Genomic DNA, 114,012 nt, shown 5'->3' with positions numbered 1-114,012 from the left:
AGCCTGAGCATGTGACAGCGAAGCTTCGTATAGGTGCCACCCCAAATGTTGCAATTGCAGGATCTGGTTGTACTTCTTTCTTACAGACCCATGAAAAGATCCAGAATGGAGCCAGCGTCGGGCCAGCGTCCGGCCAGCGTCGGGCCAGCGTCCGGCCAGCGTCCGGCCACTCCAGAACATGTGATAAAGGGTGGCTTCCTCGTGTTTACAACGGGAGCAAGTCGGGTCTGTTCCTGGGAACGTCCTAGCATCCTGCTTTCAAGAGATGGAGTCAGTGTGTTATTTTAAATGATCTTAGATGTTGAATGGATCCGTTCAATCGCAGACTGACAAACATCCTCTGAGAGTTCTCCTGTCTTCAATGATAGTAATAATAATAACAGTGATAGTAGCAGCAGTAACAGCAACAATAATGTTTAATGGTAACTGTGATGCTCCTACTGATATAAGCAATAATGATAGCTAATAACTAATAATAATAATGATTGATTATGATAATTAAACAGCTGGGGTTGAGCAGGATAATGAGGCGGTCGGTGGTTTGCATTTGCAGATCCAGACTCTACAGCTCTGGAGGTGGGAGGACCTGCAGAGAGGAACAGGAGGAGAGAAAGAAAGAAAGAAAGAGAGGAGGATCAGAAGGGTAAGGTTTCATGTTGGTGTCTTTCTCCACCACAAACAGAGCTGATGTTCTTCTGCAGTTCAACCTCAGTCTCATCAGTCCATCATGTCCCAGTAGTGTTGTGGAGAGTCAACCTTCAGCTCCATGATGCAGCAGTTTCCTCTGCTGCCTCCGAGCTTCATGACAGGGAGGAGGGTGGATCAGTGTGACAACGGTACGTTATCAGAGTCAGTCCAGATCTCAAACATGGGCAAAAATATAGCAGTCCAGATGCCTCCCTGTCCTCCGTTGTCTGAAGTGCAGCACATATAACTTCATGTTGTACTTTGTAGACGAGAGACATCAGGAGCTTTTTCACCAGCCAGAGTCAGAGATAGTAAACTAACCAGCCAGCAGCCACTCTGATTTGAAAACCTCTCACCTTGAGAAAGATTAGTTCAAATAGATTGTGTTTGTTCATAGTTGTAACTTCATTGTTCATTGGTTCACTTCCTTTTTTTGTCACTGTATCAGGGCGCAAGTTCTCAGGTGACTGAGCTGAACACTGTGGTGTCTGTACACTGTAAAAAATCTGAACACAAAGGTCATGTCCTACGTTCTGCAGATCAGTGGTACAGGAGTCCAGCTCTCTGACAGAGGAGACTACAGCCCAAACACTAGTCTGGAAAAATAGGAACTCTGAGGTCTGTGAGGAATGAGGAAGAGCAGTCTGAAACTGAAACCTTGGTATTTATGTCATGTAACTGCGGTTTTTTAGTAGCAGACTGAGCAGAGATGAACCAGCGACAGCAGCCTCATCCACAGCCTCACGCACATTCAACACAGTTGAGTTTTTCATACATCAACATGGACATCAGTCTAAATATACACACACACTAAATAAACACAAAAGCCAAAACACGAATAACAAGACAATAAACGCAGATTCAAAAGAACATGGGAGATACGGAGGACTGACCCTGGCAAAATCAAAAATAACTAAATAAATTTAATCATTTATTTTATTTACTTTTTCTTTTGTTATTATGTTACTTCATGATGCATTCAAACAATGTGATGTGTGATTGCTTTTTTCCATTCAAACCTTTTGTAAGACTCAATTGTAACCAAAGGTAATGAATCTACAGAATCTAATGCATTCACTCAAATTCTGCCGTTTTCCTGAATCAACCATATAATTATCCCAGAATTCTGAGATAATGATCTTGTTAATTCAGAAAAAGTGGATTTTTTTGAGAAAAAGTTTTCCCTAAAATAATAAAATAATAAAATAATAAAATTCCTCAGAATTCTGAGATAATTATTACTTTAATTCAGAAAAACTGAGCAATTTATTTCCTTAACGTTTATACGGAAGCATTACACTTTCGTATGAATCTGACTTAAAAGAGATAATACAGAAGCAACTGAGGACCAATGAAATAAATCAAACCGAGGCTTCCCAGAAGTAAATCAATAGATAAATAAATAATAATAACCTTAAAAACAGGTGCTGTTGCTTTGGTCTGAATCTGTCCGATAACCACGCCCCCTCTTTTGAAGATAACAGATGGAAATAATGAAAACTAGGAAATAAATGTGGCATTATAAAATAAAAGTCCCCACAAACAAATAAATATATAATTTTTAAAATAAAAAGTTTATTTACTTATTTAGTTTATTTATGTATTCATCTATTTATTTCTATAGCCATTTATGTATTTACTCACTTATATATTTAGCCTTTATTTATATATTTCTACATGTATTACCTAATCTATTTATTTCAGGATTTATTTCATAGCTGTATTTGTCTATTTATGTATTTATTGATCTAGATGTCATTCCATAGTCAGGGTTTTCATTTATCTCTAAATTATTCTGTTAAAATGTCGATTTACCAACATTTAAACTAAAATATTTTTTCTTTTTGCAAAGACTTTTTCATGTGTAATTCATTTAGATGTTCCTGTCAGTCCAAACAGCCTGAGCCTCCGTACAGAGTGAACACACGAACAGCAGCTGACTTGTGTTGACATGTTTTACAGTGTGCACTCTCTGCTCATGCGTGATCTGACTCCAGCGCCGCTCGGGAACTATTCGCACTCAGACGCTTTCTGTGAGAGTGAGTGAGTATGTGTGTGTGTGTGTCTCTGTGTGTGTGTGTGTGTGTCACTGATCGCGGAGTTGTGTGTCTGTGTCACTGACTAGTCCTGTGCGTGTGTGTGTGTGTCTGCCTGTGTGATCGATACTGCAGCAATTAGTCATCTCCAATTAATTCCCATTAACCAGCCGGTGAGAGTGTTGTTCATCTGCTGCCGCTTCCTCTTCCAACAGCAGCCGTGATGTGTGAGTAGAAAGCCCGCCAGGCTCAGCCACAGCACCCGGAGAGGTGTCTCCAAACATGGACAGGATAGGGGTGTCATTCCTGGACCCTCTGGATGACTACGAGTTAATTCACAGGATTGGGTGCGGCACCTATGGAGATGTGTTCAAGGTGAGTGAGAACGTTTCCTCGTGTTTTCAGAATTAAAAAAAAAAAAAAAAAAAAAATCCTCCTTCAGGACGAAAGGTTGTGTCACCACGGGGTTTCTCACTTCCTGTCATCAAGGTGAAACTGTGTCTTATTGGAGAAGTGTGTGTTCTCCATCAAGAGCACAGCTGCATGAAGAGAGCTCAGAGCTGAGAGACTCGTTATCAGCTCTGAGGGTTAAATTACACACAACAGAGGAGGTGGAATTTCAAAATAATGGTCGTGTTCCAAAAATGGTGAAAGTATTCTAATTCATGTTAGTATTGGAGATGGGTGAGAGAGAGAGAGAGAGAGAGAGAGAGAGAGAGAGAGTGTGTGTGTGTGTGTGTGTGTGTGTGTGTGTGTGTGTGTGTGTGTGTGTGTGTGTGTGTGTGTGTGTGTGTGTGACAAAAAAAAGCCGTTTAACACTTTCAACCCAGTATCTCTTATTATCAGGCAGGTGTTTCACAGAGGACAGTGTCAGCCTGTTGCATCAGTGGTGCCACAGGCTCATGTTGTTTTCACATGGGGGGGGGGCATATATTATATATATATCATAATATGTCAAGTGGACTTCATTCTAGAACTCATTTAAACACAACTTGAGCTGAACACTGCGCTGCTCAAAGGGCAATTAGTAATTAATAAAAATAAATAAATAAAAGCAAGTAAAAGAAATGTATAGAATAAGTAAAACACAAGGAAAACATAGTAAATATACTGTATACAGAACATGTAAACATGCTGACAAAAACAAGAAACAACAAGGAGCAAATACACAATTATGTACATGACAACGGACTAAAAGGTTAGAGAGCTAAAAAGGCCAGTGAATGAAAACGGGTCTTCAGCCGGGATTTAAAAATAGAGATAGAGGGAGCACATATAGCAGTGACTGCAGAAGCTCTGTCACCTTTTAGTCGGTGGTGATGGTGGGACAGGCAGGAGAGATGAACTTTCGGGTCTTAAAGATCCAGGAGCTGAGTATCGATGAATGAGGTCTGTGATGTGAGGTGGGGTCTGGACTTTAATCAGCAGGGTCTTAAACTGAATTCTAAACTGAACAGGAAGCCAGTGAAGAGAGGCCGAGACTGAGGTGATGTGCTCGTTCTTTTTAGTGCCAGTCAACATCCAGCTGCAGGCGAGGTAGTGAAGACTGTTGAAGGCATGAATACAGAGAGTTACAGTGGAGGTGTGATGGAGATGTGGATTACTTTCTCCATATGATTGAAGGACAAAATCAGTTTAAGTTTAGTTTGGTTCTTAACAGAGGTGATGTGTTTGTCAAGGCAGAACTCAGAATCAAGGATCACACCCAGGTGTTTTGCATGAGACTTCACATATGGCTTGATGTCTAATTTTCGGTTTACAAATGAAATATCCAGCAGAAGAATCTGCTTTTGATTAATTCCATTTGATTAAGTCACAGTCCTGGATGCTGAAAGGATGAATCGCATCACGCAGCCTTTGTGTTCATCAGCAAAGTCTGGTGTCGTCTCTTCTCGCTCGACGATTTGGGTGTCAGGACGCAAACTTCCTGTGCTGTTAACCCGCCCCGGTGCCTTCTGCATCCTGCCCAAGAAAAACAAGAATTGGTATTGTTTCTGTTTCACACCCCAGACGGCATGGCCCGGGCAAACAGCCTGAAGGTCCTGGGGCAAAAAAAAGAAATAAAGACCTGTGGACCTGTCATTCAGGTTGTTTCAGAGTCATGAGGTTCTGTAAATGTGGAACAATATTTATATGTTGACATGAAAAAAGGACTTTTGAATACTGGAGTATTCTTAAAATGAAGTGCTCCAGTATTTTAGCTCCAGTAAAAATGTGACTGATCAACTTTCACGTGTTTTGGAGGAATATTTGCTGTGGACTTTGTCACCTCTGGTGTTGAAAGCTCCACAAATCTGTATTGACTTTATGTCTTTATTTTCTTTCAATGCTTCCCCCATTCAAACAGGTTTGTGAGCTCCTTCCTGCTGTAAGCCGCTCAACTGTAGAAGGGAGCGCCCGGGTTCGTTTAGCCTGGCCTGTAACTTAGCTGCTAACTAGCTCTCAGTCTGGACCGCTCTGCTGAGCAATGATGAGTCATTGAAGTGGCGTTTGGAATAACTTTATTCCCCGCCTGGCAGTGAACACAACACCCGCCCTTTCAGTGCTTTTCACTGACTACCTGTAGCATGTAGTTTTAATACGTTCACTCACAGACACAAGAGGGAGATCTACTTCTATAACACCTCAATGACTACACACACACACACACACACACACACACACACACACACAGGTTACCCACAAGGGTCCCAAAGCTGGGACAGTGACAGGTTTGTAAAAGAGCTGGAGATGAATTCTGTGACAGTTGTCTTCTTCTGCTCTAGAGGAGGATGTGCATTTATTTTTGAGTTGTCTGAAGTCAGCTGAAGGCCTGTTTCACCAGTACACCTCACAGCAGCTCAGGATTTATCTGTTAGCTTGGACATTGTTGATAATTCTGTGGAGAACCAGGAGCTTCATCTGTCCTTATTCATAACATTCAGTAACACAGTCTGTAACTTCTGCCTCTAGGTTTCTCTCAATCAAAACAATAACAAAACACGGCGTTGGGTGATGTCATGAAATAGTGTGGGATCATGGGAGTTCTTGTCTTCACCACTATTACCGTAAGCTCCTCCCGGTTTGGATTCCTTTAGTGTTAGTCGTTCAGGAAATCAAACAGATTCTAACCATTAAAAACACTGAATGAAGCAGTTTGACATTTAAAGTCAGTGTTTGAGCGACGCTGTACGGAGGACAGAGACTCAGGGAAGAGTTGGAGCTGAGATTGATGCTAATCTTTGCTCTGATTGTTTCTCTGATAACTTATGAAGCAGACGTTCAGCAGGTTTTTACCAGCAGCTGAATTGTCCACAGAGGTTTCCTCCTCTCCATAACAAACACACCAGGGGATTAAAACCAGTAGAAACACTGAAGAAAGCAGTTTGACTTAAAAACTTAAAGATTCACTGACGCTCTTCAGTGACACAGGACAGGACGTCTCCAGCAGCTGGGAGCTGAGCTGTCTAACATTTCCTCAGCTTGTTTCTCTGATAACTTCAGATCCAGACGTCCGACGACTAAAATCCTTCATCTGGTTCAAATATAGAGTTAAAAACCACCAAGGTGTAAAAAGTGTCTGTGGCTTAAAACTAGATAAAAGTCAATGTTGAGCTTCTGTCAGACAAACACACTGACACATGATCATAGAGGATATGATGTCATTGAATGAAACAAAGTGTTACCATGATTAAAATCACAGATTTCTCTTGTTTGAAAATTGATGGAAACATTTGTGATAATGTAAGAACACAACTCAACAACATATAGAACATAGGTCCAGTTGTTTTTAGACATTTTGCTGTGGAAAAGTTATAGATTATAAATTTGAAGGCTGTGAAATAATAGGTTTGATGTATATAATTGTCAGCAGGTCACTTTCAGTTTCTCTTGATAACATAGATGGAGATAAATCTCAGTCATTCCTGTCTAACACTTTGAGTGCAGGATCAAATCTTTCAATGTTGATTTTAAAGGATCGAATCAGTTTTGGTCTCGTCAATCAGCAGAGACAGAGTGACACTGTCACACATCTCTTTTACATTTGCATTATTTGTCAGCCAGTCTGTTCATTCATGAATCCCACTGTAGACAGCTTAGGGTCTGTACACACCCGCCACGTTCATTCAGTCAGTACTGGATAGGTTAACTGTCAGAGGAGGAGGAGTAGTGACGATGTTTAGAACAGTAACTGACACATGACTTCACATATACAGTGACCCCGCCTCCAGCTGTTCTCTTCTGTTCTGTACGGAAACCTCAGAGTCAGGTTTGCTCTGTTTAAACCAGGTTCCATCAGGACCAGGATATGGGGGTCAGTCTGTGATACAGAATCTTCAGCTGATCTCATTTAAATTGATTAAACAGACTTCTGATATTTAAATATATCAACCCCGGGACATTTGGGGGTTACCCACTAATTTCCAGGGTTATAACTTGTACAAGAAACAGGCTGGCGGTGTTTACGAGGGCCGTTAGTGATCAGGAGTGTCAGACACAGAGACTGAGGGTGGAGGTCAAGCTGTTCTGTGTGTCACACCTTCACAGGAAGGTAGTGTGAGTTCTATGTTCATGGATAATAGATGAGACCCCGCAGGATTTGGGTGGAGGTGAATAACCTCATTAAATATCATATTGACATTTGTAATCCAACATTATCCTCCAGACCAGCGGTTCCCAACCTGTGGGCCACGAAGGTATAAGTCGGCCAACAAATCATTTGCAAAACAGTAAAACTTTTGTTAAAAAATAGAAATGTAAAAATGTAACACAAAATGATCTTTAAAAACGTTAAAAATCTTGAAAAAGTCCTTTCATTGTTTTTTTTTCTCACAGGAAGGCCTGTCACTGTGAGTAGCCAATGATAGGAACTTTTATATTGGACCACATCATGTACTTGTTTGCTCTCTCAGTCTGATTGTGCGCCAAGAGATCACATCCATGGCAAAAACTGGAGCGTCAAAATATATAGCTGGTTAGCAACAGGAAGAGTTCAAAGGAAAGAGTCAAGAGAAAAAAAAGGAAAACTTTCCCGCATGTTTCCTCTACTTTCAGTTCAGTCCTGAAAGTTCGATTGTTATCATTAAAATATAAAGTGCTCTGAGAATGAATTATTATTTGTCCTCCGTATGGTTATGGGGTCGGATGTCGGCCAAACATTTTTTGAGATTTTCAAGTTGGCCATGAGTTGGAAAACGTCTGGAACCACTGCTAAAAATATCTCGTTGATAAGTCTACTGATGGTGGTCAGGACTGTAGTACTCGTCTGGTGACTGGATTTGGACGTGAGGACTCAGACTTTGTTGTTAGTTTTTTGTAATAACTTGACAGAAGATATTGACTTCTATTTTAATATTATAACATTATTGAGTTTGGTGTAAGGGCAGACCTGTGTGTTCTCCAACCTACATGTGGATTCACATATCGTGGTGCTTGATGACTCGGACTCAGATAATGGGGACTCGGCTCAGACTTGACTCAGACTGGAGGTTTAGTGACTCGACCTGCCTGTGGTTTAGAGACCAGGACCTGGTTTTAGACCTGGATCTTTCCCAGAAACCAGTGTAATAAAGCTGCAGTCACTGTGGTGCATGTTGTACGTTGTCTGTGAACATTTAACACACATGTTCAGTGTCAATGGATTTGTTGCAATCACATTTCCTATAAAATAGCTGTTGCAGATTAGTTGTATATAAAGGTGATTTCTCAGAGACAGGTTTGTCCACTGGTCCAGATATAACAGCAGCAGGACAGAGAGGACTGAACACAGCAGGACATATGACATTAGAAGACAGAGCGCTGCTGAAACTTCACGTGGCCTGTAGATTTACAGGGTGTTGTTATTTAACTCATGAAGGGTTTGGATTCCCGCAGTAAGTGTCGTAGTAGATTCTCATTTATATGAATGGAGAATAACCTCCAGAGACATGTTTCAGCAGCCAGCGCAGAAGTGACGTCAGGAGGTAAGAGTAGATTTGTTGGGGACTATGTTCAGCTGCGGATTAATCTTTTCTTTTAGCCTTTTGTGCTTCTATTCTTTCCCATGAGAACTGTAGCATGGCAAAGGAAGTTGTGTGTCTTTGTTTTGTTTTCAGTGGTTTGCTTGATGTCTAGAGACGATCATTCAGTCGTTGCAACATACAGACAGGTGACATATATAGAAATCAACACAGGCTGTTGGTGAGGCCGTCATAGACTCTCCGAGTGTACGGGCCTCAGCTAGAGAGACCGCGAACACCATGTCATATGAGTCGCATGATTTTCAGACCAATTAAATCATTCAGTGAGACCTCATGAGCTATATGGAAGAATATGTGTTTGATCTGTCTCTACACTCAGAATAAGTTGTGTCTTTTCAACAACAACTCATACATGGTCTGGTTTTATTTTTGAATTATTGATCTGCTTTTTTCTGTCAGGTTCAGTTGTTGATCTCTTACAGCCCAATAACATTTTCTTCATGAAGTTACCTGTAGGAGATATTAACTCATGCTATTCTTCCTCTTTTTAAAATTCCTCCAAACATGTTTTAAACTCTTTAAAAATGGTCAGCTATGATTCATATTAGTTAAACATATTACATACAAACATAAATATATTAGTTTATCATGGTTTTCACACATTAAACTGGGTCTGAAGCTCATCTCCTCTTACTTCCTGATTGAGAAATCTGGATCAGGCCTTGTGCCCCGCCCACCACCTGCTCTCTCCAGGTGGACAGGTGAAAGAGTATCAAGATGGTTAGAGGAGGAAACATCAATCTCTAATGGTGGACTCGGGTGAGGTGAGCTCCACTGATTTTCCACATCAGTGTGTGTTTCCAGGTGTTGAGAACTGCTGTATGTGGAAAAAGTAGTATAAAGTCTTAAGAGCTGTGTGAGGCCCGTCCTCAAGTGATGTCACTTGAGTCAGTGTGGGTGGGATCTAAACACTACAAGTTTAAAAAGTAAAAAAAAATCACCCCACTCCTCCCTTGGCTACATTAGCTGCTACTAGCATTATACACCACAATCTCTGTCCCAGCTGTTGGTGGTTGAATTGCATTGTGGGTATTGTATTGTGCTGTTCATCATGAGTCTTACAGTGTTATAGATAGGGAACCTAAACTCAGTTCCAAATTAGAACTAATTTGAAAATGACAAAAACTGGGTACCTGTAAAAAGAAAAAAAAAAAGTGAATTTTCGTTCTGCTTATCAGTTCCCCCATATATCTATCTGCCGGGACCTGTCCACGTCACGTAGCAACGCAACAGCATGTTCATTTGTTTAGATACGAGCTAGCATCACAGTGTCAGGCGAGGGAGAGCACAGCCCACACAGCGACAACAGTTTTAATATGCGCTCAATACAATTAACTCCAGGAAATGAGCTAGCATGCATGCTAACGTCACAACAGTGTGAAAGCTGGATCGTGCAGAGTGATAGTGAAAGAGATTGTGGGAAGCTAATTAGCTTTAGCACATCAAATCTGAGCAAACACTGACATAAATTGATACTGAGCTTTGAAGACAGCTCACTGAACAGGTCTCTCACATTACACACAGTTGTTTCATCCATTATTGATATAAATGATCAAGTAGAACAGCTTTCATTTTCAATCAGCAGCACTTTACTTTACTACAAACACTGTCTGAGTGATTCTTAACCACTGACATGATGACAAAATGATATGAGCAACATTCTGCTGACTTATTCTGCATCATATCTGTGTAACAACGTACTGCAGCCTGTGCATATGCATGGGAACAGTCCTATATACACTAACAGACAATAGATCATTATCACCCCCCTCACTGCTGCTGTTGGTGGCTTTGGTAGAGCAGCAACCACAGGAATCAAGTAAAACCTCTGGACATGTGACTGCGTGGGCATTAAATGGACTCTAATTACACTGCTGTCACAGGAAACTCAGTCCAGAACCTTTTATTAATCTTGATCCATGATTCATGTCCTCCTGTGGCTCTAACCGGCCTCAGTCAGCCCACACTTACACTGGTTCTGTTCACAGTAGTTTTACACACAACACTGTAAGTTGCTGTTTCCACATAATGGGAAAAAAAAACCTGCAGCAGAAGTTGAAACTGCCATATTGTGCAGTTTCAAGTTCAGAGTAACAGTTACCTGGTAGTGCTACCAGGATCTGTGTTTTCCATCTACTGATGTGAACTTAGTTCATTCAGCCATGAGTGTTACTGTAAATTCAGATGTGTGATCACTGCCACTACACTTCATTTCCCAGGAAGAAGTTTCTTTTGTCTTCCTGTATGACTGTTGAGCGTTGGTAACAATTAGAGGCTCTGATTCTGATGAGACGACACTGAAACCTGACAGAAGTGTCGAAGGAACAGAACTGAAGTGAGACTAGAGCCTTTACTCTGGCGTATGACCTACTCTGTTGGTGGCACTGTAAATAATGCATCACACATTTAGATTCCTCATTTGGATTTTAGCTGTGATGGATGTTGACACAGAGGCTGAGAGGAGGCTGTGAAATATGCAGAGAGAGAAGCCAGGAGCCAAAGAAATGTAAACTGTATTAACACAGTTCTGTAGCTGAATAACAAACAGATTATAAAGTACTGTCAAAACATCTTGCTAGACTGTGAATCCATGCTTGTGCTGAGACATACTATACATGCTTCACACTGCAGCACTGTTACAAGAAGTGAACTTCTAAACATGTCTATAATTATACTGTTTAATGTTAATGTTATTATATAAAATGCATTTTTTTCCAGTAAGTACTATTAAATGCAAATATGGAAGATTAAAACTAGAATACATGCGCAAATGTCAAAATACGCATTGAGGTGTTCTGATAGAAGAACATAATAGATCCAGGTCCAGGTCCAATGTTTGGATTCAGGTTTCATCTTAGTACAGTCAAGTATGTCTGATGTGTCTAAACAATATGGCTGAAAGACATACCTGAAAGGTATACATCAATATTCTTACTCTTTTAAATGGTTTTGCCTAATTATTTTTTTACTTAGAGGAGTAATTCACACTAACCAGTCTTCCATACATGACATCAGACTAGATTTGCACGGATTAGATTTATTCAAACATTCTTTTATTAAAGTATCTATTTGTAAGTTTTGCTATTGCTACATAGCTAAAGTTAGCATTAACAGCTGTTTACTCACCAGTCTTGCCGAGTGATTCAGCCATAACAATAGCAAAACTTATAGCTGCTTTAATGATATTGTTAAATATGAATATATTTATTAAACAACAAATGATACTGGATTTATGAGTCTAATAGTGATATTATACACCACAATGTTATCATGGAGTTCAAAAGGATTTATTGGCTGTTGATAATTTTTTTTAAACATGAGCCCATGAACAAAGAAGCGGGACATTTTCTGTTGGACAAACTACATCGTGGAGACACTTTCTAAATGACCGCAAAGCTAGTTTGGTATTTCTGTTCTGCAATTTCTTAAATCAACAAACACACTCGCACTGACTCGACCATTTATAGGCATAGTTCTAATGTTACTATATTAGATTCTATTTATAATACATTTTTGAAGGAACCATCTGTAAGTTTTGCTATTGCTACATAGCTAACGTTAGAGGTAGAGGGAAACACCAATGTTGACTCTTTATCACGTCTTGTCTGCTACTAAAGAAAAGACATCTCATCACTTTTTCCGATACCGACTCACTGTAGCGTCCAATCTGCCCTGAAGACATAGCTGCTCAGAGGACGTATTATAACCTTTTGTAATCCAACAATGGCTGAAGGTCTTGTCAATACTGGGAAATAAACAGCTGCTAATGCTAACATTAGCTATCCAGCAACAGCAAAACATAGAAATGGCTCCTTTTAAAAATCACCAGTATTGCAGTCTTTGAACATGTTGTGGCTAAATGTTTCTGCAAATCAGTGCACAGATATGAATGCTTTCTGTCTCACTCAGAACACACAAACACACCTACACACACACATCAACACACAAACCACGTGCAGTCACTGCAGCATGGAGTCACATTATGTCGCAAGATACTTATTCATCATACTTAGCTATCACTTATCTACATTACTAATTTACTTAGTATAGTGTAGTATAGTGATATGGATATTGTAATAATTTACAATAGATATTAACAATAATGTATAGTGCAGATCAATAAAGTGATGATCAATCAATATAAAGCATTGTAAACATGGTAGGAAGCTCATAGAGAGAAATGTCTCCATGTAAGAGAGTGGCCACAGCTGTCTGCATGGTTAAAGTGGCATCTCTTTTGTTTGCAGTCAGTTAAAAGCCATGGCTCACTTGGTTTTCCCAGTGGTAATGTGGTGGTAGCATGAAGCATCGGTATTGTATAGATTATTGTAAAGTGGTTAAACCAGAAGTTTGAGTGTTCTGATGAATGGTTTTATTGCAGTTGATGAAATCTCTTGTGTGATTTGTAGGAGCTGCAGGACTGTTCTTTTAAAGCAGCAAAAAACCGAACTGATCTGATGTCTGACCACACATCAGTTCTGGACAGTATACTGGCAAATGCACTCAAACATAATTATAAAGGTCTGTGAGCCGCTTTGACATTTTGTTGGGTTCCTTTTTTTCCTGGGAAATGTATCAACACAGTCAGAGAGAAAAATAAGTCTCTGGTGTTTCTCTGAGGTTTAGTCCACATGTAAACATGTATTTTTGAAAATGTTGATTTTTTTTTTTCTATCAGCTTCGGCCACTGGAATCAGGCCTTTTGCAAAACTTCCTCCCAGGGGAAGATGTTCAGAAATTCAGTTTTGATGTGTAGGAAAACCGAGCCTTTGGCTTGTGACATCAGTGTGTGCGCTGTTATGTTCTTTCTTTACATGAGATCATATATTTACACTCCTTCTGTGTTTTATTTGAGGTATCGATCCATAAGAAGAAATATTTGTGGTTTGGTAGTTTTACATCTCCTCTCTCAGGCTTCTCTCTGGAGCTCTAGTAACAAAAGGTTGGTGAGCCAATCAGAGGAGAGGAGGCTGTGTGCATTTCTCTGTGGCCTGAGGCTTGGATACTTCCACAGTATTAATATAGTACCTAGACCTGCTTTACCAAGTGGGTAAACATTACCTGCTAAACATCAGTATCTTAGCATTGTTATCTTGAGCACATTTGCATGCTAATTTTAGCATTTAGCTTAAAGCCTGAGAACAACATCATGGAGCTGCTAGCATTGCTGTAGACTCTTAGACTCTTGTTACTGTATATTAACAATGCATCAAATAGCTGTGTGTAATGTGAAAAGTGTCACTCATTACCACCTAACTATAAATGTCTTTTCAGGTCTACAGATGTTTTTACACGGTCCACATCTGGCTTGGTCTCTGTCCTCTAATTGGGAAGACATGGTTAGCAATTGTAGCAAACAGGAGAGTCATTAAGTGGACACGAACAGTACTCCAGATGAATGCTAATGTTGCTATGTGTCTGCTGGCTGTGGAAATAGTAAATAGCAAACCTATTTGTCATAAGAACTGTATAAGGCAATAATATGTCAACCAGGTGTTTTAACTTGCTATTGAAACTAGAGCTGCTCGAGAGTTTTGTCTGGCCTGAATCTGAGTTGTGCACACCTATGAGTGTGTAACTTTTGCTGAACAGAGAGCAAAATAAATCCTAAACATGATTGTTTTTTTTCTGGCCCAGCATATGCCTGGTTCCACCTCCCAAGCCTGGCCCATATACAGCATGATTACCAGTTGCTATGCCCAGATCTGGACCAAGAAAACCTTTTAGGATACAGGATATCAGCTGGAATCTGCCCAGATGTGGAAGTATATTGGCTAGACTCAGACTGAGGCATATGTTGGGCCAGAAGGTTCATTTTGCTATTTGTAGAGAAGGGGCATGAAGTCAGTAAACTGCAATATCTATCTAACGTTTGCTAACATTAGCCACCATGAGCTACTGGTTATACCAGACAAAGAATGTAGCAGTGTACTCAACTGAAAAGATTGTGTTTTATTGTTTATGACTTCATCTTTTCATTTTGTAGGAGGAATAAAGTTACATCTTCTTACTTTAAGGAGTGCAAGATAAAAAAGCACAGGACCACATCACCCGTTATCTTTCAGTTGCTGTGTTCAGTTAAACATCATGTTTGCCTCATTCATCTACAGCTTCTGCTTCCTCCCTCCCATTTTGGACATAACTCTGAGCGGCTGTTATTTCAGGCTCGGCTGAGTAAAAACCATGTCAGAGACATTACTATCACTGTCACAGGAAGTCCTGTGGTAAAACAGGAAAGAAAACAGGAAGTGCATGCAGATGAGAGACAGGTTGTGTTGAGGCAACCTGCTGGCTTCCATTGGCTGCTACCTCGTATGTTGTTGTGGATGCCCGGAGTGAAAAGCAGTCAGTCTGACGTCAGTACAGTCAGTGAGTGTGGATGACTGATGTTCCCAGGAAGAGTTGAGGAAGTTGAAAACATTGTATAGCTGCTTTGAAACAACATCCACCGTCCCCTCTGCTGTACTATTGTGCAATAACTCAGGTTCATCACAGGTTTACTCTGGCTGGCAGCTGTTTTATATTGTTATGTTTCTGTAGTCTGCATTGGATATATCTGAAAATGAAACGTTAGCTACGGCTCTAACTAAGCATTAGCTCAGATACTGTCTAACATCAGGTCATCGATATGAACTAAATGCAATGCTTAAATTATCAATTTTATTAATAATAATACATAATAAAGTGATGTTAATATTAATCTAGATACATGATTGTTTTACTGTTAGTCACTGCTTATATATTATATATATATATATATATATATATTTATTTGATGAAAATCATATGGTGGGAAATATCATGATATTCTATGTTATTTAATATCGCTATAGTAAATGTTCACATTCAATAGTATGAATATGAACATTTAATATAGTCTGTTGATTAAACTCTTGTTCAAAAAGAATTCCTCGTCCTTGAAATAATCTAGGTTCAATGAATGCCATGGAGTATACAACTGAAGCCTTAAAGTTAGGAATCTCAAGGTGTGTTTTAATAGTTTAATCTGATTTATGTCAGAACACACACCATCCTGCTGCCCCAAATACTCACTAGAGCGCCAAATGTAGATTAATACGCCAGTGAAAATAGTCCCCAATAAATAAACTACTTCCTCCAATCTAAAAGGTTTGCTAAAATTAAAGTAGACAGTTGTTTTAAGGAATTAAAGAGCAGTCTTTTTAAAACAGAATTTATATATATATTTATATATATGTGCCAATGTACTCACGACTGAGAGCTCAGACAGGGTAGGGAAGCTATAGTATAATATGTATATATATATAGTACCTAACATTTTATTAGTTTGGGTGTTGTAGGTGTTTACTTCTGCTCTACAAGCTGTGATGACGATGTTGATCGATTTGTCTCTCCGTCAGTTTGACTGCATTTAACGCTTTGGTCCGGAGCAGAAGACCAGCCATTAATCTGCACCCAGATGATGAATACTTATGTGTCTGGCGACCTACAAAATATAGTTTTAGTTTTAACACAGTCAAAGAATAAGTGTGTTATCAGTTCATCTGACTCTGACTCGCCTCAGGCTTGTCTGTGCCAGGACTATTAGACCCTGCTGTGGCGGCCATGCGAGGTTTAAGCTTGGCTGATACAGCAGAGCAGACTAATTAAAGTCCTTCATCATCAAGATAGCAAACTGAGGAATTGGACACATGCCAAGGTTTTGTTTTTCCTGATGTAGCAGCCAGAACTCCAACAAGATTGTTTGTGAAAATGTAGTGGATACAGCAGTTAAAGCTCATGCAACAATATTTGCTTTCTTACCCCAAATCTTTCTTTGTTCACATAGCTCTCCTCACTGTACAGATCTGTTGCTATTTGTAAGTGTTGCTACATAGCCAGCATTAGCATGAACAGCCAGAACTTGCCAAAAGCTTGTGTTTCTAAGACAAGAGGTTATAAAACGTCCTCCAAGCAGCGCTGGATGCTACAGTGACTCGGTATCGGAAAGTGATGAGATGGGCGTACGGGGCTGGGGCTAGCTGGGTAGCATGCTAACTTCAGTAGAAAAAAAGAAGTGATAAAAATAGAAGCAACACTAGAGGATTGCTTTCCACCTCTGGAGACAGCTGTTGGTGAGCAAAGGCATGAAGCTTCATACTGAACTCACAACATTTCTTCTAGACTGGTAAGTAAACAGCTGCTAATGCTAACGTTAGCTATGTAACTATTGAAAAATGTACAAATAGCTCCTTTAAATGCCATCTAATAAGTGCAGGAAGTGCATTTTTATGAATGTAAGTCATGTCTGTAAGTAAGAGTTCGGGAGTTAGATTGTGTTTGTGAGGAAGTGTGTTGCTATATTAGACTTTGTGTTTTGCTCCATTGACAAAAATGTCATCCAAGAGAAAAACATCATGGCAGCCAAATGAGCAGCGAACAGGTCCTCATGCAGGTGAAATGTAAAACTTGTTGAATGTGATCATCATCAATATATATGATCATCAGCCTCACAGGCAGTTTGTAATGACGTATGTCGACTAATGGCTACTTGCTGCAGTCCTGGTGTGATATTGGAAGTTGGATGGGTTTGGAGGAAGTGCTTAAATCTGATCATGATGTTTCTGCCAGGCAACAGAATTAGGTCCCATTTCAACCTTTTTACATCACTTATTGCATGGGAGAATGCTAGCTGCTTGTGTGAGCTAGCAGAAGGAGGTGGAGTTTGGTGACTTGTTGGGAGGATTATTTTGGATTCTGCATACATGTACACGGGGGCCACCGACCTTACAGGTGTTAAACACTGGGTCTGGTCTCTCTAGCTCAGTGATGTGAGGGCACAGGTTGGGTCAGCGTCTCTTGTTGCGCTGCAGCTCGAGCAGGTTGCACGCTTGCACAGGATCAGCCTGTGATCATCTAAACCATGACACTTGACGGGGTCAGCATATTAGCATGTTCTCCAGATACAAGTTTTTTTCTAAATTGTTTCTCAAGCACATGGACATCACAAAGACACAATGGCCTGTTAAACATACAGAGGCAAGTCAATCAGTCTTTGTTAAACAGGGTAGAAGAACTTGTGCGTATCTGGGATTCATTCAATTGGTGTCGCTGCTGTTGTTTTAAAACCTGTATCACCAGCAATGTCCCAGTCCCTTAGTGTACAGTTTTGTGTATATGGGATTGTGTGTAGTTGTGTGTGTTTCTAGCTTGACCTTACACCCTGTGGGAGACTTAAACGCATAATGTGTTTGATTAAATTCATGGACTTTAAAATATTCTCCGTCTCTTTCAGGCTCGTAACATCAGGACGTCTGAACTGGCAGCGATCAAGATCGTCAAGCTGGATCCTGGTACGTGAACAGTCCGACACTGACACACCTGGATCACAACTGATCATTTACAGAACAGCAGTTACAGGTGTATACGCTGTGTGGTTTTGGTTTGTCTCAGACGACAGTTCAGTTTCCGTGGTGAAATCTTTGGTGAATTAAAGATGGTGGCCCGTGATCAGACTGTGAGATCCCTGCAGTCGATTTAAAGCTTTAAAGCAGCGGTGCATAACTGACTGTTAATAGTCCTGATACATCAGATGATCCTGTGCAGGGTTTGGAGCTCCAGCTTTGACCAGGTGCAGCCATCTTTGCCACACCCCGTTGTCGTAATCAAAGACGTGGGTTACGTGCACGTGTCGCCCCAGCTCCAACTGTCTGTCCTTTAATGTTTCTCTTTGTGTTTCTTGAGAACTGTTCATCCAAAAAAACATGCAAAGTTTGAAGTGGATCAGATGAGCAGTTGATGAGAAAATATAAGGACAGGCAGAGATTCCTCAGGTCTGAGTGTCATCGGGTCATAAATTCATTTGTAAAAAACGTAAATCTCTCATTTGTTTTAAAACCAAAATGGTTTGGTGAAATTATTTTTTTGCATTTTGTTTGGAAACAAAAAAACGAATACACCACGTGATTTTGTTTTTCATTTTTGGTCAAGAATAAAATATCAAATAGAGCCATATGAATTTGGTTTTTGGTTTCAAACTAAATAATAATAAAAAGCGGTTTTTCATGTTTGATTCTGACACCGTTTTGGTTTTAAAACAAATTACAAATTAACGTTATTTTCGTTTTTTAAATTACAAATGAATTACAGATCATCCCATGATATCCAGACCCCTCCCCCTTCATAGTGAGATAAGTTCACATTTTTCTTCCAACAGTACTAACATGTGTTGACTATAAGAGTTCTCTGGCTGCCGTAACCACTTCCCTCTGCTCGTACTGGCTGTGAAGAGGTGCCTTCCCAGAAGTATAAGTGCAACAATGCACCCATACCCTTTTCCTGGACTGTGCTTCCTGCTGAGCTGCAGTGGAGGGAGAGTAACACAGAGAGAGAAAAAATCTTTCAAATATACACACTTATTTTTCAATAACTCAGACTGACTGAACTTGGGACTGAAGGAGGACTATGGATTTGTTCCGTGCCACCAGTACAGACAAGAGGAGTAATTACAGTGACCTGGTTTGAGCTAATCAAGCTAATCAAGAAACTGACATATAGGTAGGGTGTGGGTGGAGCCGAGACTGCAGTGCATGCTGGTTTGTGGCAAGCTATACGCTCTGGTTAGCATTGTTAGCACAGCTGGGCATCTGGAGGTCTTGCTCAAAGGGTAACCAAAGGCTAAATTCATTTGCTGGATAGTAAGCTAGTTAACAAGCTAACATACAGTCGTCATGAAAGGGGAAATTAGCTCTAGAGACCAAAACTGTTTTTGTACCAGGCTGTAAACATGTTTATTTCTGCTGTAAAGTTGGACATTTTAACATGGGAGTCTGTGGAGATTGACTCACTGTTGGAGCCAGACTCTACTGGTCAGTAGAGGAACTGCAGGTTTTATTCTTCAGTGTTGGCTTCAGTTTTTAGTTCAGGAGGTTGATGCTTGGAGTCAGTGCAGAGTCTCTGTTTGTATTTTCAGACTCTGCACTATAACACTGATACAGACTGCTACAGCACTTTTTGTAGGTTGATCACTTGCTGATTGAAACACAGCAGGACTCCACAACAACTGTGTCATTTTTACTGAAGCTACAATGAAAGAACATCACACTGAATGTCTTAGACAGCCTGAAGCTGCAGTGAATCACACTCCTCTGTCTAGTAATAATAAATAAATGCATTAATTGACACTAACTGGCCTGATGTCTATAAACCACTCACTCACTCACTCACTCCACTGTCTGTCTGTTCAGGTGACGACATCACGTCCATCCAGCAGGAGATCACGATGATGAAGGAGTGCAAGCACAAAAACATCGTGGCCTACTTCGGCAGCTACCACAGGTGCTGTGTGTTTCCAGCCCATCCTCTTCTCATGTGTGGGATTCCTGGGATTGTTGGTGGACTGAAACATGAGGAATGTGACTTTTATTTTCCCCACACTGCTGCCGGATTCCTCTCCCACTCCTGTTGGCACAGCAGCCTGTGAATGATATGTATTTGTGGGAGTGAAGCATTAGCTGCAGAATATTAGAGAGTGATACTGACTGTTGCTTCAAACACCAAGTTAAAGGTTGTGTGTCTCTCTGCAGGAACACCAAGCTGTGGATCTGCATGGAGTACTGTGGTGGAGGGTCACTTCAGGACATTTACCACGGTACATACACAAATACAAATACATGTGAAAAAATGTATTTTAACTTGAATTATATTAACATCCATATTTATTTAATTTTAGTATTAACTGCAACATATTTTAAAAGGTGGTGAATACCAGTATTAGGACCACATTGTGGTGAATTGTCCCAATTCAGGGGCCGCATCCTTCGGAGGACGTTGTAGCTGTCGTAGACCACAAAGCTTAAACCGAATTGAGACGGTGTGGTCTACTGAGGATTTTGGCTTTGCGTCACCAGCTATGCCTGCCCTTGCGTCGCCAAGTGCAGGTCCTGTTGCATAGCAACGTTGACAACATGTAACTTTTTTTCACTAAAACTTGATATTGGTATTAAGGCCCTTGGTTTTAACAGTTGTAGCTGGGCGATATAGCCTAAATGTAATATCGCGATATTTTTTGGCTATATCGTGATACACAATATATATTGTGATATTTTGAAATCTCCTCTATAGAACTTTATAAATACATGATTTAACCCTTTGATACAAACAGAGACACACTGTCATGTGTGATCTAGAGATTCAGCATCTCGTGACGAGCGACGATACCAGCAACATTATATATAACCGACACCTTCCATTAGACTATAGTTTCAGTGTCTAGACTTTATATGAATATGACACGGACATGAAAAAATATATAACTTATATTTTTAACCCCTTTAGCAACTGGCATGAGATACAGAGGAGACCGCATGCATTACATAGTCTTAGCAGAAACCCAATGTTGGTTATAATTATATCATGCTAATAATTTAACAGATGAAGGGCAGTGCTTTACCGGTGCAGGGGAGTGTGTCTGTGAGAGCGAGAGAGCGAGAGAGCGAGAGAGCGAGAGAGCGAGAGGGGCGAAACGCCAAAGAGAACTTCATGCCGGCGTCTCGATACAATTATGTGACAATTTATACTCGATGTTTGTGATATTGTCTTTTACTACATCCAGTGGAACAAGCCGCGATGCATCGAGTATATTTGATATTTTGTACCGTTAGCTGTTGAACTGAGCTGAAACCCAATACTTACATTTAACAGTGTAATCCTCAGGCTCTCTGTCTGTGTTGTTTACTGCCGTAGTATTTTCATTACCGGCGAGCAATGAATCTTGGGATAGGTTGGATCATGAAGGATCCACCTGTAGGATTTGATTAGGTTCGCACTCAGTGTGATAATAATGGACTGGATGTATGTTCCTTCCTCTCTATGGCCACTGCAGGGCTCTGTGCTAAAACAGATCAACTCAAAAGAGCAAGTTCTGTTCTATTTTTAGGACTGTACCTTCAGGCTCTGTCTTTGTCCCTGCTCCTCTTGACTCTGAGTCTGTTCATCACTTCATTAATTACCTGTTCTTCGCAGTGACGGGTCCATTAAGGGAGAAGCAGATAGCGTATGTGTGCAGAGAAACCCTCCAGGTAAGACTTTCTGGGTGAAAGGCCGCTTTCTATTGTTTTATTGTGAAAACTCTGAGGAGACAGTGGTGACAGAATGAGTCATGTGTTTTTCTCAGCAGCTAAATAGTATTTAACTCGTCCAGACCACTAAATATACAGTGGAGGTAACTGCCGCTGCAGCACAGCAGAGGCCCGAAGATAAACACCAGGCTGTCTTGATTCTGTCAGTCAGTAGCCATCCGCTCACTGTTTCACACACAACAACAAGAAATCTGATGCTGAAATCAAAAGGAGGCAATCCCAGAGAACAGCTGACAGAACAAAGGTCTTCTTGCTTCTTTTGGTTTGTCCACATTTGGTCTCATTTGCAGCTTAAATAAACAGATGATTATGAGTGATCACAGAGATGAACAGTTCTCTGCCTCTGGATTCAACATGACAGCTCACTTCATCTGCTGCCAAGGTGCAACAAGAAGGAAAACAACCTTCAGTCCTTCGCAGTAACTTGGTGTAAAAGCATTCCTGTGTAACTTTTCATCCAAGATTTCATTTTGTTGGTCAGTGTGCAACAGTACACTTTATTATGTTCAATCATATACATTAAACACCAGAAAAACAGATTTTAATCCGTGTTAATTTTGAACAAAACTATAATTAGGATATTATTATTAATAATAATAATAATTGTTATTAATAATAATCATTTTTTATTATAATGATAATAATAATATCTATTTGTATTGCACTTTTCAATACAAGTGCTTCACATGAGTCAGATATAAAACATCCAAACAAATCAAAATGTAAATGAACATAAACAGGCATCACACAATAAAAGCTTCCTTAGAAAAATGTGTGTTAAGAAGTGAAGGAGATAAAAGTGAAGTGACTGAGACTCTGATTCCTCTGGCAGCTTGTTCCAAAGTTTAGGGCCCTGTCTCCTTTGGTTTTCAAGCTAAACCTTGGAGTGACCATCACAGACTGAGTCCTGGGTCATGGGAGGAGAAAAGCTCAGACATATAGGGAGGGGTCATCACAAGCTTGTGTGTAGAGATGCTGATGGTGAGTTCAGAGCCGAGCTGCAGCATCTGAACTAAGTGTAGGTGGTGGACTGATTTCTGACTGAGACAGGTGCAGACAGAGTTACAGTCATGGAGGGAGGAAGTAAGAGCATGGATGAGTTTCTCCAGATCTGAGGCTGAAATGAAAGACTTGACCTTTGCTTCATTTCTCAAGCGATAAAAACACGACTGAACCACTTTCTTCCCCTGAGGTTCAAAACACAAATCTGATCAAAGATTACTCCAGGATCTTTGGCTGAGGGTCTCATGTAGTTTGTTGATTGACCTAAGTTTTCTATGATTTGGATTCTTTTAGCGAGTGGACCAAGTACAATGACTTCACATTTTGTCTGATTTCATTTCTAAGTCGTCTGACATCCAGTTTTTATTTCAGTGAGACAGTTGTGGAGGGTTGTTGTTGAGCTACATTGTTTTGATGAAGTACTTATAGGCATTTCATTCGCCATGTTATATTATATTATTTATAAACAGTTTTATCTAATTATTTTAAATGTACGATATAAGAATATTACAATCAGTATTACAGTATAACATTACATGTACAGTGATGGAGGATTTGATCTACATTGTCCTGCATGATCATCTGTTAGTGCTCCAGTTTTGTAGAGACTTTTAAGACCTGAGACATTATTTTTACATTTTTACAACAATACAATTATATTATATTATATGCCCCCCCCCCCCATAACATGTATATGTATATTTACAACTGTTTTTTCCCCAGGGTTTGTATCACCTGCACGAAACAGGCAAAATGCACAGAGACATAAAGGTACGGCAGCTTCTTCATCTCTATACATTATTACACTGTGTTATCATGTGAACAGATACTTACATTATTATGGTGTTCTCTCTGCAGGGAGCCAACATCCTTCTGACAGAGAGAGGAGACGTGAAACTGGGTCAGTGGTGATCTCTGACGGACACACACACACACACACACACACATGCACATCTGCAATACCTAGTGAACCACTCACACTTCATGGAGTAGGCTGAAATAGGCCATCCATACAGGATCTCAGCCTCAGTGTTACCTCTTCTGTCTCTTCTGTCTCTTCTGTCTGCAGCTGACTTTGGAGTGGCGGCAGAGATCAGCGCCTCGGTGGCCAAAAGGAAGTCTTTTATAGGAACTCCCTACTGGTAAGATGAATGGAGCTGACCTCTGTCAGTTTACACAACCATGCAAACTGGAATTCAACCTGTAAGGGAGACCGTTTGATTTGGATGAGGTTCTGCAACTAACCAATATTTTAATGCTGAAAAATGATCAAAACTCCGAGTACACAGGGTTTCCCGCTTAACAACAATTACAAGACTCCTCTCCTGATTGAACAGTACACTTTCCTCTCTTTAAGTCTTAGGAAATTAAATAAATGAGTCTCTAGTGTTGCTATACAGTCTGCTAAATATGACTTTATTGATCAATTGAATTTCACATTATTGCAGTATGAGAAACAGACAGACATGACTTGTACATTGTTTAGATGCCTGTGCAGATATGAGTACAGAGGTAATGAGTTAAGTTTGAGGTAGAACTATGATGGTATTGTTAAGAGCTGTAATGAGGTTGGAATTTCTATCGTATGTGTATTATAAATAATATAAATAAAGTTATATAGATATAATAATAAATCCAGTAGTAATATGTGTGCATATACAGTACCTATATATATATATATATAGTTGTACGGTTATGTATTTACATGTTAGGAGAATAAGAGTGGCTCGAGGACGCTGCCTTGAATAATTCCATCAGTAAATCATTAAGAAATCATTAAGGACTTCCTGTTCATGTGTAAACTGTTCAATTGAAGGATACATATGGTAATATTCTTTATTTATCTTATTGTCAACAAACAAAAAAAACAGACTAATAATAATAATAATAATGATAAGCTTTATTTATACAGCACCTTTCACAACACAGTTACAAAGTGCTGTTCAAGACAAGATACAATTAACAAACATTAAAAATGAATAATGAAAAAACTACTTTCAAAAACAGTTTAAAGGTTTTACAACATTGGGGGGCTGCAACAACAAGGTTCAGTAAAAATGAGATAAAACAGTGTAAAATGATTAAATTAATAAGAAACAGGAGAATGACTTAATGTAATAATAGACTGAAGACATTAGAAGTTAGGGTTAGGGTTAGTTAGGGTTGTCTTCAACGGCTCGTCAATCTGATCTCCCCCCAATCTGTTCCAGAGTGGGGGGGGGGGCCTGAACGGAGAAGGCCAGGTCAGCCTTAGTCCTCAGGCAGGATTGTGGACTGGCTAACAGAGCTCTGGCTGAGGACCTCAGGTTGCGACTGGGCACATATGGTGTCAGCAGGTCTGAAATGTACTCAGGTGCAAGTCCACAGCCTTAAAAGTCATCCATAAAATAATCAATTATAACATTTACCAGAAGCCAATGAAGAGACGCTAAACTGGGAGTAATGTGCTCTCTGCTTTTGGTTGTGGTGAGAAGTCTGACTGCTGCTGTAGTTTCTGTTGGCTCTGTTGACTCAGACAAGTATAAAGAGAGTTGGAGTCGTCCGAACGAGGAATGTGTCCTAACAAGTGCCGTGTTTGTATCAAAAGCTGATATGTCTGATTCCTCAGTGCCACAGAGCTCCATTGTGTTCAACAACTATTACTAAATTACTAAACACAAAAGTCAACCGCACTGTTTCACTGGGTGATATGTTCCTTCATAACGATCAACACACTGTAGTATATTTTGACTCAGTCCCTTATACACCTTCCTGCTGTCAGAAATACTAAATAATATACTACTATATTAATCCACTGCTGAAAATAGTCCCTCCACAAACACTTCTGTTTCCTTCTGTTTGTTTGATAAGAACTAAATTGAGCAGCTTTATAATTACTGAAACTAAACTTAGCTAACATTGGTGAATAAACTTCATATTGGAAGTTGACCACAATGACTGGTTGATACTAAAGCATCAGTAAAAGGAGTGTTTTATCTGATGTTTCCTTCCTTTTGTGCTTCCTCTTCCTCTCTCATGGTGTGTGCAGGATGGCTCCAGAGGTGGCTGCAGTGGAAAAGAAGGGCGGGTACAACCACCTGTGTGATATCTGGGCAGTCGGCATCACCGCCATCGAGCTGGCTGAGCTCCAACCGCCCATGTTTGACCTCCACCCAATGCGGTGAGTCAGCACAGACAGCAGGAACACCGGCTCAGACAGCTGGAAAACACACTTCATGAACTCTGCATCGTGTCACAGCAGAGACATAACAAGCAGAGATTTGTGTTATGTAACATTTCAGCCCCGGACAGTCACTTGCAGATAAACAATTAAGACATTTTGCAGCCCGGTGACATTTAAAAACAATGTTTCAGTGCGCTGATGTTGATGTCCAAGAGCAACTTCCAGCCCCCGAGACTAAAGGATAAATCCAAGTGGTGAGTCAGGTTGCCTGTGTTTTTTTCACCCTTTAATCTGATCAATACCTTGTAGATATACAATCTCTTCACACCATATTCCCTCTCTTTGCAGGTCTGCAGGTTTCCAGAGCTTTGTGAAGATGTCTCTCATTAAAAGTCCTCGTAAAAGGCCGTCAGCTGAGACGCTGCTGCAGGTGAGCTTTTTCTTTACAGCTTGTCATTAATGAAACGTGGTTAACGATCCATGACATCACCTTCACGTATCCAGGAAAGGTTCACTGACTGCCGCTCTCTTGTACCAGCATGCATTACATTTATACAGTTCAGTCCACTCATACTGGGAGCTACCCAACAGAAGATGTTATGATGATTCATCAATAATGAAAATAAATGAGTTGCAGCCCTAAATCCGAGACATTAGCAGTGATCCAGAGGTCTTGAACCAGCTTAGCAATGTCCTTCCAAAGTTTGACCATTAATTAGTGTTGCAGGCAGAGTAGATTTAGTAGTTTTTCAGTGCCTTGTTGCCAAGTTTTCTGGTGGTTTTCAAAGCTGTGATCAGTAACTTCTTCCTCCAGCATCCGTTTGTGACGCAGCTACTGACACGTAACCTGGTGATTGAGCTTCTGGACATGGCCAACAACCCCGAGCTCCACTCCAGCCACACACACAGCCTGGATGACAACGACCTGGAGGTCAGTGCCACAAGGGACAGAACTGAAGAACTGACCGAAAAACTAGAATTACTGCCTCCTCCACTCAGACTAGCTTCAGATTACATCCCTGTTTCTCCAGAGTCATATAAGATATGAACCATTTGTGTGAAGTTGCTGTGTGAGGTCTTGAGTAATGGCTAAAAAGTGTTTTGTGAGGTCACACTGGCCTTTGACCTTTGACCGCCAAAATCTAACTCCCAAAATCTAAGTGCCAAATGTGAAGAAATGACCTTGAAGAGTTCCAGAGATATTGCTACAAAGCCAAAACCGTGTTTTTTGAGGTCACTGTGACCTTGACCTTTGACTTTTGATCACCAAAATCTAATCAGTTTGTCCTTCAGTCCAGGTGAATGTACTGACCAAATTTGAAGTTTTGTCTAAGTATGTATAAGGTCAACAGTTTTTAGCCATTACTTCAAACACTTCACAGCAATTATGACAAAATTTCACACAAATGTTTAATATTTTATATGACACATCTGTGTTTGTATTCAAAGCCTGATTTGTCTTTTTCAGAGTGAATAATGTTTTTTTTTTCTGGTGTGTCTCATAAACGTGTTGACAGGTTGGGGAAATAGCTCCTGACAAGATCCAGTCAGCCGGGAAACACCTGCCTGTAGAGAGGACCCTGTCTGAAGAGCAATGTGAGGACACACACACACACACACACACACACACACACACACACACACACACACACACACACACACACATATTTAAGTTTAAAGGAACAGTCCAATATTTTGGGAAATTCAGACTTGGTTGAGGACAGCTTTTCCCGTTTTTGTGCATGTCCTGACCTCCGGTGTCTGTGTAGCTGATGCCCAGATGTTGACTGGCTGTGGGTTACACAGCTGGAGTGGTCCTGTCATCTCAGTCCAGTATGGATCAGTTGAGATCAGGTGACTGACTTGGCAGTGGCAGAGATTCCACCTCTTCTCCCTTTGGCTGCTATGTTAAAGGTCATTGTCCTGCTGAATGAAGAAACGTCTTCCTCTTCCTCTGAGTTGTGATGCATTCAACATGCTTGCGTCATCCCTGTGAGCATCTTAGCATCTTAGCATCTTAGCATGCACAGAGCTGCTAGCATGCCTATAGACTCTTGTCTTGTTAAACTTTGGACAAGCTAGCTGTCACTACATAGCCAACGTTAGGATTAACAGCTGTTTATTTACCAGACTTGTTGAGAGCTTCAGCCATAGTTGTGTTTACAAGACAAGAGGCATGTAGCATGCTAACATCAGTAGAAGAAAAGAAGTGATAGAAATAGAAGCAAAACAAGAGGGTTGCTTTCCACCTCTGGAAACAGCTGTTGGTGAGTAAAGGAATGAAGTTTGATGCTGAACTCAAAACGTTTTTTCTAGACTGGTCAGTTAACAGCTGCTAATGCTAACGTTAGCCATGTAGCAATAGCAAAACTTGTAACTACCTCCTTAAATCTGAACGTCTTACTCAGAAAGAAAGTGGATTTGCATATTTCTCAAAACGTGTAACTGTCCCTTTAACTCACTTCACACTACTTCATGTGCTTGTGTATTGTTCTGTGTGTAACATTGAACAGCCTCTGCATGTTTCAAGTGCATTTGATGGCTTTGCCTGTGACTTCACGCGTGCATATGTAAATATACTGTATGTTGGTTGTACTTGCTGATGAGACGCTTCATTGTCCACCTCGTCCCCCAGTATTCAGTGCTGTAATCTCCATAATATGAATAAGAACAAAAGGCCCTCAGTCAGCTTGCTGATGGCTGCCCTTGTTCTGCAGCCCGTCCATACATGTGGGACGGAGGCTGCGTCAGAGGATGGCACTGAGAACATGCCATTGGTGTGTGACACACAGTGCTACTTCTATGCACTGGTTAGAGTGACTTCATACTGCTCAGCTGCCATTAGGGTTCTTGTGGCCCAAGTGTTTCTAATGTGATAGTCTGTCTCTATCACACTCTACCCAGCACCATGTCATAAATCAACCTGGTGTTGACCTCCACTTCCCTTGCATGAAAGTGAATTATTCATAGAAACATAAACCACAAACACCTTTAACACCTGCACCTCAGTTTCACCAGAATGGGCTATGATGGTCTCACACTGTCTCTGCTATTATTACTGCTACTGCTGAGGCTACTGCTGCTACCGCTGCTTCTAGGATCATAATAATACTACATAGGACTCAGTGTTGAACCTCAATACTTTTTGGTAGTTAGTACTAGAAACTGTGAGTCACCGAAAGTCAGCATCAAATGTGTGCCAAATTTCTTTAATCAGACTATTCATTTTGTATTTACGCAAAGTTTAGATAGCCAGATAACAAAATAAATCCGGCCCAAGTACGGGCCGGCCACATGTTTGTTTTCTTCTGGCCCAGTACACGCCCGGTTCAAAACCACAATCTGGCCCATATACAGCATGATTGTCAGATGCATACATCCACATTTGGACCCATTCTGGAACACACAAAGAAAATCTTCCAGCTGTCAGTCAATACCAGAGGATAACAGCTGGACTCTGCCCAGATGTGGGCCAGACTCAGGCCTAGGACCAAGGGCTATGTTGGGCCAGAAGTTTCATTTTGCTTTTGTTAAATGACAAAGAGGTTTTGTAGGAAAACATATTTCTCAAAATAAGGTACTGAAAAAGTGTTGCATAACAAGACTAGGAGTCTACAGCTATGTTAGTGGCTGCGCTAAATGCTAACATGCTAGCATTATCATTTAGCCACAGCTGCGCTTTGTGTCAAGTGCTAATTAGCAGAAAGTACAGCTGAGGCTGATGGAAATGTCATTAGTTGTATTGGACAAATTTAAATTTTGACCTGATGATCACACTAGATTAAATTTTATAGCATCACCAGGGTTACCAGTTCATCCTGAGGGGAACATCAAAGGACCAAATTTTATGGCAAACCATTCAATAATTGTCAACACTTAAAACTACAAATTGTCAGCTTCATGGTGGTGCTTGAGAAAAAGCCACAGGATGAGCAGAGTCATGAGGGATCATCATATGGGCATTTTATGCCAATCAGTCCATCAGACGTTAAAATATCTCTCAGGAATGCAGACTGACCTGCTTGTGGCATGAGAGCTGATGACAGACTGACATGTCTCTCCACAGAGCCATGCTATTAGAACATCCTGAGACAAAGAGCAAATAAATATATGATTTCAGATATAAGTTTTACCTTTACTAAACTATGGATGTCATTTAACAGCATGTGTGAGCTAGCAGTCTATCAGGAGGCAAAATAGATCTTTGACTGACTGCACATCATGTTCACTGCGATGCTAGTTTCATGTCTCTGCAAGTTGATTTTCATATTATAGTGAAACCACTAACTGCTCAAGACAGCTCACATCAAGTATTATACATATGATGGCAGCAAAGAGAGGCGGCAGCGGCTTCCGTCTTCTGGTTCACAAGTTTCATCATCGTCTGCTTCAAAGTCAAACTGTCGACCAGTAGCTCAGGTTCTCTGCGGTTACACAACGACTTCCTCCTGTCGGTTACGTCTCAGTCAAGTCACCAGAGAAACCAAAGCAAGACACTTGTCAGCAGAGGTACTGAAAATGGAGGTCCCTCTGTCTTAGCCTTTATTATAGTTACAGTGAGAGAGAGACAGGAAAGTGGGAGAAAGAGAGATGGGATGACACAGTATAAGTCCAGCTCCAGTCAGTACTGGAGGGATGACAGCCGGACTCTACCCACATGTGGAAGTATATGGGCCAGACTCGGGCCGAGGACCCATACATGTGTTGGGCCAGAAGTTTTGAACTGATTCAGTAAAATCGGTTACAGCAGTATCTATCTAAAGTTTGCTAACATCAGATAAGATAAGCCACCATAAACTACCGTCTACGCGCTCGCCTCTTGCGCGGGTCACGGCGGCAGAAGCCAGTGTACCGCAGTGCTGGCCTTTTATTGATGTGATAGGTGATGTGTGGCTAAAGAGCATCCTGTGTCCTGTGCCCCAGCTCCGGCTGATTGATGCGCTTGAGAGCCGAGTGTCGATCGGTACTGTGAACACGTGCGGCCGCACACTGGCCTGGTCTTTACTGTCTTACTCTGGAGAAACCCACAGGTCTGTGTGAACGAATGAAACTCTCATTTCATTCTCATCATGTTTTGTTTGCAGTCGACCAGGTGAAGTTTGGACCCCCGCTGAGAAAAGTCACAGAGCCTTATCCTGATTTGGTAAAGCACTTTTTCTGCCAGATGTTTTTTTTGTGACAGTGGCTGATTACAACATCAGAATATGAATGTGACCAAAGGTTGTGTGTTGCTTCTTTCAGCAGAGTCCTTATGATGACGACTGGAGTCTGTCTGGAAATGAAGACAACTCACCGTAAGACTTGTACCTTATGTTCTTGTGGGGAATATTATGGTTTTCTGCTGTTTAGATGATGATAAGGTTCTGTGTCATCGTTCTACCGGATGCCTCTCTTGGAGCAATTAGTAGTTAACAACTATGGAAGAAATTTTCAAATTTTTCAACTATATATTGTTATTATTTTTTTGTTTTGTGTCCAGTAGTGGCAACAAATCCACAGATTTCATCCCAGCAGTTGAAATGTTCAGATTTCTAACTGAGCATGGCTGTATGAAGAGAACTGGATACTGTGACGCCCCGTTCATTCATTTTTTTAATCAGTAAAAATCAATAAAAATAAAATACGGATTTATCAATTACATTAGATTATTATAGAAATCAAAATTTTCTTTCACTGAAAAAATGTATTTAGAGTTTTACAGCCTGTGATAAAATCTGTGAAAATCTGGGCGTCACGTGATCTGTAACCACATCCTAAATGCCAAAGAGCTGTGGGGATTTGAGGACACCACTGGGCACAATAACAGTCAGAGAGGATCTTTAATGTGGATAATAAAACCTCAAAGGCAGCAGGGATCCTTCTGCTTTATTGGGATATTATTGTGTAATACTTTTGACTTATTAAAAGCAGCAGGATTAGGCATTAACAGACAGGGTTGGTAATATTTTTAGAATAACTCGGGTAAATTACAACTTGGGTCTTACTTTTGTTGTTTTGGCCATTGTTTCTATCAGTTATGATAACACTGTAGTCACCATGACAACCGCTGCCATCTGGGAACATGGTGCTGTCGAGGCAAAGTCAAAAAGGGCGAGAAAACAGCATCAGTCAGGTCATCAGGTGATCAGACAGGTCGGAAACAAACCTGTCCTGTGCCCCAGTGATTCACTCTGTATCATGGACAGACTGTGGAGGAGCTCAGCTAATAATAATAATAATAATTAACAATAATGATAATAATAAACTTTATTTATATAGCACTTACAGCAGTTACAAAGTGTTTCACACATAGTAATAAAAATGCATGAAACCCAAACTAAAAGACAAATAAAACCAATAGGAATAAACACAATCTAATAAAAACGTCAGCCTGTACAGGTGGGTCTTTAAAAGTTTTTTATTTAGGAGTAATTGGTCAGACAATCTAAGTGATCTTGGTTCCAGAGAAGAGTATAAATTGAGAAATATAAGAAGGTGTCATGGAGGGCTGTGAATATGAGGATCTTAAACTAAAGTGTGAAACATACAGGAAGTCAGTGTAGTTGTGCTAGAACGAGGATGGTCAGACGCTGTTGTGTTCTGAATCGATTCACCATAAACCCGCCATAAACTGTGTAACCGCATATTTGTCATTAAACACACATACAGGATTACAAACCGGTGTGGGGCTGATGTTTGGTGTATTTACCGGCACAGTGCAGGAACAGACGGCTTCCAGTTACACCAACTGTGATTCAGACCGTATGGAAAAGCAGAGTAGACAGCTAAGAGCTCCACTTCCTTCTACTTACACAAAGTTGACCGAACCTTTTGCAACAAAGAGAACGTTTTGCTGTTTTAATGAGTCAACAGCAGAGAGATGACAGGAAATACGAGGAGAGAGGGAGAGCGATGGGAAATAACATGCAACAAAGATCCTGGTCTGGACTCCAATCAGGGCTATTGTGGTCTCAGCAACAGGGCCAGAACCCTGAGGTCATGTCCTCACTATTCTGGGAGATGTGGAGGCTTTTGCAGCCTCTCACTGTGTCAAAGGATAAAGGATAATCTTCAGTGATCAACTTTTATTTACAATGTTAGGCCTTGGCTCTAGCGTTTATATGGAATTATAACCATTTTATATCATATCTGATTAATGAAATAAAACTCTATGTAATAGACTTTGTTTTCAGGGGCTGGTCTTTGAATCCATACATATTTTGGGGAATATTTATATTAGAATATAACAACTTTAGTCACTTTTTGAGATGAAACTGACACATCAAGCTCCATCATTTCATCCAAAAATGTATTCTTATCAATAAAAACTCACATAACCACAGTATTTATAAAACCCTGTCCACAGCCCTTCTCAGAAATGAAGTCGGTGAGTATAATGTTCTTACCACTGATAGTGGTGATGGCCAAAACCGAGAGAGTAAGAGCTGAGTTGTAATAAAGCAGTCTTATCCTGTAATGTGGAACAGTTATCAGCTGTTTGATTCAGTCCAAGTATCAGCATGATTATCGGTCTTCAGAGAGCGATAGGAGTCGACCTCAGGTTCCTTCCCTTCCCATTGTGTTGTGGGCCATTCAGGCCCGTAGTCAGATAAACACCAGGTCTTCCTGTTGCAGGAGCCTGTTGGAATGTGTGGAGCAAGCTCTGCAGCTGAGGTAGGCCCCGCCCATCACCTCCAGCCTCTCCTAACAGCAGCGTCCCGCCATCCCACCTCAATTCACCTGAAATATACTGCTTGTGTTGATTTTTGTTGTGTGAATAGCAGCTAATGGCAACATCTTTGACATAGTCAGCGGGTTTGTGTTCATTCTCTGCTAATCCCAAGTCCCCCTTCATGAAGTGGTGTGGCTCTGATTCAGCACAAACCTCTGGTTCTCGGCTTGTTGGGCTTTTTGTCTGCTTTTATTTTTGTGTTTGTGTTTCCTCGAGATTTTTTTGTGTATGTACTGCTGTTACCCTGCCCTCAGCATCTCCAGCATCTGCTTTTGTTGTTGTCCATCTTGTTGTCGTGACGATGTTGTTGATTTGGATCTCAGTAGATGAATTGACAGGCAGAGTTTAGAGCCTGATCAGAACTTTGTTGCTCCTTTGTGTTTCAGGAGTTTAACCATTAAGAGGGCGCCATCTACTGACGTAAGTGAGAACCACACAACTATAAACTGGAGCTTATTGTATCTGTACGGCACTACTTTACGACAACAATAATAACCATCTATCGCTGTCCATTAATGAGTTACCAGTTGTAAATAATAGTAAGTGCCAAATGTGTTATAAATTGTTTATAACTGTTTATTTATGATTTATAAAGTGTTAACAACCGAATTAATACCCTAGTTATAAACCATTTATAAATCTTCTGTAAAGGTAGTCTTATTGTAGCGTGGTACCCAAAGAACAGCCAAACTGATAAAAGTCGAGTCATTTCTCCCATAAATTCAACAATAGACTCCGACATTAAAGCTGACAGTGAAAACTGTGAGTCTGTACTTGTAGATACTGACGGTGTTATGTTCTCCATCAACTCTTTCAAATAACTTCAGCAGCTGGTCAGAGGTTTGTCCCGTTATTTTAACTTTAAACTCTTTATTTCCTGCTTTAAAATGCTGCATCAGAGGTGGAGACAGTTTACTGCTCTATTTATCTATCTATCTATCTATCTATCTATCTATCTATCTATCTATCTATCTATCTATCTATCATCTATCTATCTATCTATCTATCTATCTATCTATCTATCTATCTATCTATCTATCTATCTATCATCTATCTATCTATCTATCTATCTATCTATCTATCTATCTATCTATCTTTCCATCCATTCATCCATCCATCCATCCATCCATCTATCTATCTATCTATCATCCATCTATCTATCTATCTATCTATCAATCTATCTATCCATCCATCCATCCATCCATCCATCCATCCATCCATCCATCCATCTATCTATAGATGTGTGTATATATATATATATATTTCGATGTGACAGGAAATATCCTGATATCGGATGTAAACGAACAAGGCGTAAGTTTAGTCTCAACATTAGAAGGGACACAACAAATAGGACATTTAAATGCTGTCAACAGAATGGTTTACTAAACTCAAAGATCTGAATTTACATTTAAATAAAAACTATACACAGTAACAGATCAAAGATTAAAAGAAAGTAAACTTTAGGAAATGACTTGTTAAAGGGAAAAGAGAGAAAAACAAACAATATTTTTTACATGTTTTCATCCAACATCAAGTTGTTTATGTTGATGTTTATATTCAGAAGATGTTGCAGTTCACATTTACAAGCAGCTCCAGCTCGACCAGCTGCAGCAGTGAAATGCTGCTCATCCACTGATGTGATGATGTAAGGCTGGTGACGTTAGCTAGCTAGCAGGTTTTCATCTGAAATCAGAGTGGCTGCTGGCTGGTTAGTTCACTATGTCTGACTCTCTGGCTGGTGAAAAAGCTCCTGATGTCTCTCGTTTACAAAATACAACATGAAGTTATATGTGCTGCACTTCAGACAACGGAGGACAGGGAGGCGTCTGGACTGCTAGCGATAATTTCAAAGTGCGTCTGAGGCTAATCATAATCAGATTTGATGGTTGAGGTTCATCAGCATCATCTAGATTCATCTTGTCGGCCTGCGTGAAGGTGCGCAGCAGTCAGTCCAGTAAAATCCCCCCACAGCTACACGTCAATACAAGAACATGGTGTATACTTTATAGTAGGTATGTAGTTAGAGTTGGGACACATGCCGACACCTTCAGAGTGAGTGATGTGTCTGCTGGTGTTTTCCAGGGAGGGAAGAAGAGTGGTCTGTTCAGTCTGTCCACAGCCTCCCTGCCGGCCTTCCGCTCTCTGACCCCCGGCGCCGAGGACAGAGACCTGACGCTGAGACCCAGCTGCACGCTGGGCCCCGACGCCGCCACCTCCCCCGACTCCACCTCCGCCACAGGTACAGCCCACTGCTCCGCCGGAGACCATGTTGTATCTCCGAACACGCCGCCTTCATGTTTGACTTTTGACCTTCCCGTTCCCGTCTTGTGTCAGTCCTGGCCAGGTGCTCGGCCACGCAGGACATCAGACAGCGCTGCAGCGATCCATGTCTGCCTGGGGGGGAAGCTGTAACGGCAGAGAAGAGGAAGGTCGCCACTGTTTCCTCCCCGAAGAGAGAGACGCCTCTGTCTCCTGAGTGGAGCACACTAAGGAAAAATACCGAGGACTCTGTGAGTTCAGCCGAACATCTGTATCTTCACATCAGTAGTGTGATTTTCTAACATAATAACTTCCTAATGATTTGGTTTGGATCCTTTAGAAGTCTGTCCGATGACGAATCATGCAGCCAAACAAGATGTTAGTTTGTGATGCGTCTGATGTACAGTTTTATCCCCCCCCCCCCCCCCATTTGTTTTGTTCTGTGTAACCCTTGAACTTTCTAGAGGGCTGATTGTCATGGACTTCCTCCTACCCCTCAAGTCCATGTAAGTGTGAAATCTAACAGCATGTGACCTACAGTGACACTTGACCAGTGACAAAGAGCTGATGACTAACAAGATGTGCTTTCTCGCATTGAATGATACAAGCTGCGCACTGTGTCTGAATCCCGTTCATGCTTTTGTGGCTGTGGTTTCATCATATGCAAATACTTATAAATGTCTCTTGCAACATTTTATACTTGTTTTTCCAAACTTCAGCCTTGTGTCTTTGGAAACCTCAGTGTCTGAAGTTTCCTGCTTGCTGCTATTTGGAGTCATGAATGTGCCAAGAAGCCCAGAGAAACTTTAAATGCAACACATGAAGTTATTATTATAATAATCACACATGCTTTTCTGTTGGAATTCATCATATCAGACCTTTAGTGATTCACTTGCTGTGCTGCTTCTGTAGATGGGAGCCTGCTTCTCCAAAGTCTTCAATGGTTGTCCTCTAAAAATCCACTGTGCCGTCACCTGGATTTTACCCAAGACAAGAGGTGAGACAACGAGATCTCTGAATGTCCTCAAACTCTCAAACAGTCCCTGTGTTAACATGCACATGATATTCCACTTTGTTCCCTTACTGGTAAAAGACAATATTCAGACTCTAAGCTCGGTGCTGCAATATTTGTGCATATCAAAAAACCTGTTGATCTCGGAGTCTTTCATAATCTTTAGAAATAGATGTGTTTCTGCTTCTGTCCAGAAATGCAGGCTTTTCTATTAGACATACATCTCTATTAGAGGGTGACATGGGAGTCTCCCTTTACAATACAATTAAAAAATTTAAAAAAATCATAGAAGAATAACTCCTGTCCCATCCTGACCCGTAGTGTGTTTGGTATTGGAAGATGTTAGCTGGCAGCTGCACACAGAGATGCCTCTAGTCAGTTACTGCAGCGCAGCGACTCACGCAGGTGTGTGGCCAAAACTAACTGAGCGGTTGTGATGTTGCGAGGGAGCAGCCTCTCTGATTTTTTTGAGGCTGAACCTCGCAACATCACGCAGCTGTCAGAGCAGACAGGAGAGGATGAAAAAGAATTTAAAAAAAAAGAAGAGAAAGACTGGGAGATGGTGTTCTTTCATATTAGAACCACAGAAACTGACCTATTGTTCCCATTCCACAGGGTTCCTGAAATATTGTCAGCCTGTAATCTCTATGCAAAGCCTTGCAGAAGAAACCAAACACAACACAAATACAAAACATAAGGACAAAATGCCAGAGGTTACAGACAAAGAACGAAAAGATATAAATATAATTTACTTGTTTAGGAAATCATTGCATCACCAATCCTCCTTGTCAGGACTTCAGTGTTCAGGTTTCTATTCATTGTACTGGCTATCCAAACAGAACGTGACATTTACCGAACTCCAAACATCGCCATATAATAGCGGAATATCAGTGTGCGTGTAATGAATGTCGACATGCATGTATGTTGTATGTTTGTCCCTTTGATAAACACTTTTCCTACGTAGATCAGCACCTTATTCTTGGGGCGGAGGAGGGCATCTACACACTGAACCTTAATGAACTTCATGAAGATACACTAGAGAAGGTAAGAGAGGGGCTGATCCGTGTGTTTAACATTGTTATACTGTAATACACTTATTGGACACCATATTGGAACAAAAGATGGTTCCTACGTGTCGCCATCACTAGGGGTAACAAGCAGGCAGCTGGGTTGACAGACAGACAGGCAGCTACAAACAACAGGAGAACACCTGGGAATATAAACACACGAACCAACAAGGAGCTGGTTTAAATTATGGCTGTGGTGATGAGGTAACTAGGAGACGGTGTGTGAGTGGGCGGGGGAAGCACAGGTGATTGAAAATAAGAAAACAAGTGAACAGGTAGAGACAGGAGGAAACTCAAGAAACACTAGATTACCGAAGACACTGATTGTCTGTGTTTCTTCCCACAGCTGCTCCCTCAGCGATGTACCTGGCTGTACGTCATGAACAACGTGTTGATGTCTGTATCAGGTAACAAATCCCTTCAAATTATGTTTTGTTTTTTTTTTACCAGCGAACACAGAGCGCTGTTTATTATCTGCTGCTCTAAGAAAATCTCTCCATCCTGCAGGGAAGTCGTCCCAGCTGTACTCCCACAGCCTGACAGCCCTGTTTGAACAGAAAGGACATCTGCCGAAGAAGCACAGCAGTCTGTCGCTCAGCACCAACCGCTTCACTGAGAGGATCGGCCCCAGGTAGGACCTGACCAGTTACAGTTCGACCTTTAAGGGCGACGTTAGAAGGAGCAGTGGTAGACATGTTCTAGACTCATACGCGGTGGCTTTAAGTGACTGCTGACGGTGTTTCTTGCTGATGATCCGCAGGAAGTTCGCCATATCTGTGAAGATTCCCGACACTAAAGGCTGTAGAACATGTAGCGTAGGTAAGCGGTGCAGAATTTACTCTCCATGTTCTCTGTGTTTATTCAGTCATAACAACAACAACAACAACAACATCTTGTTTCTCCCTCTCAGCAAGAAACCCGTACACAGACAGTACGTTTCTGTGTGCGGCGGTTCCGTCTGGCTGGTTCTACTGCTGTGGTATGAGCCTCTGCAGAAGTTCATGCACCTAAAGGTTTGTACAGGGAAAACATGGTGCTTCGTATGTTTCTGTTGTAGGGGTTGATATATGTATATATATGATATATTGATCAGCTGTGTTAATGTTTGATCTGAGGGGAGTTGTCGGTGCTGCGCTCTGCAACTCACCTCGGGGCACATCTCTCATCAGCTGGTGATGTGTCAAAGCTACTGCCTCCAAAAGAGGGCGCCACAAGACCAATAAATCCATACAGATACATAGACATAAAATCAGACACAGTTGAGAAAGACGGTGCACTTACAATCATTTCCTGTACCTGTGTCACGTGGGTTCGTCCGCCTCCAGCAGCAGGTCTGAGTCTGGCTTCACTGCTGCAGTAACCCTGCCGACGCTTTCCAACCACAGATGTGCAGAGGAACCTGTACTGCAACCATGAATTAAAGTTCAAACTGAAATATACCCTGCATTTCTTTTCTTAATAACACTATTATTGTAACTGTTTTTGGAGGGAAAACACAGAGTATCAGACTGATATGATCTTGTTCTGGGTTGATCAGATATAATCTAGCAGATAAATTCACACTGTATCTAGTGGTGTATTGTTGTTTGGGATGATTTAGGAAACAGGGACTTTAACACTGGTGTGAATTGTTTGAGAAAAAATTCCCGGTGAAAAATTAAACACTGATCCTCGCATGTCATTACCAGGTATATCTAAAAGAGTTTCAGTCTTATTCTCACCATCGTACAACCGGACTGATCTTCATTTGTTGCCGTCTCTTTTTGACTTGCAGCACATAGCGATACGGCTGCCGGACTGTTTGCCCGTGTTTGAGCTGCTGGTGTTGGTGACGGATGAGTTCCCCCAGCTGTGCGTCGGGGTGAGAGACCCTAGCAACGGGAAGCCCCGCCCCGGCCAACAGCTGGAGTTTGATATCATCGAGCTGAACGGCACCGCTGTCTCAGCACCAGGTAGGACTGACCGCTGCGGTTCTCTGTCGCCTGTGTGTGCAGCTCTGCCCGGAGCTGAGGCTAAACCGTGTGTGTGTGTGTGTGTGTGTGTGTGTGTGTGTGTGTGTGTGTGTGTGTGTGTGCGCGCGCGCGCGCGCAGATAGTGGAGCGCTCAGGGCGGTGCAGGTGACCCAGCTGGACAGAGACACTGTCCTCATCGCAGTAGAAAGTAAGTTACCTCGACACATTCTTCCCGCCATCTCTCATACTAGACTCATAACGTACTGTAATCTCCATGTCGATGCTCATTCCACAGAGACTGTAAAGATCGTGAACCTGCGGGGTCTTCCATCCAAAGAGCTGGCTGCTGAAATGCTCTTCGACTTCCCCATCGAAACACTAGGTAGAAACAAATCACGCGAGAAAGAAAGTTGTTTGATGTTTTGCCGCTGACAGTTGAGTGACGTAACGTGTTCTAACAGTCTGCTTACAGGACAGTGTGCTGGCCTTCTGGAAGCACGGCCTCAAAGGGAAGAGTTTCCACTCAAATGAGGTGATTACATACAAGATTTACGTCGGGCTGAGACGGAGTTCACTGTGATTTCCACCACTGTGTCTGAATTTTCGTCTTTGTCTACAGATAACGCAAGAAATTACAGATGAGAGTCGAGTATTCAGAGTTTTGGGAACAAACAGGTACGTTAACATCAGTCTGACAATATCAGTGTCACTCAGTGTAAAGTGGAGCTGTTGGAGAAGGAAAGCAGTTGTAATGTGCATTGTTTTACAAAACTATTATAGTACTATTTATTTGTTTAATGATATTTATCAAAGAACAGCTTTTGAGTTTTGTTTTGCGTAGAACATGGAACCTACCTTCAGTCAAAGTAGGCACAGTTTATCAAAACAGGCAAATACATTATAAGACCATGAGAGGCCAACAATACACAAAATAACTTGTGTATTTTCTTAAGTGTTAAAAAGGGGCAATTATTGTTGCATCTGTTCTGCTATGGGACAAAATTAGCTGCATATTTTTGCTTATTTCAAACTAAAAATGTTAAAAACACTGTTTTGATACTTATTCTATGAAATTGCTTACTTACTTTTTATTTCTCCAAAACAAGTTTTTCTCAATAAATGCAGCAGCGGATGTTGAATGTGTCTTCTGTCTTTCTGTTACTAGTTGTAGTGGGGGGAGCAGTCTTCAAGTAGTTGGAGTAATAGAGGCAGGACTAACAGGAGTAACAGTACTAGTGGTAATGGTATGAAGTTGTAGTCATAGTAACAGTGGCAGTATAATCATCATTAGGAGTAGTAGTAGTAATAGTTGTAGTATTTACAGTAGTTGGAGCAGAATTAATAGTTGTGCACATCGAGATTGAGTATATTATGAATTATAAAGAATATAGTGTCATTCTACATAAGTACTTAATAACACTGGATATTTTAAGATTGACAATCATAGACTTTGATCGATGTTGTCAGGATGAGCTGTAAGATTTGCCTCCCCCCCCCTCTCTCTGAACAGGGACATCATCCTTCAGAGCACACCCACAAACGACCCCTCAGCACTGAGCAACCTGTACATCCTGACCGGACATGAGAGCAGCTACTGAGAGGAACTGGGCCGTCGTCTTCAAAGAAGAAGAAGAATGCAGATCTCTTCCGCGACCCTGTGGTGGAAACGATCCTCCATGACTGAAGTTGTAGCAGTCAGACACCAGCACCAACTAATCCCAACACCTCTCTGCTGTGAAGGACAAACGTCAGTATGGGAGCAAGTTGCCCGCTCAGACTCTGACTGTATTTTGTTGAGAGACTTGTCAGTATGCTAAGTGAGTTTCTAACTCTTGGGTGTGCTAATTAAAGTTGCTAAAGCCAAGATTTTCATGTAAATACAATTCATCCTCCCGGCCTAAATCAAAAGTTTGACTGCTACAGAGAAGACAGCTTGAGATGCCATCGATCTACTGCCGTCAGTACAGACCATAGACTGTAGAAAAACATAGACTTTGTTGAATTTGAGTTTACTGCTGTTGTACTTTGGCTTCACTACTCAGCCATAGGATTTGCCTGTTTTTGCTAAAGTGTAAGTGATAAAGTGTAAAACTGAACCAATTTCCAACCCCACTTCATTATTTCACTCAACCTTCAGTGTAAAGAGAGATTTACAGTTACAGTTAGCATGAGGCTTTTACTGGGATACCATATGTTGTTGTGTGCGAACTCAAGAAGTGATGAGGAGTTCAAATTTTGACTAGATTCTCTAAAATTTCAGATCTAAACACCCAGTATCTTGTTTGTAGAAAGAACAATGAAAGAAACCTTCAACAAGAAATACATCGCCCTGTTGAAGCTAGCTTATTATCTGGTTAAAGCTATCTCATGTTAGCAACAGCTGAATGTTAGCTAGAATGCTAAAAAAGTGTGTGTAACCACATTAACTTTTCATGTGTATATATTTTTATCTAAGATCATGTAATTTTGAAAATCACATTTAAATGTATATGAAGATTGTAAATGTGCTATCTTAGCTTAGCAGCTTTTACATCATGTGCCACCATGTTGAGAGTTCCTCAATTTTCTGCATTTAAAGGGTCACTCCTCCGTCTCTGCGTCACCCCTCCATCGCTCTTAATAATTCTGCTTATACATAGGCTAAATGTACATTTGATTACATGAGGTGCCATAGAAACAACTGTAGCCTACTCCTGATTGTTTGACAAAAATACAAATTCCACAACATTAGTTTTGTGTGTAATATTTATGTTATTTATGGAAAGGAAACTGTATTAGTAACACTCACCTTTCCCTGACAGATACTTGAAAGACATAATATGCATATGGGTTTTTGATCTTTGATGTTTTTGTTGTTCTTGTGGATAAAATGTATGTATACAAAAATACAGTATGCTCTTACAGTATGGAGGGATTGTAATATGCAGAATAAAGATTTTAATATCCTTTATAGCTAAAGCAGATTTAGATACAGCAGCTTCAGAAAATATTCAAACCCTTTCACTTCTTGCAAACTTGGATTTGGGCAGTTTATCCTACTCTTCCTAACAGATCCTCAGCTCAGTCAGATTGGATGGGAAGGGTCTGTGAACTGTCATTTTAGATCTCTCCACAGATGATGATGACTGATGTTGCATCACTGAATCATATGTAGTGCTAATCCAGGCAAGAACTGATTATAGTATGTGAGCGTATGGCTCAGCAGCCAAGTCTGCGTTGTCAGACGTGGATGTTATTCAGACTCTGAGGATTTGCTGGGGAGCAGTTAAAATTGACCAGTGTGCTCTTTAACTTGAAGCAGGAGAAATGCCACGTGCCACTTCATAGGAAACAGCTGACAGACAATTACTCGATTAATCTAAGGGGACACAAAAAGAGTAATCCAGCTAAGAGGATGTTGGTAAAGGGGGAAAGCGCAAATAAGTTTTGGATAGGTAGGCAGGGATGGACAGTAATGAAGTACATTTACTTGAATACTGTACTTTCCCAGAATCTGTACTTGAGTATTATTCTTTTTGTAAAGTTCCGACTTTTACTCCACTACACTTACAAGACAAATATCGTACTTTTGGCTCCACTACATTTCTATGAGGTACTCTTACTTTGAAACAGAGCTTTTTGTCAGTGAATGGATTTTCTCTTACTTTGAAAATGTGATAGACCGTACACTGTGTTCATCACAAAAAAAACAATCAAAAACCAATAACTCCTCCACTGTCAGTCATGTTTGAACCTGTCAGTGTCCTAACCATGGCGTTAGATAAAGATGAGGCAGAAGATTCTTCAACAGAGACCTGATCTGATCTGAAGTCTGTTTGAAGGTTTAGAAATAAAGAAAGATTCCTTTAGTTTGAAATGTTTGCTGTGTTCACCACAACCAAACTTCATCACTGACTAAAAAAACAAAGAAATACAAAAATGACAATAGCTCCTTTAATTGATTCAGTGAGTTTTTATGCCCATGTCTACAGTCTTTTTATTTACAAAACAACAATGAGTTGACATAAAAAAGTACTTTTAAATTCTATTTAAGTACTTTAACCCAAATAAACTTTCAATTGTATTGGAGTAATATTTGAGCAGGAGGATCTTTACTCTGAATCAAGTAATGAAGTTGTGAACTCTGTCCAAATGAAAGTTCACTAAGTGGCATTTTGTCCAACTGTGTTGTGGCCTGTGAGACCAGAATGGGTGCTGCAGAATGCTTGTGTGGACAAGGAGTTGAAATAAACCAGCACACCGAGGAATCCTGGGGAATGAGGATGTTGACAAGTTAGTGAAAGAGAAGGTCAGGAGGGGAAATGTGGATATTAATATCAAACTTTCAACAGCACAGTGAGTTTCGAGGGAAATAATGAAACAATAACCAATAAAGGAAGACACTTAGGCCAACATGAAAGTCAAACAAAGTAGGAGCGGTGAGAAATAGAGAAACCAAAGGAGAAAAATAATTATGAGTAGACAAAGAATTGGTCACAGCAGCTTATATTAGTATAGTTTATCAAAGGAAAACATTCAGCTGGTCATTGTTACTAGTGTCCTGATTTCATGTTGGAAATATGAAGAGGAAAGAAGAGCAGAGATAACAAGACCACTAACAGTGGAGACCCGAGTTAAATCTGTCCCTCAGTGTGAGGGCATGGTGGAGGGGAGAAAATGTATCTTTAGGTTTTTGAAAGCAAGATTGTAATTGATGATTAAAACCAGAGGAAGGCAGCAATGCAACACAATGGATGCAATGGACTACCGTTAAACCCTAAAGAAGAAGACGAAGAAGAGCACAACATCGCGAACGCCAACTGTCGTAAAAACCTCAAAGAAGAAGAAGCAGCGCCATTTCACTTTCATTCATTGATGTTGAGGCCTACATCACTTTGTAGGTGAGTTAGAGTTTAAAAAGTCCGGGGAGATACATTTTAGGAAGCTGGTGACATATAACTGTCGTCGTAGCGTTGGTATAGATGTTCTCTGTAATGATATGGACTGACTCAGCGGGCGACTGTTGTCAGCTAGTTAGGTAGCTAATATAGTAGCCTCCTGGATTCATTACTTAAGCATTAGAACGCCAGTACACCGGAATTGCTCACTCAACGCCATTTAATGGAGTTTACAAAGGGCTTCATCATCCAGACAGTTTCCCCAGCTTAAGTATGTAACATACAACGAAAATACTGACAGCGTTAGTGTTAGCAAGCTAGCTAATACGACTTGCTTGCTGACGTAAAGCTCTCTAAAGAGATGTTTACCTCTCTACGTTAGCAAACAGTAGAGAGTGGGTGATGTGAAGTTCAAACCATCGAGCTGTGGTTCAAAACTGTACTTGATTTTGGTGAGGATATTGTGTTGAATTCACTTGATATGTTTACATTTGAGGTACAGAGCATGATACAATACAGTTGATCTACTTTGATAAAGATATTTAGGCAGTAGTTACAGGCTCGTGCGCTTCTTTTCAACAGTTAGTATACAGCAGATGTCCGCTGTGTAACCCCGTTTGACCCTGTCAGACTCCCAAACCTCGGTGTACTTGGTCTTAAACACTGTCTTGATTTTGAACATTTATTATTGCACTGTGCTGAAGAGTGCCGCAACGATTAAGTTCATTCTACTTTATTTTATGGTGTAAGACTGTGTCCAGGAAAGTGGTCTGCGACTTTTGGATCCCACTGTACATATAATTGCAAACCAGTCCACCCATATTGCATTCATGAAAACACACCAAACAGCAGTAGTTTAAGTGTAATTAAATCCTGTGACACATTTGTGTACACTCAAACCTATGTCATCTAATAAAACAGCCTTGCAACAAATTCTACCTGTTATTAAAGTGACAATGTTTAGGTTTTTATTGAAAGTCTTTTAGATGGGCATTGATTCAACTTTAATCAGTTTAAATCTAGTCTTTAGATTCTTCCCTCTCCTGCCCTCACTGATCTAATTGGGCAAGTATTTCTGTTACTTTGTCCACCCTGTTTCTCTCAGTGAAAAGAGGGTAAATAACAAACACCTCTATATAATACAGTACAGTTCAACAGCCTCACAAACATCATCCAACATGATGTAAGAGTTAAGGCAACACCTCTCTAAAACAGTTTTGACAGACTGAATATTGTAACCTTCATGAGGGTAGTGCTGTTGTGCAACTGTTGTGTTGAATTACTTTAATCAAGGTGTATTTAATAAACAGGTAGCTGAGTATATTTATTAATTGCACCACTTTCCTTGTTGAATGAGAGTGGGTATGACCCTCACATCACATTTTAAGTAATCATTAAATATTGGTTGTGTTTACACAGTGAGTAGTAACTGAGGTCATTTTCTGGTTCTTACAGGATACGCAGAAGTTCATCATGGTGAAAATTTTTATTGGCAACCTTGCCTGCAGTACCACACCCGAGGAGCTGCGTGAACTCTTTGAGAAGTACGGCAAAGTCTCAGAATGTGACATTGTCAAAAACTATGGTTTTGTACACATGAACTGCATGTCTGAAGCAGAGGAGGCCATTCAAAACCTCCATCAGCACCAGCTGCATGGCTGGCGCATGAACGTCGAGATTAGCAAAGGGAGGCCCAAGTCCACCACCAAGCTGCATGTCAGCAACCTGGGTGAGGGGGTCACCTGTGATGTTCTGCGGGCCAAGTTTGAAGAGTTTGGCACAGTGGTGGAGTGTGACATAGTGAAGGACTATGCCTTTGTTCACATGGAGCGAATGGAGGATGCCATGGACGCCATCAGTAAGCTGGACAACACAGCCTTCAAAGGTGAACTCTTGGGCAGTGGAGCATTAGCTGTGTTTACTCTCTGTAGATACGGGTTTGGATTCTGTTCTGTTCCGTAGCGCTCTCCAGACGAGTAAAATCCTCTACCAGATATTTTTCCACATAAAGAGAAAGTGTGGATAACCTTTGCCTTCACTGACCAGGTGGACTGAAAGTAATCGTTTGTAAGCTTGGCAATCTCTTAAAACCAGTGACAGTGTATCTGGTGTATAGGCACTGGCATAAAATCACCTGTACTGGCGCTGAAGGTTATTTCGCTTCGCTCAATGATTGTCGGTCAAATGCATTTTAACGTGTTTTATAGTCGGTAAGAGCCTTTTCGTGTCAGAACCCCACGGTCTCATGCGTGTCTTCTCTCTCCTTACAAGGCAAGCTGATGAGCGTACAGCTGTCCACCAGTCGGCTTCGCACTGCCCCAGGAATGGGAGATCATACCGGCTGCTATGTCTGCGGGAAACATGGTCACTGGTCGAAAGACTGTCCAGTCGGTCGCAACAGTAGCCACGGTGACGGCATGAGAGGTCGCAGCGGCCGGGCCCCCCCACGCGGTCCCCCAGGTTATGGCAGGGGCGGCTACGAGATGGCCTCACCTCCAGCAGCTGATTACATGGGTGGCTCTGCGTATAGTCAGGGTAGTTATGTAGGTGGGCTGCCGCCTCCCCCTCGCAGGCCCAGTGGCTACGGTTCTGAGCTGGGGGATAGGTATGTCAGCAGAGCAGCAGCCTCCTATCCTGAGAGGCCATCAGCTTATGATCGTGACCGTCTCTATAGCAGTGTTGACTATTATGAGAAGTACAGAGCTCGCCCTTACGGCTCAAGCTATTTCGAGGATCGGCGCATGTCCTATCTCCCCCCACCCCCACCCCCTCCTTCCTCCCTTTCAAAGCTCTCCTCCAGTATAGATCCATATGACGGTCGGCCACCGCCTCCACCTTCACCGGCTGCTGCAGCTGCCGCATACTATGCACGAGACCGCAGCCCGATGAGACGAGTACCAGTCTCTGCGGCGGGCTACGCCTACGAGCGAACACGGCTGTCACCGGTGTCCTCCAGGAGCTCTTATGCCATTCCACGACCCAAGGATCATTATGCGCCCCGATATGCGCCTTACTAAAACCACGGTGCCAAGGTGAGCCACATAGTAAACAATATGACAGTTTACTTGATCTCTCGAGAGTGGGACACTTTACTGTAAACCTTTACTGCTCAGTGTGAACTGGGGTCTCGCAGATTTCTTAAAGCACTGAATACTTTGAAGCTGTGCTGCGGATAATGGGGCATTAAATCCTGTTTCTGAAAAGGGATTGCTTTGCTCTCTTTCTAGGTCTGTTTGTGCATTACGGGATTTTTCCTTTGCCGTCGATTTCTTCAAGCTACGTGATTCCATCGGTCTGCGCGGTGTGCGGCAAAGCATATGAAATGCGGAAGTTCGGTTTGGAAATTGTGTTGGCATCTTGGAGGCACCTGAGATGTCAGTTCCTTGCAGATGAATCATCCTTAGTCACATTTACATCCATTTTCAATAAGGATGATTAGCAAACTGCACTGTTTGACATTTCTGATGTATAAAACAATACTTTTCTTACGTGCTCTGCAGGTTTTCAGCTCACTTTTTAGCCATGTCTTTTGTTTTTCTTATCTGTGTTTCTTCCTCACATGAGGCAATTGTTACTTGTTTGGCTGTTGTTTATCATTTGGAAGAAAGCTGGATTTATAGTTCTGCGTGAAGAGGCTATGCCGTGCCTACAGCGGCTACGTGCCTAGGCTTTAGGGTTACACCATAAGCTACACATCAGGGCCGTGGCGTCCTTAGAGAAACCATGGGCAGGAAGAACTGTGATTGGCTGATTGGGGTTTCCTCTACATGTTACTAATTCTTTGTAGAGCATGAACACGACATTAAGGAAGTTAAATACTCTCATTAATTACTCTCCAAAACCCTCTGCTCCCTGGGATTGGCACTTTGTATGAATGATTGAACATAAACACACTGATAGTAAGGCAGAAGGAAACACATTGAAATAACATTGTTACCGGGATGTAACTGTAGTTTTATAAACCATAACGCATCGTCACTCTGCATCACCAAGTTAATGAAAGAATGCGGTTACTGTGGATATGGCCTGATTATATACAAGGTGTTGAGCTTCTACTTACGTTGGGACTCCTGTTAACACTTCACGTCGACTATAAATTCAGCTTCGGTGTTCGTATTCCATTAATATATAAAGATTTATTTTTTAATTGGGATACGGGTTAACCCATGCAGTTAGCTGTATCTGTTGCTTGTAGTGCAGAGAAGCTCCTCAGCACACATCTCACCTGATGTGGGTCAGTTATATGGATGTGGATATAGATTAATGTTTGACTAATATATTTTTTTAAGTATATTCAAATATATTTCAGTAGTATTCCGTGAAGGTCTGTGGAGGGTGAAACACACAGTAAGCTGTCTGGTGTTGGGTGGGATAGTGGACACAGTGAATCCATATCCACGTAACTGACCCGGCTTAGTGTTCAGTCAGGATTCAGAATCACTGTGAGTGATGTTGAGTGAGAGGATTCAAGGTAAGACACATAATTTCAAACATTCCAGCCTCATTTTTTCTAATTTCAACATGTTCCCAGAATATAAAAATGAATTTTATAATTGTTGAGATATCTGCTGATGTGAAGTCAAAATTCTTCAACGAAGTGTTGTTGAATGACACCACAACAATATTATTGGCTAACAAGCTTTGTGCAACAAAACACCAACAACCCTTCCAATCTCAGATCTAAGTCTGGGATGGTTGTGTATTGTGTCCACATAACAGCGAAAGCAGATACAGAGATGTGAGGCAGGACTCAGGGCTTGGGCTGTGTAAGTCATTAGGCACTTGCTGTGTTTAAGGTGCCTTTGTTTGTTTTGCATATAGGTAGATTTGAAGTTTGTATTTTTCATACTAGCTGTAAAAGTACCAGCATACATTAAAAATCTAAAATGAATATGATTTTTAATAAAGCCAAATTTATTTTGGTCATGACATTTTTCTGTTCTTTCTTTGAAACCTGGTTTGGTGAAGTCTTAACTTTGGCTGTAGGTGCAATGGGACTTTTCTCAACACATTTTATGTATCTTTATTTTGCCTTTGAGCACAAGGATAAATTGTTTTACAACTTTATAATTTTAAAGCCTTTAACTCAATGTCGTGTTTTTCTCCCAAAAGTCACCATCTATAGAAGTGGGCAATGTGGATGACATCTAACACATTGACAGTGCATGTCATTTTTTTTTTATAGATATATTGCAGTTCAGTATTTTTTGGGGAAAATCAATTGATGGAGGATTTGAAATCTACATGATTGCTGACATTAATGAAAAAGTTCAAACAGTTCTACTTATAGATATGGGCTAAGTAAGAACCAAATGGGATATTACTATGGAAAAATCTGACAAGAATTCCTATTTAAATATAGTCATATTACTGCACATTAGTGTCAACAATATTTGTCAGGATGAACAGTTACCATCCTAATTACTTGTATGGGAAAGAAGAAAAAATATTGTGATGCATATAAATTTGTCAGACTTTTCTTTAATCTCATTCTTTACTAGTTTCTTGTGAAAATCTGAGGTATATGCAAATTTAATATATGTAAATATGTTGAATTTTCATAGATGAAACATATGAACACAAAATAAAAACATAAAAATTAAATATGAAACCTATTAGAAATTCCTACAATTTCATATATTGATATAAATGTCTAGCCCATAGCAAGCTCCAAAAGTCTGAGACCACTTTCCCAGAATGTGAAGATAGGTATATTTAAAATTAATAAATTTATAAGAAAAATATAAGCATGCAGATTTTTTAAAACAAAAATTGTATATATTGTTTTCATAAACAATATATATATAAAATAAATGTATACATTAAATAAATAAAAAATTAACTATATATTGTTCAAATGTATGGTCCCGGCATGTTATAAACGTATATCTTCATATATGCAGAGGATGTATATACGTGATAATAATATATCCCGTTATAGGTGACATATATAGCAACATCACTTGATATAGGGACATGTATGGCATATATTACATTTCTGTATGGGTACAATTACTCTTCACAATATATAGACCTGTGATGTCAAGTGAGATTATGACCACCAAAAGTGTATCCCAATATTCGAAATGTCCGAACCGTTCATTGCATTTTGATTATTTTCTTTCCTTTGTTTCCTTTATTCCGTCTGTCGTGTCAACAGCACTTGGCACTATAGTCCCACCCTGTGCTAACCGTGCTAACCAAGTTAGCTGTTGCTGTCTTCACCGTGGTGCCTGGTGACGAGCTTGTAATGTAACGTCAGTCGATAAAGCAGCGGTCGCCATTTCACTCTCCGAGGATCGAGACTCAGACTGCAGCTGCAAAAGGTACGAATTCATGCGCCCACAAAATGAATACAACCCAACATGTATCTTTGTTATCGAAGTGACCCAGCGCACGGTTTCTGACGTTTTCTAGAACAAATAGAGGTCTTGTGTAATGTATGGATACGCCATGCTAACTTAAAGAAATGCTATAGGTGTGCAACGTATTTAAGGCTTTTGCCTAAAAGCGTGGGGAAGCACGTAACTTAACTTTGTTACCGACTCAAACAGTCACGTTTACTTGTTCACTGACCCACAATGTTGTTAAGTCTGTTCACTGAGTTAACGTTACTTTGTGACGCTCTCTGCAGCGCTAACAACAGTGAGCTTCAGAGCCACGATGCGCTGCTCGTTACGTGAATGGAGAAAATATTCGCGCGGTGGTTATGCGACATTAGTGTCTCTTTGTAAACTGGTTTCATTGTTTCTCGTGACGTAGGCCTATTGATATCAGCCGAAGATAAATAATGCACGTCTGACGTTCTTCGCACGATTCCAGCTACATATAAACAATTTAATACTGCAGCTGAGTTTTTACGTAAATTTACAGATTCTTCTATTCACTGTTAAATTACGAGCCCATCACAGAGTTACCATAGGCAAATTTAGAAATGTAAGTTTAACGTTTTAGCCTAGGTAGAGCTACTTCAGGCTGTTTTGATTTGTACCGGACCTGATCTTTACACAACCGTGACAAATTATAGACTGTATAGAGTCTCCAAGTCTCCTGGAGCCGGTTTCACAAAGATATGTCGGACTGGTCTGTAGTGTTATGTCCGTCTTCATTTTGGTCACAGATCAGTCTAATACAAGACAGACCGTTTCACAAAAATAAAGACTTAATCATTTTAAGCTAGAAACATTAGACACCTTACCCACAGGCTAACTCAGGCATAAGATCACTGTTACCATGGTAACAATCAATGACACCTGCGCTGACCAGCAGCTCCCAACAGCAAAAAACCGGGAAACACGGCTCATAATATGTGGTTTGCTAACATTGTTATGGAGTTTATTAGAGACTGCAGCCATTTTTTTTTTCCAAATTAGATTTTCTTTTTACTGTTTCACTCTTCCAATAAAACGTCCTTGTAACTTATGAATTCTTCCAAAAGACAAACATTTTCTGCTGGGGTAAACAGAGCTGAGAGGTTGGATGCTGGATGCTGTTTCTTGTTTGTCCATTTGTTTTTATTATGAAGAAAGTCTAAATTACCCAGAATTCATTGTACCACAGTCCGGTTTAAGACACTAAATTGCTTTGTGCAACAGATGGATTTAACCTATTTAAGACACAGTCAAAGTCTGTCTCTCAAGGTCTGGCCGCTGTGTTTATCAGTGTAAAATATTTTTGGATCCTCATATCATTTCAAAAGATAAAAACTTTGGGACATATGTTCAGTTGGACTCAAGGATTAACCGATTTTTAGGTTTTGATGGTCAATGGTCTTGTCTTTGTGGAACACAGACATTAAACATTCACAGTGCTGGTGGAAAAAGTAAGTGAATCTTTGGATTTAATAACTGGTCCTTTGGCACCAGTAACTTCAAACCAGCTCTTCCAGTAGCTGCTTATCAGACCTGCTCAATCTTCAGGAGGAAGTATGGACCATTCTTCCTCATAGAGCTTCAGCTCAAACATATTCTTAGGAGGTCTGGTGTGAGTGGCTCTATGAGGTTGGATATAACTGTCATAAGATACTCGGCTGATAATATAAGCTTTCCCTATCTGTGAAAGCAACAGACAGTAACGTTGCACATGTCATAAATGTATTGTAAGGGAAACTGCTGACTTCTATACACTATTATGTTCTGTTTACTTCTTCCTTGTTTTCCCCAAACGTTCTCAGCTATGTACAATAACCTCAATTAGTCTTTTCCTTGGTTTTACGTTAAGTATACATACATGTATGATATCCTGTTGTGTTAATGTCGGACACAACCACTCAAATAGTAACCCTTGAGTTGAATTGTCTTACATTCAGTTCTGTAAAGAGTGAAGTTATTCCAAAGCTGAAATGGTGTGGTACAAGTTCAAAATCATGAGTGCGATTATTTCAATGAAATTTGCAAGAAAGCCTTGTGAATGCATGTGAATCAAGACATACATTTCTAAAATGAGAGTAATAATAATTTGAATAATTTTGAATTTTAAACGAACTGGTCAAGGTTTGAATTAAGTCTGTGGAATTGTAGTACCAATAATATTCATTTCCTCTCTCTTCCCTTAGTGACGTGGCAGCTCCACAATGGTGAAAATATTCATCGGGAACTTGTCACCAGACACTACATCGGATGAACTTCGCTCTCTCTTCTCCCAGTATGGCAAGATTGCAGAATGTACTATTGTCAAGAACTTCGGCTTTGTGCACATGGATGACAAAGCGGAGGCAGAAGAAGCCATCTGCAACCTCCACCATTATGAGCTTAATGGCCAGCCCATGAATGTAGAATTGAGCCGTGGCAAGTCGAGAGGATCTACTAAACTACATGTTGGCAACATTGCCTGCACCAACCAGGAGCTGAGGGCTAAGTTTGAAGAGTTTGGCACTGTGTTGGAGTGTGACATAGTAAAAAACTATGCTTTTGTTCACATGGAGCGAATGGAGGATGCCATGGAGGCCATTAATCAGTTAGACAACACAGCTTTTAAAGGTGAACTCTTGGGCTGGGCTTAATGGGGAGTTTACCTTTTAATAAATTATTGGTATCAAGAATATTTAATTCTGTTCTTGTGAATTGACAGGTAAGTTGTGGATGCACCACAGGTGAGTAAAAAGAGAAAGATGAGGGGATAACGGTAAGCTCAAGACAGTAAGGCAGCCCCCAAAACTTTATGAAAGTATTTTAAAGCTGGTATCCGTAATGTCATTGGTTATATCCATCTGTATGGTGGATTGCTGTAAAACACAAATGGGCACCTACTGCAGTTTGATTTACCCATCAGTTCACAGCTGGTCTGTTTGTGCAAGTGCAGTCAATTTAATCCTGGAAGGAACAAACCATATCTGTATTTTTACGAATCAACCTCATCTGCATCCATTAAGGACAGGATATACACCAAAGTGAATGTGCATGCGGATATGTTTATACTTCATTTGGTTTCTGCACATGGATGTGTTCGCACATTTGACAGGTCGGTCACAAATTTTCAGCTGCATGTGCACGGCCCGCGCGAACCCTTGACAACATGGACACCTGACGAAATTTCCGTCACATGGACACAGAAATTATCATTTGAGCAGTCAAACTTAATACTTACAGAGTTATTTCACGTTTAGCACTTTAGGTAATTCAAATAGCAAGCTTATTTGCAACTTTCCATGATAAACCAGACATTGGTGGTGTAGTACAGTGGAAAGAAAATGTCTGTGAATCCTTTGGAATGATTTGGTTTTCTGCCTTAATTGGTCAAAATCTGATCTGCTCTTCATCTTTCAAGGATAAGACCAACAGTGTGCATATACTGATAACAAATACTTCTAATCTTTGTTGTCTTTATGGAACACATCTATTAAAACATTGACTGTGCTGCTGGAAAACATAAGTGAACCCTTGAATTTAATAACTGGTCAATTCATTTTCGTGACTTGGATGAAGATCGGATCATATTTTAAGACAAATTTGTACATAACTGCAGAAAAAGTGTTCACTTACTTATTCTTGCCACTTTATGAACATTGAAGTTACCTTTTTTCACTGCAAGGTGTTGGAAGGTTACGGATTTCAGCTTTAATAACTGTACTTTTTTATGCTAAAATCATGGCAATGTCTTATTGCTATTTTAGAGGTATAATGCAGGTTTTTCCAGACTGATGGATTAGGAGACTTTTATGCCAGGCAGGAAATGTCAAATATATTATTTGGAATAAATGCAGGCATAAGTCCTTATTGAATCTTTTCTTTTTAAGGCAAACTGATGAGCGTGAAGCTTTCGACTAGCCGCCTGCGTACTGCGCCGGGAATGGGAGACAGATCAGGTTGTTATCGTTGCGGGCAGGAAGGCCACTGGTCCAAAGAATGCCCTCTAGACCAAAATGGCTACCACAGAAACGGCTCAGAGCCAAAGTCTGATGGATACGATGCCTCGAGATTTGGCGGGCGTGGTCGCAGCAGGGGTTATCATCCGGACTTCAGTGGCGATCCAGATTATGGTGGCGGCTATGCTCCTGTACATGTTTTTTCCCGGGGTTCTGGTCACAGCAGCGGCATGGCAGGGTACAGAAGGGGTGCAGGCTACGAAAGTGCAATGAGATACGGGCCACACCCAGGTTATGGCATAAGCGCCGTTGCTGAACATAGCATGGCTCGGATGTACGGCAGCGAGGCGGCATACAGGAGCAACGGTTCTCTCTATGGCGCGGTACCAGCCTACCCGATGCGACGGTCGCCTTACGAGGAAAGGGATCCGTACGGGGTCGTGGACTACTACGAGAAGTACAGGGCCAATTCTTACGGAGGCAGTTATTTTGAGGAACGCCGCGCTGTCCCATTGCCTGCTTCATCAACATCCTCCTCCACAGCTATAATAAGGGAACGTCTTCCCCCCTCTAGCCTTGACCCATACGAGTGCCCTCCCCTCCCTCCTCCACCAGCCCCAGTCTCCTCATACTATGCACGTGACCGGAGTCCGATTCGGAGACTACCTGCCGAGGCAGATGGATATGCATATGAGCGTTCGCGCCTTTCCCCGGTGCCCACCCTCCCAAGAAGTTCTACCTATGACCATCCGCGGGATCCCGGTGCTGAGCGGGCACGATATACATACTGATCCTTGTCCCATACAGTCAGGTGAGAGCTGACTGACATTTAGTGGATAGGATAGCCTAAGTGCCATTGGAACGTTAAACATCATATCTCATTGGTAATATCAGGGGCAAAAGTCAGCCCTCTGTTATGTGAGATGTGGGTAGTAAGGGTAAGGTAACTATAAAGCTTTGCCATCATAATAGCCAATGACTAGATTTCAGTGTGAATGGTTAAATGCATTCACATTATGCTGTGATCTCATTCCAGCTTATACTACAAAATGCAGTACAACTAATGCTCAGCTGATAACCTTTCATTGTCCTTTTTTACATGTTGTGGTATTGGTGTAGTTCTAAGATGGCTTAGTCTAGTGTGGTAGCGCCAGGGTTTCCGCCAGTGGATTTTAAGCCCGGTGGCCCGCCAGGCCAAAGTTTGACCCCCTGCCATTCCTAAATATCAGGGATTTTGGGGTGGCTCGGTTGGAAACCTAGATATTATGGTGAGAGAGCTCACCAGCATTTTTTGGTTAAAATGATTCATTGAACCCCTCCCCCTGGTCTCAGGTAGATGAAGTTCAGCCAGTGAGCACCCCGTCCTCGTAATCGCTGTTAGAACAAGAACAGGCACAGTTATAATGGACATCAGGCGGAACAAATCCTGGTGGGCCGCCGCATCGGTCAAAGAAATCCATAAACGTTTTATCCTATCTGCATGCTAGTCATTGAGAACCTGCTGTATGCACGCGTGCTCCGGAATTGGGCTCACTTGACTGACCTGAGTACAACCCTCCCACCCCACCTACAGGTCCCTGTAGAAGGGCCTAACAATTCCCCTGGCGGAAATCCTGAGTGCAGATACTGGGTTTATTCTACAACCTGGTTGACATCCATTCACGATACTGTGAGAACAAAAGGTTTGCCCCTCTTAAAGTAGCTATATGTTCATACACTATTTAGACTCAGTTCATAGAAACAATTAAGATAGTGCATGGTGCATGTTTTAAAGGTGAGTCCTATGATTATGTTAAGTAAACTTTAATGAATTCTTTCAAGCAGCATCTAATGTATCATTGTATGTATTTTAGTGTATTTGTGTTAATGTAAGTTTACATCATTATTAGATATGTGAAGCGACGGCAAAACAAATCTGAATACTGTATCACCTACATTAACGTGTGGACTTAAATGTCACACCTGTACCAAATATAGACTGCACAGAATAAAAGATAGTTATACTTTTGTATTTGCGTTATATGAACCCTTTTGTGAAATTATGCTTCAAAGCTTTTTATCAAGCTGCATTCATGTTTTTATTTTTATTATTATTCATTAGGAACATTACTTGTATTAAATTTATTTTCATGGCTGTGATAAATATGTGGCTTCACATCTTGACTTGTAGTTTCCTAAGAAAATGACCTCAATTGCTGTCTGTCTTTATTTCTAACCCTTAGGTTAAAATAAAATTCTGTCTAAAATCAGTCTGAAAACTTTGCTGTGCTGACTCCTCTGGTATAGTGTTCTGTGTCGATTTTTGGTATTAAAAATGGAAAAATAGAAAATGTAATTCAACATTCTAAAATTATATTTTTCATTTGTCAGATCAGTGCGGACAAGTTTTAAATTTTATATTAATAGAATGTTGGATAGAAAAAATGGAAAGTATAAAATTAGAAATTAGAAATTCTATTCATCCTTTGGCTTGCTTGAGAGGGCGGGATCTAAGCTTCCATCATCTGATTGGGCAGTGGGGCAATTAAAGTATGAAAAGTGAAAGTTGTTTTTTTTTTTTTTTTAACTTTATTTAAACAGAACATTACATGAACGATGAACTACTCAAACATAATCATAATTATTTTACATTTTAAAGTAAATTCACACCACCTTTGATATTCCAAACTGAAAAATTATTGCGGTGGTGTGTATCACATTTCAAAAACAAACATACAACATATATAAGATGAAAATGAAAAGTGAAAGTACTTGTAATGCAGAAACATGGTCTCTGTCAGAAATAGTAGCTCTATATTATTTCATGTTATTTAAGAATTCTTAATAATATAATAATATACTCGTTAGAACGTAGATTTATAAATCTTTATCAAAGGATCTTATATGTGCTATTAAGGATTCGTACAAACGCTGATGTTGATTTTCAGTGTTAGAGGAGCGCGTGGATGGAGGCTAGTCTGGGCGTGGCGTCCTGACGCCACATCTCTACATTGGGATTGATAGTCATATGAACCAATCAGTTTGCAGAATTTGGATAACAAAAACAATTTGCCCAATAGAACGTGGCTTGTGAGGAGGGCCTTGATCTGGCCAATAAGAATGCTTTATTCTGAAGCGGATCATCCCACGTCCATGGGATCATCCTTTGTGGTTTTCTGTTAGGCGCCATTTTGATTAAAGTACTGTGGGGTTAGCAGGTAGTACTTTGTTAGCTATTTTCTCTTTTTAAACCAATTTATACCTGAGTCGACTGACAGAGATTAAGTCATTTGAGTACACCGAAAATGGCTACGGGAGCAAATGCAACTCCTTTAGGGAAGTTGCACCCCAGTATTGGCGCTAAACGAGGATTTGACGCCGGGCCTGGTGCAGGGAACGGGTTGATGCCAACACCGGGGCCGCCTGCATCTTTTGCTTCGCTACAAGGTTTCCAACCCTCGATTCCAAACGCATCTTTTCCGCAGACTCATCAATTCAATCCAGCGTCAGGTTTTACGACCCAGGCTCCTCAACAACCAGCCGCGGGGGCCGGACTAGCTAAACCAGGTAAGTGAACTGAACGCCCGCTAACATCACAAGCGCTCGATGCGGCACGAGTTAACGCTAGCCAGCTAATGTAGCTAACTAACATGGGTTAATGTTAAAGGCCCCACATCAAGCACAGGCCCTGCGCAAAATGGAGATAGCCCCGCTAACGTTAATTAGCAAATGAGCAGCCAGCGCTATTGTTAGGGGTAAAGGGGCTTTATGTATGCATTGACCGAGGTTAACCGCGTCCAGTGATAGGCTTTGCACATACTATGTTAAACAGATCACGAACGTTGCAGACGTTGGATTATATGTAATTTTTGGATCCCAAAGCATCCATCTACAACAGCGACGTTAGCTGGCCGCTTAGCGTGTAATATTTTGTTATTGACAGATTGTAATGTCATGGCGACCTCAATCTATGTTATCTTTTCTGAATGATGAGTAAATTAGACTATCCTAGAGGCTACCTTTCGATAGTTACTATTCCAATCTCCTGTTGTCTTTGCTCATAAGCGAGGTCATGTTGAGTGGCGCTTGGATTGACATTATACCTGTAACGTAAGGCAAATGACGGTACGGCCAATATGCATAATATCCCTGTTCCTTTCAGTAGATTTCGGTCAGAAGAAACAAAGGAAGAAGAGTCGTTGGAGCAGCGAGACGCCAGATCAGAAGACGGTCATCCCGGGCATGCCCACTGTCATTCCCCCTGGATTGACCCGGGATCAAGAGAGAGCCTATATAGGTAAATGTTTAATATTCATCTCTTGTTATTGAAGGTTACCATGTTTTTTATAAATGCAGTTTTGTTTTACTACGTCTCATCAATTACATCTGTTTGAAGTTCTAGTTTTCTTACATGATGCATATCAGTATTAATGTTACTGTTTGCTGAATTTCCAACAGCTAGAGCGCTCTAAAGGCACCCACAAGATGCTTTACTAACTATAAACCTTGAATCACATTTCCTATCTATTTGACAGTAACATTACTGTGTTACACAAAATGTCTAATTTTGCTCCAACTGTTGAGACAAAGCAATAATTTCTAATGAGCAATGATTATAAGTTGTTGATGTAAGGTGATAATGAAGGTAATTTCTCTTTAATGGAGGTAAACCGGTTCTGCTTTGGCAAGTGTTTCCGTGGTCTTATGGTTTGCATACCATTGGGCACCCATTAGCAAGAGGAGTTTGAGATAGATGATTAATCACCACTGCTTGCTGGTATCTGTCCTGAGCTGCAGGTCACTGTTCACTGTCTTGCCTGATCCTTACACATCATCAGTAATGTTCCTGTGCATGGAGACGTTACTCATAATGTCCTAACATGCTATAGTATGCTTCTGTTTATACTGGTCTAAGTGTGAGCAATGCTGCTACAATGGCAAATTGATCCAACATATTTAAATCACTCAAGTTGGTCTAGTGGGCATTGCAAATTGGGAAACACTTGATCACTGTTACTGTGCTCTCAGTTTGGCCTGTTTATAAAAAAAAAAAAGAAAAGAAAAGAAAAAAAAAAAAAAGAATGATCATATGAAACTTTGTGTTTTGAACCACAAATGCCTTTCAGCAGCAGTGTAGCACCAACACACTGCATTCACAGGCCCTCAGCTGGGTGCTTCGAAGCAGATAAGTCCTTTTGTCAATAACTGAAGTCGTTATTGATGTTGTTCACTCATTGGTAATGGTTGTTCTTCCTTGGTATGTAAACACTCATTTGTGCCCACCCTCCCTTGTCATACTTATCATTTCCTTTGCTCATTTAGTAGATCCCCTAAAACAATCTGAGGGAAACATTTAAGATGAAATTGCTGTGGGCCACAATTCACAGGCCTTACATTCATTTCTATAATCCAGAGTAATCCTTTCAGTGATCAGTGAATCTCTGTGTTTGGGGGGTATTTCATTACAACTTTCATAATGTGCATGAGATGACTGAATGATTTTATTTTTTTTCATTGCCTTCTAAATGTAAAAATTGTTTCTCTGTCACTGCAGCCCCTCAGTGTTAGATCTGTGGAGTGTCAAGAGTGACTGTCATCACCTGTTTTGTTAATGAAACTTGCAAAACAAATAGACCAATCAGTGATTTTTAGACCCACTGTGTCCTTAAAATGCCAAAGCCTTTAAACACAATATGTTACAGTATGTGAAACTCTGTCTTCATGGAAGAAAACAGCTTGGGATTGATATATTAATGGTGCGGCAGGCATTTTTAGGAACCATGGTCTAGTCATTTACTGACATGTTGCCATGTTTAATCATTGTCTGAGAAAAGGTTAGTCCTGTTCATGCTAATGTAAATGACCTAGAACATATTCATATTGGGTAATGTATACCTTTTGATGAAGTGAGTAAGTGCTTTCATGCTTTAGAGTCTTACTAGATGTTCATTTGATCTCCCTTTATTTTTTTATTTAACAGACTCACCATTTGTTTTTACCTTAGTAATGACTGAGACAGTGCTCTAATGTGCAGAGCGTTGTCTCTCTGATGTTGTTGTGGTAACCACATTTCTCTCCATCCTTGTTTTTCTTTCCTAACCTGAATTCTTCCAGTCCAACTGCAGATTGAAGACCTGACTCGTAAACTGCGTACAGGAGACCTGGGAATCCCTGTTAACCCTGAGGACAGGTCGGAAAAAGATTAAACCCACGAACAGTAACATTTTCTCTACATTCTTGACTTTTTGGAAGACAAATGTTGATTTTCAGTATATCTGTGGTTGTTAGCCTACATCTCAGTTTGTGTAGTAAGAAGCTGGCAGATATAGAGTTTAGTTAACTAATTGAAGGGAGGTGTTGATTTCACAGTGCTAGAGGAGAATTGATCTACATTAATATATTAATACATTTCTCAGTCTGCTAATCATTCCATCACCAGTGAGCGTACACAGTTGTACATTTACTGGCTCTGGTAGCTTTAGCAGTATTTATATTTATACAAGATACATTTTCCATACAAATCCTTTTGTAAATTTAGGATAAGTGTTTAAAATTTGTACATGATGAAAACTAATTATAAACAGTGTAGTGCATCTAATTGAAATGCCTATTTTTTTTTTAAATTGGACATATGCATATACACTCAGTTATCAGTTTATTAGGAACACTTTGCTAAAACTAACAGTCTAATACAACAGTCCGGCAGTGAAGAGGTTGTTAAACAGGCTGCAGTTTGTGCTGCTGTTAAATTGTATTGAATTACACAAAGCTGCTGTTTAGCCGACCCTCATTCATTTGAATGGGGTGGACAAAATAATGAGAATACCCGCCAACATAACACAATGCAACTGGACCACAAATAACAAAGATCACATGGTTGAAATAACACGTCTTTAACACAATTTCAACACAAACTGAAAACTACAACCTTCATGAAGGTGGATTTATTGCAGGACTCTTGTGTTAGACTGACTTCGTTTTTGCAAGGGGTTCCTATTAAACTGACAACTGAGTATATTTTTACCCAAGACAGTGAAACAGTGTTTGTGATTACATTGAAATAAAATTTCACTTTATTGAATTAAAGTATTTAGCCAAAGCACAGACTTTATATTTGACTAAGTAGTTCATCAGAGAAAAAAAATGTTAACAATTAAACATAATTTTGACCAGGAAACAACCTTAACTAAAGGTCTATTTTTTTTAGCTTTTTTTGAGCTTTCAATAAAATCTCATCGTCGTCTTCAGACGTTCAATCAGAACAGAAGAACTACCATCTGCTGAGGAAGACAGTGAGATGCAATTGAAAGCCCCCAAAAGCTAGCAAGTGGACCTTGAGTTGAGTGTTTGTGTTTTTTCGTGTTTTTTTTTTCTATTTTTTATTAATTACATTTTTTTAAACAAATGTTTACAGCTTTATAAAATCTGTTTCATCACCATGTAATGGAAAACAGTTTCAATCTTGGGTAAAAAAAAAACAAAACAAAAAATCTAAACAAATCACAAAATAGTTGTAACAAAGTGGAAAGTAGCAGGATGGTATGAATGTTTGGGCAACCCACTGTATATAAGTGAGTGTAGGGTGAGTTTAGGTGTATCTCAGCCAAGACGACTATTTAAACATTTGCACCTCTTCCATTGGATTATTTGTTATTTTACTTGACAGTTCAGTGAAGTCCTAGTGTTAATGCATCATGGTTTCACCCACTGCTTGTCTGTCTGCTGTAGAGTGCTGTGTCAATCTATGAAAACATATCTGTACTACTTGTGTTAAGATTTTCCTCTGAAACAGGTTTGGGTCAATGCACCATTAATGTCAATGATTCTGTTAACATTGATATTTAAGACCTTGTTCAGCTTTAAAGCTGAAATAGCTCAGATGAATTGGCTCATTTGGAAAAGCTAATAATCAAAGATTCACGTCCATCAGTTCATACTGCCTGACTTACATACTGGATATTATATGACTATTTTTAACAGTGATGTATGTAGCCTACATCATGATATACCAGTGATTCATAGCCTCTGTCTTAGACCTAACAATGATTTGTCGTTGGTGATCTCTGGTTTTCCCGTACTGTGGCTTTTTAAACATTTCCATCCAGGAGGAAGGGGGAGGGGGCTCAGGGTGGGGGAGTGTGCCAGTTTTCCCTCTGGACTCTTGAGGTCTGGAAGAAAACTGCCACAACTGTCTGTGTCCTGGAAACACAATGGCCAGCGTATAACATAGTTTCCATAAGGATCTGTTCCCACAGGAAGTGGCTTGGTCTCGAGTGTGTGAAGTTGACCTCTGTTAGCTAGAGTCCCTGTCATCTGTACACTGTATAGAGTTTCTCATCATAATCAGACATTTCCACAGCAGCCAAAAAGCTGATTGCAGAGCTGCAGCATTCTTATAAATCACTCCCCAATCTAATGTGACAGAACCAACTGGGGGTGTTTCAGGTCGTCACCGTTGGAAGTTTGAAGCATAAAAGGAAAACCCTTTTTTTTCCCCCTCACTCTTCACATCACATGGACACACATGTGGCTCTCAGATGGGAGAGCATAGGAAAAGGTGGATATCTAATCATAATTCCTTTTCTCTAACCCAAATTACCCCACGTCAACCTAACCCTTTTTCAAGCACAGAGCCTCCTTAACGCAGCAGCACAGGTTTTCAGCATCCAAAGGGAGGTACGGACCTCTTCCGCCACGTCAACACCAAGCAACTCAAAGCCAGCGTTTCTGCTTAGGATTGCGAATTTTGCTTTGGTTTCTTTTTCTTACCTCCAACTTTTCTTTCTTGTAGGCCAACAATCCTGTATGCAGGTTTAATTCTGGCCATATATTTGGTTTGTTTTGGTTTTTTTGGGGTTTTTTTATTTTTTATTTTTGGGTTTTTTTTCTGTGTGGTTGATGCCCCTCCAGTGTATTGGGTTAATTACCGCTATACAGCTTTGGTTGCCCCCTTTTTACCCTGAATTGTATAAATGAATGGACTCTAGCCTTTGAGATGTCAGTGCAGAGTTCCTACATCATTTTCTTTTCTTTTTGAGTTTGCTCTTGCACTGGCCGTGAGTCACATAGTCAGTCTACCTGAGAATCCTCTCAGTAGATCCAAATTTCCAAACCCATTTGTAAATTTAACAATTTCTAAGACATGTCAGTACCCATTGATTCAACACTGAAGATTTGAAATTCCTAAAGTCTTAGTTAGCTGTAGGAAGTGTGTGTAACTGTTAATGGCAGAGCTCCACTTCCAGAAAGGTGTTGATGAGGTCTGTGTTGTTCTTTGTCTGCCGTCTTCAGGTCTCCATCTCCGGAGCCCATCTACAACAGCGAGGGCAAGAGGTTAAACACCCGCGAGTATCGCACACGAAAGAAGATCGAGGAAGAGCGTCACTCCCTCATCACTGAGATGGTTGGACTCAACCCTGATTTCAAGCCTCCTGCAGACTATAAGTACGATTCATTTATTTGTTTTCCACCAATCTGTCTTGTTTTTTTTTTTTTGCTTTGTTAATAGTCTGTAAATTTAACTGATAAAATAAAAGGCACATAATTTTATTCAAGTGTTTCCAGACCACATTAACTGTTAAACAGCTAACCTGCTTACTGCAGCTGGAGACAGGAGTCCTTGTTCTGCTCTGCAGCCTCGGCAAGTTTGGTGTAGCTCCACATGAACCAGTTTGCCACCAGAGCAGAACAAGAACCACTGTCACCAGCTGCAGTCCAAGACGGTGGTGTTACAGTCTGTCTGAGGAACCACAGACCTGTTGCAGGGAGACGGGGGCTGGTTAGCAACCTCTGGACTTTTCAAATTAAAGTATTTGCATAAAATGTAACTCCTCCATAAATAAATAACATCACTGACCAAACGAATACTCAATATGAACTTAGCAAAAAGGCTGGCTACGACACAATTTGTAAACAGCAGAAGATAGCATTGTGGGTGAAGAATAGCAGCGAGCAGACAAACCAATAGAAGCGTCAAAGTGACGGAAAGATACAAACAACTTCTGGTCAGGACTTTCAGAATAAAATCAGAGCGGATATAGAAATTTGTGAGTTGGGCCTTTGAGTTGAAGTGACAGGTCTTGTGTCAAGACAACAATATGCACAACTAGTCACGTGTCAACTAAATCTCTGGGGAAAGATTCAGACTGTGGATTGTGGTCCTACCTCTAAAAGATGGTGATATAATCTTTTGGCCGGATCACCCACCTCTAGGTAGTGGTCTTGAAATCTGAAATTCTACATAGACAATATTCTACAAGATGGTTAGAGATGTGATTTTACAAAGACATGTAGCTGCTTGAAACCATTTTACTACTGTATCTACATGGAGTAGGAGAATCAATACTTTGGAGAAGATCCAGGTCCTTTTTAGTCAGTTAGGATAGAACGGTTCAGAGGCGCAGTCAGTGATTGGTTGACACGTTCAAACAATTAAGATGAAAACTATAAGAGGGACAAAATATTATTGAAGAATGAAGGATCAGGGCACATAGTGAAACAAAGGCAGGCTGACAGGCTTCAGCTGGGCTCAGTAGTGGCATCATTAACAATGTCTGTGTTACTTCCTTCAGCCACAGAACAGCACAACAAAAGGCGAGTGAGTGGTTTGTGCCTGTGTTCCCTTTTTAGTGACATATGAGAAAAATCTGTTTGAAAAATACAGTGGGACAACAAGCAAGATCAGGTTATGGGAATCTCCAAGTTCCTGCAGTGAAAAACAACTAATGTGACTCTCGGGAGAATCAGGAAGTTGTTTATTGCTCTCAGTTAATGTTAATCTTGTGTTGGTTCTTTGCAGACCTCCAGCCACCAGAGTCAACGACAAAGTTATGATTCCCCAAGATGAATACCCAGAAATCAACTTTGTTGGTCTGCTGATCGGGCCACGGTAAAGTGGACTTAATGTTTCTGTCAAGTGACATGTTTTACATACTTAAAACAAGACGATCCAGGTTCTCACAGCTTTTCCTTGTTTGTTTTACCAGTGGTAACACACTGAAGAACATCGAGAAGGAGTGCTGCGCTAAGATCATGATCCGTGGTAAAGGCTCAGTGAAGGAGGGGAAGGTCGGCCGGAAGGATGGACAGATGCTCCCAGGGGAAGATGAGCCGCTGCACGCCCTGGTCACCGCCAACACAATGGAGAATGTCAAGAAAGCTGTAGAACAGGTGAGGTGACCGCAGTGTGATCATGATTGTACTCCATCCAGCTCTGTTTGGTGCTTTACACTTAAACAGCTGCAGTTTAAGGCTGAACGTGTTCAGCTGTGTTACTGTTCAACATATTCAGTGTATTAACAGTGAGAAATTCACAGATTCGCAACATCCTGAAGCAAGGCATCGAGACGCCGGAGGATCAGAACGACCTACGAAAGATGCAGCTGAGGGAGCTCGCCAGACTCAACGGCACTCTGAGGGAGGACGACAACAGGTGGGTAACACAGGTCTGACAGAGGCGGAGCTTCATGTCCAGGTCACTGTCGATGACAAATCAGTGCTGATTGACGGAGAGACATCTAGGGATCGAGACTATGAGGCTCACTCGAAACCATAGAACAGCAAGTGACCATCTCTCTTTGTATCTGTAGGATTCTCCGGCCCTGGCAGAACTCTGAGCCACGCAGCATCACCAACACCACCCTCTGTACCAAGTGTGGTGGAGCAGGCCACATCTCCTCTGACTGCAAGTACACCAGGTGATCAACAGTGAAACAACATTTCAGCTGAAAGCCTGATGTAGTGATGACGTTTGTTCTAATTGTTTTTCCTGTTTTGTTATGTGCAGCACATTCGCTGCTCACAGAGCAACAGGTGGCGAGCCGCCTCAGTCAGCCCAGGACAAGGCTCGTATGGACAAGGAGTACCTGTCCCTCATGGCTGAGCTGGGGGAGGCTCCAGTGCCCACTTCTGGTGGAGGACACTCCAGCTCCCAGGGAGGAGCACCGCGGACCTCGGGCCCCAACAACAACCAGCCACCACCGGTGAGTTGATGACTCATGACGCCACTCTTTGGTTTGTGTAGAAAGGTTTCCCCAGTGACTGACAGGTGTGTGTGTCTGCGTGCGTGCGTGTGTGTGCAGCAGAACCGGCCGCCCTGGATGAGCTCTGGCCCCACTGAGAACAGGAACTTCCATGGTATGCATGGAGGGCCCGGGGGACACGGAGGACCCCACAACTTCCCTCCACCAATGCCCAACATGGGAGGACCCCCTCTGCCACCCAACCCCAATGGCCTGCCTCCTCCCTGGATGCAGCCTCCTCCTCCCCCCATGGGCCAGGGTCCAGGACCTCATGGACATCCTATGGGTAAGAGCTAACAGACGGAGGAAAATAATTTAATGTAGGAGGAAGTAAAATAATCTGTTGCACCATAAATTAACTGTAGAAGATTGTTAATTGATGTTTTTTTTCTTGTAGGTCTGCTGCCTCCTCCAATGGGTATGATGCCACCTCCCCCTCCCCCTCCCAGCAACCAGCCGCCTCCCCCTCCATCTGGTCCCCTGCCACCATGGCAACAGCAGGCTCCACCTCCTCCTCCAACCAGCAGCATGGCAACCAGTACACCGTTGCCCTGGCAACAAAGTAAGAACGCGAAAAAGCAAATCCGAAACCATTCATTTTTTCACTAATCAATACACACACATCTGTGTCACATGGTAAAACAGACTATGGTCATTTTTACTTTGTACATTGCATTATGGGATACTAAATTCATTTTATAGGGTATAATAGTTTTCATTAGATGTTATGACAACAAAAAAACGTAATTAACTGCAGCCTGGTCAGTTCCGCTCACAGGGGTTGTGAACTACAAATCTTGGCCTCTGTGTTTTTGTCATATTCCCATAATCACCTGCTCATATTAGATGACACCACACTGATGGTCACTCTGGGCTCTTCTGAGAGTCACATGGTCTGATGACATATATTTAGTCACACAGTCTAGTGTGTGAACATTTTGATGACAGGAAAGAGTTAACCTGTATTTGCCCCTCCACCCCCCTGCAGATACCACCACTACGTCCAGCCCTGGCACTGGCACCCTGCCTCCATGGCAGCAGCCTCAGCAGCCTGCAGCCTCCGGAGCTCAGCCCCCACCACCCATGGGCACCCCATCCATGGTACCGCCTCCCCCTGGCGTCCAGCCCCCGCTGCCCCCCGGCGCCCCTCCTCCTCCCCCTCCACCACCTCCAGGCTCAACCGGCATGATGTACGCCCCACCACCACCCCCGCCACCCATGGACCCCTCCAACTTTGTCACCATGATGGGAATGGGGGTACCAGGCATGCCCCCCTTTGGCATGCCTCCTGCCCCCCCACCTCCTCCACCGCAGAATTAACCCCACCACAAGAGTCTTGGCGCTGCAGCAGATTGTTCACCAGATATCCAATAGACTGATGTTAGAGTGTCTATGTGTGTCACAGAAAATATAACCAGTGCTTTATTTTTTATTAATCCTGAATATTGTGAAACAACAAGGCCGTGTTAGTTCAATTTGTAAAGTTGTGTAACTTAATTAGTTATTTTTCCTGTTTTTAAAGTTTAGATTAATACAAAGCTCCTTGTGTACACACACACACAGCGTCGCTCTCTGCCACATGTTCTGCAGTGCTACACAACTTTGTCATGTCATTCGTTCATCAAATAAATTTCTCAAATAGCTGCAAGTTGAATTTGTGCTGAACAGTCTCATCAAACCTGGAAACGTAACTTTCATTGAATTTAATATATTGAACTTTAACTTGCATGACTCATTTTAAACAGCCTTTGTTTAAAGTGACACATTTATACTTTCATCTTCCCTGTGTCGGCTCTGAGTTGAATAAGATTAATATTTTTGTAATGAGATGTGAACCGTACCTTAGTTCTGTAGTTGTCTGATTGTTTTCCAGAAATTCCCAGGCTTTTTTTTTTTCTCTCTTTTGTTACTCGTGTGTGTCTCAGTTGTGATGCTGAGTTTAAAGGGGGGTTTGATGCTGCTGAGCCTCTGCCCCCCCCCTGCACTACTTGAATGCTGAGAATCTGATATATCCTTGTTTTCCTGCCTCTCTCTGCTCTGATCAGATGCTGTGTGCAGTGTTTTTGTTGCTTCCGCAGGACGAACACATCAGTTTGTCCTTTGAGTTGTTGGAGAAGGAAAATGTCAGTTTTACTGTTTCCGGACTCGGTCTGTTGTGTTATGGAATAGCTGTTGAAAACTTGCTTGGTTTAGAATTAAACTGATCCATTTCACCTTTTTGTCCTGTAGCGCAGCCTCATTTCTCCTTTCATGGATGTGAGACCCTTTGTGTCACAATGGTTGCCAAGTGTTTTTTTTTCCCTCCCCAGGCAACGCACTGCTGGCTGCCTCATTTAAATAAGTTACATAAGGGTTTTGTCCCGAGTCTCCACTGCCTCCGAGCTGTTGAGGAAGTCTGCACTTACACAGACGTGTAGTTAAAAAAAAAAAAAAAAAACTTTATTAAAAATGATGTGGCATTTCTGCTCATGTCCACCAGACTTCAACTTGTAAGGCAGCTGTATTTCATCATGGATGTATTTATTATAAGACAGACGTCCATGAAGCCTTATGCTCAAATCATTTCCTCTCCAATCACAACTTATTACCCCATAATGACAAAGTCAAAACAGAATTTTAGAAAGTTTTGCAAATTATTAAATACATTGAGATGAGTATTCAGACACTTTACTCAGGTCTTACTTGAAGCACCTTCTGCAGTGATCACAGTGGGTCTGAAAACCTTTGTACATCTGGATTTGGGGATTTTCTGCTGTTCTTTGCAGATACAGATGTCAGGTTTGCTGGGGACTGTCGGTGGACAGACATTTTCAGGTCTCTCCAGCCTCCTGTCTCTGCAGCAGTTCCTTCCTCATGATTTCTGCTCTGATCTTCATTGTCCTCTGTGAAACCTGCTATAGACAGGTGTGTGTCTCCATATCAGTTCTAATCAGCTGAGTTTACCAAAGGTGGACTCCAGTCAAGCTGTAGAAACATCTCAGATGATCCAGAGAAAGTCATAGTAAAGAGTCTGAAAACTGCAACATCTCAACAAGTGAAGGGGTCTGGAGACTTTCTACACATACAGGATGTTATGTTATAATCTCGTTACCTTATATACAACCAGCTGTTATTGCTAAAGTATTTATATCACGTGATGGACAACTGAACAAACTCCATTTGCTCATGAATGAAGACTGGGATGTGGTTGAAAGCTCTACAGAAATGATAATAGATGACCCTGGATTAAGATTTCTTTTCCTTCATTAAACCAAGGTCAAGAACGAGCCTATATGTTTAATTGGATCTTTTTGAATTGTTGTTTTTATGCCTCCCAGAGGCATTATGTTTTTGCATTGTCCGTCCCATTCTTGTGAACATGATATCTCAGTAACACCTTGAGTAAACATCTTCAAACATTTACTTGGACTCAAGGATGAACTGATAAGAGTTTGGTGGGTAAAGGTCAAAGTTCAAGGTCACTTTGACCTCACATTTTTGTACATAATTCACAAATTCATACACTAATTATGACAACTTCATACACTAATAATGACACAAAATGACCGTAAGTGATGACATTTTAAATCCAAAAGTCAACTTCACTGTAACATCATATTAAAAAACTTCTGTCCATTATTCAACACTAACTCAGGAAGGAGGGATGTGATCATATTTCCTGATACTTGACTGGTTGGCGGGGCATACAACCTTAATTCTAGTTTATATTTTAACTCGTTCAAATATCCACATGTAAGTAAAACACATTTTACAGACTCAACTGGTATTTTTCTTCTTCGTTTTGCCTCTGTTGATCCTCTAGTTTCTGTACTTTTTTCTCCATCTACAAGTGAGGCAAATTATACAGATTAAGGCCGGAAGTACAGTGATTTTGACATAAAAATAAAAGCACGATTACCCATTTCCGCCATCTATTTTTCTTGCTAATTGACCAAATAATTTGTAAAAAAGAAATGCTATTCTCAGCTCTTTAGGATTCTTCTTAGCTAAAACTATCTATAGTTTGGATGTGAGTAGACGCTAATCATTAATCTGCTGCTTATGAAGGGAAATTAGCTTCATTGAGGCGTGTGACGCACTTTTTAATTCTCGATGGGTTCGTTAGCTGTGACAAATTTTGATTTTATTTTGAAATTCTTAGCAGGAAGTGGTTATTTCGTTCGGTGTAGTTTGACGCTGGCTACGTGACATAAAAGAGGCTGGTCACATCCCACAGGCTGACTGTGCTCGGTGCAGAGTCGGAAGGAAGGAGGACGGACTGTTTGTTCAAGTTCCCAAGTTTAATTCAAACATCCAGTGGACAGTGTAGACAGGACGTCAGGGAACATGGCCAAGCCGCTCACAGACCAGGACAAGAGGAAGCAAATCTCGGTCCGTGGCCTGGCCGGGGTGGAGAATGTTGCCGACCTGAAAACTAATTTCAACCGACACCTCCACTTCACCCTGGTGAAGGACCGAAATGTGGCCACCAAGCGGGACTACTATTTTGCCCTGGCCAACACAGTCCGAGACCACCTGGTGGGCCGCTGGATCCGGACGCAGCAGCATTACTATGAGAAAGACCCTAAAGTAAGCAGAGGGCTGATGCCGCAGTCCTGCACGCACGCACGCACGCGCGCACACACACACACACACACACACACACACACACACACACACACACACACACACACACACACACACACACACACACACACACACAGACAGCTGAGCAGTGGGCGGGGATGCCGGGCCCTCTGCTGCAACTGATGGCCCCTGCGCGTTCGCGTATATGTGTGTGCGCGTGTGTATGTTTGTGTGCTGCGTTCCTCTTCATATCCATTTATAGGAATGTTAGAGCTGTTTTGTCTCGACGCTCTGAGACAGTGTGTGTGTGTGTGTGTGTGTGAGGACTCTCCCTCTCCTCTGTGACAGACATGTCTGTTACATAACCTGCTGCTCTGTCACCTTCATCTGATGATGATGATGAGGAGCTACGTGCGCCACAGAGGACGCTGCAGGGCCGCCGTGCTTCAGATGTGTGCACCAAACACCGTGTTCTCCCCCTCTGTCTGGAATTAGGAGACTCAGCTGGTGGATGAAACGTGTTACGTAATTGCATGTTGTGCCCTCCCTCCATCCCCACCACCACCACCACACACTGCAGATCACAAAATGGCCACACATTGTTAAAAGGGCAGATCAAGATGTACTGCATAATGTTTCCAGTTACTGTCTCAGTTTAACACATAGATGTCCTGCACTCAGCTTCACTGTTGCTGGACCAGGAGGCTCAGTGGAAAATTCAACTTCATCATTTGTCATAGCCATAACCCTAAACCCACTACGTGAGGGTGATGCAGTGTTGTAGTACTCATGGAGGACTTGCGGCTCGACTTGGACTTGAGCCCTGCTGACTCACACTTGGACTTGGACTCGAGCACTGACTGCATTCAGGCGAGGGCTGAATAATTATTGAAGTTGCATTATGGCCAAAGGTAATATCCAAAGTGCAGGAGCTGCAGTTATTTGTTGAAGTTAAAATGTGTCACAACATCCCATAAATGAATCATTGTGGTGCTACAGAGACGCCCTGGACTACAAATCATTTTCTCCAGCTGTAAGAAGATGCTGGTTTAGCATCAATAGCCCCTCAACAACTTCCTGTGCCAAATTACCATTGCAGAGATCTTCAGATTAGACTGACCAAGTATGGTGTCAATGGAGGAGGAGTTATTAATGTACGACACCTGTACATGGCAAAAACTGTGACACAATTGCATCGTAAATCCAAGATGGCTGACTTCCTTTTGGGTTTAGGATTTGGCTCGTACAGGTGGGCAAAATGTACTGCAAGGACTATTTTGTTGAAATATTATAGGGGGCGCAATTGAGCCATTTTTCGTAGACCATGCGCAAAACATCTCTTCTCCATGCACCTGAAATCCCTCCAAATTGCAGTTAATATTTGCTAATAAGGATAATTAAAACTGAAAGCTGCCTTATACGGGCCCACGCCCTGTCATACATCTCAGGGCCGCCGTCAGGAGCCCCTTGACAGTCAACATGCATTACGCCCTGGATACGCCCCTTTTAAAAATGTCATTTTGCAAAGGGATACTTCCTGTTTTCAGTGGGTGGTTCAACGAGTATGACTTCATATTAGTTTGGAGGTGTCTTCAGTGTGGGGTTGTCATCAAACATGTCAAGTTTGGGGTTGACTGGACAATGTATATTACAGTTAAAACAACTTCCTGTTTAATGGTGAAACATCAAAATTCGCCGCCACAGTTCAACGAAGAGTCACTTTTCACTTTCAGGTGGTTTGAGGTGGGTGTGGTCAACCTGTTAGGAGATGTACATCAAAGTGGAAAAACGTGACATTTCCTGTTGACCACAGGAGGGCGCTATGATTAGAACAGAGTTTTGTCATGTACGTGTCTTCAGGCTGGGACTCTGTTTGGATGATGTGTGCTGGAGTTATAAAAACTTCGCCTTTCATGGTGAAACATTGAAATTCGCCGCGCCGCTATGGGCGGGCCTTTCAACGAAAACTCAAAAGCTTCACAATTTAACATCGCAAAGGTCTTAAGGTAAGAACATTAGACCAAATACGATGTCGATCAGAATGTTCTTCTAGAAGTTTGTTAAAGAATGATGTCCTTCAATCGCAAAAACTAAACTCAAAAATAATAGACACAACAATTCCAATAGGGTTTCATGTACAACCTTTGTAAACAGAGCACAGGCCCTCCTTATCTATTTATTCTGACCACCTGATGCCTTTGTCACTTTGGCATGTAGATTTTTCCGAGTACGACTCCCACCATCAGTCAGCAGCAAGGTCACGGACGTTGTATGGCAGAAGGTCAGAGACGCTGCCAAACTGTTTCACACGTCCTCGTAAAGTTTGGAGAATTGTTGCCATGTTTGTCAGGCCCTTCTTCAGTGCACACAGGGTGTATTCACATGTTGCAGAGCTGCGAACGGGGAAATGTGGTTGTGGTTTGATTCACTTCTCTGTGTAGTGTAAGTGATATTGTATTAGCTCTGCTGTTGTCTCTGACAGCTGCTGTTGTTTCCTACCAGAGATAATGTTACAGCACCATGAGAGACGGCAAACAGAGCACGTATGTCTTATTATTAGTGTCCCCCTGCTCTACGTTTTTTATTTTAATCTTTTGTATCCTGTCACATAGTGGATGATGTTTGCTGCTTTTGTAAAAGTTTTTGCAGGAAGATGTTATGATATAAAAAAACTGAAAGAACATATAAATTACTGCAGCTTTATATCAGGTGGAAATTTAAAGGCTTCACAGATTTGTTTCCTCTGTTCTCCTGCAGCGTGTCTACTACCTCTCCCTGGAGTTTTACATGGGCCGGACTCTGCAGAACACCATGGTTAATCTCGCTTTGGAGAATGCCTGTGATGAAGCCACATACCAGGTAAGGCAAAGGATCATGGGGGAAAAGGACACAGGAATTAAGGACATTCCCAAATGAATCCCACAAAGAACAGAACTGAGGGTATCAAACCTAGAAAAACAAACCAAAATGATAAAAGGTGTCATCCCAGAACGTCCCAAAAACATTCACACATTCAGAGATGGAGACGGAGGTAGACTCTGCCTTAATTGGCCGATGCATGAGTATAAATGATGGTTCCTTTGCTAATTCTGTGATTTCTAAACCACCACAAATAGCTAGTGTTGGATAAAATGTAGCTACAGGTTTGTTTATACTCTTCTATAGTCCAGCAGCTGTACTTCCTGTCAGGGGTGGTGGAGAATGACGGGTCAGCTCTGGTGTAGACTAGTTGTTGGATGTTTTAAATTCCCACTTCCTCTCACCTCCACATTATATGATTTTAATTTTGCACATCTCTTAATATGGCAGTCATCAGAGGTGGAGAGGATAGGGGGGGTACTGTAGGGGCCGGCTTGGGACTGAACCACAGTCTTCAGAGTCGGTGCAAAAGGGCATTGAAGGGGTTCTCAGGTGAATCAGTATTACACAAGAGACAGATAACACGTGTGAAGATCCAGGAAAACTGGATCCTCAATCCTGTAATGCAACCAGTGGTAACTTTTCATCAGCCTCCATGGGAAATGCTCGGGAGAAGTAAAGGTAGCAGTATCACTATGGAGTCATCGGAGTGCCATTTTAAAAAAAAAAAAAAAAAAAAAAAACAAAACAGAATCACCTCCTCGTGGTTGTCTGCCTCCTTCACTCAGACTAGTCATAGAGAAATATGAACCATTTGTATTGAAAATCATCATAATTGCTGTGAAGTTTTGAGTAATGGCTAGAGTGTTTTGCAAAGTCACAGTGACCTTGACCTTTTGACTTTTAACCACCAAAATCTAATCAGTTCTCCAAAGTGAACGTTTGTACCAAATGTGAAGGGATTCTCTTGAGGAATTCTCGAGATATTGCGTTCACAAGGCCAAAATCTTGTTTTGTGTTGTGACATCACTGTGACCTTGACCTTTGACCTTTAGCCACCAAAAATTCTAATCAGATTATCCTTGAGTCCTTGCGTAGGTTGTGCCAAATTTGACGAAATTTCATCAAGGTGTTACTGAGATAAAAGAATAAAAACGTTTGTGTTTACCGTATTGTTGAAAAGTTTAAATGTACATATTTTTTTATTTATTCCTGTTTTTATTTCCTCATCTATTTTCTTTCTTTCTTTTTCGTGGCACTCCTGTGACTCCATAAACCACAGTGTAGACAGAGTAGAATAAACGCGGGTACCTCAAAACTTTCTTGTCTTTAAAGCTCCATGACTCGGTTTATAACTCAGACTTCCTGTGATAGATCTCTGGTGTCAAAGCTCAAGTTGGAATAAGTCTGGTGACATCATCAGGGGTTATTTTCTCAGAGTTAAAAGCTCCCTTGGGTCACAGAAGACATTATACAACTGTTTTCACAGGAGCAGTCCCTTTTAATGGCCACGAGTACCAGTGTTTGATACCACAGTCACAACAACACAAACCCAGACATCAGGAGGGGGACGTCAGTGACATCCAGGTTTTAGTTTGAGGCTGCGGCTTTAAGAAAAGACGAGGGTCAGCCTGATTTCCACTTCAGTTAAAATCAAAATGTTGAGCCCTGAAACACCTCACATTACTGTGTTGTTTTAACATGGAGAGGAATGACACATGTATTTATAGCTGGACCCAGAGGTCACTGCAGCTTTCTTTGTAAGCAAATGTTGGTGTGTTCCTCAGCTGGGTCTGGACATGGAGGAGCTGCAGGACATCGAGGAAGATGCCGGTCTAGGCAATGGCGGGCTGGGTCGTCTGGCTGGTGAGCTCCTGCTCTCTTCTGATTGGCTGCTGACACAGTGATGTTTAGTGCTGTGGACAGCCTTGTCTTACCCCACACCCCTCCCTCCTCCTCTTTTATCTCTGTTGTCTCCTCAGCCTGTTTCCTGGACTCCATGGCATCTCTGGGTCTGGCCGCTTATGGATATGGAATCCGCTATGAGTTCGGCATCTTCAATCAGAAAATTGTCAATGGCTGGCAGGTATATTCACCGAGTGGAGTGTCCTGTCCACAATGCATTCCCTCAGGCAATGAAGCAGCCAATAATAGGCCTGAAGAAATTGTTAGTGATGCATCACAGCAGATGGCGACAGCTCCGTGCAGCATGTAAACAAAATACCAAATAGAGCGCAGCCAGTCCTTAACATCCATTTTAGGATTAATATATCCCATCATGCATTGTTTCTGACATTTGCATGCATCGGTATGTCAAAACATGCCACGACATTTCGACAATAATAAATGCCATTTGAAGTTTTATTTATAAAAATCTTAAATGAACTATAGAAGGATATGGAAACCTTGGCATGTCTACATGGGAATCAAATCTAAAAATGAAACATTTCCTTAAAAATGTTACAGCAAGTTTATATGTTTAGCATCATTTTGTCTTTTCTATGTTTTCTTATTCTCCCCACAATCCCTGTATTTCACAGTTCAGCTTATCTCACATTTAAATAATACCTGTAAATATGGTAAATGTGAACATCAGGAAGAGCCACAGTGGCATGTCTTAAAGCACATGAGATAAACACAGTGTCATGACTCCACAGGTGGAAGAAGCCGATGACTGGCTGCGTTACGGTAACCCCTGGGAGAAGGCTCGGCCCGAGTACATGCGCCCGGTCCATTTCTATGGCAGAGTGGAACATACAGCTGATGGAGTGAAGTGGGTCGACACACAGGTTAGCAGGAGAGGACTCACACCACTACAGGACTGTACACACTGTACACGACTACAGAAAGATGGATGAATGTGTTATTATAATATGACTATTAATAATAATTAATGCACAAATTTACCTAGTTTCCTGCATGGAGCTGGACTAATACGAGATTGTTCAGGCTAATATTGATTTTAGCACAGTTTGAACAAGTAGAACGTTAGAACAATTACATCAGTTAGATCAGTTAGAATGCCATAACAATTCAATTGTTTGAACAGTAAAACATTAGAAAAAGTTACAACCGTTAGATCAGTTAAAATAGTTAAAACACTAAGAACAGTTAGAATGTTATAACAGTAGAGCAGTTAATGTTAGAACAGTTAGAATGTTATGAAAGTTCTAATGTTAGATCGGTAGAACAGTTAGTGTTAGAACAGTTAGAATGTTAGAATGGTAGAACAATTAGTGTTAGAAAAGTTAGAATGCTAGAACGGTCAGAATGTTAGAACGGTAAAACAATTAGTCTTAGAACAGTTGGAATGTTAGAACAGTCAGTGTTAGAACAGTCAGTGTTAGAACAGTAGAATAGTTAAAATGTTAGAACAGTTAAAATGTTAGAATGGTATGAACAATTAGTGTTAGAAAAGTCAGAATGTTAGAACAGTAGAACAGTTAGTGTTAGAATGTTAGAACGGTAGAACAGTTAGTGTTAGAACAGTCAGTGTTAGAACAGTAGAACAGTTAGTATTAGAACAGTCAGAATGTTAGAACACTTACAATGTTAGAATGGTAGAACAGTTAGTGTTGGAACAGTTAGAATGTTAGAACGGTAGAACAGTTAGTGTTAGAATAATTACTACAATTACTACAGTTAGAAATTTAAAACAGTTAGAATGTTGGAACAGCTCTGAACATTTTCATTTGTGAGTTCTGTCCATTTTTGAAGTGGACTGTTAGAACAGTTACAACATTAGAACCATTAGCACAGTTCTGATTACTGCTCATTAGTTATTTCTGTCTATTAATTTTTTACCTGTCTTTTGTTACTGGTTTGAAGTGGGCGGGGCTCAGTTGGGAAAAGCTGACCAATCGGAGTTTAGTAGTCAAAATAAAATGATGACAGATGTGGGGTCATTACTTATGCATTAAGCATTCACTCAGATGTCCTGATGAAGCTTCATGAGCTTGTGTTAACTCTTAGTATATAATAGAAAAAAATGTTAATTTCTAAAAATTAGGATTGGTTGTTGTAGTCATGAATATTTAAAGTTCTCTCTCTCTCTCTCTCTCTCTCTCTCTCTCTCTCTTCTCTCTCTCTCTCTCTCTGTCTATATATTGCATTGTATATTTAGTTGCCATTTCTGTATTGACATTTCTTGTTATTATAGTGATATGTCTAATATCCACCAATCAGCCACACTGATGCATTGGTCAGTCTATACATGAAATGTCCTGACAGATATTGAGATCAGCTAACCACAGCATTGATTCCAGATAATCAATATCCGTATTGATGTTAAAATGTTTGCACAGAGAAATAATGTATTAACGAGCAGCGTATTTAATATATAGGATTTTGTTTTGATCAGGTGGTCCTGGCTCTTCCCTATGACACCCCAGTGCCCGGCTACAGAAACAACATTGTCAACACCATGAGACTGTGGTCTGCCAAGGCTCCATGTGACTTCAACCTCAAAGACTGTGAGTGTTCATCAGCCACTGAATACAAATCTAAAGAAGCTTAAACAATAAGAGAAAAAATGAAGAATCTGAATTGGAATAGATTAGCATGAGTTGCTCAGAGTTCTTTTTGTCCTACAGTTAATGTTGGCGGCTACATCCAAGCTGTGCTGGATCGAAACCTGGCAGAGAACATCTCCAGAGTTCTCTACCCCAATGACAATGTAAGTGGATTTATTTACACCAACTCTTCTTCTGTCTACATTTTACTGTGTAGCGTCCGTCCAGTTTATTGCCACTTATTACGTCCACCAACGTAAGATGAGAGAAAAACTTTATCGTCCATTAGATTTACATAAAATGGAAATTTGTCTTTGATAAACCTGGCAACACAGTGAAAACGCAAAGGAGGTTATGTTTAAATGATTGTATTATGATAATAAGACGATTAATGATGATGATGTTGGAACAATTGGAACGTTAGAACAGTTGGAACACTTAGAACGTTAGAATATTAGAACAGTTTGAATGTTAGAACAGTTGGAACGTTAGAATGTTAGAACATTAAAACGTTTTTCACTTGTTTTGGTGGAGGGATGAGGGAGGGGCCTGGGAAGAACCCATTAAATTTTGGGGTAGATCCAGATGCCTCCATGCGAGCGTCAGTCAGAGCCAGGGGAATATTGTTTTTGGGTTGTCGGTCCATCCGTCCCATTCTTGTGGACACGATATCTCAGTAACGCCTTGACAGAACTTCTATTGGACACAAACATTCAAGGGCATTCATACAAGAACTCAAGGATGAACTGATTACATTTTGATGGTCAAAGGTCAAAGGTCAGTGTGACCTCACAAAATACTTTTTAGCCATTACTCCAGACTTCATTCAGCAATTATGACCAAATTTCACACAAATGGTTCATATTTTATATGACTCTGGTCACATCCCTGTTCATCCAGACACTACTGTGAGTGGAGGAGGCAGACAACCACGAGGAGGTGATTCTAGTTTATCTTAAATGTGGTTCATGTTGTTTGACATGCATTGGCAGAGATCTGCGGTCTCAGAGTGCCCCTCTAGTTTTGGCCAACACTTTCTGGACTCGCCAAGCTAAACGCACGATGAGACAGGAAACACAAGCAGTCAGATAATCAGCTGTTTGTGCAGATGATCTAAACAACTTCAAAAGTTCTGTTCTGATACTTTCTGAACACTCTCAGGCGAAGAAGAAACTCTGGTCAAAACATCGGTCAAAACTGTCGATGAGATCATGGCCATGTCTATATTGTTAAATGAACCCAGTGATTCTAAGAGAGTGATGGGTCAGAGTGTCATACAAGCGTTCAGAAGTAGCCAGCAAGTGGTTAGAACATTTCTTCATCTCACAGTCAAACATTTCATTCAGAAATTTAGAGGATTAACTACAAAAAATACTCAACCAATATTTATTCATGTGTTTTTGATGCACAGCACAAAGTACTAAGTAGTATTAGTATTATGTTTCTCCTAGCTTTCTGTGTTTCACCAGACACCAGTCTGTAGAGATCTGTAACCTGATGCTGGCCAGTGTTTTAAAGCTACACCATTCAATATGTTTTAATCAGATTATTACTTGTGTAAGTGTGAAAAGCAGTCAGTTGTGGTGATGAACCCACAGTTCAGAGCTCTTTAGCCTCTTTTAGCGCATTGTTTTTGTTTTATGATGCACAAATTATTCACTCATCAGCTAAAAACAACAGCAGGCAGCTCTGATAAACCCACTGTTCACATGTTACATGTTCAGCACCAAACAGCAGATAACAACTAGAAAACAAACATAAAGCCAGATATTTACTCTGGATCTGGTAGAGACCAAAAGTTGGAATTATCAGGTGGACACGAGCATGAATGTTAATGTTGCTCTGTGTCTGCTGGATGTGTAAAAAAAATCAATCAATCAATCAGTTGTACAGCACTTTTCATACAAACAATGTAACACAAAGTGCTTTACAGAATAAAAGCAATAAATGAAACAACCCCTTCCACTCTCTCTCTCACACACACATTTATACACACAACAATAAATGACCAAGTAATGAATAAAAACAATAAAAATAAGAGGAACAGAGGAAACGCTGTCATGAATCTCATAAATTTGCACTGAAGACTGGAAAGCAGAGATAACGTGATAAAGATAAGATAATGAAATGGTAAAAGGAGGAGATGTTTGGAAGTGAGTAAAACCAGAAATTAAACTACTTTTTACAAGCCTCACCAGAGACTCTTGAGAAAGAAGCCAGTTAGTCATTTCCTATAACTGTGTCACATGGTTTCTCCTCCTCCCTTTAGGAAACCAGCAGCAGGTTGTGTGTGTGAACCTGATCACAGATCATTCTTTCTCCCCATAGTCACAGAGATAAATATTGGATCAATTTCTCACAAGCCACAGATCTTCAGAAGATTCTGACATCAAAATGTCATTTCTCAGACAGATCAGGAGGAAATGAACTTAATTGGAGACCTGTCTCTGCCTCAGCTACTAAGTCTCATCAGCTCTCGCAGCAGATTTCTTCTTTCTGTTGGTTCTGGTTCTGGTGTCACGTCTGCAGTAGAGCTGCAGAAGTCGCCTTCCAACCAGATAAACAGAAGTTCAGAGGGACCTATATGAAAAACCATGAATTAAAACTTGTGTTTCTTTGCTTAATAATACTATTATTGTTATTATTGAAGTGTTTTTGGAGGGAAAACAGAGTATTGGACTGATATGATCTTGTTCTGGGTTGGTCGGATATAAAATAGCAGATTAAAACGAGCAGCAAAAAGGTGAAAAAGTATATATAGAGTTGTATTGTGTTGTTGTTTTGACATGAACAAGCAATCATGACCACGCCCACTTAGGAAACAGGAAGTTTATAACATTTCTTACCATTGTCGGCGCAGCCAAGAATCTTTGCTTTAGAGAATCTTTGGCCTCACCAGTTTTCTAGGTTGGAAATGTGTCGGATGTTGAGTATTTAGCTCGTTGTGGAGCATCGCTGCCCCAAGTGGTTAAAAAACTGCAGCTTTATCTCAAACAGAAACGCAGCTGTTACCTCCAGATTAAAATGTATGTAAATTAGCACAGGTGCTGTGAAACTGTCCTGCTGGTTGTAACAGCTGTCTGTGTGTTCTCTGTCCAGTTCTTTGAAGGGAAGGAGCTGCGTCTCAAACAGGAGTACTTTGTCGTAGCTGCAACTCTTCAAGACATCGTCCGACGATTCAAGGCCTCCAAGTTTGGCTCCACAGAGTTTGTGCGGTTGGACCTTTCTACACTGCCAGACAAGGTCAGAGATCCATCATCCAATCATATCATATTAAATGATCATATGTTACAAATTACACTATATAAGTATGTCAGCCAATCCAGACCTTTTTTAGATTTAGATGACAACAGTTTTTTTTAATTTTATTTTTTTTACCAAATGTCTGCCATGTTTGTTAATGTGTAAATCTGCCATCTGATCTGCAGGTGGCCATCCAGCTGAACGACACTCACCCTGCTATGGCCATCCCTGAGCTGATGAGGATCCTGGTGGACATGGAGAAACTCACTTGGGAGAAGGTATGTGGATTGCCAGCAGTGCAGTCATACACACAGCTCCACTTCTCTGCATCAACACTTGGGACTTTAAGCAGCTACGGCTGAGTCGCCTGTATACATTCCAATGCGTTGCCATAGTAATGGAAATCAAACATCGCTAAGCAACATTTAACTCTGACAACGGTTACTTCGCTACTTCAGGAAACTGAGGTGTCTCTTAAAATGACAGAGAGCTCTCGCTATTTACTTTAGAGACAATTAATATTAGATGAGAAGTTTGTATAAATCTGTCTGTTACTTCAGCACCAAGGACAGCGTCATGGTTTCATCAATACACAGCACGGTGAGGTGTTTAAGGTTTCCCCATCACCTACTGGAACATGAGCCTGTGGTCACCTCTCAGCATCTGGAGCGCTGCTGGCGATGGCTGACATGTCTATGATTAAACTGGAAAAATCAGTCAAATTAGCAGCTGTCATTAACAGATATACTCATAATCACTAAAACTACTGATGGTATAATTGAATATGAACGAAATGACAGTTTCAAACATGACTCTTTAACGTATCACAAGGCAAACTAGTCTTTCTCCCGCAGTAGACAGTTGGGCTGCAACTTCAGTCGGTGTCGACAGAATCTACGTCATCACATCATGCTGTAGCCGTCCCTTCAACTGTCGCTGCTTAAAGTTCCTAGTGACACAGCAGCACGTCAGCCAGAGCAGAATTTCACATCAGTCAGAATTTAAGTCACACCCTGTGACAGGAAGTGAGCGATGAACTTTGTCATACAGGATCATCTTTTTCACAAACTGTAGAAAACAAAAACTATGATCCACACTTTATTAGAAGACAAGATGTTAAGTCAGACTACATTTTCATCTTCTGTCATTTCTTACACAGAATACATTTCATTCAGTGTATTCAGTATTTGTATTTCATTTATTTAATGTTAGAAAAAAATACAAAATATCCATATTTTAATTTCATTTCCAGCTGCTGCCTGTTGTGGTGAGTGTGAGATGCATGAGTGTATCAGGTTGGGTTTGCACTCTCTCAGACTCTGGTGTGTATGTATGATGATGTCAGATCTCTCTAACCCACCTGCCTGTGACTCCGCCCCCCCCTCTGTCTGCAGGCCTGGGACATCGTGGTCCGTACCTGTGCCTACACCAACCACACCGTCCTGCCTGAGGCTCTGGAGCGCTGGCCCGTTGACCTCTTCCAAAACCTCCTGCCTCGTCACCTGGAGATCATCTACGAGATCAACAGAAGGCACCTGGAGGTACGAGGGGAGAGACTCACGTTTCTGTACTTATGTTTATGAAGGCTTTAAGTCTTTTCTGTCAGGATTGATAAGATTTCGAGAAGCATGCATGTTCGAGGTCCTGCAGTGGAGACAATGCACCAGATCCACAAACAACGGTTTATTCATAGATTTATTTTCAAAGTGGGTTTTCCATCCCCTGACCATATCACCCATACTGTGGTAATATAGGGGAGATACATATGTGATGCCTTTACTGTCTTGCTCAGGTTTTTATTCCACTGTGCCGATGACAGTCAGTAGCTGGAGACATATTGTTTTCAGGTTGTCCCTCCGTTCCATTCTTGTGGACACGATATCTCAGTAATGCCTTGAAGGAACTTCTTAAAATCTGGCAAAAACATTCACTTGGACTCAAGGAAAAACTGATTAGATTTTGGTGGCTAAAGGTCAAGGTCACGGTGACCTCACAAAATGTGGTCTTTGCCTTGTGAACGTAATATCTCCGCAAGACCTTGAGGGAATCTCTTCAAGTTTGGCACAAACATTCACCTGGACTCAAGGACCAACTGATTAGATTTTAGTGGCTAAAGGTCAAAGTCAGTGGTGAGCTCTTTCGCCCATTTATGGCAAAACCCAGCAGCATTAGGTGTCTCACATGGTGTCTCCACTACAAACAGGAAGTACTATAAATCCGAATTTAGTTTCTTCTGTTGTCTTCTCTCCCACCACAGCCATCAGTCGCTGACATCCTTAAATCTCTGATGTATTGAAAGATGAACTTTAAGTCTGGGCGTGTGCTTCTTCAAGGGGGAAATAACTCTGATAAGACCTGAATGATATTCTAATCTTAATTTTTGAGGTGTTGGTGGGTTTGTTCTCAGTTACATCTGTGATGTACTCAGACGTCTCTCTTCTTCACTTGTGCAGCGCATCGCTAAGCTTTACCCAGGCGACTTCGATCGCATGCGCAGAATGTCGCTGATCGAGGAAGGGGACGTCAAGAAAATCAACATGGCTCACCTGTGCATCGTGGGATCTCACGCTGTCAACGGAGTGGCTCGTATCCACTCGGAAATCATCAAAGACACAGTGTAGGAAAACCTGACCTACTCTGCAGCCTCAGATTTGATGTGTTCAGGTTTTTCTGTGCTGACACTTGAATAAGTCTTGTGGTTCCTCTCCTTCACCAGGTTCAAGGATTTCTACGAAGTCGACCCTAAGAAGTTTCAGAACAAGACCAACGGTATCACACCCCGGCGCTGGCTGGTCATGTGCAACCCTGGTCTGGCTGAGGTCATCGCTGAGGTGCGTTTGTTCTTGTTCATACAGAGCTCTTAAGAGGGATAATTGTGATCATCCAGAGTCCTGGAAACTAAAACTGTGCTGACTGAACCATCAGTATAAAAGATTCCGAGAGAAGCCTGAGAGAGGAGATGTTAAACTACACTGAGATGGTTTTTGGTTCTTAAAACCACAAATGTATCTTTTTATGGATCAACACTTCAAATAAAACACAGGAGAAGAGGAAAATATGGAGCTTTAAAAAATTGGAGGTGGGGGATGCAGCTTCACTGACTGTTCCTCTTGCAGAGGATTGGTGAGGACTACATCCGCGACCTGGACCAGCTGAAGAATCTTCTGGACTTTGTCGACGATGACGCCTTCATTCGAGACGTCGCCAAAGTCAAACAGGTGAGAGCTTAAAGGAAGACAACGGTTTATTATGTCTTTGTCCGTTTGTTTCTAATCGCGTTGCTCTGCTTGAACTGAACTTTCAGGAGAACAAGATGAAGTTTGCCGCCTATCTGGAAGAGCAGTACAAGGTGAAGATCAACCCCAACTCCATGTTTGACGTCCACGTGAAGAGGATCCACGAGTACAAGAGACAGCTGCTCAACTGCCTCCACATCATCACCCTGTACAACCGTGAGTTTCTTCTTTTACTCAGCTGCTGGGAAAACATGCAGTGGATATTTAGAGATGAGGTAAACTCTTTCTTTTTTTTTTAAAGGCATCAAGAAGGAACCCAACAAGTCGTGGACCCCCAGAACAGTCATGATTGGAGGAAAGGTGAGAAGTGTGTAGTTTGGAATTATGCCAGAGTCTTTGCAAACCAGGAAATGGTTTTAGCAATATTGCTGGTGAAGGGTCTGAGTGAAGCTTCACAGGGTCTTAATGCTGTCACTGTGAGGTTGCCACCTTCAGTACCATCCCCTCTGTACAGAGATGAAAACCGAAACCTGTACTGATCAGCCCTCGTCACCTGCACTGTAGCCAGAGACACGCACAGGAAGACATGAAGTGTTTTTCAGGGGGGGCTACATTTTGTCCATACACTGTGAATAAAGATGGACGTAGCCTCTGTGACGTCACCCACAAGTTTCTGAAGAGCGGTTTTGAAGCTCAGAGTGAAATGTGAAAAGCTTTTCCCTTTTTAAAAAAAAAAAAAAAAAAAAAAAAAAAAAAAGATCACCACCATCACAGCTCAATGAAATGATGATGAAATAATGATTTTTCTACAAACATTTGATTCCACACGGATTGAACAGTTTTTTCTTCCCACATTCAGAAAACCTTCTTTATAACCAGGCTGTACTTGGTGACATGATGGTCCTCTGTGTTTCCAGGCGGCTCCAGGTTACCACACTGCCAAGATGATCATCAAGCTGATCACATCGATCGGAGACATCATCAATAATGACCCAGTGGTGGGAGACCGCCTGAAGGTCATCTTCCTGGAGAACTATCGCGTCACTCTGGCTGAGAAGGGTAATGGATGCTGTTAATCTTATTATGGTTTTTAAACTCTTATCTCTGTCGAACATGAGGCTGGAAAGTCCTGAACCGTCCTGAACTTTGATTTTCACACTGAATGATTCGGCTCAGTGTCTGGAAGCTGGAAGCTGGGTCAGATTGGCGATGCACCGACGTGATATACTGAGTATCTGTCCAACTGTCCCCTCTGTGCAGCCATCCCTGCAGCGGACCTGTCGGAGCAAATCTCCACAGCAGGCACCGAGGCCTCCGGCACCGGGAACATGAAGTTCATGCTGAACGGCGCCCTCACCATCGGCACCATGGACGGAGCCAACGTGGAGATGGCAGAGGAGGCCGGAGAGGAGAACCTCTTCATCTTTGGCATGAGGGTTCCTGATGTTGAGGCTCTGGACAAGAAAGGGTGAGTCTCATCATGGTGTAATAGGACTGATATTACACACCCGAGACTGTGTTTGTAAATGAGTGTAACATCAGCATAGTACTAAAAAGTAATTAAGACAGTGAATTGACTATGTGGTGTCAGTTATTTGTAATATCTGTCTTAAATATGCTAATATTAGCTAACATTAGCTACTGGTCATATTATAAACAAGTAAGGCTCTAACAAAACCTCTGAGTTTATTGTATTGGAGAAAGATGAGCTATATTGTTTATGAATTTAACTTTTCATTTGTAAGAGGAAAGACGTGTTGAGGGGTGGCCATTTTTTCAAATCCCCTAACCGGGACTGGTAAGTGAACCGCACGTTCATGTATGTGCACATGCATTTGCTCATGCACGGACCATAAGCTGTTTCCTCAGGACACCTTAACCCAGTATTTTCTAAATGTCTTTGTCCCCAGCTATGACGCTGTGTCGTACTACAACCGCATCCCAGAGCTGAAGCAGGCCATGGACCAGATATCAGGAGGCTTCTTCAGCCCCGACCAGCCCGGCCTTTTCAAAGACCTCGTCAATATGCTGATGCACCATGACAGGTAGGAGACACACTAACACTGAGGCTGGGGAATCAGCACTTTGTAGAGGCCGACACACAGCCCACACCTGTCTCCTGCAGTGTTATTAGTGTTTCGCTGTTATCCACTGTCAAACGAATGTGAATGAACCCACTCCAAATTACACTTTGCTTTCTTTGATTATGTGACGGATATGATCCGATATGATTTATTTATGGGTTGCAGATGTAATCTTCAAGGGATAACATGTTAAAGTGAAGACAAGGAAAAACAAGACATGTAACATAAAACTAAACAATAAAAACCTAACATCCCAAAATATGTCACCACAAGTTGAATAAAAAATAACAGCCACATCACAAACACTAAGTGCCACAAAGACAGTTAGGATGGCTGAAGTAGAATTGTGAGTTAATAATTCTTTTATTAATCTGTGACACTTCTCAAAGACCCTGTGTAGCACGAGGCTGGTGTAAGACAAGGAGCTTTTGGCAACATAATTTACTCAACACCTCACATGAATGCACACAGTAGCTATGCTGACACTGTACCATTGGTATTATTATTATTATTATTATTATTATTATTATTATTATTATTATTATATTATTATTTTATTGGTATTATAGTGAACACAGGTATTTAGGAGGATGCTCAATAATAATGTACAGGGATGTTATGATGGTATTGACGATAACCGTGATATTTAAAAAATGAAAGATTGATATCATATTAATTATACACATGATAATATGACGTTGCCTTTTCACTGTCCATTAAGTGTAATTGTACTGTTTGTACTTGAACCCCACTGTATGTAAGAAATTAAACTAGCCCTAAAATAGACCCCTGTGGTACTCCACATGTAACATACTAGATTCTGATTCAGCCCCATCAACATCACAGACTTTACTTCTTCCTATAATGCAGGAAGTAAACTAGTTTATGATCAAACCCCACACATTGTAACTTTGACACTGTGAAGAATTGTACAATGTAGTCAAAGGCCTTCAGCAGATCCAGCTACATCACACCCGCATCATTTCCTCCATCAACGTTTAGTCATAAAATCAAACAGCTGGATAAGACGTGTGAGTAGAGGAAGACTGTTCTAAAGTTGTAGAACCTCCTCATTTTCAACATCTAGTCTACAGTTTTTCTCATGGTGAATTTAGACATGTTGACCATGTGACTAACTTCACTAGAAACTAAATCTGCCTTGGATAAGATCCAAACTAGATGTACCTGCACACCAATCCCATTTTAATGGAATCATAATGTCATCATAATCAAATTGTAAATTAAATCTCTTAAACTTTCTGAAATAAAAATCTTGTTGTCAAATAAGGTCTAAGAAGTCGCGTGATTAGAGTGCATCATCTCATCCATCTTGACTGTCTGTGCTGCAGGTTCAAGGTGTTTGCAGACTACGAAGACTACATCAAATGCCAAGAGAAGGTCAACGTGCTCTACAAGGTCAGTATACGTTCATTAATCTGTCAAAACAGCGCCATCGATCACTGAGATCAACTGTTAAACCTCGGTTTTTATTGTCATCACTTCCTGTATGTATGTGTGAAATTCTGTCAGTTCTCTGTTGCACCCTTTACAGACATGTTATGTATTAGATGAATACATCTATGTTGAGATGTGCTCTATACTATACTGTACTATACTTCACTGCCATACTGTTTTTTACTTTACTGTATTATGCTGTGCACTGTACTATTGTAGTATTGTACTATTTTGCCATACAAAGCATACTAGGTCTGTTTCACAGGTTTTATCATATGAAAGTAGGTCATAAATTATACCATGCTGAGTTATACTGTACTAATATCATATAATTTCGATTCTAGACAGTGCTACATTATACTACATGGTACTGTAGTGTTATAATATACTGTACTATATGGTACTGTATTATACTGTGCTATATATATATTGCAACAGCCCAGTTTTCTGTCAAGAATCAGTGAAGTCACATCTCGTCTTCCACTGCCCCTCCTCCGTTATAACAGAACCCCAAAGAGTGGACCAAGATGGTGATCCATAACATCGCCGGTTGTGGTAAATTCTCCAGCGATCGCACCATCTCCCAGTATGCCAGGGAGATCTGGGGCATGGAGCCCAGCCTGGAAAAGATCGCTGCTCCCGATGATCCTCGCTAAAGCACCACATCTCCTCCACCTCTCTGTAGCCCGCCACGTGGTCCAGCCGCCGGAGATCAACCCTGTAGCTTCTTCACTGTGCACTGTGGCATTATTTCTCCACTTTACTGATCCCCATACTGCCTCTACGACTTGCACTTCCTCTGGCACTAATATGTATCCAAATGGGCTTATTCAGAATCTGTATTAGTTTTCCCTGTGTGCACCAGCAATACATATTCTCACTGTTGAGTGAAAACCTTGCATCTCCACCTCAGAGTTTTGTCAAAGTGCCCAGTACGCCCCTTATTTTCCAAAATGTCCTCACCACTGATGTTTGAGAATTCAAGGTCAAACGAGTGTTATACCAGGGTGTGATCTTCCAGCAGACCTGGACTTCCATATTCTGGTTTTCACACAACAGTGATGTCCTGACTACATTGCCCTTCTACTTCCGAGCCTTGACGGCGACTAAAACCCAGCAAAAATGCCAACAGACCTCAGAACTGTGTTGGTTCCAGACCAGCCCGCGTCTTCCACGACTGAGAGCCTCGACGCAGCACTGTGACTGGACGGTGTTGGATGGAAGCCATGTCTCCATATTCACAGCTGATCAACCTCCATATCAATATCTCACTGCCCTGTCAGTGTTTGTGTTCTCTGGTGTTTGCTGAATGTATTTGTGTTGTCGGTGATGGTCAGAGGAGCCCTGCATCGACCCGTCAGTTTACCTGTGACCTCCTCAGCATGTTTGTGCGTCTCTCTGTCCCTAAAGTGTCCTGTGTTAGAAAATAACCAAGCCTCTTCTGCCTAAAACCTAAGTGACTGAACTTCTCTCGAAGGTGTGTGTTCTCTGTAGTGTAGCTGTGTGTGTTTAACATAGGACGTGTCTATGACGCTGTGGATCTCAGTCTGATTGATGTACTGTAACAGCATCCTGTCTGACTGCAGGAGGAGCTGTCACTGGAGCTAATGTTTCCACTGTCAGTCAGAGCTTTTCTTCTTCTTTAGTCAATAAATGACTAAAAACAGTTTCATGTCTCTGTTCACTCCTGCACCTCTGTAGCACAAATGAAATAAGAGCTGGGGACAGCTGCATAAAACACCAGAAGTTAAAATATTCCTTAAAGTCTGAGTTAAGATTTCTTCAAACTAAAAAAAGTTGCACGTTCATGCAAATGTTCATTTAAGAATTTAAGGTTTTCTCCTTATCTTAGTCTCAAACTTTAGGAATCACTTAGTCAGTTAAACTGTCGCTCAAAAGACCTTAGAGACCAGAGTTCACCATGGTGACGTTCCCGTCAAGACAACAGCAAATTACAGACGTAGCTGCACACCTCTTTAATGTTACCCACTTCCCAAAAGTGATAATGGTTATCAGAACTGCTATTGGCAGCAAACCAATTGTCTCCATGGAAACAGTAGGATTTTACTGCTGTAAATCTGTTTTAGTGCTGTAAATTACTTAAAAGGTTTCCTTAGTTAAGGAAATAAGTTAAGAGATTCTGTGCAACACCCTTAGGGAGAAATTAAACCTTAAGTGTCATTACTTAAGTAGAAAAGGTGTTTTGTGCAATTGGATAGATAGATAGATAGATAGATGACTTTATTAATCCCCGGAGGGAAATAAAAATGTCATAGCAGCTGAGTTAAAATACAAAGACAAACATACACAGGATTCAAGTATACACTAAACTCTCACCGCTCGTCCAGAGACATTCAGACTGAAATATGAAGCCGATCCTGGGTTAAATATCGTAGATACAAATGAAGTCCAGGGCAACAAAGCTGAGAGCAGTGGAAGAGCAAACATACAAACTGAGCTTCTTTCCACTGACGGCCACTAGAGGGAGTCAGAGCTGCTGCAGTCATGATGGGAGCGTCAGTTGATCTTGACTGTTTATTGTATAAATATATGTGAGAGGGATTTATTTAAATTAGTTTATAAGTCAAACTTACACTAAAACTTTCCTTAATTTTAAGTCAGACTGGTTACTATGGAGACAACTAGTCAGAGATTAACTCACTGGCCTCACTGTGAAATACCTGTTATATAACACTGTAATTCAAATTTCATATTTGATCCTAAACTCCAGTGTTGGCAGATGGACAGAGGCCAACGCTGACATCAAAATACATTGTGTAGGGGAGACTGGGGATGGTGGGAACAAATCTTATTCGTCAGGAAGAGAGAACACACATTCAATATCTGCTTCTGTCAAACTGTCCTGAGCTTTTTTTGAAGTTGCAAGTTTGAATCGTTGTTTTGTTGATTTCTAAAACACATGGTTAGCACGTGTCAGTGTGTCTAGCTAGCACATGATGTTCTGTCATGGCTGACAGGGTGGAGATGGTTGCAACAAGGTATTGTAACTGTCCCAAAGCTGAGCAGCCAAATCACAACAGACCACACAACAGTGTGTTTCAAAATTTTTAGTTCACCATAGGCAAAATATGCAGGTAATTTTGTCCCATAGCAGAACAGATGCAGCAATACTTGCTCCTTTTAACACATACGAGAACAAACAAGTTATTTTGGTAATTATTTTGTTGACCTCTCGTGGTTTTATGTATTTACCTGTTCTGTATCATAAGTTATCAAATATAATTTTGACTCAAAGTAGCTGTATGTTCTAGATGGTTTTGTAAAACAGAGTATATCTTCCCAATACTGTGACAATACTGTAAGTTATATGGTGAAACGGTAACTGTCCTCAGGCTTGGGGTCAGTTGTAACTTCTGAATTCTTCAATTAAAATACAAACAGTGAATGATCTGTCATATGGAATCATCTTTAAATTGTACGAGTCATTAGCAGACAGATGGAAGTTTAATATGTTAAAGTTTGGTTGGTCTCAGAATAACTGAGAGAGATGCCAGAAGTGTTGCAACTATCCCCAGTCTGCCCTGTAATATTCTGCTGCCTTTAGGTTCCCATTACACACAGCAGATTACACCTGACAGTCCCAATTACAATTTGTTATCCCACTGTATGTTGGATATGTGGGCTCAATCTTACCTGAAATAAATATATAAAATAAAACTTCACGATGAAGCGTCGACGCAGCAGCGCCCACGATCACGAATCACTGTGTGATTCCAGCTGATGATGTGCTTCACTGCTACATTTCACCAAATAAAAGCAAGAAGTTAGCATGAGCCTGGAGTCCTCTGTGTCCTGTCACGAATCCAGCTGTGAAGAAGACACAAACACACACTTCTTTGTTGGTTTCTTAATGAATGGGAAATGTAACACAGGAACGAAATGTGACACCCGGACGGAATGTGTACAGGGTTATACACCTGTATGCAGGTGTAAAAGCCTCATTAAATTCAGTCATACAGTGGATAGATGTTATAGATCATCATTCACTGTCTATAAACCTGTCAGAAATGTATGTATGTGTTTGGTTCCATCAGAACTGGGACACTAAAATAACTTCATATAGAAATAAATATAAATATAAATATAAATAAACTCATAACCAAAGGGAAAATAAAAGTATTTTACCATCTCTTCACATAAATCACAAAATAAATCCTGTATCCATGGATCAGTCTCACTTGAGGCCCTTCACCTGGCTTCAAACCTGTTCCTCTTGCCCCGCCCACATCCACATGATTGACAGCTGTCCGTCACAGCCTGTCCCCTCCTATCTCTCATATTAAAGTCCCTTTCCCCCTTTTGCGGTCTCTGTTTCCTCCAGCTGATCCCCCCGACCCTGACACTGGGATGGACTCCAGTACCTACGGTAAGACTCGTCCTTCATCTGATCAGGATTTAATCAACACTGGGATTCTTGATGATTGATAATTGATAATTGATTGATAGATTTCTTGTTTCACTCTGGTCGTTCTTCATGTAGTTGTGTTTATGAATGTGTTTAATATCAGGGGTTTTAGACACAGTGAGAGTGACTGGAGCTTCTGAATGAGCTTTTCACTCATTACACTGCACTGTCGCTCATTATATGGCAACACTTGATTTTAAATGTCATCATTTTAATGCATTTATCAACAACATTTAAGATTCAAATAAAATAAAATAAAAATAACACAAATTAAAGTAGAATAAAAATAACAAATTGAAATAAGATAAAAGACAAAATAAGATGAATTGAGATAAATAATCAAGACAAGAAACAAGTAGTGAGAATATGTATAAATAAACATGTAAATACAAACATGCAACAACCAGTTTCTTACTGACTATAATGCAGCTGTGAGCAGATGTTAGTGTTTATTGATATATTTACCAACAGCTCTTGTGGAAACTGCTGGTTCAGTAGAAAATGAATGCTGTTATAATAATAAGAAATATGTTTTCATGGGAAAACTTATAAATGTTCTCACAGTTTCATACAGCAAGTTATAAACATTCATTCATGTTTGTATAGAGTTTCTAAATGATAACTAGGTACAGTGTGCAGTAGTGAACATCTGTATTGTGTACAAAATACAATCAGACTGAACAGGCCTCTATAGACTCTAATGTAATATGTAACTTGCACATTGCACAATAACATTTCCCCCCAATATCTTTATTATGGTTTTTCTTATCACGTCCCATACAGATTACAACACACAGTAACAATACAACAATTTGGGTTTGACAATAGCAACATTACACATACTCACACAACCACATACACACACACACACACACACACACACACACACACTCAAACCTGCACTAATGTCAAAGAGAATACAAACAACAACAAGAACAATTCCTGTCTTTTATGATGTTCATGTTTGGTCTTTCCCCTTGCCTTCAGGAACTTAGTCTTTCCAGATCCTCACAGTTCCAAGCTCAGTTACAGAGCATCCATACTCTTTAACAAAGTGCAGGGGCTCTCCTGGCTTAAAGAAGTCCAAAGTCCACACGTTTAGTGTGTTCTGATGTTTGTATAAAGTCCTTCAGATTCATTCCAAGCACACAGAGTTTGACATTTAAAGGGATTTTGATCTGAAACATCTCTCTCTCTCTCTCTCTCTCTCTCTCTCGCTCTCTCTCTCAGGAATATTAGCAGACATGTGATGGACTTTGACAGGAGTTATACACATTCTCATTAACCACTTTTATTGATATAGTTTGAACCTTGTATTTATTGTCTGTTTTTAAATAAGCAATATCCCAATCTGCCTCATCAGTGTTTTCTTGCATATCTGTTTTCCAGGCATTTAATTCATCTAGTCTGATTCAGTACAACAGTGTATGTGACCAATATGTTGTAATATTTAGATACGTGGCCCCGCCCTTTTAAACTTTAAGTTAATTATTCATTATCTGTTAAACCAACATCAGACAGACTTCACTTATTGTTGTTGACAAATTAATAAACATAAAATATATTTCTGCTACATTGTAGTGTGTTATAGTTATAAACCATTTATTAACTGTATATACAGCTAATAAATACTATACAGGACGGTTTAGATAAAGAGTTAGCCTGTGGGAGTTTGTTGTAATGAAAACATGTTGATATTTTATGTGCGTCCCAGAGCTGGACACCCTGGACGTCCCTCCTCTCACCCCGACCAGTAAGGAGGTCCTGAGCCAGGCGGTGAAGGCCAGTTTCTCCGGCTTCACCCAGGAGAGGATCAGCCGTCACTTTCCACAGGGTACACATCATTTCTATCAGAGGAGGTGAGGAGGCTGTAGATGTTGCTTTATGTACATTTATGTATTTGTATGTGCCCAGATCCTACCCTGTGGTCTGAGTGGGAGGTGAACCACTGGCTGGACTGGTGCCAGGCTGAGTTCAGTCTCCACCGCCTGGGCTCGGACCTGAGAGGCCTGCAGGGCAGCGAGCTGTGCGGTCTGGACCGAGATGCTTTCCTGGGCCTGATGTCGGACTGCACCGCCGGAGAAATCCTGTGGGAACATCTGGAGACCATGAGGAGAGGTGAAGGAATTTAAAACGGACATATTCAAATGAAGTTAAAGAATAATATTATATTTAGTATATTTGTAATTAGTGGTATTCAGAAGAAGTTAGACAGCAGCAGAAGGATCTTTCTCTCTATCTCCCCACACAGGGAGATAGAGAGACCAGGAACAGCTGGTTACAGTAGTAGTAATACCAATACAATAGCTAATGGTGTTAATAATAATGATAATAATAATAATAATAATAATAATAATAATAATAATAATGTATGCAATGCATCATGGGAGTCCCCCCAGCAGTCTAGGCCTACAGAAGCATAACTAAGGGATGGTTCAGGACTCACCTGGGCCAGCCAGGTAATAGTCTATAAAAGCAGTAAATATGATATAAACAGTGGTACACACACTCACACACACACACACACACACACACACACACACACACACACACACACACACCAGGGAGGCTGTATGATAATGTGTAGCGTTTCATTTTTACAGATGTAGTGTCATTTGTTGGCAGGTGTGTTTTCTCAGGTGATTTATACTGGATACTTCAGACCTGGTTCTGATATGTGACACCTCCATCTGTTAAGTTAGAGTGTTTTTGTTTCATACTGTACATCATGTATGTGTATGTGTAGATATGAGATATGTAATACAGACACATGAACAGATCTTCTGTATTAGTGTGGTCGATCTTTATTAAGTCGGTGATCATGGAGTAATAACACAACGATAACACAGAGTTATTATTTTTGTCATGGGAATTTAATTCTGCAGAGAATGAATCTGCGTATGATGCTTCATTACCAACCTGCACAACACCGTCTTACTGCCAGCTTCACTTCAACAGAGGTATGCAATAATGTGTCTTCTGTAACCTTTGGAAACTGTAGTTATTATTATTACTAGCAGAATTATATTCAATTACTACAGAAGAACATTAATGACTCCACAGGGAAACTGCTCAACTCTCAGTTAGCATAATAACACAGACAAATGCAAATGTGAGGTAGACAGGTATGGACAGAAGTGACTTGATTAACACTCATTACACAGCAAATTCACCTTAATGTGCAAAGATAAAGTGAATGAAAGTGTAATGTGGGTCAACAGTACATTAACAGTACATTAACAGTACATTAACAGTATATTAACAGTATATTAACAGTACATTAACAGTATATTAACAGTACATTAACAGTACATTAACAGTAGTACAGGACTGATGGAAATGTGCAGGAAAAGAATTCATGTTGTGAACATGTATTCACATACTACTTGCATTTGAATGTTATTGTAAATAGCACTTCTAATTTATCTTATTCCCTCTTGTGTTGCTATTCTTTTGTGCTGATGTGTCAATTTGAAAATCCTCTACAGGGGATCAATAAAGGTTCATCTTATCTTATCTCTTATATTATGTTCATTTTTCCTTTATTGTTGTTCCCTTAGAGAACTACTCGGACTGTGCTCAGGAACATTCAGACAAACACAGTTACCATGTTCAGTATCATCACACTGAGAGGACGGAGCTCCACACTCTGGACCCTGTCCCTGTTCAACATGGAGACCACAACCTGATCAAGATGGAGGATACGAGCAGGACCATGAGCTCTCCTGCTCTGTGTCAGGAAACAGGAAGAACTGGAGGTAAAAACACCAATAAACCTATTATTGGACTAAGCCCAAATAGACAGATAGACAGTCGCTCCTGACAGAGCACAGCCTCCGTCTGGATCCACAACAGCTTTGTCTTTATTTACTTCAACTCCAGAACGTAACAGACTTTCATTAGAGGCAGGTCTTTATGTCTAACTCCCTCTGTTTGATATATTGAGAGTTGGTCATAGTCGTTAGTACGAAGCCTTGTTAGTGATGACTCCTCTCTCTCCCTCCCTCTCTCCTGCTCTCTCTGCTCAGTGTGTCTTATGTTATTCCTCTGCCTCCTTTAGAAATAATGATACGTGGAATTAAAGTAGTTTATTTGCTGAAATGGAGGCAAGGCTCAGTGTATTGGAAGCACTCCTCCTCTTCCCTGCTTAGTAGACTGCCTGTGACAAGAGGTGCAGCCTGAACAGCATCCAGACCTGAACCAGGTTGATACCCAGTCTGTTTGAAAAAATTCTCTAAATCTAGAGACAATGAGCTGCAGCTGTAACCCCCCCCCCCCCCCCTAATAGAACCTGTTTGATCCAGAGACTCCAACTCAGTGACGAGGCACTCGACTGACCAGTGGTGGAAATATCAGTCAGTCAGTCAGTCAGTCAGTCAGTCATTATAGTCATTCCAGTTTATAGGGCTGGCCCTGCTGTTGCTGTCCAGCCAAAAACCAATGTTCAAATTTTTTATTGTTTTGCCTCTGGGATTCTTCTGGATTGACAACTAAATTGTACCAAACCACTGTGATTTGTTATCCAATATGGCTGCCAGGAGCTGTTTTGCTTTATCACCTGAGATCCCTCTGTCCTTACACACCTGCTTTCTTCTTCTACTGTTCTGTGCTTGTAGAGACAGACTCAGAGGTAAAGATCACTCACAGTGACGACTGTGAGCGTGTGGGCTCTCTGTCATGGACCGCTTCACTCCAGGATATAGACCCAGTCCTGGAAGAGACCATGTCCGAAGATGCCTTTACGTTACCACAGCCACACAGGAGCTTCAAAGAATATGTAGGCAACAAAACCAATCTGGGGAGAGCTGTGATACCAGCACCCATCCTCGCTGGCTACACTGGTGAGTACTGGTTGAAGGAGATGATAGATTTTGGATTCTCAGATGGATGAAGTCAGTTTTAGATCTATCCAGCACGTGTTGATGCTGATTGTTCCAACAGGAAGTGGCCCCATTCAGCTGTGGCAGTTCCTCCTGGAGCTTCTGACAGACCGCAACTGTCAGTCTTGTATAAGCTGGACAGGAGATGGGTGGGAGTTCAAGCTGACAGACCCTGATGAGGTACACAATGCCAGTGGGTTTGAACAATAGAGTTCAAAATATATAAGGATGTTAGCTCCTCAGGTTCCCTCATCATGAAGTCTGTGGGTTTTTGATCAGATGACTGAAATAAGGTCTGTGGTTAACACCAGCTCAAGACATTTTCATGTTTTATTCTACAACATAAAATGCATCAGTAAATACTCCAGTCCTGATTTATTTAACCTTTTACGTCTCAGTTGCTAACGAGTGTCTAAATGAGACTACAGAGGTTGTCGTCAAAAGTCATCACGTTGAACATGAAACCCGATCTACTCACCAGTCCACCTTTACAGCCTCTTAACTCACCAGTCCACCTTTACAGCCTCGTTAACTCACCAGTCCACCTTTACAGCCTTGTTAACTCACCAGTCCACCTTTCCAGCCTCGTTGTGTTTATACAAACTGTCACTAACTGTGTGAGAGGAAAGGCTTTTGTAGAAGAGGTCAGAGCTGTATCAAACTACAAGCTGAAGTTTAGTGGTGGAGACACTGAAGTCATGTGACCGTAGTGTTGAAGTCATGTGACCGTGGTGTTGAAGTCATGTGACCGTAGTGTAGTTGGTTTATAGCCTAACATTAGCTTTTTACTTCTGCTGATTGTATTTATAATTCAAACATCATAGAGTGATGTTCATTAGTGAAGATGATCCTGCTGAACTAAACCTCAGGATCAGAAACTGCTGTTTATTTTCAGAAGACAATAGAAAAATCCCATTGGCTTTTAGTGGAGGAAACCTGGGTGATGGTAAAGATGTATGTATGTTTATATGTATGTATATATATATATTAGCCTATATATACACATACACACACACACATATATAAACCGTTGCTCATAAAGTTGGAATAAAATATTTTTTAAAATTTATGAAAAAAAGTTATGCATGAATTCATTTCACCTGGGTAATTGGGACACATGATGTAATCATTGCAGCTGGTCAAAAGTGATTACTGATGCATTTAAATAGGAATAAACAGAGGATTGTGTCTGAAAACAAAATTAATCCAACTTTATGGGCAAAGTATATATACATGTATATATACAGTACATATATAGAATGCAAAACGTATTTATTCTTTAATATCTTATCTAGGTCGTCAAGCCTGATTAATATTGTATGAGTTCATTACTTGGTTTGTTTAGTGACTTAGTGTTCAAAGTTTGATCTGTGCTTATTGTCTTTTGTCTTCTGGTTATTTATATCATCTTTTTGAAACAAACAAACAAAAAAACAGTTGTCCCACCCCCACACCAACAATAAACCTTCTGCAGTAGCTACAGCCTGCATGACCTCCAATGTACACATTCCAGGACCATGGGAAATGAACAGAGACGACCAAGACACACACACACACACACACACACACACACACACACACACACAGATTGATTGGAGCGTTCGGTGTTCGGTGGTTAAGTTAGGGTGAGGGGCTTGACAGCTTAGTCTCTATGGATTATCCAACCTTACACCAACCTGGAGTTTGTTGTCAAATCAATGTAAATTGGGCGACTGTAGCTCCTGCCCGTGGGTGCAGCACCTATGGCTTCTGCACCTATGATCCCTGCAGCTCTACCACACTACAACAAGTAGGACGTACATTTGCTTTCTATTGTATTCACAGTCCGACGAGAGGATCAATATCAGGTTCAGAAAAAATCTATGTTTAGCCTCACTTAGCAGACCTCTCCCTACCAGAGCCAGAAGGTGACATGTAGTTGTCTTCTTAGCATCATGGATGGATTACTGAACGTACATACCAGGACCAGGTCCAGGACCAGGTCCAGGACCAGGTCCAGGACCAGGTCCAGGACCTGCCTCGTAGTAGGACTAAACTTCTTGGACAGGTATTTCACTTCCCTGGTAAAGTTTACTGCTCTCATGAAGCCAGGCTTTAAATGAATAAACTTTATAGACACCCATCATATCATTGATGAATTCAGCAACAAACACAGTCTACAATCAAAATACAATATCATGTTTTAAATTTTTCTCAACCAATAAACCAGTACCTCCAGCGACTGCTGTTATCACCTGACAACGCTCAAACATTTATGTTTTTACCTCCAATATATTTAATCATCATTACATGAATATCATATTAAGAGGAGAAGGAGGCCTGTTGCTGTCATTGTCCCGCTGTGTTGAGACATGTCTTTGTCTCCAGGTGGCGCTGCTGTGGGGTCGGAGGAAGAACAAACCCAAGATGAACTACGAGAAGCTGAGTCGCGGTCTGCGCTACTACTACGACAAAAACATCATCCGCAAGACGGCCGGCAAACGCTACGTCTACTGCTTCGTCTGCAACCTGCAAGGCCTGCTGGGATATGAGCCCGGAGAGCTGCACGCTATGTTGGACATCAGCAGCAAGAGTCAATAATAACTCAACCGACACTGAGGGAGGAACAAAGAGACACTTTTTTATATCGGATCCTTCTATTTATGACTTATTATTGATGAGAGCAGTCCAGCTGAGGCCTGCTGGTGACACACAGTGTGTAGGTGTGTGTGCGTGTGTGACTGTTCATATCAGTTATGAGCATCAACACTTTTCTTGTGGTCACTCTCAGCAAAGTCATGTATGTCAAGACGGCCCGACAGAAGGAGACAATACAATATACTTTAATATGAATTTAATATTCTAAAAACTAGAATCACCTCCTCATGGTTGTTTCCTCCGCGAACCAGTCAGGTATCAGGAAATATGGTCACAGTCTCTCCTTCCTGAGTTACAGTGTTGAATAATGACCAGAAGAGTTTTTACAGAACATAATGATGTCAAAGTGAAGTTGACCTTTGACCTTTTAGATATAAAATGTCATCACTTCATTTTATCCTTACACACATTTGAGTTAAATTGTGCCAGAATCAGTGAATGAATTTGTGAGTTAAAGCCAAAAAGATGTTGTGTGAGGTCACCATGACCTTGACCTTTGACCTTTAACAACCAAAATCTAATCAGTTCGTCCTTGAGTCCAAGCAAATGTTTGTGTCAAGTTCCATCAAGGCGTCACTGAGCCAGCGATACGAGATGATGACATGATGACAGAAAGATGACATCACATGTTGTTTACATGTAAATAATGGGTTGACAACATGTGACTTCAAATGTCAGTTTCATGTGTTTTTGGCCCTCCTGGCTTTCCATACATATGTGCATGACTGTGTTTTATTAGTAGCAGAAGGAGCTCTGATCCTACACAACAGCTGAGCCTCAACATACAGAGGATGTTCACATGTGCCTGCATCATTTGTGTATTTACTGATTTTACATTACAGTCTGTAAACGTCACTATACATGACGACACTTGAGAAGGTTACTATATTTAATGTTAAGATTATAGCAGATACACTTTACAGTGTTGCTCTCAGATGGTATTTTACTTTTGTCTGGGCGTGTTGTTCCAGATACTGGACATTAGGCTGGAGCCAATATTTGAAAATATTGACAATACCAAAAATATCGAACATCGCGATATTTCCCACTATATGCGATATTTTTCATACTATCGATTCTTTCTCTCTTTTTTTTTGTAGTTTTGTCTGCCAAGTCCAACCCTCTTTTCACTGCTTGAAATACAACAACTGAAACCCTAAAATACAATATTATAATCATGTATTATTATATATAAATGATTTGGTTTCAAGAAAATGACTATTTTCACTTTTTAGCACCAAATTAAATCCAGGAAAGTTCCTGGTAAATGATTTGGAAAATAATGTGTTACCATCATTTTATCCTTCATCATAATGATCACCAGGTTATTGGCAATTAGAACTGAGCCAGATTCAATTTTTTCACAAGACAACTGGTCCTTGCCCTTGTTTTTTAAATGTAGTCCTACTTCACACTGACTTTCTCTGATTTCAAACAGCCTCTGAAAACAGTTTGGGAGTAAATGATTTAATGTTTTATACGTATATATTTTATACATGTGCAGTTTTAAAGCTGACCAGAACATGACATTTGAAAACACATGAATGAATTACTTAGATGGTTCATAATAATTTGATTGATTTATGATTCTCATAGCTTTCTTCTGATGCATGAAAATTGAATTGTTTCCCCACACAATAAGTGATGTGTGGTGATATGACAGAGTAGGATTATATAAGTAGTAATTTCTGCTTTATGCAACACTGCAACACTTTTAGATCATTTTGTCTTTACATTATTTATGTGGCTTCCAAGATAATTTACTTTCTATTCTAGTTCAAAGTATATTCCAAGAGGTTAACAAACTGCACTAAATGGGAAGAGATCTAACAATACAACTGTGTCCAGTGTTTGCTCCCACTGTGACAGACACACACCATGAGTCATGTGGTCTGGGTGCTGAACACACAGCTCCAGTCTGAGCGAGTCCCTGCAGGAGGGGTTTTAACAGAGATCAGCTGCTGCTTGGACTAATGGAACCTAATTGATGTATTCACGCTTGCTCAGCCAACTCGCTCTGAGCCTCTCACTTCACTGCGTGTGTGTAGAGGGTGTGTGTGTGTGTGTGTGTGTGGGTGACTGGAATAAACCGGCTCCTGCAGAGAAATCAAGCGCTCTAATTTAACATCTCAGACACCAAGGCTTGTTTATTGATTTATTAGCTTCTGATTTCTGATCCAGCAGAGGAGTCATTTCTGCTCCTGTAGATTTAAACATGGCTCCTCTCCGACCCTGTGTGGGCTCCAGAGCTGGATTATTATTGTGTCACACACATGCAAGAAAACGCTCCACTGAGGTTAAACACAAACTAAAAATAGTGTATTTTAACTTCAACATCAGACAGAGAAAGAAAATGAACCATAAGGTCAAGATTTGAATTTGTCTATGGTGCTAATCCCATCAGCCCCAGCAGCTGCACTCTGTGTTTAGTACCAGTTAAAATGCAGTATATAAGGTAAGGTCATCTAAAGTCTTACCTTAGTGAAAGTACTTAAAGTATCAGAAGTAAAAGTGATTTATGGAGTAAAATGTTCATAGGTTCTTAATTCTGATGTGTCAGTGTGTAAGTAGTATTTTACTGGTGTAGCTGGTTGAGGTAGAGTTAACCAGTTTAGTCCAGTGGTTTCCAACCTAGGAGCCCCCCCCCCTCCATGAGATGATTAACTAAAGAGCAACTCATACGCAAATGTAATATACTCTAAATACATATATTGAATTTCCATATACAAAATATACTGTATGTACATATAGAAAAAACACATGTAAACCGATTAGGACTTGGAACAATTTCATGTATTGACATATACAGTATATCTAGTCCGTACAAACATGTATGTTTATGTATGTATGATTATATATGTCATATGTTACGTAAATATATATCCATCTCAAATATAATATATAATAAATATAATAATAGTTGATATTTTATACAGTCTGGGACCACTTTCCCAGAATGAGAAGATATGTGTGACATGTTTAAAATTAATGAGAAATTAATTAAGAAAATGTAAGTTGTTTTAATAAACCCTCATATATAAATTCAATATATATCATTAACATATGCTCACAACATGTTAAATGATATAAAAATTCATCATATAGATATTTTTAATATGCGTATGTACATATACAAGTTTTACTACGGGTATTTCACATAGCCTATGTTATAAACGTATATCTTCATATAACCAGAGGATGTATCTTTGCGATAATAATATATCCCCTTATAGGTGACGTTGACATATAAGTCATGCATTACATTTCTGTATGGGAAAGAAGAAAGAAACACATTTCTTTTTTTTGTTATACATAGATCTCTGTTTAGTTTTGGGGGTTTTTCTCTAATCTTTGCTTTTATTGTGAATAATTTGACATCAAACTGTTGTAAATGAATCCATCTGAAGGTGGAGTTGCTAACAACTCATAGACAATGAGCCACAACTAGACACTGCTTTATTGTAAAGAGTCACAAGCCTTAATAATTGGTAATGTCTGGGTTAAAATAGTATGTTCTTTTTTTTTTTTACAAAATATCTTAATCTGAAAGGTCACCAGTGACTGCAGCTGTCAGATAAATGTGGTGGAGTAAACATGTCCCTTTGAGTTGTAGTGCCGTAGAACTTCAGGTTTAACTCTGGGTTTTCAGTCCGACGATGATGATTCATTTGTGACCAGGGTAAATCACCATGGTAACTGATGCTGAACTCCTAACCTGCTCTGGCACAGGTTAACTTCAGAGGATCAGATCAAAACCTGTCAACACTAGATGTGTGTTAAGATCAGTAGATGGTTTTGCTGTTTAGTCTTTCCATGTGTTACTGGTTTTAAACCAGAGCTTCTAACAAACAGAGGAGAGTTTGTCACATTAAATAACTACATAATAACTAATAGAGCTTCATTTGACCTGAACACAGATTCTTTAATACGACAGGATTCCTGACAGTGATGAAGCTTTTACTCTCTTCTTCATCACTGCAGCTCAGAACAACACGAGGAGAAATAAAGACTAAACCAACAATGATCCACACACTGTTCACTGTTTCCATGGTTATAAATGAACAGTTCAGTCAGACTGACTCATCAGACATCAACTACTTCTCTCCTCTTTTCTTTCTCTCCTCTCTGCAGCACAAACAGTCTGACATTAACTTGAACTGTTTCATCTGCATCTCCTGTTCACAACAGTTTGTTCATCATCAGACAAAGAGCGAAAATACTCAGTTAGGACTAATGATCATTCATTCACTTATTTACAATATATCCTTAGTCTGACTTTAATAATTATCATCATGTTGTTTACATTTCACCTTGACGAATTTCACTTATGACGTCACTATAACAGAATTCACCTTCCTCAGTGTTTCTTCTCACATCATATTAGGAACTTTATCCATGGTTCTGACGATGTTGCTTATAATTCAAATCTCCGCCTCTTTCACATGAACATGCTCACAGCCAGACAGGTAAGATCTGTCCCGTGATGAAGTCCTAGCCAATGAGTGAGCCACCTAACCTTTTCTCCGCCTAGAAACAACAAAAAAAAAAAAGAAAAAGAAAAAATGTGATTGGATAACTGTATTTTCAAGGTTTTAGGACAGTAACTCTTTCATGTCTGAAGCAAATCTGATGAAAATGAGGCTAAAATTAGAATCAGAAGAAAATAACTGAATGAAATGAAGACCCTGACGGTTCCCCACTGATAACATGTAAATACCCAAGTAAAAGTACAAGTACAAGTGCCTCAAAACTGTACTTAAGTACAGCATTTAATTAAATGTACTTAATTACTTTCCACCACTGGATTCTAGTGTTGACAAAAGTATAAAAGAAAAATCCAGGAAACCTCCTTCGACACTAACAGAACATTTAAAACTCAGTGTGTCCTGAAACAGACGAGAAACCCTCGGATATAATTGTGGTCCATGACTGAGGTGAATCTGCTGTGGTATTATTTATGAGGTTTAATGTGATATTCTCCATCCCTGAGAAGAGATGAATAAAACACACGCACTAACACATTCACACAAAGACACACACACTCTCTCCCCCATGTCGGCTCCTTCCATTAGCGGGGCCTTGGGAGTGTAAGTGGTGGAAGTAATCCTCACACTCTCTGTTTCTGTCTCTGTTCACTGACAGATAAAACAACATCAGCATTCAGCCATTTTCATCAAAAGCAGCTTTCGTGTTTTAATGCTGACGGTCTGAGATGTTGAAACCTGAATGTGTCGTAATCAGTCAAAGGTCCCGAGACTGTGAGAGGCAGCTGGAAGCTCGCGATGAAGCCAGGCCAGTGGAGTCACTCGCTCTGAGAGGTTCCAGCTCTATCGTCTGTTCCAGTTGGAACAAAAGTTCGTTAATGGTTGAGTCGCACGGAAAGTCAGACGGGGAAAACACTGGAATGTTGGAATGACTGCAGGATGGAGGGATCATTAAGCTCTGTCTGTCAAATTCAAATTCAAATTCAAATGAGTTTTATTGGTACGACAGATCACAAACCTATGTTGCCAAAGCACCTGGACACAGGTCACACCTGGAGGCTGGACTCAGGTGGATGACTGAAGGCTGTAAATTCAGCACAGATCAACAGATTGATCAGACACACAGCTGTGAAGTGTGGCCCTGAAATCCACACAGGCAGGGGGCCCGTCTGGTCTTAACGCCTCTGAGCTTTGTGTGAGGCTTCACTACACTTACACACGCACACGCACACACACACACACGCACACACACACAGTATACATACATACCACACACGTTCACCAGGGGACAATGTGTTTAGTATGTGTTCTGTATCTTAAATGTAAATTCATGTCATTGATATTCTGCATGTTGTTGACTTGATGACTGAGCTGTGTGTTAGACCGAACCCCTGCTGGCGCCCCCTACAGGCCGACGATGAACTTTCACCTGTTCAAAAAATACAACTGCAAAAAAATAAAAAACAACTTCACCACAAAGTCCATTTAGTTGCTGTTCTGTCTACTGTAAGAATTCAACTGTTGAGAATGGATGTTTTTTATTCAGTCAAGAATATAACAATAAAAAAAATAATAAAATAAATCTAATTCTGATTTGGAAAAAAAGTCACTCTTTCCCTTCTCATTTCTCTCTCCATAACAAACCACAAAATTATGAGCCGTGTTTTCCTGTTTCTTGTTCTTAGGTGCTACTGCTCAGCACAGGTGTCATTGATTGTTACCATGGTAACATTGGTCTTAGGCCTGAGTTAGCCTGGGGCCAGTTTCACAAAGATATGTCAGACTGGTCTGTAGTGTTGTCCAGCCTACACATCAGTTTAATGTTAGTCAGACTCTTTCACAGAAATACTCATTTTTAACCAAACACATTAAACACCTCACCCCCAGGCAAAATCAGGCCAAAGACCAATGTTACCATGGTAACAATCAATGTTCCTTGGATGGCCATTTTAAAAAAAAATATTGAATTCATTGTACCACAGTCCGGCTTAAGACAGTCAAGAACTAAACTGCTTTGTGCAACAGATGGATTTAGTCTATCTGAAGTCTGATGTTTGTTATATTTTGCTTCAAATCAGTCAGTCTTTATTTTTTTTGAAACATTCTGACTAACATCAGACTGATCTGTGAGCAACATTAACACAGGACCAACACTACAGACCAGTCTGACATATCTTTGAGAAACCAGCCTGTGGATGGAGTTTGCTCAGTTTTAATGGAATTACAGAATGCTCATATTTTTTGAGCATTTGCTATAAAACTAGGGCAACACCAGAGAGGAGGCAAACAGCAGTTCATCCCCTCAGGGCAGGAACATGAGTAAACTTCACAGAACTCTCTCTGACCATACAACTTAAAGTTCTAATCTGTAACCTTTCCTGGTAAAAAACCTGCTGTTACGTGCCTCTTGTTTGACTGTCTTAGAATCATTGAAGGTTTCAGTGGCCATGGTGATCTGAAAACAGCTTCACAAGTTCAACAGTTACTTTCTTTCCCAGGGTGAGATGAGCTGGAGTCACCCTGTGGTTAGCCTAGCTTAGCATAAAGACTTCAAACAGCTAGCCTCACTGTGACTCCAAATACACCTACCAGCACCTGTAGATCTCACTGATAACTGACTGATAGATGTGTTTAATCTGTGCACAAACAGAAATGTATAGTATTATATTTACAGAATAAAAGATCCATGTGTGTTAAGTGACATTTGAAGATTCTCAGAAAAAACAAAGAGACAAAACAGCATCAGCGTGTTTTATTGCCAGAAGAGAATTCTGTTGGATTTAAATCGGTGTTACTGATTCACAGAAAAAGAGAGAGTTTTCTTCATATCACACAGGTGTAAGGCCTGTTTAATAGTAGATAAAGTGATTGGGTGATACAGTGTGTGTGTGTGTGTGTGTGTGAACTTTATGTGTGTGTGTGTGTGTCATTGGGACTTCTGTTTCTCCCACTGTTCTGGTGTGAGGGTCTTCTGTTCGAAGGCGTGGATCTCTTTCAGCTCCTCGGCCAGGCAGGTGTTCACCATCCTGACAACACACCACACACAGGTATTTACACATGCGCAGAGGTAACAGTCACATGTATTACATTTAAGGAACAACTCTCGTACGGATCTACGTGCATGTATGGATCCATGCAGTGGCGCCAGCAGCCATAATCCTTTACGCACTGCGTACATTTTTTAAATCAGTTCACAGGTGAGAACAGCACAGAAATTAAACAATTAATTCCAGCCAGGCACTTTGCAGCCTGTATATACAGCTGATAATTACTAATATACGTACTCTCAGTTGTCATATTATTAGGAACATCTAGCTAAAACTGGTGTAGTCTAGTACAACAGTCCTGCAGTAAATCCTCCTTCATGAATGCGATAATGTTCAATTTGTAATAAAATAGTTTTAGACAGTTGATTCAACTGTATGATCCTTATGGAGGATGTAGTGTGTGTAGCTGTGTTACATTATACAGAGGTGTTGCTGTTATTTAGCCTCCTTTCACTGATTATAAATGGGGTGGACAACATAATAGAAACACCTGGACGCCGCGGTGAGTGTCGTTATACAGCAGTAGTTTTGTGTTGGCATTACGGTTCCACATATTGGTTATTAGTTTCAATGATTACCGATAATTGGTATCGGCCCTGAAAAAAAAACATATCGGTCAATCCCTATAAAAGACTTACTTAGCATTTGAAGCTTTAGTTAACGACCATCATTAGCAGAAAAGCACCGATACGCAGGATCAGTATCGGCACCAATAATGAGCATATTAGGTGATTCAGGTATTAGCCACGGCCTGACATCCACATTAAAACTGTTTCTTTGTCAGTGTAGCTGTAAACTTCAGTTTATATGTTGGCAGTCCCATCATTAAGTCACTTTTTATTGCCAGCGCAATCAACGTCGCCTCATTACATTACATAAAAATGACCACAGGGCAGCAGAGTATACAGAATATATACAAATGTTTAAACCCTGAGTTAAATTACTGACGCTCAGGCTGTTTCGTTACCTGCTATAACAGACTAGCTCTCTACTTACAGATATTATGTGATGTCATGTAGCACAGCTGTTATATAATCAATTATCATAGCAACATGTATAATATAATAAGCTACAGTGACACAGTTCTGTTCTGTCTCAATTAATAAAAAGACAAATACAACCCAAGCATGGTCCTTCTTGTTATGTCTTTTGAATTGATCTGACCCCACAGATTTTGGCCACATTTCAAACATGCAAATGAATTGTGTGGACTGGTTTGTGATAATAATTACTGCAGAGTGTAATACCTGTGTCTCTGTAACAGTTGTTTGCCCTCAAACTGGGACGACACCACCAGGACTTTGAAGCTGGCAGCACATCTGTTGGGTGAAGTATCCTCCACATCCTGGAGAAGACAAGACAAATGTTTATAAATGCAACTTTTTTTCTTTTTTTTTTATAGTTATAGTTTATATTACAAAACGTGCATCAAGAAAAGGCACTTTACTTTCCTATTCTGTCCACAGTTTTCCAAAAGGTAAGCACTTTGTACTTTGGGAGAGGTAAAGTGTGCACACAAGGACAATGGAAAGAATATATCAACATATAAAATAACATTATAGGCTCATAAATGCAGGCTTCATTCGTTCAAGGAATATGTTGCCTGTGAATAATATAATATACAAGAAATTTTTAGGAGATGAGAGACATCACATCTCACCAGAAAATGCCACAAACAGTGGCAGCTGGGGTTGCTGCAGCCATTGGCACCTGCCATGGCAACTATAGGTGCCAAACATTGGCATCTCACCGGTAGCTGTCACAAACAGTGGTATGTCATGTTACCACTACCATGGCATCTCAGTTGTTGGTGCTGTGGCAGTTCAGTGTCAGCTATAGCTGCCAGGGGTACCACAGCTACACGGCCAATCCAGAATGATGACTCACCTGTGTGCTGACTTGCTCTATGAAATGTTTATGAAACGTTATATTATACTCTACCAGGTTTGTACTTAGATAAGCAATAGGAAACCACAAGAAACAGTGGAGGCCCTCTGCTCACTACAGCACATACATTCACCTAGAGGAACATGTGGTACAAATAACTGTGAGAAACCTACCACGTGCACCGCCGCGAGCTCTTTAATGAGTTTATCCCGGATTTGATCTGCTGTTATGGCCATATCTGCATAAACAAAGGCAGTAACGTTAACGTTGGTAACACAGACAGCGAGCTAATTCATAGATTTCAAGAGTCTGAGAGAGAGGGGGAGAGAGAGAGAGAGAGACAGGCTGACACCGGAAGTGCTATAGGATTCTTGAACTTTAAAATGTCTATATTTCTTTGAACAAACAGCTACAGCACAGTTGTAAAATTAAATTTAGATTTTTCTATTACCAAAGTTGATTATGTTACGGTGTTCCCTCTAATTCCACACACCGTGTGTGAAGGGGTGGGCGTCACTGACTACATAAGTGACGGAAGAAATGTCCAATTGCATTACGGCAATGACAGCCAGGACCAATCAGGTGCGGTATACATTTTTCAAAGCAGCGAATCATAATATTAGGGGTCCTAATATAACGACAAAATAAATGTTTATAGTGATTCGTGTAAGCAAAAATATATCCTTCGAGTTAATAAATTTTAATATGTACGACTATTAATTAGTTGTTGTATATGATGTAGCTGTTCATTAGCTTCGCAGTGAGACACATTCAATCATTTTAAAACATATCTAATCAGGCAGCTTCGTGGACTACTACGACACACTGTTTACATGCAGGCACGTACAGGAAGTCAACCGTGGTTGTCTCGTTATGAAAATATTTAACACTAAAGCATTAGTCTTTGAGCAAATAATATAATTAATATTGCGGCGATAATGGAGTTATTTCCACAATTCAATTGGCTGCTATTTTACAAATATTTTTTCTGTAGGCTCGTTTATGGCTATAGTAGCTAAGCTAACTTAGCCGCCTCCTATGTAGCCATGGGTAGTGCGTAGCCGTTAAATAAAAATAAATTAATAATACTTTGCTTATTTTCTTCCACAATGGTGGTTGAGGTAGAGAGCTTCTTCGGTGTGTACATGCTTTACTGCATCAATCCTAAATTCAAAGGCCGCATCTACATCGGCTTCACGGTGAACCCGGAGCGGCGGATCGGACAACACAACGCTGGCCGGCACAGAGGGGGAGCCAAGAGGACCAGTGGAAGAGGACCGTGGTATGATCTGCTGTACCACACTACATGATGGACTCTGTGGAATCACTAAATCATTAATGCATATATTCATTTTCTTCGATTAGGGAGATGGTCCTCATTATACACGGCTTTCCCTCTGACATTGCTGCCCTGAGGGTAAGTATCTGTGAGAGGCTTTTGAAATGGCAGAGGGACAGTTTATTTTATTTTGGCATCGGTATTTGCATGACGTTTCTGTTCTTATGGTGTAAAAGTTACTGAGACCACATTTAGACCACAACGGGTACTTTTGAACTCCACAAGCCTGTTTCCAACCTGGGAGCTGTTTCAGGAGCTCAGGAAACATTGTCACTTCTCTAGAGCTTGTCCAGTAAAGAGTAGTTTGTAAAATATTTAGTCTGATACATTTCTTGGTAAAAAATGAAGAGAAACATATCAAATGTGTTATGATTGTGTAAAGAAAATAAATATCAGCCAATATTAAAAAAAAAAAGTCAGTATTGGTATGGGATTCAAATATCCTGTATTGGTTGGCCTAAAGTGTTGATCCATTTAATTTGGTGCTCAAGAGAACACAAGTTAATTAATTGGAGAAACAAAACATAATTGATTTTATCTGAATGTTTAACTGCAGTGATGTCCTACGGCAGAAATAAATAAACATAAAACGCTCAGCAGATACTAGAGATACTGTGTGGTACTACTGATTTCCTTTCCGATCCGATACCGTTACTTTGTACAAAAACTTAATATGTTCAGAGAAGGGAAATAATAAGTAGGCTATAATCATTTCAAATAAGACATCAAACTCCTCTTTCTTATTCTTCAGTAATAAAGAAAAATACGTCAAAAGGTCAAAAGAAGATGTCGTACAGACCAAGAAACTTAAAAGTTGCATTTTAATTGACATTTCAGCATCTGAATCAGGCCCCCTTGAAATTGCTTGCCTCAACCTTTTTACAATACATTCCAGATTCACATTATTTGTCTAAAGAAGTTCCACACAGGACTTTGTTTGCATTCGGCCATCATCACTGTCATCACTCTGTTGATTGGCTCATGTATTTATAGAGCTGTAGTTCATATGACTATGACAGGTGGTAGAAGTTCCTATCAACTAGGTATTATTTAGAGTGATAGTGTTACTTTCTTACGTGTCCCTGTTGATGATTAGACACATTTACCCCAAATTATTGAGTTGACGTATCGATCTTGTGAGAATCGATCCTAGAACAGAAATGTTTGGAATCAGAAGTATCAATATTTCAGTATTGATCCGCACACCACTAGCAGATACTACAGAAACAGACACTGGAGTTTTCTCCTGCCTCGGCCACTGGTTCCCAGCTCCTGCATGGAGTGGGCAGATGGTTACTGATGTATAATAGCAAGAACAGATCAGCAGTTTTTAGCATCTTTTCACTCCTATTCTATAAATGTAATACTGATGAGTTTTAAATCTACAATAAGCAGCTAAATGTCATTCACAGGTTAGTTTCAGTTTCACTAACTTTCTGGTGCGGGGAATGAAAAGAAAAGGTTTTAATTATATCAGTTATTTTGCAGTCTACATTACAAACAAGAGATCAGCTGCTGAACAGGGTTTCTTTTTAGGCTCTAGATCAGCTTACCTGAAGAAGTCAGGGGGCTAAATAAAGGGCATCTGTGGGCCCTTCTTTAATTTTGAGTCTAAAGCACCAGACTTATATATTACATGATAATCCATATAAACTCTAACTCATCATGGTATTTCTGTGTCAGTTTGAGTGGGCGTGGCAACACCCTCACTCCTCCAGGCGACTCTCCCACGTCTCTCGGCGCTCCAGGAAAGAGTCGAGCCTGCAGTTCCACTGGCGCGTCCTCTCCAACATGCTGCGGGCGGCGCCGTGGAACAGACTGCCGCTGACGGCGCGCTGGCTCAAACAGGAGTACAGGATGGACTTTGAGCCCGGTCTGCAGCCCCCCCTGCACATCCCCATCGCGTTTGGCAGTGTGAGAGCCAAGAAGACGAGGCTGCTGCAGACTGCAGGAGAGGAGGAGGAGGAGCAGGAGCAGGCGGAGGCAGAGGCGGCATCCAGGTGTTTTCTCTGTAGAGGCTCAGTCAAGGTAAAGACCCTGAAGAGACTTCGTTCAGTTCTGTGTCAAAATTTGATGATACTGTTTTTTTTTTTTTTATTAAAGAAGTGGTTCAAAAAATACTTTTATCTGAGCAAAAACAAAATGTAATGTAAAATCTATGTTAGGGGGAATTATGTGCTGCAACTATTTCTTG

General features: G+C 40.8%; 8 protein-coding genes and 1 long non-coding RNA gene across 19 annotated transcripts in view; 7 read left to right on the top strand and 2 right to left on the bottom strand.

Moving 5' to 3' along the window:
- Positions 1-2,738: 2,738 nt before the first annotated feature.
- map4k2 (mitogen-activated protein kinase kinase kinase kinase 2) lies at positions 2,739-42,935 on the top strand. Its single transcript, XM_056368578.1, is given in 33 exon segments — positions 2,739-3,098; positions 17,976-18,033; positions 19,927-20,017; positions 20,266-20,330; positions 21,704-21,759; positions 23,545-23,592; positions 23,680-23,722; positions 23,891-23,963; positions 25,850-25,981; positions 26,176-26,238; positions 26,333-26,414; positions 26,799-26,915; positions 27,502-27,580; positions 31,069-31,127; positions 31,226-31,278; positions 33,599-33,637; positions 34,082-34,115; positions 35,778-35,934; positions 36,030-36,205; positions 36,419-36,460; positions 36,867-36,951; positions 37,931-38,010; positions 38,380-38,440; positions 38,541-38,664; positions 38,794-38,852; positions 38,944-38,994; positions 38,997-39,046; positions 39,808-39,985; positions 40,125-40,193; positions 40,281-40,367; positions 40,447-40,517; positions 40,605-40,660; positions 41,496-42,935. Coding segments are annotated over 33 exon segments (2,619 nt in total). The 5' UTR covers positions 2,739-3,005; the 3' UTR covers positions 41,584-42,935.
- Positions 36,043-39,850, bottom strand: LOC130164120 (uncharacterized). 2 transcript variants are annotated; one of them, XR_008826570.1, is made up of 4 exons: positions 39,755-39,850; positions 39,315-39,437; positions 36,833-36,928; positions 36,043-36,181 (listed from the first exon to the last, which is right to left on the bottom strand). It is a non-coding gene; the product is annotated as an uncharacterized LOC130164120 (long non-coding RNA). The 2 variants fall into 2 exon arrangements; XR_008826569.1 differs by having other exon boundaries at positions 39,315-39,800.
- A 1,714-nt stretch (positions 42,936-44,649) lies between the features above and the next one.
- On the top strand, positions 44,650-49,791 carry LOC130164812 (RNA-binding protein 4.1-like). Of its 4 annotated transcripts, XM_056369783.1 has the most exons (4): positions 44,656-44,865; positions 46,318-46,747; positions 47,134-47,894; positions 48,090-48,229. In XM_056369783.1, exons 2-3 carry the CDS (start codon positions 46,336-46,338, stop codon positions 47,877-47,879), a joined length of 1,158 nt encoding a protein of 385 aa, XP_056225758.1. In that variant the 5' UTR covers positions 44,656-44,865; positions 46,318-46,335; the 3' UTR covers positions 47,880-47,894; positions 48,090-48,229. The 4 variants fall into 4 exon arrangements, with proteins under 4 accessions (XP_056225760.1, XP_056225758.1, XP_056225757.1 ...); XM_056369785.1 differs by lacking the exon at positions 47,134-47,894 and having other exon boundaries at positions 44,650-44,865; positions 48,090-49,791; XM_056369782.1 differs by having other exon boundaries at positions 47,134-48,232.
- Positions 49,792-51,014: 1,223 nt separating this feature from the next.
- LOC130164750 (RNA-binding protein 4.1-like) lies at positions 51,015-57,414 on the top strand. Of its 2 annotated transcripts, XM_056369691.1 has the most exons (3): positions 51,029-51,188; positions 53,417-53,840; positions 55,097-57,414. In XM_056369691.1, exons 2-3 carry the CDS (start codon positions 53,435-53,437, stop codon positions 55,954-55,956), a joined length of 1,266 nt encoding a protein of 421 aa, XP_056225666.1. In that variant the 5' UTR covers positions 51,029-51,188; positions 53,417-53,434; the 3' UTR covers positions 55,957-57,414. The 2 variants fall into 2 exon arrangements, with proteins under 2 accessions (XP_056225667.1, XP_056225666.1); XM_056369692.1 differs by having other exon boundaries at positions 51,015-51,188; positions 53,417-55,243.
- A 908-nt stretch (positions 57,415-58,322) lies between these two features.
- sf1 (splicing factor 1) lies at positions 58,323-69,377 on the top strand. 5 transcript variants are annotated; one of them, XM_056368989.1, is made up of 12 exons: positions 58,323-58,711; positions 59,310-59,441; positions 61,259-61,334; positions 64,436-64,588; positions 65,943-66,032; positions 66,130-66,313; positions 66,460-66,575; positions 66,733-66,840; positions 66,930-67,125; positions 67,228-67,450; positions 67,562-67,726; positions 68,153-69,377. In XM_056368989.1, the coding sequence occupies exons 1-12, from the start codon at positions 58,450-58,452 to the stop codon at positions 68,482-68,484; spliced, it is 2,037 nt and encodes a 678-aa protein (XP_056224964.1). In that variant the 5' UTR covers positions 58,323-58,449; the 3' UTR covers positions 68,485-69,377. The 5 variants fall into 5 exon arrangements, with proteins under 5 accessions (XP_056224964.1, XP_056224963.1, XP_056224962.1 ...); XM_056368988.1 differs by having other exon boundaries at positions 59,307-59,441; XM_056368987.1 differs by having other exon boundaries at positions 58,324-58,711; positions 67,225-67,450.
- A 1,992-nt stretch (positions 69,378-71,369) lies between these two features.
- pygmb (phosphorylase, glycogen, muscle b) lies at positions 71,370-90,785 on the top strand. The gene is made up of 20 exons (XM_056369347.1): positions 71,370-71,733; positions 74,488-74,589; positions 76,377-76,455; positions 76,572-76,675; positions 77,247-77,378; positions 78,950-79,061; positions 79,182-79,264; positions 82,200-82,343; positions 82,529-82,621; positions 83,738-83,884; positions 84,797-84,960; positions 85,060-85,174; positions 85,460-85,561; positions 85,648-85,795; positions 85,881-85,939; positions 86,497-86,638; positions 86,840-87,047; positions 87,490-87,624; positions 89,013-89,079; positions 89,625-90,785. The coding sequence occupies exons 1-20, from the start codon at positions 71,491-71,493 to the stop codon at positions 89,772-89,774; spliced, it is 2,529 nt and encodes an 842-aa protein (XP_056225322.1). The 5' UTR covers positions 71,370-71,490; the 3' UTR covers positions 89,775-90,785.
- Positions 90,786-92,803: 2,018 nt separating this feature from the next.
- LOC130164848 (protein c-ets-1-B-like) lies at positions 92,804-101,004 on the top strand. Its single transcript, XM_056369836.1, has 8 exons — positions 92,804-92,846; positions 93,461-93,505; positions 95,259-95,378; positions 95,459-95,662; positions 97,105-97,302; positions 98,161-98,385; positions 98,486-98,604; positions 100,792-101,004. Exons 1-8 carry the CDS (start codon positions 92,804-92,806, stop codon positions 101,002-101,004), a joined length of 1,167 nt encoding a protein of 388 aa, XP_056225811.1.
- Positions 101,005-108,282: 7,278 nt separating this feature from the next.
- Positions 108,283-111,706, bottom strand: zgc:112271 (uncharacterized protein LOC553698 homolog). Of its 2 annotated transcripts, none has more exons than XM_056369606.1 (4): positions 111,569-111,706; positions 110,653-110,717; positions 109,840-109,937; positions 108,283-108,571 (listed from the first exon to the last, which is right to left on the bottom strand). In XM_056369606.1, exons 1-4 carry the CDS (start codon positions 111,624-111,626, stop codon positions 108,472-108,474), a joined length of 321 nt encoding a protein of 106 aa, XP_056225581.1. In that variant the 5' UTR covers positions 111,627-111,706; the 3' UTR covers positions 108,283-108,471. The 2 variants fall into 2 exon arrangements, with proteins under 2 accessions (XP_056225581.1, XP_056225583.1); XM_056369608.1 differs by lacking the exon at positions 111,569-111,706 and adding an exon at positions 110,931-111,014.
- Positions 111,589-114,012, top strand: part of slx1b (SLX1 homolog B, structure-specific endonuclease subunit) — a 4,203-nt gene continuing 1,779 nt past the window's right edge. Inside the window, exons 1-3 of the mRNA XM_056369603.1 lie at positions 111,589-111,761; positions 111,845-111,896; positions 113,502-113,846. Coding sequence (XP_056225578.1) covers positions 111,589-111,761; positions 111,845-111,896; positions 113,502-113,846 — 570 coding nt within the window. The remainder of the gene's footprint in view (positions 111,762-111,844; positions 111,897-113,501; positions 113,847-114,012) is intronic.

This window comes from Seriola aureovittata, chromosome 23, assembly GCF_021018895.1.
Source record: "Seriola aureovittata isolate HTS-2021-v1 ecotype China chromosome 23, ASM2101889v1, whole genome shotgun sequence".
Classification (NCBI taxonomy): Eukaryota; Metazoa; Chordata; class Actinopteri; order Carangiformes; family Carangidae; genus Seriola; species Seriola aureovittata.
The sequence above is the reverse complement of the archived record's forward strand: the minus strand, read 5'-3'. Positions and strand labels throughout refer to the sequence as shown.

Coding starts and splice junctions, on each gene's coding strand:
- LOC130164812 (XM_056369782.1), top strand. CDS start 46,336: ATGGTGAAAATTTTTATTGGCAACCTTGCCTGCAGTACCACACCCGAG. Junction 46,748..47,133: donor GGACAACACAGCCTTCAAAG/GTGAACTCTTGG, acceptor TCTCCTTACAAG/GCAAGCTGATGAGCGTACAG.
- LOC130164750 (XM_056369691.1), top strand. CDS start 53,435: ATGGTGAAAATATTCATCGGGAACTTGTCACCAGACACTACATCGGAT. Junction 53,841..55,096: donor AGACAACACAGCTTTTAAAG/GTGAACTCTTGG, acceptor TTTCTTTTTAAG/GCAAACTGATGAGCGTGAAG.
- sf1 (XM_056368985.1), top strand. CDS start 58,450: ATGGCTACGGGAGCAAATGCAACTCCTTTAGGGAAGTTGCACCCCAGT. Junction 58,712..59,306: donor GGCCGGACTAGCTAAACCAG/GTAAGTGAACTG, acceptor TGTTCCTTTCAG/TAGATTTCGGTCAGAAGAAA. Junction 66,841..66,929: donor TCTGACTGCAAGTACACCAG/GTGATCAACAGT, acceptor TGTTATGTGCAG/CACATTCGCTGCTCACAGAG.
- pygmb (XM_056369347.1), top strand. CDS start 71,491: ATGGCCAAGCCGCTCACAGACCAGGACAAGAGGAAGCAAATCTCGGTC. Junction 82,622..83,737: donor AGAAACTCACTTGGGAGAAG/GTATGTGGATTG, acceptor CTCTGTCTGCAG/GCCTGGGACATCGTGGTCCG. Junction 87,625..89,012: donor ATGCTGATGCACCATGACAG/GTAGGAGACACA, acceptor TCTGTGCTGCAG/GTTCAAGGTGTTTGCAGACT.
- LOC130164848 (XM_056369836.1), top strand. CDS start 92,804: ATGAAGCGTCGACGCAGCAGCGCCCACGATCACGAATCACTGT. Junction 95,379..95,458: donor CAGCCGTCACTTTCCACAGG/GTACACATCATT, acceptor GTATGTGCCCAG/ATCCTACCCTGTGGTCTGAG. Junction 97,303..98,160: donor GGAAACAGGAAGAACTGGAG/GTAAAAACACCA, acceptor CTGTGCTTGTAG/AGACAGACTCAGAGGTAAAG.
- zgc:112271 (XM_056369606.1), bottom strand. CDS start 111,626: ATGTACACACCGAAGAAGCTCTCTACCTCAACCACCATTGTGGAAGAA. Junction 110,718..111,568: donor TGTGGAAGAAAATAAGCAAA/GTATTATTAATT, acceptor TTGTTTATGCAG/ATATGGCCATAACAGCAGAT. Junction 108,572..109,839: donor CAACTGTTACAGAGACACAG/GTATTACACTCT, acceptor GTGTGTTGTCAG/GATGGTGAACACCTGCCTGG.